This window comes from Ranitomeya imitator, chromosome 2, assembly GCF_032444005.1.
Source record: "Ranitomeya imitator isolate aRanImi1 chromosome 2, aRanImi1.pri, whole genome shotgun sequence".
In the NCBI taxonomy this organism is placed as follows: Eukaryota; Metazoa; Chordata; class Amphibia; order Anura; family Dendrobatidae; genus Ranitomeya; species Ranitomeya imitator.
In genome coordinates, this window is record NC_091283.1 from 830,800,573 (window position 1) to 830,944,751 (window position 144,179).

At 43.4% G+C, this 144,179-nt stretch overlaps 4 protein-coding genes across 8 annotated transcripts in view; 1 reads left to right on the plus strand and 3 right to left on the minus strand.

The window, feature by feature from the left end:
- Positions 1–1,167: 1,167 nt before the first annotated feature.
- On the minus strand, positions 1,168–72,181 carry LOC138666015 (ovostatin-like). Of its 2 annotated transcripts, none has more exons than XM_069754070.1 (38): positions 72,058–72,181; positions 70,418–70,480; positions 61,184–61,385; positions 60,488–60,644; positions 59,580–59,632; positions 59,187–59,207; positions 57,539–57,707; positions 54,868–54,952; positions 54,354–54,483; positions 53,589–53,700; positions 51,343–51,458; positions 51,068–51,226; positions 48,423–48,692; positions 47,440–47,497; positions 47,223–47,365; positions 44,079–44,228; positions 43,116–43,283; positions 41,205–41,307; positions 38,839–38,874; positions 34,917–34,986; positions 34,042–34,273; positions 32,562–32,688; positions 32,326–32,450; positions 30,892–30,943; positions 30,458–30,541; positions 25,197–25,373; positions 24,681–24,759; positions 23,778–23,931; positions 20,343–20,420; positions 18,663–18,822; positions 16,839–17,044; positions 16,528–16,743; positions 14,621–14,745; positions 5,620–5,710; positions 4,652–4,720; positions 4,461–4,566; positions 3,100–3,149; positions 1,168–1,491 (listed from the first exon to the last, which is right to left on the minus strand). In XM_069754070.1, exons 1-38 carry the CDS (start codon positions 72,123–72,125, stop codon positions 1,486–1,488), a joined length of 4,470 nt encoding a protein of 1,489 aa, XP_069610171.1. In that variant the 5' UTR covers positions 72,126–72,181; the 3' UTR covers positions 1,168–1,485. The 2 variants fall into 2 exon arrangements, with proteins under 2 accessions (XP_069610171.1, XP_069610170.1); XM_069754069.1 differs by having other exon boundaries at positions 38,839–38,880.
- A 24,086-nt stretch (positions 72,182–96,267) lies between these two features.
- The window catches only part of LOC138666017 (ovostatin-like), a 219,747-nt gene continuing 171,835 nt past the window's right edge, over positions 96,268–144,179 (plus strand). The window contains exons 1-3 of one of the 4 annotated variants that reach the window (XM_069754074.1): positions 96,268–96,833; positions 124,615–124,720; positions 126,039–126,088. The gene's annotated coding sequence lies outside the window, so the exon portion shown is untranslated. The remainder of the gene's footprint in view (positions 96,834–124,614; positions 124,721–126,038; positions 126,089–144,179) is intronic. The other 3 variants (XM_069754072.1, XM_069754075.1, XM_069754073.1) reach the window with 3 other exon arrangements.
- Positions 127,789–140,019, minus strand: LOC138666020 (ovostatin-like). The gene is made up of 6 exons (XM_069754076.1): positions 139,558–140,019; positions 139,162–139,252; positions 137,497–137,568; positions 137,273–137,378; positions 136,998–137,048; positions 127,789–127,880 (listed from the first exon to the last, which is right to left on the minus strand). Exons 2-6 carry the CDS (start codon positions 139,222–139,224, stop codon positions 127,876–127,878), a joined length of 297 nt encoding a protein of 98 aa, XP_069610177.1. The 5' UTR covers positions 139,225–139,252; positions 139,558–140,019; the 3' UTR covers positions 127,789–127,875.
- The window catches only part of LOC138666016 (alpha-2-macroglobulin-like), a 30,345-nt gene continuing 26,458 nt past the window's right edge, over positions 140,293–144,179 (minus strand). The window contains exons 8-12 of the mRNA XM_069754071.1: positions 142,289–142,421; positions 142,125–142,202; positions 141,362–141,524; positions 140,728–140,945; positions 140,293–140,648 (exon numbers count right to left, since the gene is read on the minus strand). Of these exons, the coding sequence (XP_069610172.1) occupies positions 140,544–140,648; positions 140,728–140,945; positions 141,362–141,524; positions 142,125–142,202; positions 142,289–142,421 (697 nt within the window). The 3' untranslated portion in view covers positions 140,293–140,543. The remainder of the gene's footprint in view (positions 140,649–140,727; positions 140,946–141,361; positions 141,525–142,124; positions 142,203–142,288; positions 142,422–144,179) is intronic.

Below are 144,179 nucleotides of genomic sequence, written 5' to 3' on the forward strand. Positions count from 1 at the left end.
AAACACTGATGGTACAAACGGACATGGATGACACACTGATGGTACAAACGGACACAGATGACACACTGATGGTAAAAACAGACACGAATGACACACTGATGATACAAACGGACACGGATGACGCACTGATGGTAAAAACGGACACGGATGACACAGTGATGGTACAAATGGACACATGCGGATGACACGCTGATGGTACAAATGGACACATGCGGATGACACACTGATGGTAAAAACGGACACGGATGACACACTGATGGTAAAAATGGACACGGATGACACACTGATGGTACAAACCGACAAGGATGGCACACTGTTGGTAGAAACGGACACGCAGATGACACACTGATGGTAAAAGCAGACACATGGAAGACACACTGATCCAAAACACTGACACCATGGTACTATTTTTTTTCCATGTACCTTAAGTTATGCCTAATGGTATGTGCACATTGTCTTTTCCTACAGCATTTGTCTGGAGCTCGCCTAAAAAAGCGTTAGAAAACGCTGTGGTCAACGTCATGTCCCAAGCTGAAATTGCAATAAAAGAGTGACGTTATTGGTAAGATGCCCCATCTGGTATGTGTTAAATCCTGCTACTATGGGGCTCATATTAGGCAGGGACTAATTGGTCATCTGAGGCTGGATTATGGGGGCATACAAGGGAATCGCTATGGGGTCACCTGCAGAAGGCAATATTTAGGAATATAAGGCAGGTATAATGAGGACATCTGAGACGAACTATGGGCGTACCTGAGGCAGGTAATATGGGGCCAACCATAGCAGCCACTATGGGCCATTCAGTGCAGGTATTATGGGGTCATCTGAGGCAGGCACTATGGATCACCTACCTGATCAGGTACTATGAGACCATCTGAGGCATGTACTATAGGGCCAACTGAGAAAAGTAAAATGGGTCATCTGAGGCTTGTATTATAAGACCATCTGAGACATGTACTATGGGGCCATCAGACGCAGACTAACATGGTGGTCTTTGAGACAGTTATGCTCCTGTACATCTGTAATGCCATTTTCCAATTATTTGAGCTAATTCGACCTTCCCTCTAAGGTCCTGAAGACTGACCAACAGAATTTTTCTTACATTTCTGGAAACTTTTTTTCTGCACATAATTCAAGCGAATGACAAAAACAAGTCAAAGACGATGCTGAAGACTGAATGTTTTTTTACTACCGTATATTTCATAAAGAAACTACAGAAGTAATATCACAGAAGAGGTTAAAATGAGAGAAAGTTAAGTTGGTCATAAGAGTCAAATTAATTTCTTTGAGCTGCAGATATAACTACACGAGGAATGCTGTGAATTCTTCTTTTAGTTCTTGTATTTTTTTCTTGCCGGATTTGTCTCATCTGCTTGGTTTTTATAGATGATATTTCAGTCTTGCAGTTTGCAAAGCGCTACAGCTTCTCTACATGTTGCGGAACGCATAATATCCTGAAAGGTGATCCATGGGAAGTTTCCAAGGTTATTCCTGGAGAAAGAAAGATAATCAGTTACAGTCGTATGGTCTCAATGTGCCTTACTCTGTGTTGACCAAAGGTATTTACTAACATATGAAATAACCAAATCGGGATGAAAACTGTATATATCAGTTCCTAGTTCCTCCAATATGTAATATTACCATCTCACTGCAGTCTAGAGCCATCTCGGCCCATTGCCACCCAATGCCAAAATGAATTGGCTCGACTGACTAACCTACTGCACTAATGGGAAAAAGGTTTTGCTCTGCTGCAAACAAATTTTAAGAGGTGCTCAGAAGTAAGATGTTATTATCATAGATTCAAATTGCAAAATCAAGAATAATTTTATTCAACCACCCGTGTGAAAAACAGATGAATTCGGAAAGACAACGTTTCGGCTTACGTATGGATCACTTCTGGACCTAATTATTTCATTCTATGTGGCTATGATTTATTCAACCCATGGATGATACTAGATGAATATTTAATGTAAGTCATACTATACTAATTGTGCTTTGTTTTGTAATTCTTATTTATTATTTTTTTTCCCTTCATGAATATGATCAGTTTTTGTTTTGTTAAATTTATACCTTGAAAAGGGCTTGATATGGCCGAAAGGTTGGCTTTCTGAATTTATCTGTTTTTCACATGGGTCGTTGAATAAAATTATTCTTGATTTTGCAATTTGTGTGCCAAAGTATATAACCTACTACCTCGTAGGATGCCGATGAGTCAGCTTTGACAGACAAACATTAGCAGGGGTCTGACTATGTCAAGACACCAGCCCCTATAGTACTTCTCCATATTTGGGTCTTATAGACCTTGGTTACCAGATCTTCGGCTTGATTGACTTTGCTCACATTCTACCGTGGTATTTCATACCCCAATCTGTCCAACTCTGAGGGTGACTTCTTCAGTGCTTTTGGTCAAGCTTCCAGTACCACATCACTTAAATATTTTTTTCTCGGCACTAGATGAACAAATCTGATGAAATTTGAATTCGAAAGATTCCCTTAAACTCTGCCGGGTAATTTGATTGGCATTCAATGGTCTCTGCAAACCCCAGAGCATAATATAGGTAGTGTTTACTGAATGCTCACCAACCCTTACAAGCTTCTATGTGTAGCTGCTCACCTGGACTTCTTATCCCCCTAGGTGCCTCCTGTACTCTTCCATATTCACTGAGGTTTTTGGCAACCCTGATGCTGCCTAGACATCGAGTAATATCTTCTGCATTACAACATGTGCATTGTGATGATGAGCATTGCTTCACAACCTCATGATGTCACACTGTCTAGTAAGTTTCAGAGACCCAGAAGTCTATATTGAAGATGGAAGAATACTGTAAGCCCTTAGAAGATGACCAGAAGCACTTAGAAGAGGATTGGAGGCACCTAGAAGAGGACTGTAAAACCTACCCCGAGGGACAGGTGAGGATCTGGAAAATGAAATTCATTTGCACTTATTTGTGATCCCAAATATCAAATGTGGCATATACAACCCCATGACTTATGGAGGCAGCCTACTGGAAACGACACCTTCAGAAGATCGAAGCAATTCAGAATTTAATCTTCTATACAGTTAGAGAGGACATGTCGAGACACTCAATCTATTCTTACCTCATGTAAAGGTGAGCAGGGGTGGTAGTATGGTGCGGAAACGACGTCCTCTGTAAATTAAATAGAAAAAAAAATTCCCAAAAATTATTGTCAAAGTCTCAAGCAGACTACAAAGAAAAAAAACAATAAAAAACAAAAGGATATTTCGACTTTAATGTTTCTTAAATTGGTAACAACATTTGAATAACTTCTTTTATGATAAAAATTACTTGTTTGTTGTCGCTCTTATATCCTTCTGTATTGCAATGTATGTGCATATTACTATTTCCCTCTTAAACCCAGTGTAGCTTGGGGAGAATAGCGTGACAGAGACTTTTTTCCCATTGTCTAACCACTTAAATGCCTTGGTTGGTATTGACTACGTCATCTAAGGTGGTCACAAGCTCAGGACCTTCCCACTATGCCTCCTGAGTACATCTGCCGTACATGTATGATAGTGAATCATACCACAAGAAATAGACCCTAGTGATTAAAATCAACAGTAAATTGGGAAGTCTTCTTCTTCATGGTCCTGTTGTATTAGAGACCTATTGGAAGATCCTCCAATACTTTGAAAAATGCCTTTCAGAATGAGAAAAACCCACTAGCTCAGGTAGATGCGGGAGAATTATCATTGCTCTTGTACCCAATAATTTGCAACATTTTGGCTAAACATTTGGTTTCATGTATTTATGAATTCATTTCTATATAAAAAACTGTATAATCTACGTCGATCACAGTTGTCATAAAATGCGAGGAATAACTACAGTTCTGCTGCAACCATAACATGTCGAAAAGTAGCATTTTGCACAAAAATTGCACATTAATGTGGATCCACAAGCATGACATGTCGAGGTGAGGAGACTTTTAAGCCACAATACTCTTCTGGGAAATATGCAAGTTTTCTCAGAGAGGAAGAGGACTACAGCTCTAGTGCCACCTATAGGAAATAGCAATCCTAAAAGTCAATATCGATCCTTTAATGAGCCTTGTCACCTGATAAACGCCAAAACAAAAATCTCGATTTGCAGACACTGTGTTTCGTGGTACTGCCCCTCATCAGTGCAAAGTGTGAGATCTGGTTTCGGCTGGGACATTTGACGACATTGTTCTCCTGCTCTTATCTAACATTGTGCACCACCATGCTTAAAAAAGTCTGCTGGCTTAATTTATGACAAACTTCTTATTAAGTTGCAAAATTTGATAATTATGGATTTTTGGAATTTAAGTGCGTTCGCCAAAGCTTTGTCACAGATTATGTATTTTTTTAATTTATTTTGGGCATTGTTTTCTTTGCTGGGTTTGTCTGTACATCTACGCGCAGTGAATTGCAGAAGCCGCACAGACAGATCTTACTTTATCATATAAGTTAGATGCGTTACCTCCATAATAATAATCACGGGCGATAACAGTGCCGCTGTGGTAGGCCAAAACCCGATTTTCCATGTACGATGTCACGGAGAAGCAGACTTCAGTGTCAGCACCAATCTAAACAATATAAAGGATGTTACACGATGTATTTGGAACCTTAAAGTGAATTTGTCAGAAAGTTGGAAGACAGGAGAGTACTCACAGGTTGCAGATACAGATATATGTGATTATCTTCGAATCCATGTTCCGATATTTTCTCTTCGGACACCAACTAAAAAAAAGAACATAACTTAGTTTTAGCCGAAGGTGCAATGAAATTCTTTTGAGGAGATCTCAAAGAGATTTTCCACAATCCAAATTCTGTAGATAGTTATGATTAATATGGCTGCCACTGATGGGGCTCCCACTGATTATCCCGATCCCCCCCATTCCTCACTCCATGACCACAATGAGAAGACATGTGACTAGAGCAGCGGTCAATCACTGGTGCCAGTTCCTTCAACGTCGCTGGTGCTCACGGAGACATCCAAGCACCGTATTGAATGTCTTCATCAGTCATGCAGACTTTGCCAATTTAAAAATTTAACTTTTAAGATTATTTAGCTAAACACGTCGTAGAGTACATTTTTTTCACATGCCACATAAATAATATAAAAACAATCCAAACCCCCCCAAAAAAAACATACCCTACATACTGATCCCCCAGGTATCCCGTCAGTCTTTTCTTATGAGTGGGAATAACGTGAATAATGCATTACCGCTGAGGCTAAAAATTGTCTGCAGCGGTCATATGAAAGCTTGGAGATTAGCAAGGAACTTGTGTTCCCCAAGTTCAGTCCTCAAGAGCCACCAACAGGTCTTGTTTTCAGGATTTCCTTAGTATTGCCCAGGTGAGAATTCCATCACCTAGACAGGCAACAATTCCATCACCTGGGCCATACTAAGGAAATCCTGAAAACACAACCTGTTGGTGGCTCTTGAGGACCGAACTTGGGGAACACTGGTCTATGGGATCTGTACTAAGGGGGAAGAACAGGTGAACGTCTTTTTTTTAAATTGTTGGACCATGAAATGGCATTGAGTGCAAAAAAAAAAAGAAGTACTGGACAATCCTTTAACTTTAGCAGGTAACGTCTTGACTTCTATTTTACACAAACTTCTGATACTTACTTTGTAGACTGAGTTTCGGTCAGTTTGATATCCGGTCAGTTCTTTAATGTCAACTAATATCATATTAGTGATCCCTCGACTTCCATGGTAACTAAAAATAAGAAAAAATAGACAATATTGCACAATGTCTGTTATTGGCTGCTTGAGTCAAGAGTAAGTTTCGAAAGTATAGTAAAAATGTATTGGAAGCCAAATTGGAGCCCAGCATTCTATAAATTCACAGGAAATTGCACAATTAAAACCCCCTCCATGCGCTTGCGGAATGTTTTTTTTTGTTGAGTTTTTGCAATACTTCCAGCAGAGAATGAAGACAAAAACTCAAGCCTGACAGTGTCTACTGCATGCTCCAATGGAATATGTACCCCCATGGACATTCACACGCCAATTTTTGTGTCCTTTTTTATTTATGAAGTTTACTAGTTCTAGAATTAAGGTGAATTTGGCAGCAGGTCCCCATATATCTGGATGGACCATTACATTGTGTACGTTTTGACAAAGTCAAAGCAACAGCAATTATAGGCGTGGATCAAGTGATGAGCTATAGCCTGTTCGTTGTCCACTTCTTTGAAGATTCAGCGATGGTTCCTCCTCTTGGCAGAGGAAGCAGGCAACATCAGCAACACATTGAGTCCAAACTCAACCCTCTTTAGGCCAGCAAGAGCATGGTAAGTCTAAACATCGAAGACTCAGGAACAGGCAGCGGCCAATCAACTGAAGCATATCTAAACTTTGGGAAGGTTTAGACTCTTTATGCGCAAAGTCCAATTGTGAAATGGGGTCTGATGGAGATCCCAAAAGTGCAAACACCCAAAGACACTCCACACAATTAGGAAGGCATCAAAGAGGGATAGTGATACTGGAGAGTGGGAATGAGTGGCCCTTGTTACTCAGCATTTGTAACCACTCTTTAACTCTTAATTTATGATATGTGATGGGAGTCAAAAACAGGGTGAGCAATGTAGGCTAATTTCACACTAAATTTTTGCCTTTCCCATAAGACAAACTCCTTTTTACAGTTCTTTTCACTTGTTAGCTTCTACATCTTATGAAACCTGTATTGTCAACAAACGTTGCATAGGTCAATAGTGCAGGCGATTGTAAGAAACTTTGTAATGTTTCTCATCAGAGAAATCAGCTTTCTTCCTCACTTTTCAGTCACTTTTTTCCCCTCTCCCCTGCCTCTTGAACTTGTCATCCACTGTGAAAAATCATTTCAAGACTGTCGAAGAGGTGAACTATTTGTCATGTGGCACCGCAGCCCATTATCCTCTATGGAGGTGGGAGGAGGAATGAAGAACACAGAATGGAACAGACAGAGGAAGAGAGAAAAACATCATGCAGAGCTTTATAACAAGTGTTTTATCTCACAGGAGAGCTTGATTCAGATCAAAACAGCCCAGCTCTGCTGCTTGAATCTGTGAGACAAAAAGTGAATGGAGAGCAGGAATCCTTCATGTCTGGCCTGTCCTGTGTATGGAAGAAACTCTCCAGAGGGGGGGCTGTATGGGGCGCAGCTAAAAGGAGGCCCCCACATGACTGCGTTGCCATGGGAGCAGTGCAGTAGGTTTTCTTTTAAAAAATAAAGGTGTTATTGAGTAAAGGAGCCCGGGGATTGGAAGAGTAGGATTTGGGGTGGGGATTTATGCAAAAAGGGAGGTGGGGGCTTGGGAAAGTGCGGGAAAAGGGGAGATCAGTTACCTTAGACGGGCGAAGTGAGTGGACCTGCTGCCACATCCCTCTCACCATGTCTTCTGTGGACAGCCTGGTAGCTCAGCTTCGTCGGGAGGCCAGTTCCAGGAGGGCCGGATGGCTGGAGGAGCAGCTCACAGGGCTGCTCGGAGGCAGTGGGAGCCAGGACAGCGGGAGCCGGGGCAGCAGAACCAGGCGGTCTAGGCCGCCAGACAGGCTGTCCCCCGACACTACACCGCGCGGCAGGCGCAGGCCGCGGAGCCCCTCCAGGGACCCTGCGGGGGCTGGGGGACGCGGCCGATCCACCTTGCCCGCCCCCTCCCCCGGCAGGAATCCACCTGGCGGCCCTGCCGGCGCGAGGCGGCGCGGTGCTGGGCGAGCGGTGCAGACGCGGCAGGACGCCGGCGCTGCACAGGATGTCAGGGCCGCACTTCCGGTGCGGCCTAGCAGAGGGCACGGCGGCGCCGCAGCACCAATAGCAGCAGCTTCTACCCGCCGGGGAGCACCTCCCGCGGTGGCGGCAACACGAGCAGGGGGACGGGGAAGGAGCCCAGCGGCGGCGGCAGCATCCACCAGGCAGGAGCCGGGGAGTATCGCGGCGGGCGCAATTGCGGCGGGGGCACCCGGATCCCATCCCCCCAGTGCACCTGGCTCTGCGACAGGACGGCAGAGCAGACTATCGGGCAGGACAGCGGCGGCATCACGGCAAGGAGCGGGTCGCGGTCGGGCCGCAGGAGCGGCGTCCAGAGGAGACAGTCCAGCGGCTGGAGGCAGAGGAATCACGGAGCCGGACAGATCCAGATCCAGCAGGAGGTCGAGGGACCGGTCGCCTTCGCCAGTCTCGGTCCCCCCTGGTGACGTGGAGGCCAGGGGCGCGGGCCCGGGGCAGATGAGCGGCAGCGATGATTCCGGGAACGAACATCGCGACGAAATGGACCAGCAGGATTCAGGAAGCACGGCTGGTGGGGACACAGCACCTGCGCAGCCACGTGAGTACATGTCCAGTCTTTCCCCAGTGCCGGGTGTTTCGGGTGTGGTGGAGCGGGGTGGGGGCTGTAATGAGGTCCCGGGGGTCAGAGAACTTCTAGCGGGTATGTCGCAGATTTTGCGTAGATTGGATGGGGGCGGGGGTAGCTCAGTTGCTAACAGTGTGGGATCGTCGCCCGCTGGTGCCTGGGTGTCAGTTGCCGGGGGCGTAGCAGGGGGTTCGAACGAGATTGCGAGCTCGGGTAGCGGGACACCTGTTTCTGTGGCGGGGGTGTCGGTGTCGGTACAAACGGAAACGGGAAAAGGTGATACCGTTAAGTTAGACGACAGGGCAAAAGGCGAGGTATATGTGTGTTTTGAGGGTCCGCTGGGGGCCCATTTGAAGAAAGAAGTCAAGGAAAAGATTTGGAAAGATGAATACGTAGAGATTTTCTCTCTCCTTCCTTTAGAAAAATTTAACTTGGATAAAGGAAAGAAAGACGACAGCAAAAAGGAAGAGGAAGAAAAGAGGCGTTGGCGCCTTATTCCTCAGACGTTCGTTAACTGGCAGCAGGCCTTTGCCATTCTAGCGAGTGTTATAGGGGAGAAATTCCCCGAGAATTGCTCGGGCCTGTTTTGTTATTTGGATGCTATTGGTGAAGCGCATCGTACCTACGGGGGCCAGGCTTGGCTGAGATACGATGAACAGTTCAGGCAGCGAAAAGCAGTGAGGCCGGAGATAAGGTGGGACCAAAAAGACATCGGGTTGTGGCTGAAGGTGATGGCTCCGGTGCGTTATGGGCAGTCCTTTCAGGGGGGAGGGGGGGTAGCAGTCAGCAGTCAGGACAAAGTGGAGGACACGGGTCTCAGGGTTCAAAGGAAAAATCTGGGACATGCTGGCAGTTTAATGAGGGCCAGTGCAAGTATGGCACCACTTGTAAATTTAAACACGTGTGCTCCCATTGCAACGGGGCCTCTCACGGAGCCGCTAAGTGTTTCAAGAAATCACGTGGTAAGCCATCAGTGGGTGGCGGTCAAGGGGGTGACTCCGGTGAGGGTTCAAAAGATGGCCCCCTATCTAAGTAGATACCCGGATGTTAAAAAGGCGGAGGTTATTAGGGACGGTTTTTCTTGAGGGGTTTAAGATCCCTCACCCGATGCATGTTGTTCCTTTTTCTACAAAAAATTTGAGATCAGCTGGCTTGCATGCGGAGGTGGTTTCGGCTAAATTGGCAAAAGAGGTTGAGCTGGGAAGAATGGCGGGGCCTTTTAGTTCGTTGCCCATGGCGGGTGTAATTGTTTCCCCGCTTGGGGTGGTGCCCAAGAAGGAGCCGAACAAGTTCCGGCTAATTCAGCATCTTTCATATCCCAAAGGATCCTCGGTTAATGACGGGATTGCGGAGGAGTTGTGCTCCGTTGTTTACACATCGTTTGATGCGGCTGTTCGGTGGGTGCGAATGTACGGGCCTGGAGCATTGCTGGCAAAAACGGACATCGAGTCGGCATTTAGGCTCTTGCCGGTGCACCCGCAGAGCATTCCTTTGTTAGGTTGTTGGTGGGAGGGTGGTTTTTACTTGGATAGGTGTTTGCCTATGGGATGTTCTATTTCCTGTGCATTGTTTGAGACTTTCAGTACCTTTTTAGAGTGGGTAGTGAGAGATGTATCGGCCGTTCCTTCTGTCATTCACTATTTGGATGATTTTTGTTTGTTGGTCCACCGGATTCAGCAGTGTGCTGTCATTTACTTGGGACCATGGAATGGGTGGCCGGACAGTTTGGTGTTCCTTTGGCACAGGGAAAAACGGAGGGCCCCTGCACGGTCTTGAGTTTCTTAGGGATTCTCATTGATTCTGAGAAAATGGAGTGTAGGTTGCCTGATGATAAGTTGGAGTTGCTTAAGCGAGAGGTGAGTCGGATTGGAAAATTGCGGAAGACTTCATTGAAGGAGTTGCAGTCGCTGCTGGGCCGCCTGAATTTTGCTTGTCGTATTATGCCAATGGGCAGGATATTTTGCCGCAGATTGTCCAGGGCGACGGCTGGAGTTCGGTCGGCTCATCATTTTATTCGTTTGGGTAGAGAGCATAAGGAGGACCTTCTTGTTTGGCAACGTTTTTTGGAAGGCTATAATGGCAGGTCGCTTATTCAGCAGGAGGATCTGAATGCTTTTGATTGCGAGATCTACACAGACGCAGCAGGTGGAGTTGGTTATGGGGCCTACTGTGGAGGAAAATGGAGCGTCGGGGTGTGGCCAGAGGATTGGCGAAAGAAGGGGCTCACCAAGAATTTGGCATTGTTGGAGTTGTTCCCGATTGTGGTGTCAGTGTTTGTTTGGGGTGACAGCTTTCGTGATCGGCGAGTACGTTTCCATTGCGATAACTCGAGCGTGGTGGCTGTGATTAACAGCTTATCTTCTTCTTCCCCTCCAGTAATTAGGTTGGTCAGGGAGTTGGTACTGAGATGCTTGGAGTTGAATGCATGGATTACGGCGGTGCACGTGCCAGGAGTTCAGAACAATATAGCTGATGCTTTGTCTCGTTTGCAGTGGGACCGATTCCGGGATTTGGCTCCAGATTCGGAGGCGGCAGGAGCAGCATGTCCTTTGCATCTGTGGCAGGTGGTTACGGAAGGGGAGGCCGATTGATCCAAGCCTCGGTGTCAAACAGGACATGGTCAGATTATGCGGCGTCATGGGCCATGTGGGAAAGTTGGTTGTTTCAATGCGGCTCGGCTGAGTCAGATAGCGACAGGGCAATGGCGTTATTGGCACTGGTAGGTAAGGTCGTGGAGTGGGGTTGGTCCGTGTCTAGGTTAAACAAGTTTATAGCAGGTTTGGCTTTTGGTTTTCAGTTGCAAGGATTGAGGGACGTCACAAAGGACTTTGTTATACGGCAGGCGTTGAAAGGTTTTCGTAAGGGTAATTCGACTTTTGATAAGCGCAGGCCCATTTCTTTTGGGTTGTTGCAGCGGTTAGGGGAGGCCTTGGGCGTAATTTGTTCATCTCAGTTTGAGGTGGTACTGTTTCAATTGGCCTTTTCTCTAGCGTTTTTTGGTGCTTTGCGTCTGGGTGAATTGGTTTCCCCGAGCAAGGACAGGTCAGGTGGTCTTTTGGCGGAAGATGTGGTTTTTTGGGAAGGGGGAGTTGCCTTTTGGATAAGGCGTTCAAAGACGGATCAGCTAGGTAGGGGAAAGAAAGTAGTGCTAGGAAGGGTGGCGGGTAGCGGGATGTGTCCGCAACGCTGCTTAGAGGCATATTGGAATTTGTCATCAGTCAGGTCAGGCCCTCTGTTGCAACACCAAGAGGGGGATTTCTTGTCACGTTTCCAGTTTGTAGCCATTTTGAAGAAGGGCTTGGGTTTGCTGGGTGTTAACCCGGAAAATTTCGGCTCGCATTCTTTTAGGATTGGGGCCGCATCTGAGGCCGATGGTTTGGGCCTTGGGCCGGAGGTGATCAAGAAAATAGGCAGATGGAGTTCTAATCGTTACCTGTCTTATGTGCGGCATTAAATCAACAATGCGGGGTGAAGAGGGACGTCTTTGCGGATTGTTAATTATGGTTGTGTTTTTCAGGTCGTACCCCTCTTTTGGCGTGGATTGTCGGACACTCTTTCGTTTATTGGGGCGCCCTCCGGGCTGATGCGCGCGCGAATGGTAGGCAACTGGGTTTCGGCCGAGAGGCAGTGATCATCCGTTGGATGGGGACTCGTGGTATGTCGTGGCGTAGTTTTTTGCCGGAATTCTCCCGCGCCGCCCGTCTGGATCGCCCTCCGGATATTTTAGTGGTTCACTTGGGGGGTAATGATTTGGGGGCAAAACCCGTGAGGGAACTCATTCGGGATATCCGTTATGACTTGTTGAGGCTGTGGGTATCTTTTCCCGGTATGCTGACTGTGTGGTCAGACATTGTGCCGCGGAAGACGTGGTGGGAGGCCCGTTCCCATAAAGGGATTAACAGAGCCAGGGTAAAATTGAATAGGATGGTGGCGAGTTTTGTGTCCCGGAATGGGGGTATTGCCGTGAGGCATTTCGAGCTGGAGGCCGGGGTCGGTAATTTTTGGAGGGATGATGGAGTGCATCTTAACGAGATCGGGATGGATTTATGGGCGCTCGGTCTACAGGAAGGAGTTGAAAGAGCTTTGGCGGTGGTGGGGCACTCACGAGCCTGAGGTGGTCAGGGCTGTTCGTGTGTGGCGGGGGGTGGGGTTCTTGGAGTTGGTGATGATGCTGATAGGGTTGATCTGGCTTTTGGTACGGGCTCTGGACGGGGTGTTTACCTCGGGAGCTTTGTGGTTGGTTTGCCCGAAATGGGTTACATGGTGCCCTCGAGCTGGTGGTTACGGCTGAGGGTAAATACGTGTTTTTTGTAAAAATTTTGGGTAGGCTCTCTGCCTATTATGAGCCAGATTTTTTAGCTCCAAGAGCCCCCCCCTCGAGGTTTTATATATTTACTGTTTACATGTTGTTATTTATGTATTTGTTTGTTAATAAAATGGCCGCTGTGGCCAAATTATCCAAAAAGAAATTAACGTGGTGGTGTGTTTTCCTGGGTAATAGATGGAGGGGTTAAGAGGGGCAAGGTAGTTGGGGGTGGGGGATGCTTTACGGAAAGGATCCTTTATTGGCCATACGCGGTCAAGAGGGGGGGCTGTATGGGGCGCAGCTAAAAGGAGGCCCCCACATGACTGCGTTGCCATGGGAGCAGTGCAGTAGGTTTTCTTTTAAAAAATAAAGGTGTTATTGAGTAAAGGAGCCCGGGGATTGGAAGAGTAGGATTTGGGGTGGGGATTTATGCAAAAAGGGAGGTGGGGGCTTGGGAAAGTGCGGGAAAAGGGGAGATCAGTTACCTTAGACGGGCGAAGTGAGTCCCTCCCACCCTCCCTGTTTTAGCGGTTCTATGAGGCAACGTAGCTTTAGGCAAGATCGGCGAGTTCGTCAATTCTTAAGGTAAAAAAAAAAAAAAAAAAAGGGGTCTTTTGAATTATATTTCTTTTCTGTTGATTTATTGAAGGCAAGCATTCTGTATTATTGTCACAGTGGCGTTGGCGGGGGGTGGGGTTCTTGGAGTTGGTGATGATGCTGATAGGGTTGATCTGGCTTTTGGTACGGGCTCTGGACGGGGTGTTTACCTCGGGAGCTTTGTGGTTGGTTTGCCCGAAATGGGTTACATGGTGCCCTCGAGCTGGTGGTTACGGCTGAGGGTAAATACGTGTTTTTTGTAAAAATTTTGGGTAGGCTCTCTGCCTATTATGAGCCAGATTTTTTAGCTCCAAGAGCCCCCCCCTCGAGGTTTTATATATTTACTGTTTACATGTTGTTATTTATGTATTTGTTTGTTAATAAAATGGCCGCTGTGGCCAAATTATCCAAAAAGAAATTAACGTGGTGGTGTTTTTTCCTGGGTAATAGATGGAGGGGTTAAGAGGGGCAAGGTAGTTGGGGGTGGGGGATGCTTTACGGAAAGGATCCTTTATTGGCCATACGCGGTCATGAACTCTTTCCATGACCCTTGGCTTAATTGCTCAACTCACGTATTCTAAAAAAAAGGGCTGGACTCCCATTCTCCTCCAAAAACAGACACATAGCCCTCTTTTATGGGTGATTTTTCCCTACATAAGATGGAAATAATACACATTTAATAGACTTATACACCCTTGAAAAAGTAGTAGAAAAATGCTATTGAGACAACAAACAATTGTGCTCAGCCCAACAAACAAATTAGAATATCGAAGAGTATGGCTGACTGTCTAATGTGTATGTGTTCCTTATTATTGGGGAAGATATTAATTCTGCATGTCTGATTTCTGAATGCTGATCTTCTTGTACTCTAGGAGACAAGCCATTGGCAAGCATGTCTCACAGTGACTCTCTCATAGAGAGCACAGGAATATTCGGCTTAACGAGCACTCCTGTGTATAGGGGAGCCGTTCGAGATAGCTGCCGGCAAAACCGTTGGTTAAAGCATAGTTTGCCATCTCATGTGTATGGCGGTCCTTATTAAAAAGGTCAAGATGAAGAAGAAAAAAAAGTCTTTGACGATCAAGCTTGGAGAACATATCTAATGTGACCCACATTCAGGACCCCTAAACATTAGCCAAGTTGAGAGAAGCTACATGATGTTTCCCTCGTTCGCGAGGACTAAACATATCCATACAATTGGCAGATTTCAATTAACGGTAATGTAATGCGTTATTTCCTTTGTGGTGGAGCTGCTGTTTCCATAATGAACAGCTTATTGCTAAGGATCCAATATCGGGAAAACTAGTAATGAATTTACATAGAGGTATTGGTAGTAGCATCCCTAAGTATAATATTTTACAAAAGAGCAAGAACTGTGCCCACCGAGACTCACCCTACACAAATATCAAAGTGAATGGCATGAGCGATGCCGTTAGTGCAGCTTTCGTCTTGAACAGTAACAGTCAGTGATAATGAGCTTCCTTCATTTGTTGCCTTGGTGTTGAAATAAGAATTTAACTGCAAAAGAAAAATTCAGGTCATTATTTATTCCTACAATCTGAACATGTTAATACCTCTTCGAAAATGTAAGCCCTGCCTCCGATCCTCATAGGAAGGCCAAAATAACTTCCCACATTGGGACATATTTGCATGAATGCTGCCTTGATGTAATTAGTTTCAAAGGAAATTAAAGTGAAAAACTGCAAAATCTGGAAAAATACTGCTGGCCTAAAAGCTAAAGAAAATTCTCTAGACCGAAATGTTTTTCTAGTTGCGACAGTTGCATCAAACATTGTGTGACATTCTGCTCAAAGTGATGAAAAGAGGTTTTAAAATCCAGCAAAGCTAATTAAAAGCAAAAATTCTTTATCGTGACTTCATTAAAATATTAGCGTGGACATGAAAAATACTAACGCGTTTCGAGTCTGGCTGACTCTTAATCATATCTTCAGGGGAGGAAATCGAGGCCATGGATGGGTAGCTGGCAGGAACACAAAGCAACAGTTATCGGCAGAAGAACTAGATGCACACCTGGATGCCAGGATGGACATCAGCTAGACCTTCTTCATGTTTCTGTGCCGATGTTCTAGCGTTTCTACTCAACTGTTTTGCTTTTAGTCTTGATAAGTTTTAAACTCATGTATCTACGACTAAGAGTCAGCCACACTTGAAACGCGTCAAATATTTTTTATGCCCATGCTACTATTGCAATGAAGAATTTTTGCTTTTAATTCGCTTTGCTGGATTGAAAAAAACTCTTTTCATCACTTTGAAAGCTGCTTGATACCTCTCTAGCTTTATCCGTGCACAGTGGAGTGGATTGCCCAGGAACCAGATTCAACTCTATACATATAATGGACTACACACCTTAAATGCTACTGTGAAAGAATGGCAGTTAAGGGGTTAACAGCAGTAATTGGAGCATTGCTTAGCTCTGATCGCTGCTGCTGCAGGTAGATCCCATACACAGGGACCTGACATAGGAAGTACCAGTATTTCCTATGTCTGGGAGGGGTTAATGGATATGGACATTTTCAGGGGATTTTTTTTCACTTACGGTAAATGTATGTTTTTTTGGCTAAAAAGATAATTTTTTACAAGACGGTTACATTATAAATATTGCACCATTTGCCTTCTATGACTTCTGTGTTGCATTATCTATCCCTGGCTGCAGAATGAGTTAACTAAGAAGTCGACCAGCTTGATATGATAGGAACGTTATGGCCGGAGTCAGACTTGCATCAATATCCGGCACTACCGCCGGCACTCAGGCCTGGAGCATGCGGCTTCATGTATTTTTATACAGCTGTAGGCTCCGCTCCCGACTGCTGGCGGCAGTGCCGGTTGTTGAGGACAGAGACTCATGCGAGTCTCTCGCATTGCACTTGTAAATGTGACCCCGGCCTATATCTTTTATCCTGACCATGACAGTGACCTTACGCTCAAATTTCATGTGGTCATAAATCCACCAGAGGAAGATAAGAGTTAAAAACTCTCCATTTAGGACAAGCTCACTAGCAGATTCTCAGTGAACTCATTCTGTAGCTTGCAATAGGCACTGCAACACAAAAGCTATTGAAGGGAAACGGTGCAATATTTTTAATGAAACCCAATTGCAAAAACAATTTCTAGCCAAAAAATACATGCAGTTTTAGTAAAAACAAAGACCCCAAAACTGTTTATATCCTGTAGATAGCCCTTTAATTTTATGGAGGGGGCTGGGGTAGTGAAGTTCTGGAGGCAGTCCTGTGATGTGGAAATGGAAGTAAGACAACAAAACGATTTGGACTTTTATCTTACCTGTACCAGGGGATTGCCTGTTCCCGTAGTATAAATTTTGTACTCTCCTAGTACAACGTCCAGCTTCACCCTCTGAACCAGCAGCTTGTTGCTCTCATCTACATTTATTCGGGCAACTTCAATATCTCCTTGCTGGACAACAACGACAGCATCACTTTCCTCAACGAAGAACAATCGACCATACTGAGTCATGGCCTCAATGGCCATCATTGAGTCCTAATGGAAGAAGACAACATTGACATAGTCGTCCATTTCTTTTTCATTGGAGTTGTGAAGATCTGACAGGGGTCTTTGTATAACCTCCTGAATACCTGTGAAGATGAGTAGCCACCTCTGGAGTTCTGACAAAAAGTCAGCCATGCCGCTATTTGGCCCAGAAAAGCTTTGTTCTCCGGAGTTGGTGTGTAGGTCTTTAGAAGAGCCAAGAAAATGTTTGCTGTTATGTCGACATCTGCTGAGGCATAATAATACGGCCTCCTTAAAGGTAAGTTTTCACTCTCCCAGTGTATTGTACCACCTAGAGGCAAGACAATATGAGAGAGTCATAAATAAGACATTTCCACTTTTACTTAGAGGTGAGTCGAAATCGGAATTTACCAACTTCACCTAATTTTTCCCAGGTAATTCGATTTGTGGCAAATCATGGCGAATCAAAAGTATTTCAAAGACTACAAGTAAACTGAAAACACGATTCATTAAGACTGGAGTTGTGCAGGCCATTCTAAATAAAGGGCTCATGCTACAAAATAATTAAGAGGTGCGCACTACGGAATGAATTCAGCGAATCTTCTCAGTGGTGCGCGCCTCTGTGCGCTGTGCCAGAAATGCTACTTCATTTCCATTTGTTGCTGAATTCGACAGGCAGTCGTAGCCGTGCTCTTGTTCCTCCCTGGGTCCTCCACAGCTCTGCCCATCTTAGTTTAGGTGCTTCAAGCTGGGGTGAAAGTAACAAAAGTCAAAAAATGATTGCGCAACTCCATGTTCAAAATGTTTGTGACTTTTCAAAGTGTTTTCTGTAATGACTCTGACGGTGTCACTGGCACAGCCTAGGGGGCGCTATCAGAGGGCACAGGAATGAGTGCAGGGAGTGGAGGAACAAGGCACGCAGTGTGCAAGGACCTGAGACTAAGCAGTGATCACAGGACCTGGAACAAAGCAGTCATGTGATAACAGGGGGACAGAGTCACCGCCTGTGCGGCCAGGGAATTCAGCTGGGAGTGCGGAGTAAAGGGTACAGAAGGTAAATATAGTCAAAGGAGAGCCGAAAGTAAACCGAGACGAGCCAAGGGGTCAGATAACAGGAAGGATAGGGCAGTACAATGCAGGATACGGAGGCAAAAGTCAGGGAATAAACCGGGTCATACACAGCAAAAACTCACACGCACAGAGGAACAACGATTACGAACAGGTAACCTGGGTCAGCAACCACAATCCGAGTATACGGAAGTATCACCGACATCAAACCCAGGAACTAACAACATTAAATAGCCACCCCAGAACCAAAAAGAGGCGGACTAGAATTAACCCTGACCTGACCAGGATGGAGGCGGAACCATCCTGTCAGTGTCATGACACATTCCCTGCCTCAGCTTTTATACAGTCTATGATAATCCCTCCGGATTTTGTGTACTTTACCATGTGATGTGATAGCTGCAAGGGAGTCCCCCGGAGGTCATGTGATCCCTCACGGGTTGATGCAAACTTCTGCAATGTGTGGTCATTTTAGGTAACTCATTTGAAGCGGACCACAGTTTGTACAAATTTGCCAGGTGAACACGTAGTGGCATTAAATCAATTTGCTCATCTCTAGTGTTCTAGTATTACTAAGAGTCAGGATTTTGTTGGTAAATTCCCATGTCTTTGGCTGAAATGGGCTGGACTTATGCAAGACCCACTTTTATATAGATGGAACTTAAATGTCTCAATTTTGGGCTTCAAAACTTTAGTAACTATGGAAAAACGAATCTTCCAGATTTGATATTTCAAGGAGAATACAAGAATTTGCTAAAACAGACAGGTTTTAGTCATTTATACAGATTTTGCAGCATTATAAGCAGATAATGGCTGATGTTACAGTTTGTATCGCTTACGTGTTTAGGACCACAGGGATTTATAAAAGAATAGTTTTAAAATACCTTCAGCAATGGCCTTTGGTCTCAAAATGTTCAACACTCTATTGAAAATATCTACATCAGCCAGAGCTGCGGCATAAGACGTGTAGGCAAGCGCGTACGTATTCAGAGACTCTAAGTCAGCATTTCGGAGGCACCTCAAACCTCCTTGCAACAGGGAGTCCTATGAGAAATGGAAAATACAGTAACGTTGAACTTTTCAAAAATTTTACATAGAACTTCAAACTTATAGAGGTCAGTTTAAATACCATACGAAGCTCATCAATGAAATCTTTAGCCCAAACTTAAATGGTTATCCAGTGCTAGGACAACCCCTTCTCATACCCCACGCTTGGCCCCGATAAAATAAAGAAGCTTATACTCACCTCCCGTGTCGGTGGCGTTCCGGTGGAGTCGGCACCCGCTCCCTTGGAAACTCTCATGCGGTGTTGTGACACGTGACCCCGGCTCCCAGTCAGCGCTGGCGTCACTGTCTCCGCCTTCATACGATTGAACATGAAGAGGAAGTCCGGGCTGCAGCTAATCCCAGACTTCATCTTCATGTTCGATTTGTCCAAAGGCAGGGACAGTGACCCCGGCGCTGATTGGACGCTGGGCTCAAGTGTCACAACAACCGGGAGAGCGAGTGATGACTCCACAGGAAGAATGTTGACACGGGAGATAAGTATAAACTTTATTATTTTATTAGGGCAGAGCGAGGGGTATGAGAAGAAGTTGCCCAAGTAGTTGAAAACTTCTTTAACTTGTGTCAACACCTTAATCCATTGATTAATTCATATCTCTTATTATGGTTGTCAAGTTCGTTATTTGTGACTTAGTTGTCCAGAAAAAAAAAAAAAAAACATAACTACGAACCATTTCTTGCATCGCACACAATTTTTACATTACCTTCTAACCAAAATAGCAGGGTTCTCGAAAAATCAGGGCATGTGAACATCCGCATAGATTATATTGGATACATGTAATATAGGTGAAAAACATGGATAGAACACATACATGCAACATGGATGTCTGAATGAGGCCTAGGTCACAAACATTTTGTTGTGGTTTGTTTAAAAAAAAAAAAAAAAAAGAATCTCATCTGCTTTTTGGGGAGGTGGGGGTGTTTGACATTTTTTTTCAATGAGTATTTAATTGAAGGTTTTTTTCTTTTCCATTACAAAAGTCTATAAGAAAATAGCAGAATACAAAAATCACAAACCTAGGGCACGCTGTTTAAAAAAAAAAAAAAAGAAAATGTCCTGTTGGAGTATTTAATATTAATATTTTGTCTATGTTTTCAAGAAGACGATAAAGAACAAAAAACATTTAGCAAGTGCAAAAAAAAACTGTATTGCATATTTTCATGACTTAGCTAACACCTAACCAGAAAATACAAAAACATTTTTTTTTTTTTAATAAAAATAAAAAATGCTAAGTATGAAGGCGCCCTGACAAAAAGGAAAAGTTGACAACAATGGCTAGTGAAGGGTGGACTACTGTTGGATGGAGTGAGTTAAAAAAACAAACAAACAAACACACCCACCATTTATGGATGAATTTATTAATAGGATCAGTAACGATGTTATGCTATCAAATTTTACAATTTTGTAAATATAACTTATTCACAAACTCAACATTTTTCAAATTTATTTTAATCCATGTAGTTTTATCTCATACACTAGAACATTTAGATTTACTCACCCCGATGCCGTATAAATAACATTTCAGTAATCGTTGTACCACGTATGCCGTAAAGAGGATGTCATTTTCCTTTTTATCCTACAAAACATTTGTTGTGTTAAATTAAGCATATACAATAATTACATAATAATAAATTATATCTGCAAACTGTCAAGATTCCATACACAGTAGTAGATTTCAGTTTCCCCTTTATTATTTTGTGAGGAAGGAAAAGATTCAAAGCTAAACCATAAAAGGAGCCAGCAGTGTGCACTAAAGTCGAAGGGTCCCTAAAGCAAAGTCAGTTTGGTACACTTCTTTTGGCAACCGATCCCGAACACTCTACTGACAACAGCCGATCTTTTTCTGCCCAATCCATCACCTGTGTGACTTTACTCAGGGAGCAGTATCTGTATGAATTGGACCAAAGACCCCTCAATCCCAAATATTGTGAACAAGAACGTAACTCAAAGATCAGCTCAACCAGTGTGATAAAATTACCAACAGTCCTGAAGATGTTGGAACTGACTCAGTGTTATGCACCTGCCCCGGATCTGTGCCTTACTTTTCTCACCCTTGTCGGTAGTCTCTGCTATGTTCCACATCTTTGCAGATGGCCTGCATGATCACATGTGAGCACCTGCCCGGGCTTACAGTTGTGTGAAGAAGTGTTTGCCCCCTTCCTGGATTTCTATTCTGTTGCATGTTTGCCACACTTAAATATTTCAGATCACCAAACAAATTTACATATTAGACAAAGATAACACAAGTAATCACAAAATGCATCAAAGAAATCCAAATCTACAAGGCCCTGTGTGAAAAAGTAATTGCCCCCTAAACCTAAAAACTGGTTGGGCCGCCCTTAGCAGCAACAACTCCAATCAAGCATTTGCGAAAACTGGCAATTAGTATTTTACAACACTCTGGAGGGATTTTGGCCACTTATCTTTGCAGAATTGTTGTAATTCAGCCGCCTTTGAGGATTTCCGAGCGTGAACCGCCTTTTTAAGGTCAGGCCACAGCATCTCAATCGGATTAAGGTCAGGACATTGACTAGGCCACTCCAAAGTCTTAATTTTGTTTTCCTTAAGCCATTCAGAGGTGGACTTGGTGGTGTGGTTTGAATCATTGTCCTGCTGCATAACCGAAGTGTTCTTCAGCTTGAGGTCAAGAACAGATGGCCGGAGCTTCTCCTTCAGGACTTTTTGGTAGACAAAATAATTCATGGTTCCATTTACCACAGCAAGTATGCCAGGTCCTAAAGCAGCAAAACAGCCCCAGACCATCACAATACCACCACCATATTTTACTGTTGGTATGATATTCCTTTTCTTAAATGCTGTGTTACTTCTACATCAGAGGTAATGGGACATACACCTCCCAAAAGGGTCAACCTTTTTGTATCATCAGTCCAAACAGAAAAGTCTCAGGTATCTTCAGTATGTTTTCTGGCAAAACTGAGATGAGCCTTCATGTTCTTATTGTTCAGCAGTGGTTTTCATCTTGGAACTCTACCATGCAAGCCAGTTTTGCACAGTTTCTTTCTTATGGTGGAATCATGATGTTGGATGTTGTTGTGGGGTCTTTTGTGACCTCTTGGATGAGTTGTCGCAGTGCTCTTGGGGTAATTTTGGTCAGTCTGTGACTCCTGGGGAAGTTCACCACCGTTCCATGTTTTTGCCATTTGTGGATAATGGCTCTCACAGTGGTTCACTGGAGTCTCAAAGCTTAAGAAATGGCTTTATAACCTTTTCCAGACTGATAGAACTCAATTATTTTGTTTCTCATTTGTTCCTGAATTTCTTTGGATCACGGCATGATGTCTAGCTTTTGAGGATCTTTTGGCCTACTTCCCTTTGTTTATCAGGTCCTGTTTAAGTGATTTATTGATTGAGAACAGATGTGGCAGTAATCAGGCTTTGTGTGGCTAGGAAATTTGAGCTCAGTTTCCCAAAGATGTGATAAACCACAGTTAATTTATGTTTTAAGGGGGAAAGGGCAATTGCTCCCTCGCAAAAAAAAAAAAATTCAGGCTGGGCTGGAAAGATTGAGCGTTTATGCAAAAATAAGTAGACAATTCTACCCCCATCTGAAGATATTCCCAGGGCTATGCTCGAATTTAAGTGGAATCTGTCACCCCAACTATATGGTGGTATAGGGAACTTAGCCCTTAAAAAAAACCACAGCATCACTATTCATCTTACTAGTACAGGTCTCGAGAAAAAATGTTTAACTTGTATGCAAGTGAGTGGACTTAGGTGCACTGTGGGCATGGCCAAAAGGTTGCATACCCCCGTCATTTTGCATCATAGGGGCTTTCCCTGTTTCTGATTGACAGTGCAACTTTCCTAGATCGAACACAGCCGTGTGTGTGTGTGTGTGTGTGTGTGTGTGTGTGTGCATGCGCACTGACACTTGCTGTGGTGACCCAGTGAGCACACATTTCATTATGGGCATGCTCACTGTGCCAAGGCAAATGGCTTTTGTCTACTGATGACACTTGCTGCAATTCCGCGTGTACAAGTGCATTGAGCGGCTTCAGAGAAGAGGAGAGGGTGGAGAATTGGGGCGCCTGATATAATTGATAGGGCAAATTTTTTGAAACTAGCTGCTAAAGTGTTATCATTGGTGGCAGTAGTGATGATAATCCCACATTATGTGATGCAATGAAGTCAGGCATGTTACCTGCCCTTCCCTCTGAAGTCGCTCGATGAACTTCCTGGTGTTCCAGCACGACCACTGGTGCCAATAGAGAAAAGCCAGGAAGGAAACATGAACCGCCTCTACGCGTACACCCGCAATGACATGTGCGCATGCGAGGCCGGCACAACCGGTGTCAGTGTGCATTCACACACATGAAAGGCAGAGTTCACTCTGATAAGGGAGCCCCCAAGATGCAAAATAAGGGTGATAATGGTGCACAGAGATTTTGGGCATGCCCAGGGTGCACCGAAGACCTCTCATTTAGTCACAAATTAAAAGTTATTTTTTTCAAGCCCAATACCAGTAAAGTTACAGTGTTAGTAAGATTTATATAGGGGCTAAGTCCACTATAACACTGTATAGTTAGTTTAATATGGATTTTAGGATTTAAAGCCCTATTATACCAACTGAATAGTTAGTTATTAAGGAAATCCTCTTACTTGTACATAAATATAATCTTGTTAGACAAGAGGGTGTGATCCTCAACTCTTCCATTTGGATGTCTCCTTGATGACTTCACCCACTCAACTAACAAGACATGATATTCATAGAAAGAAGAGGGTGTCCTATCTTTGTAGCACAGTGATGTAGGAGCAGAAGAAAGATAGTGGTAAATTCAGGAGAACATCATGGGTCACCATGGATATCCATGACCAGTAATAAATATTGGTTTGGCGCTGTGTTATACATTATGGATTTGTTTATATCTGAAATGAGAAATTCTACTTATGTCTTCAAGAGAGTGCCCGTTACCTGGGTGGTAAAAAATGACCCGACTGGATGGAAACAGCCGGTTGTGAGGTCCTGGAGATTTCCTAGGTGTAACAGTGTCTGTTGTTGCATTTCTGTATCAACATAAATAATATCCTTGGCCAGTTCAAACGCATAGAATGAGTTCACGAGCACCCTGAAACATAGACGATACAACTAATTAGTCGTAGAAAGAAAAAAATTATGCTCAAAACTCTCAAACCTTGAGGTGTGTAGACATAATGTCATGATCCGTTCCAGGGTTTGTTAGTGTCTGCCCTTTTTTGGATGGATCATGTCAAGGGTTAACTTTGCCCTGCCTCATTCTGGGTTCAGGTTTGCTATTTAGCTCCCATGAATCTTGCTGGCAGTGTCAGTTATAGTTCTGTCTTCGGCTTGTGAACCTGACTCTGGAAACCCTTGGTTTGTCCTGCTGTGAACCCTGACTTGTCCTGTGTCTGTTATCCCCCTCTGTCTGCCCTTTCCCTGCGTTTGTCTGTTCTGCTTCATTCTCTGATTCTGACCTCCTGGCTTGGCTATTGACTCTGTCTTGATTTGTCCCTATTGTACCGTATTTTGCTTGCCCTGGTTTACTGATCTCTTGCTACGTCTTGATTATCCTTTCTGTTTTAATCCTTTTTGTACTGACTTGTTATCATGTGCCGTGACTCGGCTTTTCTGACCACTCTCTTGCCACTAGGTGACAGCTGCTCAGTGTGTGCAGTCTCGCTTCCCTATAAAATTCCCCCTGGTGAAGGTTGCGCTGTACTGCACTGCAGCTGCATGACACATAACAACTAATCAGATCCCTGCTTCCAAACTGGTCTTCATATTTTTCATCACTGCCATCTGCCCCTTTGGATGCATTTTACTGACATAAGACTAAATATATCACTTTGCCCTTACCAAGAATTTGGAACGAATGAATTTCGGTAGACAGAATATTGGCCATCCCAGCTTCTGCATGGAAGTTGTCGAGCATAGGCTAAAAAAAAAAGAAAAAGACTAATTTTAACAGTTACTTTTTTTAACAGCTGGCTTAAAACTGTCCGTAGGTCCTCCATTGCGGCAATTTCAGGAATTAGGCAGAGAATTCAATTGGGAGAAATAGAAAATCTTAGCTTGATCCCTTTGACTTTATATGGACTGCGGTAATCAGTAGGTAGCCCAATGACTTCTGCATGGTAGCGTATGGGATCAGTACAGCATCGTACCAGTAGAGCAGTTTGGCTCCACACGATGGCGTTGGGAATCCTGCTAGTGTGAATGAGTACTACCGTTGGCCTTACATGTGCCACGCAAATTTTGGTAACATTAACCAACGACCTGACCCATATCAAAGCCTCTAAACTCTTCAGACTCCCCCATAAGTCATAACTCTACAACCGAACGTCCATGGCAGAGCAGCTTAGAAGGCCTTACCATTAATGAGAACATTTTTTACTGTTTCATTAAGCTCGGGAGTTAATCGTCCCATGTCACTGAGGTATTTGTGAAAAATTGCAGTGGAAATTATCCGTAAAAGGTTCTGTTCACAGCATCCATCTGGCAAGTTCAGCAGACGATTAAGATTCTCGACTCCGAGTTGCATCGTGTCACCTGAACGTTGTAAAAAAAAAACAACAACATTGTATAAAATAGAACTTAAAGCAGAAATCATTTTTTAATATTTCATCCCAAATTTAAGAGAATGCGTCACTGTCTTATTTTTATGTGAGCGTCCTTATAAGAAATGAAATTATAATTTAACTTCAGCTATAACGTTACATTTTTCCATTTTTAACTATGTTTTATCATTTACAACTATTGAGCAGATACTTTATAAATAAAATTTGCCTTTTTTATTGTTTCAAGAAATGTAAAAAAAAATACAAATTGCTCGATTTTTGAGCTTCACATTCAACCTAAAGTTTTAATAAATTAAAAGACAATAAAAAGTCCTAAAATAAAAATGATATTTTTTCGTCATTACGCAACAGGTATTTTCATATACTGTATGATATGCCATAGCTGAGGCCCATACATTCAGCGCAGATCTTTATTTATTATTGTGCAGCATTTATTTGTTTGTAGCAATATCATGATTTTTATAGCATAACTATTTTTTTTAACATTTTTACTTTTTCCTAATTTTTTAATGATGTTCCACCCAAAAGGTAAAAAAAAAGTTGATTTTTTTTTTTACTTATTTTTCCGTTACGTCTCAGGGCTTTCAAGGCTTCATTGAGTCTTGAGTAATTCACAGTGATAACATTTGTTTATGGAAGATCAGGAAGGCAAAAATTGTAAAATACTTTGTCTGCCGCCTCCTGAAAATGGCTGTCTGTCTCTGAAGCTAAGATACAGGAGTTTTTTTTGGTGCTGACATAAGAGATAGAGGAAAAAATGAGTGTCACTATTGATGCATGGAAGAGTGCTACCATAATGTTCCTGTTATAGTATGTGCTGCGATATACTGGGAACTGTAATAAACTAGTGACCCTATAGGGGTATTCCCATTTCCAAGATCTCGATATGTAGTAAGAGTAATAATAATAATATAATAATATTAGCAAATATCTCTAATTAGAAAATGTAGTATAGTTCTCCTGATAAGCTACGTCGCTTACCTCATGTGAAGGGCAGTGCAGTAGCTTAGGTTACGACCACTCATATAACAATTAGTTATTTTCTAGTGATTGTAACCATGGATACCTAAGCTGTTGCAATGCCTGACACATGAGATAAACAACACAGCTTATCAGAAGAACTATACTACATTTCTAATTGGCAGTATTTGCTAATATTATTATTGTTACAACAACTAGATATTAGGATATGATCCTGGTGATAGGAATATATTACAGTTAAAGTACATATTTGGTAAAAATAAATACAAATTTGAATTTTGCCCATGTGGGTTTCAACTCTTGATGCGGCCTCTAAAGAGAGTCAAATTAAGTGAATTAATTAATGGCTAGGGAGCTATAAATTAGGCATCTCAGTCTTTATAGAAATGCATGATCACCATTCTGTCCTCTCTTCTCGCTTTTGACCCCACCCCCATTTTTCTCTGAATTTAAGAGGGGTATACAAGAGGTATACAAGTCAAAATTGGAACACCAATCACAGCCAAGCACAGTTGCTGCCAGAGGTATGACATTGTGCAATGCATCTGACATCCACGAGTGTAATGCAAGTACAATCTGATTTTTCACACCTAGAATTCGATCTACATCCTATTGCAATGCGATTTTAACATGAGCTATTACATACAGAAATTCTCTGTCATTTACATATCGTTTTCAAAGGAAAAATTTGTCAAAACACACGCACACATATATATATATATATATATATATATATATCTATATATACAGTATATATATATGTATATATATATTAGATAGATAGAAAAAAAGCCAACATTTTATGTGCCGTGTACAATATAATCACACTGACAATTTAGAAAAGAATAGATAGAATAGATATATACACGTAGAATACATATACCGTATATACTCGAGTATAAGCCGAGATTTTCAGCCCAAATTTTTGGGCTGAAAGTGCCCCTCTCGGCTTATACTCGAGTCACGGTGGGTGGCAGGGTCGGCGGGTGAGGGGGAGAGGGCGCTGAGGCACACTTACCTAGTTCCGGCGATCCTGGCGCTCCCCCTGCCGTCCCACGGTCTTCGGGAGCTGCAGTTCTTCCCCTCTTCAGCGGTCACGTGGGACCGCTCATTAGAAAAATGAATATGGACTCCACTCCCATAGGGGTGGAGCCGCATATTCATTTCTCTAATCAGCGGTAACGGTGACCGCTGATAGAGGAAGAGGCTGCGGCACCGAAGACAGCTGTCCGGGAGAAGGAGTGGGACGCCGGGAGCAGGTAAGTATTACATATTCACCTATCCCCAGTCCACACGCCGGGCGTCGCTCCATCTTCCCGGCGCCGCACTGTCTTCCCGGCGTCGCTCCGCTCTGACTGTGCAGGTCAGAGTGCGCGATGACGCATATAGTGTGCGCGCCGCCCTCTGCCTGATCAGTCAGTGCGGAGAGACGCCGGGACCGGACACCGGGAGCTGCAAGCAAGAGAGGTGAGTATGGCTTTTTTTTTTTTATTGCAGCAGCAGCAGCAGCAATGGCAGAGCTTTCTATGGTACATCAATGGGGCAATAATGAACGTGCAGAGCACTATATGGCACAGCTATGGGGCAATAATGAACGGTGCAGAGCACTATATGGCACAGCTATGGGGCAATAATGAACGGTGCAGAGCACTATATGGCACAGCTATGGGGCAATAATGAATGGTGCAGAGCACTATATGGCACAGCTATGGGGCAATAATGAACGGTGCAGAGCACTATATGGCACAGCTATGGGACAAAAAGGAACGGTGCAGAGCACTATATGGCACAGCTATGGGGCAATAATGAATGGTGCAGAGCACTATATGGCACAGCTATGGGGCAATAATGAACGGTGCAGAGCACTATATGGCACAGCTATGGGGCAATAATGAACGGTGCAGAGCACTATATGGCACAGCTATGGGGCAATAATGAACGGCACAGAGCACTATATGGTACAGCCATGGGACAAAAATGAACGGTGCAGAGCACTATATGGCACAGCTATGGGGCAAAAATGAACGGTGCAGAGCACTATATGGCACAGCTATGGGGCAATAATGAACGGTGCAGAGCACTATATGGTACAGCTATGGGACAAAAATGAACGGTGCAGAGCACTATATGGCACAGCTATGGGGCAATAATGAACGGTGCAGAGCACTATATGGCACAGCTATGGGGCAATAATGAACAGTGCAGAGCACTATATGGCACAGCTATGGGGCAATAATGAACGGTGCAGAGCACTATATGGCACAGCTATGGGGCAATAATGAACGGTGCAGAGCACTATATGGCACAGCTATGAGGCAATAATGAACGGTGCAGAGCACTATATGGCACAGCTATGGGGCAATAATGAACGGTGCAGAGCACTATATGGCACAGCTATGGGGCAATAATGAACGGTGCAGAGCACTATATGGCACAGCTATGAGACAAAAATGAACGGTGCAGAGCATTGTATATGGGGCACAGCTTTATATGGAGCATCTATGGGGCAATAATGAACTGTATGGAGCGTTATATGGGGCTCCTGATTCAATATGGATATTCAAAAACACTTAACCTACTGATGTTTCAATTAATTTTACTTTTATTGGTATCTATTTTTATTTTTGACATTAACCGGTAGCTGCTCCATTTTCCACCCTAGGCTTATAATCGAGTCACTGAGTTTTCCCAGTTTTTTGTGGCAAAATTAGGGGGTCGGCTTATACTCGGGTCGGCTTATACACGAGTATATACGGTATATATATATAGATGTCAATGACACACACATGTATATATGTGTATATATTACATAGAGAGATAGATAGAAGAAAAGCCGACAATTCATCTGTCGGCTTCTGTAAAATCACCGCAGGAGCCGACAGGATAGAAGAGATGGATTACATACAGTAAATACATATAGAATAGGTAGATATATAGATGTCAGTTACAAATACAACTAGTACAGTGTGTGTGCAAATTACTGGACATGTATTTAATTAATAAAAGATAATTTTTTTGAAAAAATTGGAGTGAGGTCCCTCATAATTTTCGGAACCAGCAGAGGGAAAGCTGATGGCTGGGGGCAGATGTTTATAGCATGGGAAGGGGGTAATACCCATGGAGCTTCCCAGACTATTAATATCAGCTCACAGCTGTATAATTAGCCTTTACTGGGGGACCCTAAAAAAATGATGTAGGGTCCCCCTATAATTATTAACCAGCAAAAGCTATGCAGACAGCTCTGGGCTGATATTAATAGCCTAGGAAGGGGCCATGGATGTTGCCCCCCCCCCCCCCCAGGCTAAAAACATCATCTCTCAGCCATCCCAGAAAAGGCGCATCTCTAAGATGCACCAATTCTGGCACTTAGCCTCACTCTTCCCACTTACTATGTAGCGTTGGCAAGTGGTGTGATAGTTGCGAGGTTGTATTGTCCGATAACATCAAGCCCCGAGGTTAATAATGGAGAGGCGTCAAAGAGACGCCACCATTAATAACCCCATAGACACATTGTAAGAAAACACAGACATCCATAATAAAGTCATTTAATTGAAAAAATGACACGAACTCCTTAAATAATCTCAATGAAACCATACTTACGACCTCGCCTAATTCCACTGTCACCCTCGATCTCCCGTAATAAACCAAAAATAAAAAGCAACAAAATCCCTCACCTCTCCGTTGCTCAGTCCCACGCCGTAATCCATGTCTGGGGGAGAAATAGTTTTCATCCTGGACGGTGCTAAGATGCGACCGTCCAGGCTGAGAACTACTGGTGAATGAGCAGACTAGCGGTGATGTCATTGAGGCTCCGTTCCCAGCTGGGCTGAACTGCGGTGACCTCAGTGAGATCCCCGCTAGCACCGTGAGAAAGTCGCACAGTGCAGCGGCGAGTTCACCGGGAGAATTTCACTGTGGTGAATAGGTGATAACTTTATTTCACTAGTCAACTCCAACCCTGTTAAGCTTTAGGAACTTATTGGAAAATATCAGTACAATACAAGGAACAGCAAAAAGTAGAATAAAAAAGTTTCAATATTATCATTTATTTTTAATTGTGAAACTGAAACTCACCTACGACAGTTGCGTATAACTCATATGAACCTTCCACTATGTTATATGGATTCTGAATTTCTATGGAAGATTCCTCACTTGAATCTTTAAAAAAACAAACCAAAAACATTCAGTTAGATGGGATATATCATCACTTCCAGACTGGTTGTTGGTGGTGGGGGTTTGTTCTGTCTGGACCTCTTCAATCCCTAATAAAGGAATTACGTCACCTTCAAATAAGTCGGGCTTTATCATACACTGATGTCTAAGTTTATTATGTTTTATTTATTTTTTTAGTAAGAAATGCAACAACAGCGCCAAGCAGCAGCTCCAAAGCAAATAAAAACTTAGGGAGTGCCTAAAAATAGAGGTAAACAAAAATGTGACAAATTTAACATTGTCCCTCTAAAACTCTTTGCAAATTTCATAAAACTCAAAATGTGATCACGTCCTACCATCCACATGGTGCAGGTAACTGAATGCAACTTCGTTTTTTACTCCTTCAGCCTTAGGGGGGAAAAAAAAAGAAAAGAAGACTCTGAATAAAATGCATTCTCAACTTTCCAAAAATGTTTTTACACTTAGTGTTAGTTTATCCAATCTTGCCTTGCGCAGGCGTGTACTATGGAGGACAGAGAATGAACTTCAATCCAATATTGCGGCCAGCATGCAGCCAGCGGGTAAGGAAAGGATGAATCAAACACCTGAAAACTCCGCCCATATGACCAAAAGCTGGTCCCGCCAAATTCAGGTTTCATTAATGGATCTCAAAAAGTGATACCCACCTCCCGGAATCTTCATACTCATCACTGTGTCCTCCACTGGTCTGCAGGGATCAATAGCTGACGGGAGCATAAAATGAGTGCTGCGGCTGATCCTCAGGCACTGATCGGATGCAGCGTTCACATATTGTCCGAGTAGGAGAAGCAGTGATGAGTACAGAAGTGCCATTTTGATCCAGGAGTTGAAAATCAATCTTTTCCATTTTTTTTTTAGCTTTCCTAGACCCATTAATAAAAACTTGGCCAGTAGTGTACGTAACCTTCTAAAATTTTGAGTGTTTAAAAAGTTCAAAACAATGTGAAAAATTTTAGTTTTTGTATCACCATTTTCTTCTTAGATCCCTTTTTTTTTTGTTTTGGTGAATGGGGCAGTGCTAGGTCTTGTTTATTTATTTTTTGCAGGGAAAACCACTGTTTTTGCTGGCATCACTTTGGGGTATGTATGACGTTCTGATCTCTTTTCGTTACATTTTTCATGTGATACAAGATGGCCAAAATAGCAGCAATTCTTCTGCTTTGAATCTGTTTTATTTCTTATTTTTCTTACCATAGTTTTTTATTGTTATTATTATTATTAATATTTTAATAGATCAGACTTTTACAGACGTGTCAATACCAATTTTTTTTTTATATATTTGGAAAGGGGGATGATTCAAACATTTTTATATATTTTAATATATTTTAGATTATTTTCACTTTTTTTTCTGTCCTGATAGGGGACCTGAACCGGTGACTATTTGAAAGTTTTTATTATATAATATAGTAAAATGTACAAATTCCATGAGACCAAGCCTGTGGTGGCAACTGGTGCCTTCAGTAGTCAAATTAATGCTGTATTATAGAATCTGCAGCTGCATTGCCCTCCTCTCCCTCTTATTTGTCTTCTGCTTGCTCTTTTATATAAGAAATACATTTTTTTTGGGGGGGACAAGGAATATTTATTTTTAACATTATCAGTCTGAAGAAACAGAAAACTGAATTTCGGGCTGTAGTACGGCAAGAAACTGTACGCAATTTATTGTATTCACTTTGAACACATTTATATAAAACAGAAACAAAAGGTACTACAAACAGAAAACAGAACTGTAGCAGTAGCGGAACCTTTACCTCTACTTTTATGACTTTTATGACTGTGTCTTTACGAGTTCCTTCATTATCGCCGTTCGGATCGTGACATGAATCAGTATCCAATGTTTGCATTGTTGATGCCGATGCTGTGACGCTGATATCACCTTCGGATGACAGTAGAAAAGATACCAATGAATTAGAAATATCGGCGCCATCAATAATCCCAATGTCCCCCCCCAAAAAAATAATGCTAGAAAAAAGACAGACGATCTTACCTATATTAGTAAAATCTAGAACCCACTGCTTGGAGGCTCTTCCTTTATCGCATATGAAGACCTCATCATCATCATCACTATAGGGAGTGGCCACATAATCATCAGAAGCTTCGATTTCTAATTTCACCTGAGCAAAAGCAAAAGGATTGATATTAATCCTGTAAGGACCAAGGGCGGTTTTGTTTTTTCCACAACTTTTTTCCAAGAGCCATAACTTTTTCACTTTTCCATTAGCATTGCCATATATAGAGATTGTTTTTTTTTTCTTTCCAGCACGACTTATAGCTTTAAATGGCGCCATTCATTTTAATATATTATGTACTGAACAACGGTAACAAAAATTCCAAGTGGGATGAAATGGTGAAAAAATGCAATTCCTTCATTGTTTTTTTGGTTTTATTTTTAAGACATTCATTGTATGGTAAAAATGACCTGGAAACCTGATTTAGAAGATCAATCTGATGACAGCAATTACCAAACCCCCAAACATGCATCAATTTTTTATCCTATATAGGTGATGAAAAAAAAAACAGAACATTATGTACTGAACAACGGTAACAAAATTTCCAAGTGGGATGAAATGGTGAAAAAACGCAATTCCTTCATTGTTTTTTTTTTTTGTTTTATTTTTAACACATTCATTGTATGGTAAAAATGACCTGGAAACCTGATTTTGAAGATCAATCTGATGACAGCAATACCAAACCCCCAAACATGCATCAATTTTTTATGCTATTTAGGTGATGAAAAAAACAGAACATTTAAAAAAAAAGTGTTTTTTTGCTTTGTATTGCCTATTTCTTTCTACTTTTGCACGGTGAGCTGCTGACTGTATTGATACTAACTTTGTGTGTATACTTTGTTTTCATTCCTTATAATGCCATTTTTAGGGAGGTTTGGTGACCAAAATAACCCGCAATTTCTTCTTATGACGTTTACAAATTGGGTGAGTTAACAGATTGGACATTATTTTTTTTTCCCACGAAAGCAAGGTGTTTGAACTTTTATATCTTTTTATTACCTTTTTTTTTAAACTTTTTTGGTACATTTTGTACATTATTTTTAAGTTCCCTTAAGGGACTTGAACCTGCGATTGTTTGCAGTATACAGTGAAAGTCTCAGTCTCCTATGGTGGCCAGCCTACATGATAGCGATGGCGGAGAGTTGACTCCACCGGTGAGTGATCGGAAAATCTGGTGATCGGAAAATCTTCAAACTATACTTTTCTCTGAAACACCGTAGCGTTTCAGTGAAAAATATACCTGGCTTTATGAAATGTTGTGTGGTGGCGCATAAAAGGCTCCATAGTATGAAAGCCTTGGGACTCCATGTGCAGAGGTATGACGGCTAGGTACATATGGTTTTGCTGAACCCTAAGGCTGTACAGTTGGAAACAATCTCCCGATCCTCTTCTTGAAGAGTCCAAAATTCGACATATTTGGAAGTGGATTCGTATGAGACAATATGAAGAGTGAGTTACCTTGACGCACTTTCCTAGGTAGTTTGAGGCAGATACAACTATGATGCTTCTTTCTCCTCTGGTGCAGTACTGGGCTACTGTCACTTCCGCAAAGAAAGGTAGAAATGTCAAGACCTTTGCAGGCTCATTGGTCAAACCAACACCTGCCGATTCTGAAATGCAAAACGCGCTGCTCTCCCACTCGGTGATCGTGTGTGGGATGGTGGATGTTGCTGTTCCTCTACCGTCGGACCTAAGGATTATGGAAATATTCAGTAATACAGTGTTAATCCTGTAAAGTCTGTTCTTACATGATCAAGAAGATATGGCAGAGGTGCAATACATGAGACAACACTGGGCTCTTTTGTAGTCTCCATCCATGGAGGTGCAAATTGTGGTCTGGTGTAAATGTCCATTCAGGGATTACCATGTAATTAAGCAGAAGCAGGTCAGGTCAGAGAGAAATGGGGCACCTGAGGAAGGGATAGTAGTCGTTCATGAACTCTTCCGTCTCTTTTCTATTGTATGTAGTGCTCTGTGAGCTGTATGGGAAGGCAGGAGCTGACATGGGCATGGGCATCCTCCACGAGAGCCGCTACATCAGAGCAGACCTAGCTCAGTTTTGTCAGTGGCTGAGATCCTCAGGATAGGTGATAACTTTCTAATTGTTGAGGATTTCCCCCACGATCCTGAGAATTTGGATCTGGAATGTCCCATTAGATGGTGGAGTAGCTACGTACGAGTGGTCGATAGGGCTGCAAGAGTTGGCTGAGGACAGTGATAGAAGACCACTGATTTATCCAGATGGGATTTCCAATCTCGAAGACCATTTTTAATTGGTCATTTTAAAAGGGTTTTACTACAAGATTAGTACAAGATATATAACACGTACTTACCCTATGAGAACGCTATCCCATCCAAATGTGCTTGCAAAATTGCTGCGAACAATATTAAAGCCGGCACCACCTAGAAAGAGAAGACATTGTAGATTACAATTACCTTATCAGAGACAAGGGCAACATCATTGTCCTATCACTGATTTTAGATGCTTCTGTATTGTCCAGTCTGATAAGTACAATGTGTCCTACTGACGACACCCCCAATGATAAACTATGGCGAATTCGTCAGTAAATATTTAAATAAGGTATTGCACAATGGCCAGTCACATGTATGAGCGTGCCAGGTCTAAGGTGTGAAACAGTTTGCTGCTGAATTCTGCCCTGGTCCTCAACTCGAACAGCGCTTACAAGCTCTTTCCATAGAGCTTGTAAGCACTGCACTGAAGATCACTGGAATGCACTTATAACTCCTTATCTCAGCCAGCTTCCATGTACCGGTGCTCCTCTAACTCTTCAGAGACACAACTGCACTCTGCTTCCAGTATCTCAGATTGCACAGTTCAGGCCTGCGGAGCAAAGATGCCATACAGCGGCATGTAAAAGTTTGGGCACCCCTGGTCAAAATTGCTGTTATTGTGAACAATGAAGCAAGTTGAAGATGAATTGATCTCTAAAAGGCCTCAAGTTAAAGATGACACATTTCCTTTGTATTTTAGGCAAAATATATATATATATATATATATATATATATATATATGTATATATAAAATATATATTCATCTTCAACATTTTAAAAATTCCAAAAAGGACTTTTCTGGCCCATATCTATTTACCCATACTAAATGGACAGCAGGTTGTTCACTGCTGCAATTATTGACTATGCCGAGTAACAATCTAGGGATTCTGTCTGTAAAGTACATAGCCCTGTTACAGTTTTTAGACTAAAAAATGCAAAACACCATTGACTCCTGATTTCTGGTGGCATGTTAATGAACATGTACATTTTTCATGAGCACTGACAGGCCCCCATTGCACTTCTGCACTAATTTGACACAGTGGACCATTCCCTATTATTACAGACCCTCTCATCACTTGGCATCACAGACTTGGCCCTATCCTGGATCTCGTCATACCTAACAGACCGGACATTCAGCGTCTCCCACTCACACACCACCTCCTCACCTCGCCCCCTATCTGTCGGAGTCCCACAAGGTTCAGTCCTTGGGCCCTTGCTCTTCTCCATTTACACCTTTGGCCTGGGACAGCTCATAGAATCTCATGGCTTTCAGTATCACCTCTATGCTGACGACACACAGATCTACATCTCTGGACCAGATATCACCTCACTACTAACCAGAATCCCTCAATGTCTGTCCACTATTTCATCGTTCTTCTCCGCTAGATTTCTGAAACTTAACATGGACAAAACAGAATTCATCTTCTTTCCCCCATCTCACGCGACCCCCCCAACGAACCTATCCATTACAGTAAATGGCTGCCCACTCTCCCCAGTCCCACAAGCTCGCTGCCTTGGGGTAATCCTTGACACTGATCTCTCCTTCAAACCACATATCCAAGCCATTTCCACTTCCTGCCGACTTCAACTCTAAAATATTTCACGAATCTGTTCATTCCTCAACCAAGAATCTGCAAAAACCCTAGTCCATGCCCTCATCATCTCCCGCCTCGACTACTGCAACCTCCTGCTCTGTGGCCTCCCTTCGAACACTCTTGCACCTCTCCAATCTATTCTAAACTCTGCTGCCCGACTAATCCACCTGTCCCCCCGCAATTCCCCGGCCTGTCCCCTCTGTCAATCCCTTCACTGGCTCCCCATTACCCAGAGACTCCAGAACAAAACCCTAACCATGACGTACAAAGCCATCCACAACCTGTCTCCTCCATACTTCTGTGACCTCGTCTCCCGGTACTTACCTACCCGCAACCTCCGATCCTCACAAGATCTCCTACTCTACTCCCCTCTTATCTCCTCTTCCCACAATCGTATACAAGATTTCTCTCGCGTATCACCCCTACTCTGGAACCCTCTACCACAACACATCAGACTCTCGCCTACCATCGAAACCTTCAAAAAGAACCTGAAGACCCACCTCTTCAGACAAGCCTACAACCTGCAGTAACCACCGATCGACCAAACCGCTGCACGACCAGCTCTATCCTCACCTACTGTATCCTCACCCATCCCTTGTAGATTGTGAGTCCTCGCGGGCAGGGTCCTCTCTCCTCCTGTACCAGTTATGACTTGTATTGTACTGTACTTGTTTTTATTATAAAATACCAATACGAGGGTGCCACATAAATACCAATCCACAGCGTAAAGTAATAGTGATGACGATAATAATAATAATACTAATAATAATATTGGTAGTATGGTAGTAACTTAAGGGGACAAATAGTAAGGGACAATCGGGAAAATAGCCAAACAAGAACAAAAAGAAAAAAAACAATCAAAAAGACCAGAGTAATTAATATAAAATCATGAAAATTTTTATTAAATAATGATATATCAGATTTAACATGAATAGAGCACATGCAATGAAAAGTATATATATATATATATATATATATATATATATATATATATATATATATATAATATATTATATAATATATAAAGGGCGCACTTAACCAGGATAAAATAATCTACCGTATATTTATTAAATGACACACATGAAGTCCAAAGACATGGAAAAAATAATAAAAAATAATAAAAAATAGAAATAAAAATAAAAATGAAATAAATAACAAAAAGAAAAAATGTAAATGCCTAAAAAAAGTGATAACCACAGTTGGGCACCGTTTGAGATGGTAATCTCATACGGGGAAGTACTAATTTGCACACAATGTGCAAGCCAAAGTGCACATATAGGAGAATTGTAATAAGAATGTAGGCCTGACGAAGGCAGCGTGCCGAAACGCGCGTTGGGGGGGGAGGCGCCATCCAGGAAACCGGGATCTTAAGAGTACAGTAAGTACATGTCTATTATGACCGCATTATATCTTTACCACTATCAGTCTCTTTTTCCCCGTGTGCTAATACTTGTTGCTACTAACAGTGACACCTAGTGAAATTTCTGTATATTCCAGTCTACATTCTTTAACACTTCCCCATGTGAGATTACCATCTCAACGGTGCCCAACTGTGGTCATCACCTTCTTAGGCATTTACAATTTTTCTTTTTGTTATATATTTCATTTTGATTTTTATTTCTATTTTTTATTATTTTTTATTATTTTTTCCATGTCCTTTTGACTTCATGTGTGTCATTTAATAAATATAGATCCTTTTATACTGGTTAAGTGTGCTATATATATATATATATATATATATATATATATATATATATATATATATATATATATATATATATATATATATATATATATATGCTTTTCATTGCATGTGCTCTATTCATGTTAAATCTGATATATCATTATTTAATAAAAATTTTCATGATTTTATATTGATTACTCTGGATCTTTTTTTTTCTTTTTGCTCTTGTTTGTTTTAATTATGTATACCCCTTCTCACATGTAAAGTGCCATGGAATAAATGGCGCTATAACAATAAATAATAATAATAATAATAATAATAATTTGCATATGGCTTCTGCCCTTTATTTCTCATGACTGGCACATCAGACATTTATAAAACAAACAGATATCATTTTTATTGTAGAACGACACAAAATGTGACTTTAAACTTGCATCCCGATCTGAGAGACCGTGACCATCACATTATCCTATCCACATTCTGAGTGAACCCGTTTCACATTAACGCTACCATGTCTGTGTCTATCACAGTGCCGTTCCTTGTGTGGTCAGGCACAAATTCTGAACCGCTCACAAATACATGAGAAACCTGAACATTGTTTATATCCGCTCAATAAATGAACCGTTTAGTTTGATTATGTCTCAGTTCCTACACTGTTGGGTGCAGTAAATTGCTGATCCTTACCTTGTGGTGCGTCAAATGCAGCAAATCTAGGTGAAGCTGAAGAAAAGCATAAAACAAAATTATGAGCCATTCATCATAAATCATCCACATTTATCTTTGCCCATGTCTTTAAAGTCAGCGTATATATACATATATTTGTGAATCGCGCCTCAAAAAAGCTTCAAAAATTTTTAAAGGGGGTGTTTCATTCGGTCAAAATTGTCAAGTTTTTGCTGCTCCTATTTTTCCCGCTGCTTTACTGAGTATTCTGCTTTTTTAATTTTTAAAATCTGCCATATAGTTCCAGAGATATGAGCCTTGTTGTTTGGTGCTCATTATTATGGCCTTCTCCAAGAGGGCGGTGCTCACGGGTTTGTATGTGGGCGTGTCTTTACCCTATGAACCACGCCCCCTTTGTGAAGACCAGGTCACATTATAAATGTCTGTAGCTCTTCAACCGCATGTCGTATTGAAACAAAATAAAAAATGGCAAACTCAGAGATGCAGCAGGAATACTATACGAACAAAGAAAGGCCACTTTTGACCTGGTGAGAAGTTTTCTTTAACCGCTTTTAGACATCCGTCGTATATGTACGGCGCAAGTCAGAAGGGGGTGCATTGAGTGGGCTCACAAGGTGATAGCTGCGTATTGCAAGTAGAGGAAAAGACCAGCACATCCAAACTAGTGTGAACAGGTGCCAACCAAAAAAAAAAGCATATAACTTAAAAAACAATAAAAAGTTGCACCAGGCTGCATATTATAGCCAGAGCCTGCCTCTAACAATCGCGGGTGGAGCGGCACTATGAGCACGAGTACCGAGATGGCAGCCAAGGTGGCCTTCAGCATGCCAACATGGAAATGCAACAGATGGGTATCTGAGATAGAACGTTCCCATGATTGCACGCCTTAAGTGACGCTGTCAGACATTCATAGAAGGAAAATTAAGTCGTAATGGCAGCGATCAGTGTTAGCTCACATTGCTGCTGTTACGGGCTTTTGAGCTCACTGCAAATACAACGCCTGACACGTATGCTGTATTTTGGGATGGGGATAATTTTGTTTCCTAACTGGGCAGTGTCTGAGGTACAGATAATACCTACCACGATTAATCAAAGAAAACTCTGTGCAGACATTGAACAAGCAGAAGGCACTGAACAAGCAGAAGGCACTGAACAAGCAGAAGGCACTGAACAAGCAGAAGGCGCTGAACAAGCAGAAGGCGCTGAACAAGCAGAAGGCGAGAGAAACATAAAGAGGTCTAGATACAATAAAGATATTTAATCTTTACATTTCCTAGGACAGGGGTCCCCAACCTGTAGCTCGGAAGCCACATGTGGCTTGCGGTCCCATGAATTATGGCTCGTGGCTGTCTGCCAGCTTGGTGCTTTAGCTCCAGGTTTAGCAAACAGGTATGAAGAGCAAATCTGAAAATGGTGAATTTTGTGAGCAACCCTGTACAGAAGAGCAGATCTGGATGCACATACACTGGTCTTAGGGGTCTAGAGATAATTTAAGTATGCTACGCTGGAGACAAGATGATACCACCTGTCAGAGGAGGTGTTGGACGCTGGATGTGACATAGTCTTGGGAGTTCTTTATAGGAGAATACTTAATGGAGGAATTGTGGGAACCTCTAGATCTTAATATACTGCTTTGGGGTGATTTTTGTGGAAAAGGTTTAGTTACCATTATGCCTGTAATGAGGGCTTTGCTTGCCACTATTGTGAGGGGGCGGGAGCTGAATGTGACTCGCGAACCTCTCTCAAAGCTGAATGTGACTCGCGACCCTCTCTCAAGGTTGGATGTGGCTCTCAAGGTCAGAAACGTTGGGCACGTCTGTCCTAGGACATGGGTCCTCTGTACCCACACATTCTGATTGCTTGATAATATTTCACATGTGTTGGGTATCTCCATATTATTCCAGTTTTAGATGCTGGTAAAGAAGAGACGAGCGCTTGCTTTTATGAGATGCGTGCTGGTCGCCTTGCTTCTATACATGTCCACCCTTCATGTAACGGTGCTGGATAAGGAATGGGTTTCAAGGTAGACAAACTCTGAAATAGGACATGGTGGTTCCATGTAATGTAGAATTTTTAAGGCTATGTTCACATTTGCGTTGTGCGCTGCTGCGTCGGTGACGCAATGCACAACGCAAACAAGAACGCATGCAAAAATGCATAGTTTTGCGACACATGCGTCCTTTTTGACGCAAAAAAAATGCATCTTGCTGCGTCCTCTGCACCCTAACGCATGCATCGCAAAATGCATGCAAACGCATGTCCATGCGCCCCCATGTTAAATATAGGGGCGCATGGCGCATGCGTCGCCGCGGCTGCGCCCGACGCAGCCCGGCAGAACGCAAATGTGAACGTAGCCTAATAGTTACCTGTACTATACATTGTTCCTCCATAATAGCTGTAGGCATTCTCCATTCCACAGACTTGTGGTTTTCTAACCAAGAGATTGCTGGCGACGATCAGGCTGGATGACTGGAATAAAGAGATAAAGAAATGGGTTTTTAAAGATTAGCTAGCTGAATTATTTACTTTGTAAAGTGAGATTGTAGGAAAACATGGCTGCTGTCTTTTAAAGAAAAGTTATGTGTGGTATTGTCTACTCATGATAGCCCAGAGCTTTGCTCGGCGATTTTCTCCAGTACTATTGACTTTGAATGCAGCAGTGGGGCACAAGTGGAAATGGCTGCTGTCTTGAACTTCTCTTGGCAAGATGTTAATCTTTGCCAAGTATAAAAATGGAGGAAATGACAGTAGCTAAGTACTGCTCTCCTCCAAGTCTGAAGTCAAACTCCGTCATAGACTTTCCGGTGAGTCTATCTTGTGTCTAGAAGAAGAGAAGCTCTACACTAGGATGTCTGTGCCAGTGTCATAGACTTTTAATGGAGCAGCAGGCTGCAAACACGACTGGTCACTTTATTCAACTCCTTCTTGGCACAATTTTTATCCCTACCAAGTTCTAAAATGTAGGAAAAGAAGTCATCAGCTGAGTGCTACTCTACGTCTAGACTAGATGGACTATATAGACTTTCAATCAAGAAGAAGAGCATTGTCACGCTAAGCTATATTTGCAATGCCATAGATTTTGAATTGAGCAACATAGTACATGTGCCAACTGGCCACTTTAGTCAACGTCTCCAGCCTGTGATTTTGATCCCTACTGAGTAATAAAATGGAGGAGAAGAAGAAAGCAGCTGACTACTGCTCTCCTCCAACACTGAAGATTGACTCTGTAGACCTTCTGCTTCCTCTGTTGCCTCTATATTGAGTCTTGGAGAAAAATAATGTTCTAATGGAGCACTGTTCTACTCTGAGACTTAAGATAGTCTCAACAGAAAAGTCTATGAAGTCCATCTTCAGTCTTGTGCTAAGAGTAGCCAAGTGCCGCACTTTGCTTTCTTTGTCAAGGGCAAAGGCATTGAACGGACTAGCATGGCACAAGCATGACCGGATATTCCATTCAACTTCTCCTGACCACAATCTTGAACTATATTGAGCACTAAAATAGAGGAAAAGAAGACACTATCTCAGTACTGTGCTGCTCTAAGACTGAAGATGGATTCTATAGACTTTCTGTTGAGTCTCTCTTGAGTCTCAGGAAAGAATAATGCTTAGCTGATCCATGTTCATCTCCAAGAAAAAACGTTGGTTCGACAGGAGGTCCATGGAGTCCATCGTCAGTCTTGTGCTGATAATAGCCCAGTGATACACTCAGTTACCAAATCAGTGTGACAGAGTTGAAGTGGAGCAGCAAAGTGACTGGCCATAATATTCAAGTCCTCATGGCCAAAAATATTGATCCCTACCGAGTACTAAAATCGGTGAGACGAAGAGCAGGGCTGCACTAGGTTATCTGTGCCAGTGTCATAGGCTTTAAATGAAGCATTCACAACTGGCATCTCTTACAGGCCCTAATCTTGATCCCTAGCAAGTACTAAAATTGGGGGAAATTCATTAGTTGAGGGCTGCTCTGCACCAAGACTGAAGATGGACTCCATATACTTTGTGTTGACCCTATCTTGAGTCTCGGAGAAGAGTAATACTCACCGAAGCACTTTGGCTTCTTCATTTTATCGATCAGTGGTGACCTCAGCACCCAGAATTTCACTGTTCAAAGCTTCATACATATCTCTATGATTTGTGAAAACTATAGTTATTGATGTCCATGCCGTTTGGTTATAGAGCGTTGCCACGAGAGTCGTTTATTCTCTTCTCTATCAGCTCATCTACCGTGTAGTGTCCGGATTCTACAAGATACCGATTTACTGTTACTTTGCACTTACCAGGAAATTTTGGTAGCTGTCCCCATCTGTCGGGCTGCTCACACGCCGATAATATCTTCCTTCACAAAACACTTCTGTGTTTGGATCCTCACAAGGTGGAGCTGGTTCTGTTAAGTCAAAACCTTGAATGTAGTAGCCATACTGATAGGAGTTCACCGAGCCATATATCTTTAAGACAGAAACAAGTACAAGGCATTAGAAATAGTGAACTGCAAGATAAAAAAGAACATTCAATATGAAAATGTCAGTAATTAAAGGGATTGTCTTAAAAAAAGTTCCTTATTAAAATAGAAGCCGGCTGGGTGGTCAACTGATCGCCGCATGTTCGACTTCGCTAACCTTTGGCAATCACACCTCATCTGGGGCTGGACCACCCGCCAATCCAGAGATCATGGTTCCTATTTCCTCTACAGATGAAGCTATGGGCCTCCATGTGAACTATCATTCTATTTGTTTTTTTATGGGATGGACAGAGACAGACGAGCAGTAGTGTGAATGTGTGCCTGTCACTAAAAATGAAGGAAACAGGACGGTCCTTCTCATGACTGGAAGAGGACCTGGTTGTGGAACACCCATAAATCACACAATTATCAGCGAGCCTGAGGAAGGGTCTTTTGTGGGCTCTGGTTGCTTCAAATGGGGCACAGAGGACCCTCGCTTCTGAGATCCATGGAGGGCTTAGTTATGCAGCCCCTATGGATTATGCATTTATCACCCATCCTGTGGATAATTTTTTGTGTGTCATCCCCTCAAAAGGGATCTTTGGTGAGGATTTCACGTTTATGACATCCATACACCCAAATATGAAATACTCTATAAAAGGGGTACTCATGATGAGACAAACCCTTTAAGAAGTAACTTGTTTATTTAGCGCTTATCGTCTATGGTTTGTACAATATCTTCTTTATTCAAAGCTGTATATAATGGAAGTTCTCAGCCCATTGATGCTACAAGGACTCTTACATAATCCGGGCTGAAAGAGTCATATGATCCAAGTAAACGGAGACTGACATCCGAAGCTTTTAGCCCGCAGAATGAACCGGGAGCTGCTGATATTTCTCGTACAACTGTTGAGCCAGGCGTTACCACCGCTTCTGTGAAATCCAAGGAAACCTAAAAACATAAATTATATGCAAAGAAAAAGATTAACCCCAAATTAATTTAAATATATAAAAATGAGATCATCATCACAGATATATTGCAACTGGCTGGCCAAAAAAGAGGGCAATGTATACATTACTGATCCCGAGTTACATCCTGTATTATACTCCAGAGCTGCACTCACTATTCTGCTGGTGCAGTCACTGTGTACATACATTACATTACTGATCCTGAGTTACATCCTGTATTATACTCCAGAGCTGCACTCACTATTCTGCTTGTGCAGTCACTGTGTACATACATTACATTACTGATCCTGAGTTACATCCGGTATTATACTCCAGAGCTGCACTCACTATTCTGCTGGTGCAGTCACTGTGTACATACATTACATTACTGATCCTGAGCTACATCCTGTATTATACTCCAGAGCTGCACTCACTATTCTGCTGGTGCAGACATTGTACATACATTACATTACTGATCCTGAGTTACCTCCTGTATTATACTCCAGAGCTGCACTCACTATTCTGCTTATGCAGTCACTGTGTACATACATTACATTACTGATCCTGAGTTACATCCTGAATTATACTCCAGAGCTGCACTCACTATTCTGCTGGTGCAGTCACTGTGTACATACATTACATTACTGATCCTGAGTTACATCCTGTATTATACTCCAGAGCTGCACTCACTATTCTGCTGGTGCTGTCATTGTGTACATACATTACATTACTGATCCTGAGTTACCTCCTGTATTATACTCCAGAGCTGCACTCACTATTCTGCTGGTGCAGTCACTGTGTACATACATTACATTACTGATCCCGAGTTACCTCCTGTATTATACCTCAGAGCTGCACTCACTATTCTGCTGGTGCAGTCACTGTGTACATACATTACATTACTGATCCTGAGTTACATCCTGTATTACACTCCAGAGCTGCACTCACTATTCTGCTGGTGCAGTCACTGTGTACATACATTACATTACTGATCCTGAGTTACCTCCTGTATTATACCCCAGAGCTGCACTCACTATTCTGCTGGTGCAGTCACTGTGTACACACATTACATTACTGATCCTGAGTTACATCTTGTATTATACTCCAGAGCTGCACTCACTATTCTGCTGGTGCAGTCACTGTGTACATACATTACATTACTGATCCTGAGTTACATCCTGTATTATACTCCAGAGCTGCACTCACTATTCTGCTGGTGCAGTCACTGTGTACATACATGACATTACTGATCCTGAGTTATATCCTGTATTATACTCCAGAGCTACAATCACTATTCTGCTGGTGCAGTCACTGTGTACATACATTACATTACTGATCCTGAGTTACATCCTGTATTATACTCCCGAGCTGCACTCACTATTCTGCTGGTCCAGTCACTGTGTACATACACTACATTATTGATCCTGAGTTACATCCTGTATTATACTCCAGAGCTGCACTCACTATTCTGCTGGTGCAGTCACTGTGTATATACATTACATTACTGATCCTGAGTTACATTCAGTTTATACTCCAGAGCTGCACTCACTATTCTGCTTGTGCAGTCACTGTGTACATACATTACATTACTGATCCTGAGTTACATCCTGTATTATACCCCAGAGCTGCACTCACTATTCTGCTGGTGCAGTCACTGTGTACATACTTTACATTACTGATCCTGAGTTACATCCTGTATTATACTCCAGAGCTGCACTCACTATTCTGCTGGTGCAGTCACTGTGTACATACATTACATTACTGATCCTGAGTTACTTCCTGTATTATACTCCAGAGCTGCACTCACTATTCTGCTGGTGCAGTCACTGTGTACATACATTACATTACTGATCCTGAGTTACATCCTATATTATACTCCAGAGCTGCACTCACTATTCTGCTGGTGCTGTCATTGTGTACATACATTACTGATCCCGAGTTACCTCCTGTATTATACTCCAGAGCTGCACTTACTATTCTGCTGGTGCAGTCACTGTGTACACACATTACATTACTGATCCTGAGTTACATCTTGTATTATACTCCAGAGCTGCACTCACTATTCTGCTGGTGCAGTCACTGTGTACATACATTACATTACTGATCCTGAGTTACATCCTGTATTATACTCCCGAGCTGCACTCACTATTCTGCTGGTCCAGTCACTGTGTACATACACTACATTATTGATCCTGAGTTACATCCTGTATTATACTCCAGAGCTGCACTCACTATTCTGCTGGTGCAGTCACTGTGTATATACATTACATTACTGATCCTGAGTTACATTCAGTTTATACTCCAGAGCTGCACTCACTATTCTGCTGGTGCAGTCACTGTGTACATACATTACATTACTGATCCTGAGTTACTTCCTGTATTATACTCCAGAGCTGCACTCACTATTCTGCTGGTGCAGTCACTGTGTACATACATTACATTACTGATCCTGCGTTACATCCTATATTATACTCCAGAGCTGCACTCACTATTCTGCTGGTGCAGTCACTGTGTACATACATTACATTACTGATCCTGAGTTACATCCTGTATTATAATCCAGAGTTGCACTCACTATTCTGCTGGTGCAGTCACTGTGTATATACATTACATTACTGATCCTGAGTTACATCCTGTATTATACTCCAGAGCTGCACTCACTATTCTGCTGGTGCAGTCACTGTGTACATACATTACATTACTGATCCTGAGTTACATCCTGTATTATACTCCAGAGTTGCACTCACTATTCTGCTGGTGCAGTCACTGTGTATATACATTACATTACTGATCCTGAGTTACATTCAGTTTATACTCCAGAGCTGCAATCATTAATCTAACCCATAACGGTTTAAATTAAAAATAAATTGTGTGCATTGCATTATTGATGATCATTTTAATTCACTGGTGAAATAAAAATGGTGTTACCGGTGTGACATCAACATTCCCCACAGAATTTCTGTGCACATTTTTGTATGCTTTGTATCATTGTATCTACCTGATTGTTAAAGCAGCTTTCTATGGCCAGAGTCACGGAGTCTGAGATGATTTCCGTCTGCATCGTTGCCAGAACCAGGACTTGAGCGCTGGTTCCATAATCAGAGTTTACAAGAAGGTCTAGCTGGTAGGATCCTTTCCCATCTGTAAGGAGAGAAGATAAGTGTTACAGAGTGGGTGATACTGTGTAACCATTTATGTGCTGGGCGCATTCTCACCGTCGCTCAGATCAACGCTCTTTGTACTATGTAATGTCATCTGTCCTCTTGCTTTGATCTAAACAATAACAAAAATTGTTAAGCGTGAAAAAAAAAAATCAACTTTGGAGATTTGCAATTGAAAGAGAAATATTTGTCTAAAATGGGTCTGACCATAATCCAGCCACTTGCAATTTGTTACCATCTTTTCAGTTAGCCTTTAAAAGGTATCAACCCATGAAAGTTACAACATTGATTTGTAGGCCTTGGTCCAGTGACCACGTTGGTATTCCGTGACCGCTAGACCAGAGCATGCGAATTTCCTTCAACATGCCGGCATCCTTGGTGCCTCTTCTGATTAGTAAGCCTGACCCAATGTCCTCATTGAAGCATGATGTGATGGGGGCCTAATTATCAGAAGAGGTTCCAAAAATATAGCTTTGGTCGGGTGGCCATGAACTACCAACATGGGCTGCTATGTTTTTGTTCAAATCAATATCTTAGATGTGGGTAACCCTTTTAGTTGGCCTGTACGACTGAGGAGAAAGCCACTTGGCCACAGAGACTAATGAGTAAGGCGTTGGGAAAAACATGCAAAATCTGTATCAGAATCCAGATCAAACTTGACACAAATGTCAAATGACCCAAATAGTAAAGGAGCTTTGGCGAACCTAAGTGCTGGCGCATCAATGGATTCCAAAAGTGTGCCAAAAAAAACCCAACAAGGAGGACATTTTGGAACCATTCACTTGACACCAGGGTTTTTTTTCTTATGGGAAGGTTCAAAATTAACCTATTTGATGTTTTCCTGTAGGGTTCCGACATCTGATACTGGATCCATCAATGTGCCACTACTTGTCACCTCTGATTATAGCCTCTGAAAGGTCACAGAAAACTCTTTGAAAGGTTTGCTCAAAAAATTAGAGGCGTCTTCAAGAGCGTCAAGTTGGGACATTAAGTAACAATGTGTCTAGACAGATTTTCTTCCCTTCCTTCACACCTACCAAGTGATAGAACGTCACCGATGTTGCATGTTTCCCCACTCCGGCTGCCGTGACTTTGTATTCCACCTCTATGCTATGATTCTTATTGCAGGAGAGCGGTCCCTGCACCCTTTTCATTTGTATGAAGCTGTTCGACTCGGAGAAAAAGCGATAAGCGGTTATTTCAGCTGAAGGATATTCTGGGTTAGGTCGATAGGGATATTCCGGATAATACATCCATGAGGAATCCTGATTTGTGACGTAACATTGATCTTCATTTTGATAGCTGGCCTAGAAAAGGAGAAAACAAAAATGTCTAATATGCAGAAAAATAACTGATGTCATATTATGACATAACATTGGGTAGAAATGATGTAAAACATGTTCACCCTCCCCCACACTACAGCAATTAAGGCCTCATTCACACATCAGTATTGTAAGATCACACCATTATAAGGAGTTTTTATGGATCCAATTATTTTTTTTGGAGAACACACATAAAACTTTCCTGATTCCCTCAATGTTCATGATTACGAAAGGGGTGGAACTTGGATACAAGGGCGGCTACTGCTGTTTCTGCTCATCTATAGCAACCCGAGCAGTGGTGGATCTTGGCGTGGTCTTGACCTGGTGTTCCTATCTATCAATGACAAGCTGAGCTTAGATAAAAAGGCAGATATTGGTGTTCTTCTTCACCTCTCAGAAACTGAGAGCTCCTCCTGCGGCCTGTGCTCAAGAGGTGGATCTTAAATAAAGAGAAACTATTAGATCTCCTGTTCTCCTCCTGTGCACTAAGAAGTGGGGAGAGGCTCCTGCTGCAGTCAGTTGCCTTACCTAGAGTTATCACACTTTTACTTGAAGCATGAAGCAAAATCAGATCACAGGAAAGATCAAAGTAAGAAAATCATAATTTATTTATTTTTTATTTTTTGGCTTGAATTAAAGGGAATCTCTTTGCATATTTTTGCATTAAGATTTGAGAGCCTCATGTTGTAGAGGCAGAGAACCTGATTACAGTGATGTATCACTTACTGGGAAGCTTGGTAAAGTTTTGATAGAATCTGTAATGATCTGTTGGCCTAGGAGCAGCATGAGACGTACTCTGGAGAAGGTGGTACCTGTACTGACCGCAAACCCTGAACTAGCAGCGCTACTAGAAGTAGCCGTGGGGGGTACCTAACACTCCCTAGACCCCTCGACACAGCCTAAGAACTAACTTCCCCTAAAGACAGAAACAGGAAACCTATCTTGCCTCAGAGAAAATCCCCAAAGGATAGATAGCCCCCCACAAATATTGACTGTGAGAGGAGAGGGAAATAACATACGCAGACATGAAATCAGGATTTAGCATGGGAGGTCATACTAGCTAAAAAGAATGAATAGGACAGAGTACTATGGGGTCAGTATAAAAACACTAGAAAATATCCACCACAGAAAATACAAATCACCACATCTGACTAAAGACATGGGGGGTATATCTGCATCTCCAGAGACACAGCTTGGCTGCAAAAAATCCTTCACAGACAAAGCTGGACAAGACAAAACATGAAAATGCACATTCCTATAAGGTCCACAGCAGGTGGACAGCAAAAACAAAGCCAGGACTTATCTTTGAAGAAAAGCACAGCAAACAGGAGAGACCAGAAGGGATGTGAATCCTCCAAAAACAATGGACAACTGGCACTGACTAAAGGATCAAGCAAGGCTATATAGCCCAGCCCAAATTGCAAAAAATAGATACACCTGATAAATGCTGCGATCCAACTACCACCGCACTACCACTCACAACCACCGGAGGGAGCCCAAGAGCAGAATTCACAACAAGAATCCCAGTCTTCTGTATTGTAAATGTGGCAGTGCTCTAAATGCTGAGCTCTGTATAACCCCACCCACAACCCTATTTGGCAGTTTTCTATACAGAAAGCTGCCAATCAAGGGCGTGGGCGGGGTTATACACAGCTCAGCATTTATAGCACTGCTACATTGTCAGCCAATCAGTGGTAGGGGTGTTGTTACACAGATTAGCTGGACTAACTGGCACGAGACACCTAGTCCTGCTATGATAATCTTAAAATACTGATGATGTTGAAACTACAGCAAGCTGCTAAGTAACACATCCAGCAATCAGTCTCTTTGTCCCTACATTACGCTGCTCTAAGATTACACAGCAAAAACCTGCTGACAGATTCCCCTTAACATTTTTAATTCTCCTATTAAAATTTCAGTGATCACCTTTTGCATTTTCACTCATTTGTAAATTGGGTGAGAGACCAGCAGCCCTTTCCTCATCTCCAAATTTCCCACAAGAATGTAAAATAAGGCTGTCTTTCCTTATTTCCCTGACACAACATATTACATCCACTATCTTGGACAAAAAATGGCTTTGGTAAAGGGAAATGGTCCGAACAAAATCTCTTCCGGCACTTTTCCTCCAATTTGGTCTCATCAATGGTCAATTATTGAGACCAAATTAGAGGAAAAGTGCCGGAAGAGATTTTGTTCGGACAATTTCCCTTTACCAAAGCCATTTTTTTTGCCCAGATAGACAATTATTTACCAAATCCAAAACGACCCTCCCGTTAAAGTGACTGATATTTTGAATGCCAAGGTCTTGATGGACCTTGATCTTTTTACAATCTATGTAACTATATAATACATATACATACTCTGATGGTGATGTTTGGCGTATAGTACAGCGCCGTATTGATCGCACATTCTACCCTTCCTTTGTCATCTGTTGTTAGTATCCTTACGATTTGCCCATCGACCTCTATGATAATTGTCTCCTGGGGCATTGGAGTGCCTTTTTCGTCTGTTAACGTGGCCTATAAAAATGAAATGGGGCCAAAGTGAGCGGAGAAATGCATTCAAAATAGGGTGAAGTAATTAGAGCGAAGTACCGTTAGCTGGAATGGACCACCATAAGATTATTTATACTCACGGCAAATAGATAATCTAGACCATGCTTGTAATATTGGTTATAATAGGAATAATCCAACTGCAGATTCACCGGCTGGTTGGTGATGTAAATATAACAGGATTGGGTATCTAGGACATCTGTAAAATGAATATAGACAGTATTTTGCAGCTTTTACAACTTGAGAGACTAATTTTGATTCCTTTTCATAAAGGGTTATTCCTAGTGATGAACGAACTTTCTTGGTCTTATTCGAGCATGCTCAAGTAGTATCTTGAGTGTGATCGTATATTATGTTCGAGTCCCCGCTGCTGCATGATTAGCGGCTGACAGCCTGAACACATCTAGATATTGCCTATTTGTTAGGGAATCCTTACTTATGTCCAGGCTGTATAAGAACCGCAAATCATGCAGCTGTGGGGACTCGAACATAACATACGAGCACGCTCAAAATACTCAGATAACATCCGAGCTTACTCAGATAAGTCGTTCGCCCATCACTAGTTATTCATAAAGATACACGTTCTTCTCCAACAAAAGCATAGAGAAAAATTCTCTGATCGCTGAGTTTCCCGATGGTCCCCAGTAAGTAGCTCTGCAGCCCCATCCTGCAGGGAGCGGAGGTATTCATGCTCGGCTTCCACTCCGTTCAAGATGGGACTGCAAAGCACATTCTCCGGCTTCCAGAGCCCCAATCTTGGAATCCCAGCAGATGGCAAAACTATTCTCCTACCCTACGGAACTTTTTTTTTTCTGAATAATCCTTTAAAGGGTTTACTATAGTATAGATGACCGTTTCTTAAGATTAGGCCATCAACGGATTGATAGGGATTCAATTCCCACAGGTAAATTACTAAATGGGTCGCAACGGTCCCCTACAGGCAACATCTCACTGTTTGTACACCCCACAGGACTCCGTCTTCTCACTATTGCTACTACCGCCCGTTCATTTGGATAGGAATGAGTCGTAGTTTGCTGCGATAGCAGGGGAAAGTCTGTGGAGCTGCGCTCAGTAAACTCGGCAGAGATCTGATCATTGGGGGTGCCATCAATTTTGTAGTCTTGATATATAGTAAATAGAAATAATTGGGTTACAAATGTATAGTTTCCTATGAAATGTTTTTTTTATGACTCTGATTGATCAAAGTCATTCGAGAGTAATTGGTGGGAATAAAAAACAAAAAACAAAGTTGTCTTAGGCTTGGTTCAAACTTCTGTTGGGTGTCGTGTCATTGGGTTCAGGTTTTTTACAGGAGAAGTAGTCTACAAAGACACTAGAACCCATATGGAAATCATATTAAGCCTATAATAAGTATTAGGGGGTCAATCTAGATATATTTGGAGCCATCACACCTGTCATAGGTCCACTCGGAAGGAAATCAAAAATGCCATTTCCAAGCCAAGTGTGCCCTTGGGTTAAATAGTCTTATGTCGTTAGACCAAGCAGACAAATATAGGTGTCCATTTTTGGAGAAAACATGGTACACAATGCATTATAGCTCCTTGCAACGTTACTGCTTTCAATAACATCAGATACCCCCCAGCTTCCAGTGTACATTTCATGGATGGATGATTTTCCATACAATGATAATCAAATAAATTAAAGGTAAGATTAACCATAGGATATTCTGGGATCAGCAAATTTCTAACAGCATTTCGGGCAAATTGTTTAAAATGGTTACTGCCATTTTATACATTGCAGAAGATTGCATCAGTCAGATAACGATCATATGATTTCTGGTGGGCTTTTCCATAATGTGTTGCAGTGATTAAATCATATGGTATAACACAGCCAATCAGGATGGACTATCAGAGCCTGTATAAAAGCTAAGGCAGGGAATGCAGTGGCTACTTCGTGGGGATAGTGAAAGGATGCCACAGCTTACAGCTTAGCTGTAAAGATAGGTTGAGAAAGCCATAAAAAACTGAAGTAACTGTACAGATAGTGAGTATGTTAGGATAAGAGAATAATACAGATATAACTAATAGGGAGATATGGGAGACACTGTGTTGCTGGTTACCATCCATTTACCCATAGCAATATATGCTGAGGGTATTTGACATTAGTAAAGCTGTTTTAGCTTAAAAGGTGTTTGATACAGTTCTAGGAGACCCCAGAGTGTTGCACACATGTTTTCAATGCAATTGGGAGCTTTGGAGAACTTTTTCAATTCTCGATGAAACGACTCACTTCTAGAGATGATTTTCCTGGGAAAGTATGGCTAACCCGGCTAATTCTAATTAAACAGGAATCGCTCATCATTTATTACCTGTCCCGTCTTCCTTTACAGTAACTTCACAATTGATGCTATTGTCGTATTCTGAAAACTGCAGTAAAAAGATGTCCAGGTCTAGAGATTTAATGTAACCTCCTGAGTCCAGCTGCAAAAGAATACAAATGAGAGTATGTGAGAAGTATTTGACAATTTTAGATAACGTTGGATATGCTCTGGAACTTTGTGAAGGATTCAAGTTGTGACAATAAAGAACCAAAACACTTATAATATACTGTTGCGGTCTACTGGTCTACCGGTGTTACCGAGCCCTCCGGTTCTAGGAAGACATGTCAGCCTACAATAGTCGAAAAATGCTATACACTCTGTATCTTGCCCAAATGATCCATGTATCAGAGAGATGAACTTCTAACCCCACATTCTCATTGGTACAACCAGTGGAGTGCAATAGTTCATCAATATAATTCTGACTCTTGAACCAAAAATGTGTCACTTTGTGGTTTAGCGGTCTTATGATTTGATTGTGTTTTATTTCTTTTCGTCACCCTTCAATCATCTTAGGATTCATACTATTTTGTCTTATGTTCCATTTTGGCACTCTCCTGGATGTATTTTTTCCTAAAAGTATATTTTTAGGGGAGGATGCCTCTGTAACGGAGAACTGTAGCAAGTCAACATATGACGGTTCTTGGAGGGTCTTTTGTCGCAGTACATGTTCCAGCATACAAGATCTTAACAGGTAACTCTTAAGTTTTGAAAGTGATATAGAAAAAAAGGTTGATTTTATTATTTGGAATTTACCTCTCCAGTGAAGTCCACACAAATGTTTTCCAAGCCCCTCATGCAATTTTTCGCTCTACCATAAGTGTATCCTACATTCCTGCAGCACTTTCCAATGACGCTGCCCTGTAATGGCTTACCATATACGTACCTGTAAGAGTTTAAAAAAGAAAAGATGAAATAGGAAACAACAGTGTTGTGTTTTTAATATTAAAAATGTATTCGTGCAGTTTTTCATTTTGACCATCAGAGACGAGCAAGAATGTAAATAGTCAATTCATCGATGGCCGATCTTCCGACTGCAAAGTCAACTTTTTGGTAATGGAGGCTGAAATCCAATTTTGACACATCTTTTCAGTTAATCTTTACTAATCCCTTTTCAATAATGGAAAGCCAATTAAAAGGACCCTGAATGGTGGCCAGTAGAGTCCCTATCACAGGCAGGTCTACATCTACTAGAGTAATTCAGAATTAAAGCCAACGCTTTACTCCAATAATCATTGTACATGTGTATTTCATAAATTGTGGTACATACTCAGCAGATACTTCAATTGGTGCTGATTTCTCCAGAACTGAAATTTGATTTGGACAGACGATCGCGGTTCTAAATCTTGGCAATTCTGTAATATAATGGGAAGCATGGATGAGATAATACAGTGGAAAGTCAACATTGGAGGCTCAGAGTTAACCTTCAACCAAGACAGACAATGACCACATGCGGAAAATGTGGCAGATCTAAAATCATAGCTATCCACCCACTTAGGTCTCCTTCCCCCTGTTGTAGGATATACATAAACTGCTATGGGCTTACACTGTAACTCTGTGTGCATCTGTATACAGAAGTCTAGTGGGTACTGTTTCTCCTTGTGGAGATCGCCAGCTTGTGACTTATAGGCCAGGTATTGGGAAAATGGGCATGCAAACTAGTTCACATCCAGCATGACAATCACCGGCACTCTACTGCCACCTATGGGTGGAGCATTGCCTGACTTATAAGTCTCCCTATGCAGTCTCCGCATGGTGTACCCCCCAAATAGCCTCCAAACCAGTCAAACAAAACCCTGCTCAGATAGATGTCTCCTGAAACATCTGTATACAGATTGGTGTCTTTTCCTTTTAGAGACTGCAGATAGCTAAAAATTCTAAGTTTTAGAGTTTTATGGTGGTGGCACTAGAGTTCTAGTCTTCTTCCTCTCCGAAGAGACAATTTGCATGTTTCCCAGAGGAGCATTGCTGCTTTAAGTCTCCTCATCTTGACATGCTTAACATGTCACTCTCCGCAAGGAGAAACGATATTTCCTGGATCCATGGTTGAAGGAAGACACCATTCCATGTAGTTCAACCTACACCCTAACATGTTGATTCATACGAAGGCAAAAGTCCCAAAGACAGCTGCTAATTGCCCCACGTAAGGGGGAAAAATTCTCTCTCGACTCCACATATTGCAAATCAGACTAGTTCCTTACATCACGGAATATAGTGCCCATAACCTGTACTGTTACATTTATCAAGAAAGGCATCCAGACCCTCCTTGGACTTTTTCAGTGAATCAACCAAAGCTCTTTAAAGGTCGTGCATTAAATTGTAGGATAGGTTCCTTTAATAGAAGTCTTTAGAGGGCCATCTTATTTCTTCTTCGTAGAGGACAACTATTTTGCACATCTGTTTTTGGAGGCACACAGAGGCCACTTCTTACAAAATCATATGGAATATGTAAAAAAAAAGTCTTGTTCTATCACGTGCCAGGTGTCTATATGGCTACCTGGGTCATCGACACCTTGTAGATCAGTGAATTTTGCTTCAGAAAGCTATGGAGCCTTAACTAAGCTTGTGTCAATGATGCCGATTCACTTAGAGCCATTGTGAACAGAGATTTTCCCAGGTGGAAGTGGGGACTCGTGACACCGATTTGATCAGTTTTAGCATGCAGTCGTAAGGGGTCGAAGTTCTTTACTCCGCCTCCTCACAAGTGAGACAGAAATCATTTTACTGCTGTATTTACTATGTGCCGTATATAAGTGTACCCCCGTGAGAGACTCTGTACCCTGGATTAAAGGGGTTTTTCCACGAACAAAAGTTGATTTTAATCAATAGATCTTGGAATAATAATAGGTTTTACAATTGGATGAGTTTAAATAAAATGTTCCTGTTCCGAGATAATCTTATAAATGTGCCCCTGCTGGGGAAAAGCAAAAGAGAGTATACAGACATTACAGCAGGGGATCACAGCTGCTTCTTTTTGAGAGATAAAAAATTGAACTATCTTTTTTAAAACAATGTTTTAAAATAAAAAAATAAAATAAAATAATTCTTAAAATATAATAATTTTAATAATTATTAAAATAAAGAATCGTTTGCTATCCCTGCTGTCCTGTCTGTACATTTTTTTCTCCACTACCCCCCCCCCCCCAGCCTAGGAGATGTGGTATAATCAGACCATGTTCCTGTACGGTCAGACATGGCCATTACGCAGTACACAGCAGAGGCGCATTTATAAGATAATCTCGGCGCAGGAACATTTTATTTACACACATCCAATTGTGGAAGTTATTATTTTTCCAAAATCTATAGATTAAAATGAACTTTTATTCATGGGAAAACCCCTTTAATGTTGCCTCATACGCACCCCACTGAGTATGCTATTGCAAAAGTATTGCATTTAGTGAAGAATTTTCACCCTCACAGAGGTGCGATATGGTGCCACACATAGATAGAAAATCATTAAAGTGTTTTCAAAGTGTTTTTGTCGTAAACTGCTTTGAAAAGTTGCAAAAGGTTTGCGCAACGCACACAATTTTTTTTACTTTTGCAATTTTTATGCCAATTTGAAGCATCTGGGGAGGAGCCAGTTGGGGTGAGGTGTGGTTACATCCATCAGATTCTATTGTATTTTTTGACTTACGTAGCCTCATGCACAGAGGTGCAAGCCACTAAGATGATGCACTACACTGTGCCCTTCATTAAGACCGGTGTGCACCACGCCAGCCTTAAAGAATACAGATGTGTGTGGGACCTTTGGCTGTGGTTAATCCAAAACTAAAGTGATGTCAACCATAGCAAATTTATGTTTGACTAGAAAAAATATGAATTAAAGTGGAATAAGAGAGATAAAACTACACCTCTGAGATATAGGAGATATTGGGAAAGTCGAGAAGGGGTAAAATAATCAATATTCAAGCTAGGTATTGAAGACAATGAATACATACGGTATCTTTCCACTGTAAAATAACTGTATACGGATTCACCAGATTCCTTTTCAAATACCAAATAGTACGATCCGGTGCCAGCGTCCTCATTCAGGGGAATTTCCACTGACGTCACGTCATGATCTGACGACGGATCCAATATTTGTGCAAGTCGTGCTCCATTTGGCTCCTTGTAAAGATTTAGGTTAAAGTGAGAACATGCTGAGCTCAATGATCTGGAGGACCAGGCATATGTATGAATTACATGAATGACTTATCAGTTTTAATGGGTAGCATGTAATACTTTATTTTTCCTCTGGGGGCACTGCAGAATATCTACTGCCGGGAGTCTCAACTGTGGAAAAACTGAGGATAAGCTTTTATTAACATAATTTTTTGTATTATTGGTTAATCTTTTACCCCATTTTTTTTCAGTCCTTCTATGTGTACCTAGGTGATTTTTCTCTGTAAAAAAAAGTCCAAGGGTTAAGGGGTGCTCACTGACACGAAAAAGATGTCGGTGCTCTGAAGAAATAGTATCAGAAAAATTAGCCAAGAACTTCGGCACTCAAACTGAAGCAATCTGTATCCACTAGGGTAGTGTTTTCTGTTTTTTGATGAAACAATTTTGGCCCACTAGGGTTGTGTTTTCCTTTTTTTCTTGCTTGTTTTTTTGCCTCTTACGTTATATACGACAATAAAATTTCAGTTTGAGTGCCGAAGTTCTTGGCTAATTTTTCTCTGTAAAACACATGCACTGATGAAGTATGGCACACAAGGTATAGGATAGTAGTGACAACAGCTGACCTGGTCTTCAGTTTTGTAGCCCTACAATGTTAGCTTGGCATCACGTCTGTGGAGCATGGAAGCCACTACCATCATCCTCAGTCTTCTGCCACCATCATTGGAGCCATCTTCGTTTACCGGAGTGAACCAAGATTGGACACCCCAGGTGCAGATGACATGTTTTCTTACAGGGCATATTTTACAGATATTTTTAGTGGTCTGTGCTTGGACTTATCACCTCCAGTCGGCTCCAGATGTGAGACACTAAGTAGCCGTAAAGGTCCACCCAAAAACCTACTTATTTATTTATTAGTAAAAGATTATGGAGTCCATTAATTCCCTCTAGAGTCTATTTACAAGATTAGTAACTACAGGGGTGCAGAAATAGCAGTCAGACCGGAACCATGGTGCCCAAAGACCAAGACATTAATATAAGCGAATTACAGAGGGCGCGTTGTACTTTTTAAAGATTTTGCATTGGGGCCAAAGGACTTCAAATTCCAGTACTTTTTTTTTTAGAGTTGCTATATTTCAAGAAACTTTCAGGGAATCAAAACTTCTGGAAGGTGTCCTCTGTGGAGAGGTCATCAAAGAGGCTTTGAGGGGTAGTAAAGGAGGCATGAAGTTGATGTAGCCTTGAAAATGACTGTGATTATGGGAGGACATTCTTGATGGCGCTTCAGTCATCCCAAAAGGCTTGACTGTTAGTTGGCAAGGGTTAAATAACTTCAGAATAAAGATAAAAAAATTATATATAGATGTGAACATGTTCGGAATCTGACATTGAATATTGGGCTGTGTCATAGGTAAATGTATGAGAACAGAAACGTGATAACACCAAATAACTCTAAAAAAAAGGACAGGACGGTCATTGATTTCTTACCACCAAGAAGACTCGGGTAAACTGCAACACGGGGGAGAAAAAGAAAAACTCATTGGTTATCGACACAATAAATACAAATGTCAAGAATTACATAGGGTTCCATGTGTATCCCCAATTTACCCACAATTTATTAAACCTGAAAAGGCCAGTAGCCTAGTGGACCAAACCATTGCACAAAAAACCCTCCAAATTTCTATTATATTAAATTATTTAATGCACCACGAACCAAGAGGCAAAAGGTATGGAAGGACAAATGTGCATTTACAAATGTAGTTCTGCAACTTTTTAGACAAACATTTGTAAATTGTCCTCTAGTCCGGTATGATTTTTGTGTAGGAAAACAAGAACAAATAGCCCCCAAAATTCTAAAAGAATAGCTACAATTCCACCTACCCTTTGCTTAGTGGGCTTCAGATCAAAATCTAGGCAAAAAACTCTGCATCGAACTGGAAACCACAAAAAAGCATAGATAAAAACATTAGGTATGTCCAATTACAGTAGCAGAAGATCTTCCAATGGGCTTAGGCTCTGACCCAAAGATGGTCCAGGAGAAGACAACCTCGGAAATTATTTTAAAAGCCAAAGCTCTGACACAAAGACGCAAGTCTAGTACAGCAAAAGACAACCACGTTGGAGCCACTCAATTGCCACTAAGGTTCCTTATCACTAGGTATAGTATCATTTTTGCTCAGGATACATCTTCATGCTATGGTTTAACAGCAAAATTTTATGTAAAACCAAGGGAATATTGCAACCATTGTGCCACCTCATTGAAGTTGCAACATGGTCATGGAAATTTAATTTTATTCCAATAATTGACTTTTTGTTTCTTAGTGATTTACTATGATTCTGAGAAGAAAAGAAAAAAAAGCCTTGGGTTGGTCATACACATTAGACTTATGTCGGCCAAACCAGCCAATATCGACAGATTCGGCTGACGATCTAATGTGTATGGAGGCACCGGCTGACTGACGTTTGGGAAAGTTGTCTATCAGGCATGTCCGATTGCAGACTGTTGACTGCATTGTTGTCCATGAGATAAACCACCAGCCGATGCGTCAGTCAGCCGACTTTCTCATAGAGAACACCGTAGTGTTTGGCCGAATGAGCTCTCCTGTGTTTGGCAGAGTCGTCTGAGGTAGCAGTCAACCAAATGATCTTTTGGCAGACAGCCATCTAATAACCATCTAAAGTGTATGGCCAGCTTTAGAAAGATGCACCCAGCAAGTATGTTGAATATCTCGTGATAATGAACCAAAAATTAACTTTAGGATTCTGAAGCTAGGGGTCATTTCACTCACCTATTTCTCCTTGTGCATACAAAGTTTTTTCCAGTTGGGCAAAGCAACCACCTCTCATGGCTTCAAATACAACACCCTTGCGTTCCCTTTTATCGACTGTTGCTCCAACAGCTGAAAAGGAGACATAAGCCATTTGTGCGGATTCCACTAAAGGGACCTGAGAAGACGTAATAGAGGTCAAATTGTTTTTATTTGCTTTTTATTAATGTAACATGCAACTTTGAAGTGGCCTTAACTTCATCTCTATGTCTTTAGTTAAAATAAAATTAAAATAAATGAAATTCAAATTAAAAATGAAATAAATAAAAAAAACTAAATAAATAAAATATCACTTAAAATCCCTGGTGGTTTTAGGGGGCAGTGGGTATGTCTTTAATAGACTAGAACAACATACGTAAATAGAAAAAATTGGAGTCTGGCTCAACGGGACTGGATTTTCCTTTTCTTTTCATTTTTCAAAAGAAATAGTGCATACAAAAGAAAAATGTACATGGTCGACATGACCCAGTCGATGCGTTTCGACTGCACTAAGCAGTCTTACTCATGAGTAACCCAACTGCACATTGAACATTATAAAGCTACATGACAAACACCCCAATGGTGCTACTTCTACATAAAAGCCAGACACTATCAGAAACCTAGCCAACCAAGTTAGGTTTGTTTTATTTGATGACCTATTGAGATATTATCACTTACTTGAAAAAATCCGCATTCGAAAAACGTAGAAGTGACCAACTGGTTGAATATAGAAATTCGGATGTCTTGGTATTCAAGTGTAACACTCAGCTGAACGCTCTCTTCGCAGTCAATGAAGATGCAGACTTGTCCCGTCTTTCCACTTTGCTGCGTGACTGAGACGATCATGGCGTAATTGATTATGGTATCTTTTTTGGGGACACTGTAGTTAAAGAATATAACATTTGTCATGGTCACTGTGCTTCTCACAGTCCCTCAATAATGATATCGCCTCATGGTGGAAATTCCAACAGTGGGGAACAGATAAAATGAGCATATACCCTACTGTAAGTAAATCTATAAACCGCAATAGTACATGGAAATAACATGGGATACTTACGGTAGTTAATACTAGTTTGATAAAAATGCATAAAAGCCATTCCACCGCCACTAGTTCTCCACATCGGGATGGTCCTAACCTGTCTCTAGTATTATACCATGTGTCAATGTGAATAAGGGCAAAGCAGGACAGAGGTCCGACTGAGACGCCCAACAATGGGAAGCTATGCAGATGAAATATTTAGCTCAGAAAGGGGAGCCACGCTACCTGTTGTGAATTCTGTTGTCGGGCTCCCTCCTGTGGTCATGAATAGTACTTCGGCTGGTTCTGTCCATGGACTTCCTCTGGTGGGTGTTTCTGAGTTTCCTTCCACAGGTGACGAGGTTAATTCGTTAGCTGGCTGCTCTATTTAGCTCCACTTGGATCTTTGCTCCATGCCACCTGTCAATGTTCCAGTATTGGTCTAGTTCACTCCTGGATCGTTCTTGTGACCTGTCTTCCCAGCAGAAGTTAAGTTCCTGCTTGTTTTTCTTTGGTTTGCTATTTTTCTGTCCAGCTTGCTATTTTTATTGTTTTCTTGCTTGCTGGAAGCTCTGGGACGCAGAGGGAGCGCCTCCGCACCGTGAGTCGGTGCGGAGGGTCTTTTTGCGCCCTCTGCGTGGTCTTTTTGTAGGTTTTTGTGCTGACCGCAAAGCAACCTTTCTTATCCTCAGTCTATTCAGTTAGTCGGGCCTCACTTTGCTAAATCTATTTCATCTCTGTGTTTGTATTTTCATCTTTACTCACAGTCATTATATGTGGGGGGCTGCCTTTTCCTTTGGGGAATTTTTCTGAGGCAAGGTAGGCTTTATTTTTCTATCTTCAGGGCTAGCTAGTTCCTTAGGCTGTGCCGAGTTGCATAGGGAGCGTTAGGAGCAATCCACGGCTATTTCTAGTGTGCGTGATAGGATTAGGGATTGCGGTCAGCAGAGTTCCCACGTCCCAGAGCTCGTCCTTATTATCAGTAACTATCAGGTCATTCCGTGTGCTCTTAACCACCAGGTCCATTATTGTCCTGACCACCAGGTCATAACAGTACAGGTGGCCCAAAGTACTAATGCATCTAAATAGAGGGATAAGAGAAGTTCTGAGACCATTTTTTTTCTTTGCACTGTGTTTTGTCTCTCTTTTCCCCTTTGCCTCTGGGTGGTTCAGGACACAGGTGTAAACATGGACATTCAAGGTCTGTCCTCTTGGATGGATAATCTCATTACAAGGGTACAAAACATTCAAGATTTTGTGGTTCAGAATCCGATGTCAGAGCCTAGGATTCCAATCCCTGATTTGTTTTTTGGTGATAGATCTAAGTTCTTGAATTTCAAAAATAATTGTAGATTGTTTCTTGCCTTGAAACCTCGCTCCTCAGGTGACCCTGTTCAACAAGTAAAGATCATTATTTCTCTGTTACGTGGTGACCCTCAAGACCGGGCATATTCCCTTGCGCCAGGAGATCCAGCAATGCGTGATGTTGATGCGTTTTTCCTGGCGCTTGGATTGCTTTATGACGAACCTAATTCAGTGAATCAGGCAGAGAAAATCTTGCTGGCTCTGTGTCAGGGTCAGGATGAAGCGGAGATATATTGTCAGAAGTTTAGAAAGTGGTCTGTGCTCACTCAGTGGAATGAATGTGCCCTGGCAGCAATCTTCAGAAAGGGTCTCTCTGAAGCCCTTAAGGATGTCATGGTGGGATTTCCCATGCCTGCTGGTCTGAATGAGTCTATGTCTTTGGCCATTCAGATCGATCAACGGTTGCGTGAGCGTAAAGCTGTGCACCATTTGGCGGTACTATCTGAGCATGGGCCTGAGCCTATGCAATGTGATAGGACTTTGACCAGGGCTGAACGGCAAGAACACAGACGTCGGAATGGGCTATGTTTTTACTGTGGTGATTCCACTCATGCTATCTCCGATTGTCCTAAGTGCACTAAGCGGTTCGCTAGGTCTGCCACCATTGGTACGGTACAGTCTAAATTTCTATTGTCCGTTACTCTGATTTGCTCTTTGTCATCCTATTCTGTTATGGCATTTGTGGATTCAGGCGCTGCCCTGAATTTGATGGACTTGGAGTATGCTAGGCGCTGTGGTTTTTTCTTGGAGCCCTTGCAGTATCCTATTCCATTGAGAGGAATTGATGCTACGCCTTTGGCCAAGAATAAGCCTCAGTACTGGACCCAATTGACCATGTGCATGGCTCCTGCACATCAGGAGGATATCCGCTTTCTGGTGTTGTATAATCTGCATGATGTGGTCGTTTTGGGGTTGCCATGGCTACAGGTTCATAATCCAGTATTGGACTGGAAATCTATGTCTGTGTCCAGCTGGGGTTGCCAGGGGGTACATGGTGATGTTCCATTTTTGTCTATTTCGTCTTCCACTCCTTCTGAAGTTCCAGAGTTTTTGTCGGATTACCGGGATGTATTTGATGAGCCCAAAGCCAGTGCCCTACCTCCTCATAGGGATTGCGATTGTGCAATTAATTTGATTCCTGGTAGTAAGTTTCCTAAGGGCCGATTGTTCAATTTATCTGTGCCAGAACACGCCGCTATGCGGAGTTATATAAAGGAATCCTTGGAGAAAGGCCATATTCGCCCGTCGTCATCACCGTTAGGAGCAGGGTTCTTTTTTGTGGCCAAGAAGGATGGTTCTTTGAGACCTTGTATTGATTACCGCCTTCTTAATAAAATTACAGTCAAATTTCAGTATCCTTTGCCATTGCTGTCTGATTTGTTTGCTCGTATTAAAGGGGCTAGTTGGTTCACCAAGATAGATCTTCGAGGGGCGTATAATCTTGTGCGTATTAAACAAGGTGATGAATGGAAAACAGCATTTAATACGCCCGAGGGCCATTTTGAGTACCTGGTTATGCCCATCGGGCTTTCCAATGCTCCATCAGTATTTCAGTCCTTTATGCATGACATCTTCCGAGAGTACCTGGATAAATTCCTGATTGTGTATTTGGATGATATTTTGGTCTTTTCGGATGATTGGGAGTCTCATGTGAAGCAGGTCAGAATGGTGTTCCAGGTCCTTCATGCGAATTCCTTGTATGTGAAGGGGTCAAAGTGTCTCTTTGGAGTTCAGAAGGTTTCATTTTTGGGGTTCATTTTTTCCCCTTCTACTATCGAGATGGACCCTGTTAAAGTCCAGGCCATTTACAATTGGACTCAGCCGACATATGTAAAGAGCCTGCAAAAGTTCCTGGGCTTTGCTAATTTTTATCGGCGCTTCATCGCTAATTTTTCTAGTGTTGCTAAACCGTTGACTGATTTGACCAACAAGGGTGCTGAAGTGGTCAATTGGTCTTCTGCTGCTGTAGAGGCTTTTCAGGAGTTGAAGCGTCGTTTTTCTTCTGCCCCTGTGTTGTGCCAGCCAGATGTTTCGCTCCCGTTTCAGGTTGAGGTTGATGCTTCTGAGATTGGAGCAGGGGCTGTTTTGTCTCAAAGAAGTTCTGATGGCTCGGTGATAAAGCCATGTGCTTTCTTTTCTATAAAGTTTTCGCCTGCTGAGTGTAATTATGATGTTGGTAATCGAGAGTTGTTGGCCATGAAGTGGGCATTCGAGGAGTGGCGTCATTGGCTTGAAGGAGCCAAGCATCGCGTGGTGGTCTTGACAGATCACAAGAATTTGACTTATCTTGAGTCTGCCAAACGGTTGAATCCGAGACAGGCTCGATGGTCGTTATTTTTCTCCCGTTTTGATTTTGTGGTTTCGTACCTTCCGGGCTCTAAGAATGTGAAGGCTGAAGCCCTGTCAAGGAGTTTTGTGCCTGACTCTCCGGGTGTTCCTGAGCCGGCGGGTATTCTCAAAGAGGGGATAATTTTGTCTGCCATCTCCCCTGATTTGCGGCGGGTGCTGCAAAAATTTCAGGCTGATAGACCTGACCGTTGCCCAGCGGAGAAACTGTTTGTCCCTGATAGATGGACTAGTAGAGTTATCTCTGAGATTCATTGTTCAGTGTTGGCTGGGCATCCTGGAATCTTTGGTACCAGAGATTTGGTGGCTAGATCCTTTTGGTGGCTGTCTTTGTCACGGGATGTGCGTTCTTTTGTGCAGTCCTGTGGGACTTGTGCTCGGGCTAAGCCCTGCTGTTCTCGTGCCAGTGGGTTGCTTTTGCCCTTGCCGGTCCCGAAGAGGCCCTGGACGCATATTTCTATGGATTTTATTTCGGATCTCCCCGTCTCTCAAAAGATGTCAGTCATTTGGGTGGTTTGTGATCGCTTTTCTAAGATGGTCCATTTGGTACCTTTGTCTAAATTGCCTTCCTCCTCTGATTTGGTGCCATTATTTTTCCAGCATGTGGTTCGTTTACATGGTATCCCGGAGAACATCGTTTCTGACAGAGGTTCCCAGTTTGTTTCGAGGTTTTGGCGATCCTTTTGTGCTAGGATGGGCATTGATTTGTCTTTTTCCTCGGCTTTCCATCCTCAGACAAATGGCCAAACCGAACGAACTAATCAAACTTTGGAAACATATTTGAGATGCTTTGTTTCTGCTGATCAGGATGATTGGGTGTCCTTTTTGCCGTTGGCTGAGTTCGCCCTTAATAATCGGGCCAGCTCGGCTACTTTGGTTTCGCCGTTTTTCTGCAATTCTGGTTTCCATCCTCGTTTCTCTTCAGGGCAGGTTGAGTCTTCGGACTGTCCTGGTGTAGATACTGTGGTGGATAGGTTGCAGCAGATTTGGACTCATGTGGTGGACAATTTGACATTGTCCCAGGAGAAGGCTCAACGTTTCGCTAACCGCCGGCGCAGTGTGGGTCCCCGACTTCGTGTTGGGGATTTGGTTTGGTTGTCATCTCGTTATGTTCTTATGAAGGTTTCCTCTCCTAAGTTTAAGCCTCGTTTCATTGGTCCGTATAAGATTTCTGAGGTTGTCAATCCTGTGTCATTTCGTTTGGCCCTTCCTGCTTCTTTTGCCATCTATAATGTGTTCCATAGGTCGTTGTTGCGGAGATACATGGCGCCTGTGGTTCCATCCGTTGATCCTCCTGCCCCGGTGTTGGTTGAGGGGGAGTTGGAGTATGTGGTGGAGAAGATTTTGGATTCTCGTATTTCGAGACGGAAACTCCAGTACCTGGTCAAGTGGAAGGGTTATGGTCAGGAAGATAATTCCTGGGTTTTTGCCTGTGATGTTCATGCTGCCGATCTGGTTCGTGCCTTTCATTTGGCTCATCCTGGTCGGCCTGGGGGCTCTGGTGAGGGTTCGGTGACCCCTCCTCAAGGGGGGGGGTACTGTTGTGAATTCTGTTGTCGGGCTCCCTCCTGTGGTCATGAATGGTACTTCGGCTGGTTCTGTCCATGGACTTCCTCTGGTGGGTGTTTCTGAGTTTCCTTCCACAGGTGACGAGGTTAATTCGTTAGCTGGCTGCTCTATTTAGCTCCACTTGGATCTTTGCTCCATGCCACCTGTCAATGTTCCAGTATTGGTCTAGTTCACTCCTGGATCGTTCTTGTGACCTGTCTTCCCAGCAGAAGTTAAGTTCCTGCTTGTTTTTCTTTGGTTTGCTATTTTTCTGTCAAGCTTGCTATTTTTATTGTTGTCTTGCTTGCTGGAAGCTCTGGGACGCAGAGGGAGCGCCTCCGCACCGTGAGTCGGTGCGGAGGGTCTTTTTGCGCCCTCTGCGTGGTCTTTTTGTAGGTTTTTGTGCTGACCACAAAGCAACCTTTCCTATCCTCAGTCTGTTCAGTTAGTCGGGCCTCACTTTGCTAAATCCATTTCATCTCTGTGTTTGTATTTTCATCTTTACTCACAGTCATTATATGTGGGGGGCTGCCTTTTCCTTTGGGGAATTTCTCTGAGGCAAGGTAGGCTTTATTTTTCTATCTTCAGGGCTAGCTAGTTCCTTAGGCTGTGCCGAGTTGCATAGGGAGCGTTAGGAGCAATCCACGGCTATTTCTAGTGTGCGTGATAGGATTAGGGATTGCGGTCAGCAGAGTTCCCACGTCCCAGAGCTCGTCCTTATTATCAGTAACTATCAGGTCATTCCGTGTGCTCTTAACTACCAGGTCCATTATTGTCCTGACCACCAGGTCATAACAGCTACCTGTGTGGACAAAATACAAGATTTTTGGGGGGTTTTCTTGGGTTTTGTCTATGAAAGGCCACAGTGTGAACGAGTTCTTACACCTTGTATGTATACCAGCTTATAGTCCAGCTCAGTTTTTGGGTCATACATATTTTTCAGATTTGGTTGTGTAAGGCTGTAAACAAGGTGTGTGACGTTGAAGGTCACACCTAAGATCCTAACCAAGAGCCCTCCTGTCCCACCAGGTGAGGCCAAAACTGTATATGACACAAAATAGTTGGAGGTCTTATTTCAAATTTTCCAATGGGGCTTTCATAACGTTCCACAATCCAGAATTTTTCAGGACTGTTCTTCATTTTCATATACAGCCCTGGCAAATTCAGGCATATCCCTGCACAATAAAGGTGCGGTTTATATAACCCAGTGGACACTTCTGGATGGTTTGAGATGTTTCTAAGAAGGACATTACTTATTCCTATTTTACCACTGAACATGTTCGCAGTTATGTGCTAAGGAGCTTCAAGAGACCAGTGTAAGCTGAAGACATTTTGTTGCTTGTGACAGTGAGGCCAGTGAAATTTTTTTTTTATATAATTTAATTTTTAATTTCTCATTTTTTAAACTTATTTTTTATTTTAAAATATAGTTAAACCAGAGCTATGGTAAATTTGAGGTTTTCCCATTTTTTCAATATTAATAACAATTTTATATATTTTCTATTGCGTCTGAATTTTTTCCCCCCAGTATAAATAATGCTGTTTTAAATCTGTTTTTAAAATGCTGTTTAGTTTTCATTCCTGCCCCCCTCCACCAATGAGAAATGGCGCCTTCTTCCCTGTTTGTAAATCTGGACATGTTTACCAACTGGGTGTGATGCTCAAGAGGACGCCCACGAAGTAGAGAACCGCGCCCACTTGTCTAACGAGACTAGATTTATAAACCGGGTAAAGGGGGCCATATCTCAGGAATGGAGAGTCATAGGAACAAAAGAAAAACAGTGCTGGATTCAGGAAAACAACTGCATTTACACTGGATAATATATATTTATTTATGGCAAATGGAAGTTTTTTTTTGAGTAATGACAACAATCAGGGAATACACTGACCCCAAAAACTGCTGTCATTACCACATGACCAGCTCCGATAAAAGACAGGAAGAAATGTAATGGTGAACCATATTCATGCCCATGTCGACACAGTGGCTATAGTGGTATAGGAGCGGCAAGTTGCCGGAATTTTTAACAAAACCATATTGATATGAAAGGTAGCTGGTAATATTATGATATCACTTATCGGTTATGTGCACCTTTCATACGTTTTGGATATACCTTCTGATGTGCCTTAGATATAAATCCTAAGTTGGCACTGGAAAGGGGTAGGAAGGGACCCAACTAACAGCTCAAAGAAACAAAACAATGGATTTATTCCAAATACCAGGAACGTTCATCTAAAACTTCAGAGATTTTTGTAGCTTTGGCCTACGCTGTTGGATATTCCATTGGCTTCACTCGTATCAGTAAAGGTCCCATCGGCCAGACTTCCACCAGTATTACTGCATATACCGTCTTTTCTTAGCCCTGAGCTCCCACTTTGTCAGGCTCAATGTAGATACGAAATTATCAACCTTGTATTGCCATCATAAGGGTATTGGAATCTGTACTGTATCCATTGGATAGGGGATAACTTCGAGATTGAGGGGTGTCCATCTGCTGGACCCCACTGATCCCGATGACAAGGGCTCTGAAGAGCCTCATGTGAATGAAGTGGTGGTCAATCATGAGCACTGCCACTCCATTGATTCCTAAGGGAATGCTGAAGACCATCTCCAGTGGTGCCATTAAGAATGAAGTGCCTGGATGAGTGGGACTCTCAGCAGTCAATCTCCCTGGAATCGGGAGGCTACATGCTATCCTTGGGGATAGGAGAAACCTGACAAGTTTGAGAATACCCCTTAAGATATGTCTAAATTTGTAGCCATGTTTCACTGGAAAAACTAATAATGGTCACAGAACAAAGGCCACTGTCCCTTAACATTACAAAAGATTCTGATAATGGCTGTAAGGTCCAGCAGCCAATGGCCACTTTGGTAGTCTGAATCTGATGGACCATAGTCCTGCGAACCACACTTTTTGTGATTGATAAGCCCCTGCGGCATAATGTGGGCATCATGATGAAATATAATGGCACTGCAGGGCCTACTAATCAGAAAAAGTGCCACAGGTAAGAAGTTTGCAGAGCTCTGGTGTGGCAGCCATGGCCTACTGACATGGTCACTGAACTATGGTACTGTAAATCTTTTTGCTCAACTATTCTGTAAGGTTATTTCCAAACATATCAGCATTACTATAGATTTTCTCGAATGGGGGGCCCAACTGCTGGGATTCACACCAATACAACGAATATACTCGTCACTTGAGTTTTCCGAGCATGCTCGGGTGTTCTCCGAGTATTTTGGGCATGCTCATAGATTATGTTTGTGTCTCGATTTGCATTTGCTAGACAGCCTGAATTCATGCAGGGATTGCCTGTTTGTTAGGGAGTCCCCACATATATTCAGGCTGTCTAGCAGCCACAAATCATGCAGCTGCAGCGACACAAACATAATCTACGAGCACGCCCCAAATACTCGGAGACCACCCGAGCATGCTCGGAAAAACTCGAGTAACGAGCACACTCGTTCATCACTAATCCCCAGCATGGCAATGGAAATTATGAGATATTCACAGAATTATTGTACACAATTAACAACAAAGCCTAATTGTTGAGGATTTTAGCTAAGGGCACGCGAGATCTGTCCATAGTGCAATTTACTACATTCACTACACAGAAAATAAACAGCTCGTCTCCATTACCTATCATCATATCCTATTGGATAAGGCGTTACTGTAACAGGATCAGGAAACGGTTCTTCAGTGCTAAATAGAAAGACAAAAATGACAACAAAAACAGCAAAAATAATAAATATTTTCATAAATGATTAATGACAATAAATAGTGATGAGCGAGTATACTCGTTGCTTGGGTTTTCCTGAGCACGCTCGGGTGATCTCCAAGTATTTGTTAGTGCTCGGAGATTTAGTTTTCGTCACTAACTGGCATTTTAGTGGGGCACTGACTGGCATTGTAGCAGGGCACTGACTGGCATTGAAATGGTGCACTAACTGGCATTGGAAAGGTACACTGACTGGCATTGTGGTGGGGCACTGACTGGCATTGTGGTGGTGCACTGACTGGCATTGTAGTGGGACAATGACTGGCATTGGAGTTGGGCACTGGATGGCATTGTAGCAGGGCACTGACTGGCATTGGAATGGTACACTGAGTGGCATTGTAGTGGTGCACTGACTGGCATTGTGGTGGGACACTGATTGGCATTGTGGTGGTACACTGACTGGCATTGTAGTGGGGCACTGATTGGCATTGTAGTGGGGAACTGACTGGCAATGTAGTGGGGCACTGACTGGCATTGTAGTGGAGTACTGACTGCCACTGGAGTGGGGCACTGATTGGCATAGGAATGGGGCACTGACTGGCATTGTAGTGGGGCATTGATTGGCATTGCAGCGGTGCACTGAATGGCATTGGAGTGAGGAACTGACTGGCATTGGTGTGGAGTCACTGAATGGCATTGTAGCTGGAGACTGACTGGCATTGGAATGGGGCACTGACTTAATTGGTAGCCGCGCACTGCCTGGCATTGTAGTGGGGCACTGCTTGGCATTGGAGTGGGGCACTGACTGGCATTGTGGTGGGGCACTGACTGGCTTTGTAGTGGGGCACTGACTGGCATTGGAGTGGGGCACTGACTGGCATTGGAGTGGGGCACTAACTTGCATTGGAGCAGGGAACTGACTGGCATTGTAGCAGGGCACTGACTTGCATTGGAGCGGGGCACTGACTTGCATTGTAGTGTAGCATTATGTGACATTGTCCTGTGGTGCTGTCTAGCATTGGTGTGGGGCACAATTTGGCACTGTGGTGTGGTACTGACTTGCACTGACTGACATTGTGGTGGGATACGGGGGTACAGTATCTGTACATGTGCCGGTATCATGGGGAGTCCAGTGGTAAGTCTAAACCAAACCTTCCTTGGCTTTCTGATGCTGTCGAATAGTAATGGCAGAGGTGGGTGGGTTTAGACTTATCATGGCACTCCAAATGCCACTGTGGTGGCCACCATGGAAGCAGAAAAAACAGGGCACTAATCTGAGCGGATGAGGCAGCTAGGAGGCAAAATCATGGCACAAGGTACACACATGGGAATTGCATAGTCACTTTTCAGTCCCGGGATGGAAGATCCCTTTAAATAAACATATACAGATGTTTACTTGCTCAACAAAGACACAAAGAACACACTTCTAGTATCTTTCTGTCTACACTAGGCAGTATTAATATATATACCCAGAGGTTTTCCCTTTGTACACTGTTGGCTAAGTACACCGGTGCTTCTAGTCTTCGTAGCAGAGTAAATGACATGTCAGCCAAAAACTTACAGTTGAAATTTGGCCCGGCTGATGAGACCCAGGAGGGAGATGCTCAGGAGTAGTCGTTTCGTCCACATTGCGACAGGTGGGGATCACCTCTAAACCAACGGTGCAGCATTGTCTTCTTTTATAGCCCTAACTGAAGACATACCACCCACTTCCATGTGCTCATCACTTCCGGAACCAAACTGCTCCAGGCAATCACCAAACAGAAGATGTTTGTTCACCTTATTATGCAAGAGGAACCTTGGAACTTTTGCTTAATAGAAAAAGGTCAACAAAGGAAAACAGGAAATAATGAAGCGTTACGATGCCCATTGATTGTAATGCTCCTGCTGATACGTAGCATCTTCTTGAAAAATGTTTCTCTGTAAGTTAAGCTTATAATGTTTATAGGATGGATGTCGGGGGGATGAGAAGACCACTGATCTACTCTACAAAATGGTGGTGACGATTGTATGAATAAAGGTCGCAGATGACAAATGCAAGAATAGGCTATCAATGTTATTATCCTGGGAAGTGAGGTGATAGGCCTGTCTAAAGAGAGGTGTTTTTAAAAAAGCTTAAAAATGTGAAGGTTAGGTTTCAATTGGATTGGGGTGATGCAATGCTTAGGGATTCCTGTGGTGGGATTTGGGAGATGTGTGATGCTGGGGGACACTCCTGTGGTGTGAGATTTTGGGAGGTGTGCTATGCTGGGAGGTGGGGAAACCAATAACTTTATTCCTCCCAGCAGCCTCAGGCTTTCATTAATAGAGATACAGCCAGTATTGCGGTATGGCTTCAGTCACCAATTAGTGCATAGAGAATGGGGTCTTTAACCATACCACGGCAATGACAGCCGACTGTCAGTCAGAGCCGGGCTGCAGTTAAAGCCACCGCTTACAATGTAATGTGCAATTCTCCAGATAACTGTGTTATTTTCTGCAGAAGCAAGTCCTGGCTGGAAAAAAATGATGGCGGCCTGTGCTGGATAAAGAAGAAAAGGGAAGATAATGAACTTCAACTAGATGTCACTGGTGAGTCAGCAGGGCTGCCACTAGGAATTTCGGAGCCCCATACTGGCAAAATTTTGGGGGCCCCCTTGAGACTCCGCCCAGGCTCCACCCCTAGAACTGTCCACAGCCCCACCACTCTCTCTTGGAAAAACTCCAGTTCTCACCAATCACACATTTTACAGTTCCCATCACCAGATCACACATATAGCCAGCAGCTTTTGCTTTGGCCAAAAGGTTTTCAAGCCGCCACCATGACAAGGTAGACTCTTTTGGCCGAGCACTACTATACTCTATCCTATTAATTATTCGTTAAAAGATCCAATACAATTTTGGCCGTATTTTTATTTATATTCAGTTTTTTAAAATGACCAATAATATCACATGCAAGGGACAAATACCACCGCACCATGGCCAGACACCATATTACCAGCACATAGTGACCTATAATACCACATACAAGGAACAAATACCACCACACCATGTCCAGATCACATATTACCACCACAGTGACAAAATAATATCACACACAAGGGACTAATGCCACCACACCATCACTAGACCACATCTTACCTCCGTTTTGTGGGCAGCACGGTGGCTCAGTGGTTAGCACTGCAGCCTTGCAGCGCTGGAGTCCTGGGTTCAAATCCCATCAAGGACAACATCTGCAAGGAGTTTATATGTGCTCCCCATGTTTGCGTGTGTTTCCTCCGGGCACTCCGGTTTCCTCCCACATTCCAAAGATAGTGATAGGGAATTTAGATTGTGAGCCCCATCAAGGACAGCAATCCTAGGTATCCTTAAAAAATAAATTAATACATGACTGCAGTAATAATATATCTTAATTAGCCCCTATGGTAATAATATCCCCCATCCTGGCCCCTATGTGTCTCATTCCTGGCTCCAGCCATATGTTCTCCCATCCTGGCCCCATATGTTCTCCCATCCTGCCCTCATCAGTATCCATTCTGTCTGCCCCCATGGGATGTCCCGTGATCCTGCCCCATCTGTCTCCATCCTGCCCAATGATCCTGCCCCATCTATCTCCATCCTGCCCCATGATCCTGGCCCCTGTGTCTCCATCCTGCCCCTTGGTCCTGCCCCATCTGTCTCCATCCTGCCCCATCTGTCTCCATCCTGCCCCCTGTGTCTCCATTCTTGCACCCTGTGTCTCTATTCCCCTTCTGTCTCCCATCCTGCCCCCCTGCCGCTTTCAATAAAAATAAGTAAAAACTTTCTCCTTACCTTGAAACGCTCCTGCAGCAAAGTTCCCTCCACGCAGTTCAAGAGCGCACTTGCTGGCGAATGACAATGATGTCATACGTCGGCGACATGTGCGCTAACGTCAGCTGCCAGCCTCCAATTGGGCCCACATGGCAATAGAGTTGAACTGAACCTGCGTCTCGGATGCAGGTTCAGTTTCTGCACTGGCAGAATCCCAATGGCCCAATGACCAGAAGAGATGTATATAGTATATACAGAGCTCCTGTGTTTAATGTCACCGGTAATCACTGTATTAACTGTACACTGACACTATACACTGTATGCTATGTGCAGAGCTCCTGTTTATAATGGCACTTATGGTAATATTAGTACTGTGTGGCTTTTTTTTATTAACGGTCAGTATTGTAGTATTTAGTCACAATGTGGTGGTAATTTTTGGTTTGGTCATGGTTTGGTAGTATTTGTCCCTTGTATGTGGCAGTATTCATCCCCTAAACGTGGTCTTATTCGGTCAATATGTGGTGGCAATATGTGATCTGGTCATGGTGTGGCGGTATTTGTTCTTTGTACAGTTATATGAAAAAGTTTGGGCACCCCTATTAATCGTAAGCTTAATGTTTTATAAAAATAGTTTTTTTTTGCAACAGCTATTTCAGTTTCATATATCTAATAACTGTTGGACACAGTAATGTTTCTGCCTTGAAATGAGGTTTATTGTACTAACAGAAAATGTGCAATCTGCATTCAAACAAAATTTGACAGGTGCATAAGTATGGGCACCCTGATCATTTTCTTGTTTTAAATACTCCTACCTACTTTTTACTGACTTACTAAAGCACTTTTTTTGGTTTTCTAACCTCATTGAGCTTTGAACTTCATAGCCAGGTGTATGCAATCATGAGAAAAGCTACTTAAAGTGGCCACTTGCAAGTTGTTCTCCTGTTTGAATCTCCTCTGAAGAGTGGCATCATGGGCTCCTCAAAACAACTGTCTAATGATCTGAAAACAAAGATTATTCAACATACTTGTTCAGGGGAAGGATACAAAAAGCTGTCTCAGAGATTTAACCTGTCAGTTTCCACTGTGAGGAAAATAGTAAGGAAATGGAAGAACACAGGTACAGTTCTTGTTAAGGCCAGAAATGGCAGGCCAAGAAAAACATCAGAAAGGCAGAGAAGAAGAATGGTGAGATCAGTCAAGGACAATCCTCAGACCACCTCCAGAGAGCTGCAGCATCAACTTGCTGCAGATGGTGTCACTGTGCATCGGTCAACTATACAACGCACTTTGCACAAGGAGAAGCTGTATGGGAGAGTGATGCGAAAGAAGCCGTTTCTGCAAGCACGCCACAAACAGAGTCGGCTGAGATATGCAAAAGCACATTTGGAGAAGCCAATTTCTTTTTGGAAGAAGGTCCTGTGGACTGATGAAACCAAGATTGAGTTGTTTGGTCATACAAAAAGGCGTTATGCATGGCGGCCAAAAAACACAGCATTCCAAGAAAAACACTTGCTATCCACAGTAAAATTTGGTGGAGGTTCCATCATGCTTTGGGTCTGTGTGGCCAATGCCGGCACCGGGAATCTTGTTAAAGTTGAGGGACGCATTAATAATTTATTATTGAGTATATTATGATGATGTGATTTAAAAAATAAAGTAATTCTATATAAGAAGATTGAATAAAACAAAAAAGTATAAACAGAAAAACAGAGCACACTATTTCCATGTTGTTCTGCAGCTCTGATTTGCCTAGGTAGTGTCTATAAATTTACATCTGTTAGCCAGCATAAATACATGTGGGGGTTGCCTGGTTGCTAGGGAATCCCCACATGTAATCAAGCTGGCTAATAGCTGTAAATAAGCCAGCTGTGGTGAGGAAAACTAAATCTCCGAGCACTAAAAAATACTCGGAGGACCCCCGAGCGTGCTCGGGAAATCTCGAGTAACAAGTATATTCGCTCATCATGATCTATAAATGATTGAGTACATTTTTTGAACATTTGTGAAACATGAAGCGGAAAGGAGGCACTACCTGTCCAATCTGCTTAGTGTGAAAACACTTTTTCCCCCCAACCAAAACGTCCATCAGCTGCTTGTGGGTACATGAGATACTTAGTACAGGCTGAGGTTCTATGGTTAACCCCTTTCTGCCATTGGACGTACTATTCCGTCCATGTGGGGTGGGCCCTAATTCCCAAGGACGGAATAGTACGTCCAGCGCGATCGGCCGCGCTCATGGGGGAAGCGCGACCGATCGCGGCCGGGTGTCAGCTGCCTATCGCATGTGCCAGGAGTGGTCACGGACCGCCCCCGGCATATTAACCCCCGGCACACCGCGATCAAACATGATCGCGATGTGCCGGCGGTACAGGGAAGCATCCCGCAGGGAGGGGTGATCGCGTTGCTGCGAAGGTCTCCTACCTCCTTCCTCGCTGCAGGCCCCGGATCCAAGATGGTCGCGGCATCCGGGTCCTGCAGGGAGGAAGGTGGCTTCACAGAGCCTGCTCAGAGCAGGCACTGTGAAGGCTGCACTGCTCTAAGTGAGATCAGTGATCTGACAGAGTGCTGTGCACACTCTCAGATCACCGATCTGTGATGTCCCCACCTGGGACAAAGTACAAAGTAAAAAAGTAAAAAAAAACATTTCCACACGTGTAAAAAAAAAAAAAAAATAATTCCTAAATAATGAAAAAAAATATATATATTATTCCCATAAATTCATTTCTTTATCTAAATAAAAACAAACAAACAATAAAAGTACACATATTTAGTATCGCCGCGTCCGTAACGACCCCACCTATAAAACTATATCACTAGTTAACCCCTTCAGTAAACACCGTAAGAAAAAAAAAAAAAACGAGGCAAAAAAACAACGCTTTATTATCATACCGCCGAACAAAAAGTGGAATAACACGCGGTCAAAAAGACAGATATAAATAACCATGGTACTGCTGAAGGCGTCATCTTGTCCCGCAAAAAACAAGCCACCATACAGCATCATCAGCAAAAACATTAAAAAGTTATAGTCCTCAGAATAAAGCGATGCAAAAATAATTATTTTTTCTATAAAATAGTTTTTATCGTATAAAAGCGCCAAAACATAAAAAAATTATATAATTGAGGTATCGCTGTAATCGTACTGACCCGAAGAATAAAACTGATTTATCAATTTTACCAAACGTGGAACAGTATAAACACCTCCCCCAAAAGAAATTCATGAATAGCTGGTTTTTGGTCATTCTGCCTCACAAAAATCAGAATAAAAAGCGATCAAAAAATGTCATGTGCCCGAAAATGTTACCAATAAAAACGTCAACTCGTCCCGCAAAAAACAAGACCTCACATGACTCTGTGGACCAAAATATGGAAAAGTTATAGCTCTCAAAATGTGGTAACGCAAAAAATATTTTTTGCAATAAAAAGCGTCTTTTAGTGTGTGACGGCTGCCAATCAAAAATCCGCTAAAAAAACAGCTATAAAAGTAAATCAAACCCCCCTTCATCACCCCCTTAGTTAGGGAAAAATGAAAAAATTTTAAAAATGTATTTATTTCCATTCTCCCATTAGGGTTAGGGTTAGGGCTAGGGTTAGGGCTAGGGCTAGGGTTAGGGTTAGGGCTAGGGTTAGGGTTAGGGTTAGGACTAGGGTTAGGGCTAGGGTTAGGGTTAGGGCTAGGGTTAGGGTTAGGGCTAAGGTTAGGGCTAGGGTTAGGGTTAGGGCTAGGGTTAGGGCTAGGGTTAGGGCTAGGGTTAGGGCTAGGGTTAAGGCTACAGTTAGGGATGGGGCTAAAGTTAGGGTTAGGGTGTGGATTACGGTTGGGAAAAGGGTTGGGATTAGGGGTGTGTCAGGGTTAGAGGTGTGGTTAGGGGTACCGTTGGGATTAGGGTTAGGGGTGTGTTTGGATTAGGGTTTCAGTTATAATTGGGGGGGTTCCACTGTTTAGGCACATCAGGGGCTCTCCAAACGCGACATGGCGTCCAATCTCAATTCCAGCCAATTCTGCGTTGAAAAAGTAAAACAGTGCTCCTTCCCTTCCGAGCTCTCCCGTGTGCCCAAACAGGGGTTTACCCCAACATATGGGGTATCACCGTACTCAGGACAAATTGCACAACAACTTTTGGTGTCCAATTTCTCCTGTTACCCTTGGGAAAATACAAAACTGGGGGCTAAAAAATAATTTTTGTGGGAAAAAAAAGGATTTTTTATTTTCACGGCTCTGCGTTATAAACTGTAGTGAAACACTTGGGGGTTCAAAGTTCTCACAACATATCTATAAAAGTTCTTTGTGGGGTCTAGTTTACAATATGGGGTCACTTGTGGGGGGTTTCTACTGTTTAGGTACATTAGGGGCTCTGCAAACGCAATGTGACGCCTGCAGACCATTCCATCTAAGTCTGCATTTTAAATGGCGCTCCTTCCCTTCTGAGCCCTCCCATGCGCCCAAACGGTGGTTTCCCCCCACATATGGGGTATCAGCGTACTTAGGACAAATTGGACAACAACGTTCCGGGTCCAATTTCTCCTGTTACCCTCGGGAAAATACAAAACTAGGGGCTAAAAAATAATTTTGGGGGGAAAAATTTTATTTTTTATTTTCATGGCTCTGTGTTATAAACTGTAGTGAAACACTTGAGGGTTCAAAGTTCTCACAACACATCTAGATAAGTTCCTTGGGTGGTCTAGTTTCCAATATGGGGTCACTTGTGGGGGGTTTCTACTGTTTAGGTACATATGGGGCTCTGCAAACGCAATGTGATGCCTGCAGACCAATCCATCTAAGTCTGCATTCCAAATGATGCTCCTTCCCTTCCGAGCTCTGCCATGCGCTCAAACGGTGGTTCCCCCCCACATATCGGGTATCAGCGTACTCAGGACAAATTGGACAACAATATTTAGGGTCCAATTTCTCCTGTTACCCTTAGAAAAATACAAAACTGGGTGCTAAAAAATAATTTTTGTGGAAAAAAAATATTTTTTATTTGCGCGGCTCTGCATTATAAACTGTAGTGAAACACTTGGGGGGGTCAAAGCTCTCACATCACATCTAGATGAGTTCCTTAGGGGGTCTACTTTCCAAAATGGTGTCACTTGTGGGGGGTTTCTACTGTTTAGGTACATTAGGGGCTCTGCAAACGCAATATGACGCCTGCAGACCATTCCATCTAAGTCTGCATTCCAAATGGCGCTCCTTCACTTCCGAGCCCTCCCAGGTACCCAAACGGTGGTTCCCCCCACGTATGGGGTATCAGCGCACTCAGGACAGATTGGACAACAACTTTTGGGGTCCAATTTCTCCTGTTACCCTCGGGAAAATACAAAACTGGGGGCTAAAAAATAATTTTTGTGGGAAAAAATGTTTGTTTTATTTTTACGGCTCTGCATTATAAACTTCTGTGAAGCCCTTGGTGGGTCAAAGGGCTCACCACACCTCTAGATAAGTTCCTTAGTGGGTCTACTTTCCAAAATGGTGTCACTTGTGGGGGGTATCAATGTTTAGGCACATCAGTGGCTCTCCAAACGCAACATGGCATCCCATCTCAATTCCTGTCAATTTTGCATTGAAAAGTCAAACGGCGCTCCTTCCCTTCTGAGCTCTCCCATGCGCCCAAACAGTGGTTTACTCCCACATATGGGGTATCAGCATACTCAGGACAAATTGTACAACAACTTTGGGGTCCAATTTCTTCTCTTACCCTTGGGAATATAAAAAATTTGGGGCGAAAAGATAATTTTTGTGAAAAAAAAGGATTTTTTATTTTTACGGTTCTGCATTATAATCTTCTGTGAAGCACTTGGTGGGTCAAAGTGCTCACCACACCTCTAGATAAGTTCCTTAGGGGGTCTACTTTCCAAAATGGTGTCACTTGTGGGGGGTTTCAATGTTTAGGCATATCAGTGGCTCTCCAAATGCAACATGGCGTCCTATCTCAATTCCAGTCAATTTTGCATTGAAAAGTCAAATGGCGCTCCTTCGCTTCCGAGCTCTGTCATGCGCCCAAACAGTGGTTTACCCCCACATCTGGGGTATCGGCGTACTCAGGACAAATTGTACAACAACGTTTGGGGTCCATTTTCTCCTGTTACCCTTGGTAAAATAAAACAAATTGGAGCTGAAGTAATTTTTTTGTGAAAAAAAGTTAAATGTTCATTTTTATTTAAACATTCCAAAAATTCCTGTGAAACACCTGAAGGATCAATAAACTTCTTGAATGTGGTTTTGAGCACCTTGAGGGGTTCAGTTTTTAGAATGGTGTCACACTTGGGTATTTTCTATCATATAGACCCCTCAAAAGGACTTCAAATGAGATGTCCCTAAAAAAAAATGGTGTTGTAAAAATGAGAAATTGCTGGTCAACTTTTAACCCTTATAACTCCCTAACAAAAAAAAATGTTGGTTCCAAGATTGTGCTGATGTAAAGTAGACATGTGGGAAATATTACTTATTAAGTATATTGTGTGACATATCTCTGTGATTTAATTGCATAAAAATTCAAAGTTGGAAAATTGCTAAATTTTCTAAATTTTCGCCAAATTTCCGCTTTTTTCACAATTAAATGCAGGTAATATCAAAGAAATTTTACCACTATCATGAAGTACAATATGTCGTGAGAAAACAGTGTCAGAATCACCGGGATCCGTTGAAGCGTTCCAGAGTTATAACCTCATAAAGGGACAGTGGTCAGAATTGTAAAAATTGGCCCGGTCATTGACGTGCAAACCACCCTTGGGGGTAAAGGGGTTAAAGTTGGACCTGCTAACAAGACTATTGACCATTAGAGCTGAAGGGGCTGCAGACTCCCATCTGTGCCCTAACACTTTCACTGGATGGTTCTGTAGATTCCTTCTTCAGAAGAAAGGTAGTAGTCAAGTGTTTGCCATCTTTGGTGACTGTAAGTTCTGCACTAAAGAAGTTTTTGCCATATGGGCTTCAGATAATTCCATTTCGATGTTGTCTCAGTATACTGGACATTACTATTGGCCTCAAAAAGGCAGAGATACAACATGTATCCTGTTTCCTTTAGTTCTATGAATTTGACTTTGGGTAAATAGGAATATTGGAATATATGGAGAGGACCTCTTAGAATTATGAATGTCTCAATGTATATACAGTATTTATTGATGTTACATAACGTTTCCACTTTATTCACCCCATTTAATGCCAAGAAATTTTCTGTAAAACCCTGTAAAATGGTATTCAATGCTGCTCCATCGGTGTAGAAGGTACAATTCATTTATTTACCTGTAAAGTATTTAGGAAGTAAATCAAACAATGAATAATCCGAGTGCAAATAACTTTCTGCAGAAGCAACAGCTCAGTTTTCTTGTATTCAAATGATTGGTCTACTGCACTTGGAACCATTACATGGAAGTGGGAAGCCTGGGTGATGATGTAGGCAAGTATTTGCTTTTCATGTAGTTTAACAAGATAGTGTCTTCATTTCTAAGAGTAGTGGAAATTCTCAGTATTTTTTTTTCTTCACAGGTAATTTCATACTACAGATGTGGTAAAGTATGTGGAATATTATACATGTAAGTTATAAATTAGCGGAATTCATTCCACGATAATTGAAAATGTTAGAGATGAGCAGCTCTGACAAAAATTCAAATTTGCCTGTTCACACAGATTTTCCTGGAAATGTAATGTCCCTTATTATTCTGTCTTGGGGTCTTCCCAGACCCCAGCGCATAATAAACATATAATGTAAAAATACAAAACAAATATTTACTTATACTCACTTCGATCACCACTAGTCTCTCCGGACCCCTACTTCTTGCCCACTGTTCAGTCCTCCAATCCTCCAATCAAGTCGCATCTCCAGCCCAATGTTCACTCTAGTCTGGAGCTTCTAGCTATGGGTAGGCCCTTGAACATGCGCCGTGAATTCCTGGTGCCATCTCTTCCCCAGATTAGTAATGCACATACACCAGGTCTTCAACATGATGCAAAAGAAAATGCAACTCATCAGGCCATGCTGCCATTTTCCACTGCCCTGTGTCTGTTTCCAGTGCCCACAAGCCCAAGGTAGGTGCTTTCACCAGTAGACAGGAGTTAGCATAGGCAGATTTGTTTGACACTTATCTATGATAACCAGAAGGAATTTTTTCTGCCGATTCTCAGGTTTTCCTTCTTGGACTTTATTTGGTAACTACAACCCACTGTATACTGTGAACACCTCCCAAGACCAGCTATTTTCAAACAGTTTTGACCTAGTCAACTAGCCATCTTATACTTGTTGCAGTCACTTAGATCTTTACACATGACCAATTTTAATCTGTTTCAATTCATCAAAAAAACTGTTCGTTTATTGCTTAATAAATTTTCCCCCTGACAAGTGACACTGTAACCAGTAGGTAATAATGCTAATAATGTAACCTGTCAGTATGGCTGGTAAAGGTAACGCCAAAAGGAGCAGCATCACACAGTCAAAAACCATATCAGCCATTAACCATTGCGATTTTGTCATTGTTTAACTAGCAGTCACTTAACTTTGTGTGAAAAAAGCTGTTTCCTGCAATATTATGTTATTGTTTAGCTCACAATTCTGACAATTGCAGAGTCCCCTGGGTTTTTGTGTTTTTAGCTGCTTCGCAGCTGTGCCAACCAGTACCGGAGATGTCAATGTCCGTGTGTGTAATACTTGCGGCACACATGTGGCAACCGTGTGCCTCATCAGTATCATATGGACGGGCGCCAGGGAAGAAGTGGTACAGTAAGGGCTGTTCCCAGACGCCGGGTGCTGAAGACAGCTCTCATCATTCTCCCCTGCTTTGCCGGCAATCAGCACGAGCAGGGGAGAATGATGAATGTTTTATGCATCATCGAGGTTACCGCCGGTCAGTGAGGCTGTGTTCCCAGCAAGGCTGAACTGCGGTGACCTCAGCACTGTGAGAAAAAGTCATTGATGAGGTCAACACAGTTCAACCTCAGTGAGTTCACAGCAGATCACAGTGAGAATTTTTCACGGTGATCTGCTGTGAAGACACTGATTTTGATCTGTAGTGACCTCATCACTGGCTTTTTCCCACAGTGCTGAGGTCACGGCAGTACAGTCTTGCTGGGAACACAGCCTCACTGACCGGCGGTAAGCTCAATGGCATTACCGCTGGTCAAAGATGCTGCCTCGCAGCAGCTCATTCACGAGTGGTTCTCAGCCTGAATGGTCGCATCTTGGCACTGTCCAGGTTGAAAAATATTTATCCCCCAGACATGGATTACAGCATGGGACAGAATGACGGAGAGGTGAGGGATATTGTTGTTTTTTATTTTTTGGTTTATTACAGGAGACGAGGCCTTCGGTGAAATTAGGACTTAGGTGAGTATAACTGTGTTTGTTATTTTTAAATAAAAATGGAAAACTGTGTTTTGTTTTATTTCTAATAAAATACTTTATTCTGGTTGCGTCTTTATTTACCATTTAACTGTAGGATTAGTAATGGAGAGGTGTCTTATAGACACCTCTCCATTACTAAGCCGTGGGTTTTATGTCACCTGACAATGCAAAGGTGACATCAACCCCACAAATGTGAACCCTACTTGCCACCGCTACAGGGCAAGTGGGAACAGCCAGGCAAAGCGCCATCATTTAATCTAATAGATGCACCTTTTCTGGGCAGCTGCGGGCTGCGATTTTTAGGCTGAGGGGGTCTATATCAATGGCCCCTTACTAGCCTGAGAATACCAGCCCCCAGCTCTCTGATGGTAGTAATAGTCCCATCAGTCACTGCCTGCTGACATTGGTTTCAGTTGAAGATAACTCTTGTCATTCTTCTCTGCTAGTGCTGATCGCTGGCAGAGCAAGGCAGAATGATGAGAGTCGTCTTTAGCACCTGGCACCAGGGAACAGCGCTTACTGTATCGCTTCTCCCCTGGAGCCCGTAAATGTCACATGGATGACATTTGTGTGTCATCTGATTGCACGTGTGCGTGTCGTTTTACGGCCTGTGTGCTGATGGCAAAAAATGGACATGTCAGCTTGTTTTGCCCACGGACACACGGTCCGTGAAAATACACTGACATGAGCACAGACCCATTTACTTGAATGGGTCCATGTGTGTCAGTGTCTCCAGTACGTGTGAAAACTGTCACCACACCGGAGAGACGGACATGTGAAAGAGGCCTTAGTCTGCACAGTATTTTTTTTCTTGACTGAATTGGAAAACTGCTGCATTTTTTTTTAAATCTGTAGTATGTCAGTTCTTTCAGCACTTTTGCAGTGTTTTATTTTCACCATAGAAAGCAATGTGGAAATGCATTACAAACAACGCAACAATATGTTTTGGTGAGTAAAACTAACTTTATTAATCATGCACTGTAGACATATTACACATAAAATCAACAGGAAAAAAGGAGCAAAATGCACCAAATAAAGCAGCGAAGCCTGATTTTTGTAAGCAACTTCCTTACTTCCGAGAGAGGAGGTCTTGCCTGCAGAAAAAAAAAGCTGCACAAATGCAACGTACATAATCTAAGGGTGTGCGCACATGTTGAGTTTTAGCTACAAACATTTCTGCATCAAAAACTTGCATCTTGCCAGGAGAAACAATATACAAAATGTGTGTTTGGCCGCATTTTTGATAGGCTCCTGGAATTCTTGGGTCACCCAAGACACTCATATTATGATTTAATGCCATCCCAAAGGGGCATATGCACTCTGGCCAGACTGCCCCTGGTTACAGCAACACTCAATTAGTTTTCCCATCTACAGAGGAATAGATCGACAAATCTTTGATTGTAGGTTCAGATAAAGACCTAAAATGCATCTGTTACAATTTGAAGCATAAAAAAAACAAAATATACTCGTTACTTTCCAGAGCACGCTCGGGTGTCCTCCGAGTTTTTTTTAGTGCTTGGAGATTTAGTTTTCTTTGCGGCAGCTGAATGATTTACAGCTACTAGCCAGCTTGATTACATGTGGGGATTCCCTAGCAACCAGGCAACCCCCACATGTACTTACGCTGGCTGACAGATGTAAATCATTCAGCTGCGGTGATGAAAACTAAATCTCCGAGCACTAAAAAAAACTCGGAGGACACCCGAGCGTGCTCGGGAAATCTCGAGTAACAAGTATATTCGCTCATCACTACTAGTAACGAGTATATTCACTCATCACTAGACATTACACCAAATTAATTAAATTTCTGCCCAAATGGCTTTAAGTCCATTGCGAGAAAAGTGCATTACAAAGGTTTTTGTTGTTCCAAATGTTCTCAAACTCCTATAAAGTTCTATCGTAAGTGATTTGCATCATTACTGCCTGAAGGGAGACTTGTTCATTTGGCTTCCGTAGAGTCTTTACACCAGCCAAAGGAATAGGGAAAGAATCGTAGAAGAAATTTGCATGAGAACAAGGTAAACATTAGATGCAGAAATACTTTCCTGTGATGGTGATTTTGTCTATACAAGCCAGCATTGCTAAGGGGCTTGTTATAGGTTCATGTTGGAATGCGTTGAAAATAGAGATCAGCAGATCTGCAGAGATTCAAGTTTGGCAAATCGCACAAATATTATAGGGAAATTCAAAATCATTCATTAGACATTAATGTGCGCCGTGCGTGACAGCGTCGGGGCAACAAGACATACAACGCATGGGAATGCTGGAATTTCTGGACTGGAGTGAAGAATATGAAGAGAATTGGCATGGCGCAGAGGACCAAAAGCGGATATTGTTTTTTTCTAATAGTTTGCCTGGGCCTTTACCGTTTGCCAAATTCGTGTAGTGAGAATTACAAAAATTCAGTTGTATCTAGAGTGCAAATTTTCTTAAAATTCAGTTTCACTCAAATACATTTGTTGAGCGCTAGGTAACAGAAAAAGTTATATATATAGTGGTACATCAGCTCACTCGGCTACACGCAGAGGTAGTCCCTGGAACACTGCGGCTTTAAAGATGTACTGGTTTGTTAGACATGACATGATTCAAATTTAAGCACAAAAATAAACACGGCCCTCTGGGCAAAACAGCCAAGGAAAACATATCAAAACAGCAAAACAGTAGCACTAGATACAGTCCATACATTAGGGTTAGCAAGACCCACGGTTCAGGCATAAACAAAACACAAAACACTTCTCTAGAGTGTTCCTCTCCAGCCACCATGTGACTCCTCCACCCATGTGACAGATCACATGACTGTGACACCTCACAGAGGTCCGGCTCTGCAGGTGGAGATAAGGTGGATATCCTCCCACCCACTCTATGGATGTCCACAATAAAATTAGCCCATTATGTAACTTAGCTTAAACCTCACAGCACGTAATGTGCTGGAGGAAAATACTCTGGGTTTTATATCACTGGTGCCATTAAAGCGTGGTGGCACGCATACCCCCCAGTACTTTACCAGAGACTTTGTCCTACAGGTCGTGATACAGAGTACATACCGAGGCTTTACCCGTTTCTGACATCCGACGTACTATCCAGTCCATGTGGGCTGGGCCCGTCTGACCATGGATGGGATAGTATGTCAGAGCCGAAAAGCCGATTGTCACGGCTGACACCTGGCACAAACATGATTGCAGCGTTCAGGAAGCAGGCAGAGGGGCTTCACCCCTTCAGTGAACACCATTAAAAAAAAACAAGCCAAAAAACCAATGCTTTATCATCATACCGCGAAACAAAAAGTGGAATAACACGCGATCAAAAAGATGGATATAAATAAACGTGGTCTTGGCCCGCAAAAAACAAGCCACCATATAGCTCCATCACCGGAAAAATAAAAAAAGTTATAGCTCTTAGAATAAAGGGATGCAAAAATAATATTTTTTAATATAAAATAGTTTGTATTGTATAAAATCACCAAAACATAAAAAATGATATAAATGAGGTATCGCTGCCATCGTACTGACCTGAATAATAAAACAACTTTCTCAGTTTTACCACACGCAGAACGGTGTAAATGCCCCCCCACCCCAAAAGAAAAAAAGAAATTCATGAATTGCTGTTTTTTGTTCATTCTGCCTCCCAAAAATCGTAATAAAAACCGATCAAAAAATGTCATGTGCCCAAAAACAGTACCAACACATGACTCTGTGGACCAAAATCTGGAACAATTATAGCTCTCATAGTGTGGTGATGCAAAAATTATTTTTTGCAATAAAAAGCGTCTTTTAGTGTGTGACAGCTGCCAAACATAAAAACCCGCTATAAATACTAAATCAAACTTCCCCTTTATTACCCCCTTACTTAGGCAAAAATAATAAAATTAAAAAAGTATTTATTTCCATTTTCCCATTAGGGTTAGGGTTGGGGTTAGCGTTAGGGTTGGGGCTAAAGTTAGGGTTAGGGTTGGGGCTAAAGTTAGGGTTAGGGTTACGATTGGGATTAGGGTTAGGATTGGCATTAGTGTAAGGGGTGTGTTAGGGTTAGATTTGTGGTTAGAGTTATGGTTATGGTTGGGATTAGGGTTAGGGGTGTGTTGGGTTTAGGGTTGGAGTTATAATTGGGGGGTTTCCACTGTTTAGTCACATCTGGGGCTCTCCAAGCGTGACATGACGTCTGATCTCAATTCCAACCATTTTTTCATTGAAAAAACGGCGCTCCTTCCCTTCCGAGCTCTTCCCATCAGCCAGTGGTTGAGATTTACCTCTATGTCTTCGATGGTAGGATGACACTTGTGTGGCACCCCAGGAGTTCGGCTACCACAGTAGTGCTGTCTTCCTCATTGGGAGGATAGGGCTATGTCTGGAGACAAGTGAGGTTTCCTTTGGTAGGTTTACACACACACACAAAACCTTTCACTTCCAGGCCAGGAGGGGGAGCTCCAAACCTTTTTTTAGGATAGCTTCCCTCAATAAAGATCCTGGTTTGGAGGCGGACAAAGTTAAGTTTGTAGCAGAAGTCTGTGTGCGAGGACAGACAGGAGTGGAGCACAGAGGAAAGAGAGAGCTCCAGGAGGCCATGAGCAGGCCTCTGAAGAGTATCAGCACAAGAATCCGGGTACCGGAAGCCCGAGGCTTTTGTGGATTATAAAACACAGAGCAGAACCGGAGGGTATTGTTCTACAAGGACTTTGCCCATAATTACCCGTGGCACAGCAGCACCTAGGAGCCCGGAGTCACCGAGAACAGATCCCAGTTCACACGGCCCAAGCTGCCTGCCATACAGGTACCTGTCCTAAGACAGCAGAATGATTAAAGACCTTGTTGAGATACGTAGTGGCAGCAGGGACATATAGACAGAAAGCGCAGAGTGGTAGGCTCCCACCTGAGTTACCCAAGAGAACTTGCTTGTCTCTAGACTGCCCAGACTTCTCTGCCTGCCCTGTGGTCTGGTGCCCTGGACTGTGGATGCTGAGGTCTTCAGTAAAGGTAAAGAGACTGCAACCTTATGTCCTTGTTCTTCTCTGCACCTCTCACTATACCACCATCTACACACTGGGAAGCCCTGGGGATATACTTCAACTGTGGAAAGGTATACCATCTAGCTGCCATAACATCACCCCAGAGGACCCCTTAAAGCAGCGTCGGTCACCCTGACCAAATACGACAGGTGGCGTCATGAACATAAACTTTATCCCTTTAAAGACCTTTCCCCTTTTATATGGGCTCCCAGCCCACGGACCGGGTCATAGTCACTGCGACATCCCCCTGTGAACACTGGACCCGTTACCGAGTAACCCCTAGCCCGCGGGGTGACTCAATTGCATATGTGCCAGCCGCAGCTTCCTGATGACTTGTCATTGTTAAAGCAATGAGTGATGTAAGACTAGCCACGGCTCGTACAGCAGATGACCAACTTGAGAAGCGTTCAAAGCGATGAGGTTTCAACTTCAGCCTTGATCTCATTGAAGTATAGTATGTGGAGATAGTTGGTCTAATTTCTTTGTCAGATTCTGGATCCACCAGCTCATAACCATTGCTGACGTATTTATAATAGGTATCCTCGTATAAGATACTTGGAGGTGTCAGCCACATGTTGTCACCGAGCTTGAATGCAGCTGTGAGTCTTGTTCCTCGGTTAGCTGGGTTTAGATCAGAGGGGATGTGATGCCACTATTCATGAGTAGCAAAACGTCTGATGTGCTCTACTCTATCACTCACATAGATGTAGAATTGTTTCCTTTGGTTATATATATACAAGTACCACTCTATTATCTGTTGTGAATTCTGTGGCCAAGCTCCCTCCTGTGGTCGTGAGTGGTACTTCGGCTGGTTCTGTCTATGAGCTTCCTTTGGTGGATGAGAGTGGTACTGCGGTTTCTGAGTTTCCTTCCTCAGGTGATGAGGTTAAGTCGTTAGGTGCTGCTCTATTTAACTCCACCTAGTGCTTTGATCCTGGCCTCCAGTCAATGTTCTAGTATTGGTCTTGCTTTCTCCTGGATCGTTCCTGTGGCCTGTCTATCCTGCATAAGCTAAGTTTTGCTTGTGTTATTTTTGTTTGCTATTTTTTCTGTCCAGCTTGCTATTTTGGTTTTTCTTGCTTGCTGGAAGCTCTTGGACGCAGAGGGAGCACCTCCGTACCGTTAGTCGGTGCGGAGGGTCTTTTTGCCCCCTCTGCGTGGTTGTTTGTAGGGTTTTGTGTTGACCGCAAAGCAATCTTTCCTATCTTCGGTCTGTTCAGTAAGTTGGGCCTCACTTTGCTAAATCTATTTCATCTCTGCGTTTGTATTTTCATCTCAACCCACAGTCATCATATGTGGGGGGCTGCCTTTTCCTTTGGGGTATTTCTCTGAGGCAAGCTAGGCTTATTTTTCTTTCTTAGGGCTAGCTAGTTTCTCAGGCTGTGCTCGAGGCGCATAGGACTGGTCAGGAGCGCTCCACGGCTACCTCTAGTGTGGTTGTATAGGATTAGGGATTGTGGTCAGCAGAGTTCCCACGTCTCAGAGCTCATCCTATGTTTTTGGTAATTGTCAGGTCACTTTGTGTGCTCTGAACTTCAAGGTCCATTGTGGTTCTGAATTACCTGTTCATAACAGTACTGGAGGCCCAAAGTACTAATGCTTCTCAATAGAGGGAAAAGAGAAGTTCTGAGACCATTGTTTTTTCTTTGCACTGTGTTCTGTCTTTCTTTTCCCCTTTACATCAGGGTGGTTCAGAACACAGGTGTGGACATGGACATTCAGGGTCTGTTCTCTTTGATGGATAATCTCGCTATAAATGTACAGAATATTCAAGATTTAGTGGTTCAGAATCCTATGTTAGAACCTAAAATTCCTATTCCTGAGTTATTTTCTGGAGATAGAGCTAAGTTTTTGAATTTTAAAAATAATTGTAAACTATTTCTGGCTTTGAAACCCCGCTCCTCTGGTGACCCAGTTCAACAAGTTAAGATCATTATTTCTTTATTACGTGGCGACCCTCAAGACTGGGCATTTTCCCTTGCGCCAGGAGATCCTGCATTATGTAATATTGATGCGTTTTTTCTGGCGCTCGGATTACTGTACGATGAACCTAATTCAGTGGATCAGGCAGAGAAAAATTTGCTGGCTCTGTGTCAGGGTCAGGATGAGAAAGAGATTTATTGTCAGAAGTTTAGAAAGTGGTCCGTGCTCACTCAATGGAATGAATGTGCGCTGGCAGCTATTTTCAGAAAGGGTCTCTCTGAAGCCCTAAAGGATATCATGGTGGGATTTCCTATGCCTGCTGGTCTGAATGAGTCTATGTCTTTGGCCATTCAGATCGGTCGACGCTTGCGTGATCGTAAATCTGTGCACCATTTGGCGGTATTATCTGAGCATAAACCTGAGCCTATGCAGTGCGATAGGACTTTGACCAGAGCTGAAAGGCAAGAACACAGACATCAGAATGGGCTGTGTTTCTACTGTGGTGATTCCACTCATGCTATCTCCGATTGTCCTAAGCGCACTAAGCGGTTCGCTAGGTCTGCCACCATTCGTACGGTACAGTCGAAATTTCTTTTGTCCGTTACTTTGATCTGCTCTTTGTCTTCCTATTCTGTCATGGCATTTGTGGATTCAGGCGCTGCCCTGAATTTGATGGACTTGGAGTTTGCTAGGCGCTGTGGGTTTGTCTTGGAGCCCTTGCAGTGTCCTATTCCATTGAGAGGAATTGATGCTACGCCTTTGGCCAAGAATAAGCCTCAGTATTGGACCCAGCTGACCATGTGCATGGCTCCTGCGCAACCGGGAGGATATTCGCTTTCTGGTGTTGCATAATCTGCATGATGTGGTCGTGTTGGGGTTGCCATGGCTACAAGTCCATAACCCAGTATTAGATTGGAAATCAATGTCTGTGTCCAGCTGGGGTTCTCAGGGGGTACATGGTGATGTTCCATTTCTGTCTATCTCATCATCCACCCCTTCTGAGGTCCCAGAGTTCTTGTCTGATTACCGGGATGTATTCGATGAGCCCAAGTCCAATGCCCTACCTCCGCATAGGGATTGTGATTGTGCTATCGATTTGATTCCTGGTAGTAAGTTTCCTAAGGGTCGACTGTTTAATTTATCTGTACCTGAGCACGCCGCTATGCGGAGTTACGTGAAGGAGTCTTTGGAGAAGGGTCATATTCGCCCGTCATCGTCGCCATTGGGAGCGGGGTTCTTTTTTGTGGCCAAGAAGGATGGTTCGCTGAGACCTTGTATTGATTACCGCCTTCTAAATAAAATTATGGTCAAATTTCAGTACCCCTTGCCGCTGCTGTCTGATTTGTTTGCTCGGATTAAGGGGGCTAGTTGGTTCACCAAGATAGATCTTCGTGGTGCATATAATCTTGTGCGTATTAAACGGGGCGATGAATGGAAAACAGCATTTAATACGCCCGAAGGCCATTTTGAGTACCTGGTTATGCCATTCGGGCTTTCTAATGCTCCATCAGTGTTTCAGTCCTTTATGCATGACATCTTCCGAGAGTACCTGGATAAATTCCTGATTGTATACTTGGATGATATTTTGGTCTTCTCGGATGATTGGGAGTCTCATGTGAAGCAGGTCAGAATGGTGTTCCAGGTCCTGCGTGCTAATTCTTTGTTTATGAAGGGGTCAAAGTGTCTCTTTGGTGTTCAGAAGGTTTCATTTTTGGGGTTCATTTTTTCTCCTTCTACTATCGAGATGGACCCTGTTAAAGTTCAGGCCATTTATGATTGGACTCAGCCAACATCTCTGAAGAGTCTGCAGAAGTTCCTGGGCTTTGCTAATTTTTATCGTCGCTTCATCAATAATTTTTCTAGTGTTGCTAAACCGTTGACTGATTTAACCAAGAAGGGTGCTGATGTGGTCAATTGGTCTTCTGCTGCTGTGGAAGCTTTTCAGGAGTTGAAGCGTTGTTATTCTTCTGCCCCTGTGTTGTGCCAACCAGATGTTTCGCTTCCGTTCCAGGTCGAGGTTGATGCTTCTGAAATTGGAGCAGGGGCTGTTTTGTCGCAGAGAAGTTCTGATTGCTCGGTGATGAAACCATGCGCCTTCTTTTCCAGGAAATTTTCGCCTGCTGAGCGAAATTATGATGTTGGCAATCGAGAGTTGCTAGCCATGAAGTGGGCATTCGAGGAGTGGCGTCATTGGCTTGAAGGAGCTAAGCATCGCGTGGTGGTCTTGACGGATCACAAGAACTTGACTTATCTCGAGTCTGCCAAACGTTTGAATCCTAGACAGGCTCGTTGGTCGCTGTTTTTCTCCCGTTTTGACTTTGTGGTTTCGTACCTTCCGGGCTCTAAGAATGTGAAGGCGGAAGCCCTGTCTAGGAGTTTTGTGCCCGATTCTCCGGGTTTGCCTGAGCCGGCGGGTGTTCTCAAAGAGGGGGTAATTTTGTCTGCCATCTCCCCTGATTTGCGGCGGGTGCTGCAAAAATTTCAAGCTAATAGACCTGACCGTTGCCCAGCGGAGAAACTGTTTGTCCCTGATAGGTGGACGAATAAAGTTATCTCTGAGGTTCATTGTTCGGTGTTGGCTGGTCATCCTGGAATCTTTGGTACCAGAGATTTGGTGGCTAGATCCTTTTGGTGGCCGTCTCTGTCGCGGGATGTGCGTTCTTTCGTGCAGTCCTGTGGGATTTGTGCTCGGGCTAAGCCCTGCTGTTCTCGTGCCTGTGGGTTGCTTTTGCCCTTGCCGGTCCCGAAGAGGCCTTGGACACATATCTCTATGGATTTTATTTCGGATCTCCCCGTCTCTCAAAGAATGTCGGTCATTTGGGTGGTTTGTGATCGCTTCTCTAAGATGGTCCATTTGGTGCCCTTGTCTAAATTGCCTTCCTCCTCTGATTTGGTGCCATTGTTTTTCCAGCATGTGGTTCGTTTACATGGCATTCCAGAGAACATCGTTTCTGACAGAGGTTCCCAGTTTGTTTCGAGGTTTTGGCGAGCCTTTTGTACTAGGATGGGCATTGATTTGTCTTTTTCCTCGGCTTTCCATCCTCAGACAAATGGCCAGACTGAACGAACCAATCAGACCTTGGAAACATATCTGAGATGTTTTGTTTCTGCTGATCAGGATGATTGGGTGTCCTTTTTGCCTTTGGCTGAGTTCGCCCTTAATAATCGGGCCAGCTCGGCTACTTTGGTTTCGCCGTTTTTCTGCAATTCTGGGTTCCACCCTCGTTTCTCTTCAGGGCAGGTTGAGTCTTCGGACTGTCCTGGTGTGGATACTGTGGTGGATAGGTTGCAGCAGATTTGGACTTATGTAGTGGACAATTTGACTTTGTCCCAGGAGAAGGCTCAACGTTTCGCTAACCGCAGGCGCTGTGTGGGTCCCCGACTTCGTGTTAGGGATTTGGTTTGGTTGTCATCTCGTTATATTCCTATGAAGGTTTCCTCTCCTAAGTTTAAGCCTCGTTTCATTGGTCCATATAGGATTTCTGAGGTTCTTAATCCTGTGTCTTTTCGTTTGACTCTTCCAGCTTCTTTTTCCATCCATAACGTGTTCCATAGGTCATTGTTGCGGAGATACGTGGCACCTGTGGTTCCATCTATTGATCCTCCTGCTCCGGTTTTGGTTGAAGGGGAGTTGGAGTATATAGTGGAGAAGATTTTGGATTCTCGTGTTTCGAGACGGAAACTCCAGTATCTGGTTAAGTGGAAAGGTTATGGTCAGGAAGATAATTCCTGGGTCTTTGCCTCTGATGTCCATGCTGCCGATCTGGTTCGTGCCTTTCATGTGGCTCATCCTGGTCGGCCTGGGGGTTCTGGTGAGGGTTCGGTGACCCCTCCTCAAGGGACATAGCTTATTCACTAAACCACATGAATTTAAAAGAACGTTTTGTCCAGTTAAACAAAAACTGAATTATTTTCCTTCTTTCCAAATCATAAATTTACGAGGTTTTTTGTTGTCTCTTCACTTAACCTGTTTGACAAAACATACATTGGATGCTAGTGAATAAATGTCTCCAGCCTAAAACACAAATACAAATGTGATTAGCAGAGAATCTTTGGGAAACATTATGGTCCTTTTATACAGAACATTCAGCCAGTAAAGAGTGTAAATATTTGATATCATTGTTATTAATCTTCATAAGATGCTATATGTTATAATAATAATAATAATAATTTTCATTTATATAGCACCAACATATTCCGCAGCACTTTACAATTAAGCGGGGGCATGTACAAATAATAAATTCGGTACGAGTTAAGACAATTTAAACAGTGACATTAGGGGTGAGGTCCCTGCTCGCAAGCTTACAATCTACAAGGAAATGGGGGGACACAATAGGTGAAAAGTGCTTGTTATTTCAGGTCTGGCAATTATAATAAATAGGGATTTTCATATAAAGCTGCATGATCCGGTCATCAGCCCGTGTGTTTAAGTGCAATAGTCAAGTATCAAGTGCAGTTATCATGTGCATGGAGGGTGTGGAGACAGATGAATAGTAGGGTGCAGATTCACATGCAGATAATATTTGGAAGGAGGGAACAGGGCAAAGTTAGTTTGCTGAGTAGTTGATGTGGTAGACTTGTTTGAAGAGATGGGTTTTTAAAGTGCGCTTGAATAGGTCGGGGCTAGGTATCAGTCTGATCATCTGGGGAAGTGCATTCCAGAGAGCTGGTGCAGCACGAGAGAAGTCTTGGAGACGGAGGTGCGAGGTTCGGATTACGGGGGATGTTAGTCTTAGGTCATTTGTAGAACGGAGGGCACTTGTAGGGCGATAGACGGAGATGAGAGAGGAGATATAAGGCGGTGCAGAACTGTGGAGAGCTTTGTGGGCGAGAGAGGAGTTTATACTGGACCCTGTAGCGAATGGGTAGCCAGTGTAATGACTGGCACAAGATGGAGGCATCGGTGAAGCAGCTGGACAGAAATATGACCCTGGCTGCCGCATTCAAGATGGATTGGAGAGGAGAAAGTTTGGAAAGAGGGAGACCGATCAGAAGAGAGTTGCAGTAGTCCAGACGAGAATGAATAAGAGCGACAGTAAGAGTCTTAGCAGTTTCAAAGGTGAGAAAAGGTCGAAATTCTGGAGATGTTTTTAAGATGCAGGTGACAGGAGCGAGTGAGTGATTGGATATAGGGAGTAAAGGAAAGATCGGTGTCGAATATCACCCCAAGACAATATGTTACAATAATTGGACTATTATCTGTTCACGTAAAAAGGGTCCTTAAAGAAACATGAAGGTATTCTGTCCGTTATCTATACAGTTATACTGTATATCCAAATGTATATGTCATTAGGTATAATATATATTTCCAGCTTACTTCTCAACCCCTTCACCCCCCCCCCCCCCCCCCCACACACGGCGTGTTTAATTTTTTTCTCATTACGCTGTTTAGCAAACGGGTTTAAACCTTTTTTACGTTGATAGATCGGGTGATTCTGAATGCAGCGATATCAAATATGTGTGCGTTTGATTTTTTTAAATTTTATTTGGAATGCGGCAAAAGGGGGGTGATTTGAAGTTTTTTTTGTTTTGTTTTTTTATACTTTTTTAAAACTTTTTTTACTTTTTAAAAACCCTGAGGAAGGAATTCGTAGAAATTCTGAAACGCGTAGGTTATTGGCTCCCACCACGCTCCGTACCTCAAGAGAGAAGCATCACGTGACTGGTGATCACGTGACTCAGTTACCCGGATACCAAAGGTCCTCCTGCAGGTCTTTCTCTACTCCCGGCGTTCATCTCTGAGTTATGCACACGCCTGTCACCGGCCGGGACAGCGTGTGCTGAAGACTCCCACATACAGCTACCGAAAGGAACAAGGAAGAAGCAGCAACTTTTCAGCTAAGTAGCTCTATCTCATATACTTTACCGTCTGCTTGACTGCTTCCTCAGCACTGACTGAGACTCCTGCATTCCATACTTCATACCAGCACTAAACAGCAATCAGCAGCTGTGCCGCATGCCAGACTGTTTTCCGAGTCATCACTATAACGCTGTCTGAAGCTCTGTGTATTCCACATTAACCCATTGAACTACATGAAGCAGCCCATGATCTGGGAAGTGTGCACTATCTCATGCTAAGTACAGATTGCATTTTTTGCAAAGACAAGTGCCCTGAATTCGAGCAATCCAGCTCTTGTTTGCAGAACAACGCTATCAATGTGTGTAAATATAGTAGCGTTCCTATACAGATTATTTTAGTATCCATATCTAATATATATCCTCACTTTTTTCTTTTAGTTAATTCATTTATATTATCCCTGATTTGATTTGTGCCACTATCAAAATCATCCAACATACTTCATCGAGCAGGTAAATGTCATATCGGTAGTGTGATTACTTAAAAGCAACGTAGGACATTGCGCGGGTGTGTATGCACTTATTGTGTATATTTGTTCTTATCTTTTTTTACTTTTTGCATGCTTCAATAGTCTCCATGGGATACTAGAAGCTTCAGTTGTCTGATCGCCTCTGCTACACACAGGCGATGATCAGATCGCCTGTGTGCAGCAGAAATGCTCACTTGCCATGAGCACCGACCGCTAGTAAATTCTTAGCAGGAAATGCTTTAATTATATAAGTTTAGTGGGTTGTTGTACGCCACAACATTGAAAACAGTAGATAATTGGCAAAGCGATAGCAAGTTACGTTTCGACCCCGCCTGCGTCTTTTTCAAACATCGCTATAACTGGTGGTATAGATATAATAGGGTGGCTGCCTGGTACGTTAATGCAGTGGTGAAGTTTCCAATAGGAGAGCGTAGGAGATGCTGCCCAGGGAGACTGCTGTAGAAGCTAATATCCCCATATTTGGGGTAAAATTCAATCCCAAATTCCACAAAGTAGTTTAAAGGGTCAACATATGTCATGTAATCTGAGAGCAGCATGATGTAGTGGCTGAGAGTCCTATTTCAGTGATGTTGCACACCCTCCATACAGTTCTACACCTCCACATTGTAGATTTTAATCAAATGGTCAGACAAGACCACCAGAGTTCCAGAAGTTCCTCAGTTGGCTCAAGCTATAATTAAAAAATAAGCCCCTAGCTCAGCAGATGACGAGACATTTGCAGGTGACTTTGGGGCCCATGACTTGCCATAAGGGTCTATTTCTTTTGGGATGATTTACAATTGAGGGTGCTTCTGAGAATGATCTCCTATGATTTGCTCCATATCCCCATTCCGATGTTGGTTGCTCAATATTTAAGGGAATCTAAATGGGACCATTTTATGTCTTTGTCATTTGGCTGTGTACTCCACTTTTTTAATGATAAAAAAAGGATTAGGTGGTATAAGAAACAAATTAATCTTTTCAATTTCGGTAGAATAAATGTACTTAATGGGAAAACAAACCTGTTATAGTCTGTATTCTGGGAGATGAGGTTTTATTCAGTCTGAAGCACTCATCTATAGCTACTTGTCATTATGGAGTTTGCAGTCAAAATTTTTATTCACCTGTCCAAGCAGATTTTACCAGGAAATTTGATTTGCAGAGAACTTTTTATCTGCTAATTTAATGCTCACGGCCTATTGTGAACCCGAGGACAGAGATGTAATGTGAAGGAAGTGTGGAGGATCGGATAGGGGACAGGTAGCAGCGGGAGCAACTGGAGAGGTTGAATTCTCATTGAGCGAATTACAAAAAAAATCAATTTTTTTCCAAATTTTTGTAAAATTCAAGTAAAATTCAATTCCACTTGAATACATTTACCCATCTCTACAGATAACTTGTTTTGAAAAAAGAAAAGGGTAAATGTGTTAAAAGAGGTAAAACTCTGGTAAGTGGGCAACCCCACCTTAGGGACCCAAATCAAGAAAAAATGTCTCAAGAGGAAAATATTACGGTACTTATTGTAAATGTAAATGAGTAGCTGTCAGAAAAAGATATCTATTGGAAAAGCCTAAAAAGGGTATTTGTATCTTAGACAACTAGGCCATACCCTAATTCGTGAGCATGGCCCATCAATGGAGGTAAATTGAGAGAGCCATATATGCTTGTCCAAATCTCCAGTCCCAAAGATGCAAGATCGGTCCATGCTCAGGTCCCAGAGGTGGACCCCTCGTCTATCAGACATGTCCTGTTCACTTGTTGGGCCAACAGGTGTCAATATGTCACCTGTAAACCAGTTCTGGCCACAGGAAAAGTTTTGCAATGTATCATATAATTATAATTAGTACACATTGTAACAATTAGAAATAACGGATCATTATTGCAAAAGTTTTACGTCCTCTTATGAAAATTCAGTGTCAGGTGGATCATGTCTTCTTTATTTGGCATGGGAATCACAGTAGACAAATATTTTGCAGTTTATAATCCCATTGAAATGTGCCTACAATTGCATCATCAATATAGCCTGAAGCTCATATAGTTCCAGCTTAACGACAATATTAAAAGCACAGAGATGATTAACAAAGATGTCTGGACACTTTGTTGCTTCCTCTTTGGGTTCAAACTTTTTTGTTTCTTGGCTTCATCTTCTGTTTAGTAAATGTTCCTTATTGCAAACTGGCTGAACACCTTCCTCTTCTCCGCCATGTGTCCCTGGCATACTTGGCTCTTTAAACTAAAGAATGTTGCATTATTTAGGATAGGGATGACCAAATCTGGGCTTCAACATTTATCTTTATTGATTAGGAACATATAAGATACTGTATATATGCACACGGGACCGCAGCTATGAGTCTATAAAGTCAATTTAACAACATGTATTTGTGGCAGTTCTTGAGGTCTAGATTTGGCCATGACTGTTGGCAAATATTGAGGATTACGTGTGGTCACCACTAATTTATGAGGAGTTGGGAATTCAGAAATTCACTCATTAAGGTTTCTGATTCCTTAATATGAAGGGAAACCTTTGACAAATTGAATGAATAGCAGGCCTTGCGGTGTGGAAAGAGGCCAAGTCAACACTATCAGGTTTCTTAAACAATTCCTTAACAGTTTTTTTGATTCAGGGCAGGTGAGAATGGGAGCATGTCCATCAATTATCCCACCCTTTCTAGCATCTTATCTGTGCATGCCTTCTCCCATTTGTGTCTCTGGCCATGATCAGGCGGACCTCCTTTGTTCACTTGCAGAACTGAGGATTCTGCTGCCTTCTTTCTGCAACTCATTGTCCCATATCAAGAAGCTTCACTCAATGTAGAGTGGCAAGAGTCAGCGTTGAAGGATGTTATCTGGGAGGGAGAAGAATGGACTACCTGCATCTGTAGATGCCGTGATGATTGTGCTTCCAGATAATAAACTTTATGGCTTGTTAACTACTCTGTTTAATGTGTTGATGCAGATGGTTTGCACAGCATTGCAGGCATATACCAGCACTCACCATGATGTATTATATATATACAGTCTAGGGACGCATCAGGGGATGAAATGGCTCTTTGGCTGACCTTCTTTCATAGAAGGCATACATTGGTAGGATTCCCATTCCTCTTCTGATGGAAGAATGTAATGTATTCCTACGTATACACTTATTGTGGCGTATGTCAGCTTTTGAGCCCCTTGCAACTCAACATGATCCAGTACTTACACCAGACCAGGGTGTCACCATGTAGAGTTCTGGCCATAGCTGCTACTCACCTGCGCGTCGTAGAGGCCGACCTGGAACCTCACCATCCGGTACTAAAGTGAAGAGCTCTCTCTATTTGACTTTTGAACAAATACAGAACCCAGCACTCACCCAGCCTCTTGTACAACCACCTTCCAATGCAAATTCCTCTTTCATTGAGGTTACTGGACATGCATCTACCTGTCCCGATGCAACTGTGACTCAATTGTACAAACTCATTGTGGTTTTTTCCTGATGAAGGAGTTCTGAAGATTAATAAAACTGTTCTTGTCCAACACCATCATCACCACTGGATATCTTCAAGCAACGCAGCAGATGCATCTAGATTTAGTATATCCCTTTCTAATATTTCAATTATACAAGAGAAAGAAGTTTGTGCTTATTTCCTAAAATGGAGAAGGAAAGGAAAATAATTAATGGGGCAATAGCGGCTATGTTGGAAGCCTCAACACGGACCAATCCCTTTCTAGGATCCAATAAGGACGAGCTGTCACAAAAGTCAGTGGAATGAGCTATGGGTCTTGAAGTGGATGGAAATTCTAAAAGCAGAAAAAAAACATGATGTAAATAGAACCTTACATATCTACATGTTATGTACTTATTGTACTGAGTACATAAAATGTGCATAAATATTACATCCAAATGTACAGTATAGCAGGCACCAACATAATGGCTGCCAAGCTACTTTAATAGCACATCACACTATGGTGCACTACATAATTTGCATTGAGTGCCCATACTTAACCTTTAATGAGAAGCAATGAGAGAAATCGCAGCCATCAGGTTTGCAGCTGCTACATCTGTACATGCTTACATAGTATATACATACAGTACAGAGCAAATGTTTGGACACACCTTCTCATGTAAAGATTTTTCTGTATTTTCATGATTAAGAAAATTGTACATTCACACTGAAGGCATCAAAACTATGAATTAACACATGTGGAATTATATACTTAACAAAAAAGTGTGAAACAACTGAAAATATGTCTTATATTCTAGGTTCTTCAAAGTAGCCACCTTTTGCGTTGATGACTGCTTTGCATACTCTTGGCATTCTCTTGATGAGCTTCAAGAGGTAGTCACCTGGAATGGTTTTCACTTCACAGGTGTGCCCTGTCAGGTTTAATAAGGGGGATTTCTTGCCTTATAAATGGGGTTAGGACCATCAGTTGTGTTGTGCAGAAGTCTGGTGGATACACAGCTGATAGTCCTACTGAATAGACTGTTAGAATTTGTATTATGGCAAGAAAAAAGCAGCTAAGTAAAGAAAAACGAGTGGCCATCATTACTTTAAATGAAGGTCAGTCAGTCCGAAAAATTGGGAAAACTTTGAAAGTATCCCCAAGTGCAGTTGCAAAAACCATCAAGCGCTACAAAGAAACTGGCTCACATGAGGACCGCCCCAAGAAAGGAAGACCAAGAGTCACCTCTGCTTCTGAGGATAAGTTTATCCGAGTCACCAGCCTCAGAAATCGCAGGTTAACAGCAGCTCAGATTAGAGACCAGGTCAATGCCACACAGAATTCTAGCAGCAGACACATCTCTACAACAACTGTTAAGAGGAGACTTTGTGCAGCAGGCCTTCATGGTAAAATAGCTGCTAGGAAACCACTGCTAAGGACAGGCAACAAGCAGAAGAGACTTGTTTGGGCTAAAGAACACAAGGAATGGACATTAGACCAGTGGAAATCTGTGCTATGGTCTGATGAGTCCAAATTTGAGATCTTTGGTTCAAACCACCGTGTCTTTGTGCGATGCAGAAAAGGTGAACGGATGGACTCTACATGCCTGGTTCCCACCGTGAAGCATGGAGGAGGAGGTGTGATGGTGTGGGCGTGCTTTGCTGGTGGCACTATTAGGGATTTATTCAAAATTGAAGGCATACTGAACCAGCATGGATACCACAGCATCTTGCAGCGGCATGCTATTCCATCCGGTTTGCATTTAGTTGGACCATCATTTATTTTTCAGCAGGACTATGACCCCAAACACCTCCAGGCTGTGTAAGGGCTATGTGACCAAGAAGGAGAGTGATGGGGTGCTACGCCAGATGACCTGGCCTCCACAGTCACCAGACCTGAACCCAATCGAGATGGTTTGGGGTGAGCTGGACCGCAGAGTGAAGGCAAAAGGGCCAACAAGTGCTAAGCATCTCTGGGAACTCCTTCAAGATTGTTGGAAGACCATTCCCGGTGACTACCTCTTGAAGCTCATCAAGAGAATGCCAAGAGTGTGCAAAGCAGTCATCAAAGCAAAAGGTGGCTACTTGGAAGAACCTAGAATATAAGACATATTTTCAGTTGTTTCACACTTTTTTGATAAGTATATAATTCCACATGTGTTAATTAATAGTTTTGTTGCCATCAGTGTGAATGTACAATTTTCATAGTCATGAAAATACAGAAAAATCTTTAAATGAGAAGGTGTGTCCAAACTTTTGCTCTGTACTGTACATGCATACATAGTACATACATATACTGTATATATGGACACATTGAGCATTATATGTTTGCATATATGTATGTACTAACATATACTATGTGCATGTTACGCACATGCATGCTACACAGTGGGGAAAAGAAGTATTTGACACATTGACGATTTTGCAAGTTTTCCCACCTACAAAGAATGGAGAAGTCTCTAATTTTTATCGTAGATACACTTCACCTGTGAGAGACAGAATCTAAAAATAAAATTCATAAAGTCACATTGTATAATTTTTACATATTTCATGCAATAAAATGCAAATTAATGAAGTATTTGATACAATAGGAAAACAGTACTTCATATTTGGTAAAGAAACCTTTGTTTGTAATTACTGAAGTCAGATGTTTCCTGTAGTTCTTGACCAGGTTTTCACACACTGCAGCAGGGATTTTGGCCCCCTCCTCCATATAGATCTTCTCCAGATCATTGATATGATTTTTAAATTAAACTGCCTTTTATTGCATGAAATAAATATTTGAGCACCGACCAACCAGCAAGAATTTTGGCTCTCACAGACCTGTGAGTTTTTCTTTAAGAAGCCTCCTACTCTGCACTCATTACCTGTAATAATTGCACCTGTTTGAACTCGTTGCCTGTATAACAGACACTTGTCCACACACTCAATCACACTCCATCCTCTCCACCATGGCCAACACCAAAGAGCTGTCTAATGACACCAGGGACAAAACTGTAGACCTGCACAAGGCTGAGAGGGGCTACATGACAATAGGCAAGCAGACTGATGAGAAAGCAAGAACTTTTGGAGCATTTCTTAGAAAAAGGAAAAAACACAAGATGACGGTCAATCTTCCTCAATCTGGGGCTCCATGTAGAATCTCGCCTCGTGGGGTAAGGATGATTGTGAGTGAGGTCAGGAATCAGCCCAGAACTACACGAGAGGACCTGGTCAATGACCTGAAGAGAGAAACTTTAACTTTAGTAATACACTACACCGTCATGGATTGATATCCTGCAGGGCACGCAAGGTCCCGCTGCTCACTACATCCCATGTCCAGGCCCGTGTGAAGTTCACCAATGACCACCTGGATAAGTACAACGCCAACAACACAGTCCCAACTGTAAAGCATGGTGGGAGAAACATCATACTTTGGGGGGGGGGGGTGATTTCCTGGAAAGGGGACAGGATGACCACACTGTATTGAAGGGAGGATGGATGGGGTCATGCATCGCAAGATTTTAACCAACAACCTTTTTCCCTCATTAAGAGCATTGAAGATGGGTCGTGCTGGGTCTTCCAGCATGACAATAACCCAAAACAAACAGCCAGGGCAACTCAGGAGTGGCTTTGAAGAAGCATTTCAAGGTCCTGCAGTGTCCTAGCCAGTCTCCACATCTGAACCAAATAGAAAATCTTTGGAGGAAGTTGAAACTCAATGTTGCCCAGCGACAGCCCCGAAACCTGAAAGATCTGGAGAAGATCTGTATGAAGGAGGGGGCCAAAATCCCTTCTGCAATGTGTGCAAACTTGGTCAATATCTACAGGAAACGTCTGACCTCTGTAACTGCAAACAAAGATTTCTGTACCATATATAGACAGTGTAACAAATACTCATTTTTTATACTATAGATATTATTATTACATTTTCTTAGACTTGGTTATGGACTCATAAATCTGTGTTGTCCACATATACAAATGGCAAGAAACAGGTCAATGAAATCTCTACTTTGATCTTCTTGGAGATATAATTTAAATAGAAGCAGCTAAAATCTTCCAGGGCAATTGTGCATTTTCCATAAAAATAAAAAAAGTTTAGACATAGTCAGTGCTTTCCTGCAACCACCACTGAGAGGCGCTAACTGCATAGAAATTTACGTTGTTCCCTATGTGTGAGAGCTTGATTTTTACACCACAAGACAATGTTTTTATTGATACCATTTTGAGGTAGATACAATCTTTTGATCGCCTCTTTTTAAATTTTTTTGTGTTGTTGAGGAGGCAAAAAAAACACAATTCCAGCTCTGATTTTTTTTTCTCTTTACGCTGTTTACCAAATCGGATTAATTTGTTTTATATTTTGATAGATTGGACATTTATGAACACAGTGATATCAAATATATATATTTTTTAATTTCTTGATTTTTAATGGAGGATACGTGGGTGAATTGAGCATCCTGCACCCCACCTCTCCCTACGTTGCAGCTGTCACACCCCTCTCAGTGAGGTTCTTGCACTCACACGGATTTCTTCAAATGGTCACTATACTTCTCTATGTTCTCTGGACCAAGATCTTAGTGACCACCAGGCCTGGCAGAGATCCACCCACATCAGTTGGTCTAAGGGTGGGCTTGCCATTGTCAATGTCCCTTACCATTATGGCCCAGTTTTCTTGATCTCCCTCTTGACCCTGGCCCCTCGCTTTCCTTTTTCCTGCTGCTCCCAGGCCCCGTGCAATCAATGCAGTCTCTCTGGGCTGGGTACCTGTTGGTCAACTTTGCATAAATCCCTATTTATAATTTGAACATCTCTATATCGCTCTTCTGGGGTTTGGCAGTGAACTCTCACATTCTCTAACTTTTCAGCAGACTTGAGAATGGCAATTCTTCCTGCCTCTGCAGAGCACACTCTTCATTCTAGATCGCTCTCCTTCTCTGCCTGATGCAGACTCCTCTGTTGTCGTGTCGCATACACACACTCACTTCAATTAAGCCCCTGTGGACCCAAGAGATAGTCCGGCACTGGTAGCGAAGCCGAACATACATGTTATGTCACATATGAATTGCAAACATATCAACTAGGGTTGAGCGAAACGGATCGGACAAATTAAAAAATCGCCGAATTTCGGCAAAGTCGGCTTTCATGAAACCCGACCCGATCCTAGTGTGGGATCGTCCATGAGGTCGGCGATCTGCGCGCAAAAGTCGCGTTTCGTATGACGCTTTCAGCGCCATTTCTCATCCAATGAAGGAGGACGCAGAGTGTGGGCAGCGTGATGACATAGGTCTCGGTCCCCACCATCTTAGAGAAGGGCATGCTAGTGATTGGCTTGCTTTCTGCGGCATCACAGGGGCTATAAATGGGCGTGCACGCCGGCCGCCATCTTACTTCTGCCGATCTGAGCATAGGGAGAGGTTGCTGCAGCTTCATCAGAAGAAGGGATATAGTTAGGGAGGGAAGATTAACCCCGAAACTGCTTGTGCTGTAGCGATTTCCACTGTCCAACACCACCTTTTCCTTGTAGGGACAGTGGAGGCTAGATTTCTGTGCATCAGCTCTATAGCTTATTAGGCTGCCCTTGAAGGCTCCCTGATAGCTGCATTGCTGTTTGTACGCCGCTGTGCAAACCAACTGCTTTTCAAAAAGCAAAAATCCTGTTGCTCCTTTCTGCACAGTTATCTTGTTTATTTGTCCACACTTTTGTGTGCAGCAGTCCTTTTTATTGCTGCCATACTTGTCCTGAGATCATTGTAGAGAAATTAAAATTGTACTACATCCCTTGTATTTTTTCATAGATCTTCCAGCCACTTTCTGCCACTTAGATCGTGTTGTTATATACACTGGGCCTGAGTTTTGGTTCAGTCTCCCAAAAAAAAGTGAGATTCAAATTCTCACAAAGTGGATATACGTCAGTCCGGTTAGTTTGTCGAATATCAGCCAGCCACTTTCTGCCACTTACATTGTGTAGTGTAATACACTGGGCCTGAGAAAAAAAAAAGGAAGATTTAAATTCTCAACAAGTTTATATACACCTTCTACCTTGTTTCACAGTACCATATAACGGTTGTTATTTTGGTTAGATTTTCCAAAAAATGAGGAAGTCTGGTGGAAGAGGCCGTGGTCGGTGGTTACCGTGGTACTGATGGTGGTGGTGCATCTGGTGGCAGTGGCAAAAGCACAATAGCACCTAAGGCTGGAGGTGTTGAGCCAGCGTTATCGTCTGGCTACACAAGGCCTCGATGGCTCCCTTATCTGGGAGTAGGAAAACAGCTTTTAAAGCCGGAGCAGCAGGAAAAAGTTTTGGCTTTCCTTGCTGACTCAGCCTCTAGCTCTTTCGCCTCCTCTTCAGAAAGTTCCAAATATAAAAGCAGCGAGTCGTCAGTGGATGCTCCCGGTCAGGAACAAGACGTTTCCTTGTGTCCTTCACCCAAACCAAAAGTGAAAGATGTGTCAGGCGACACTACAGGTCAGAGGTGTATCTAGCGTTTCTGGCACCCGGGGCAAGAATTCATTTTGGCGCCCCCCCCTCCAAGGGCATATGCCCCCCGTCAGCCCCATCATTGCCCTCTCCCCCCCCACACACACCATTCACTTCTCTGCACATTCCCCTGCAGCGCGATACACACACACACACAATACTGAGACACACACATACGCACACACTCACATACACACACACACTCACACACATACATATTCACACACACACACACACATACATTCACACACACTCACACACATACACATTCACACACACATATACATTCACACACATACACACATTCACACACATACACACTCACATTCACACACATACGCACACTCACATAGATACACACACACTCCTCTCACCTCTCCTCGCGCTCTGCGCAGCAGCTCCATCGCCTTCCTCTGACACAGCAGGCCACTGAATGATGACGTCATCCTGGGTCGCGTCTGTGTGAGAGGAAGCAGGAAGAAGACAGATCGTGCGGCTGGGCAGTGGAGCTGCAGGGATTTCTCCCTGCCCACCGCAGCCACTCTGCAGGGGCTCCCCTCCCCCTCTGCACACACTGGGAACCGGCACTCTGCAGCTTCTCTGTGCCGGCTGTCAGCTTGACAGTCGGCACAGAGAACAGCTGACTCCCAGTGCGGGGGGCGGCTGAATGCAGCCGCCGGCGGAGACACTGCGGACCGCCGAATTAGGCGGCCCAACTGCGCCCCCCTGCCAGCTGCGCCCGGGGCAAATGCCCCGGCTGCCCCCCCCTAGATACGCCACTGCTACAGGTTACTCCATGGAGCTCTTTACACATACCGTGCCTGGGTCAGAAAGGGAAATTGTTAACTGCCCATTACAAGATGAATCGGACATGGAGTGCACTGAAGCACAGCCACAGCTAGATTATTATGCTGTTCGATTGACTCAGATCACTACATTGCCCTTGCAGTGTACTGAGCCAGAATCTGACCCTGCTGAGACTATGGTGCCCCGTCCCGAACGCTATAGCACCTTACACGGTGACACAGAGGAAGGTGCACATGACAGTGAAGAGGAGGTGATAGATGACCCAGTTGTTGACCCAGATTGGCAGCCATTGAGGGAAGAGGGTGCCGCTGCCAGTAGCTCAGAAGCGGAGGAGGATGATCCGCAGCAGCCATCTACATCGCAAAAGCTGTCATCTGGCAGGCCCGTATCAGGCCAAAAACATGTGTCAAAAATAAAAACAGTTGGCCATCCAGTGAAAGTAGCACAGCGTGCAATGCCTGAAAAGGTATTCCATAGTAGAAAGAGTGTAGTGTGGCAATTTTTTTTTAACCAAGATCTGAATGATCAGTCAAAAGTTATCTGTAAGAAATGCTCAATGACCTTTAGCAGAGGGAAGAATCTTCAAAATTTAAATACAATGTGAATGCTTAGACATTTAACCAGCATGCACTTGCAAGCCTGGACTAACTACCAAACGTCCCGTACCGTTGGTGCACCTGCTCAGAATGAAGGTAGTCAGCAACGCTACGTTGCTTCCCTCACTGTAAGGCCACCAGTTAGGACACCACCAGCCGCAAAGGTGGAGGTATTGTCACAAGGCCAAAGCAGTCAGGGAATCACAAGGTTATTGGTAGGAAACACTGTATGTAGGCCAACATCAAGAATACCATCACCAACTCTCTCTCAATCCGCCATGTCCACCACCACCACTGCTAGTTCCACCATATGCACCTCTCCAGTCCAGCTCACCCTACAAGAGACTCTCGTTAGGAAGAGAAAGTACTTATCCTCTCATCCGCATACACAGGGTTTGAACGCCCACATTGCTAGACTAATCTCATTAGAGATGATGCCCTACCGGTTGGCTGAAAGCGAAGCTTTCAAAGCCCTGATGGCTTACGCAGTACCACGCTATGACCTACCCAGTCGACACTTCTTTGCGAGAAAAGCCATCCCAGCCCTCCACCAACATGTCAAAGACCGCATTGTCCATGCACTGAGGCAATCAGTCAGTAGAAAGGTGCACCTCACAACAGATGCATGGACCAGTAGGCCCACAGGGGACAGCCATAGTGGGACAGTTCTGCCTAGCCCACGGTCTAGGAAACAGTTGGCTGTAGGCATTCGCCACCCCTCCTCCTCCTCCTCTTCCAGAAGTGAAAGCTCGTCCACAGAGCGCAGTCGCCCGACCACTCCATCCGCAGCTGCCAGTGTTGCACACAAGGTGTCCCATTATGGAACAGCTAGTGGTAAGCATCAGCAGGCTGTGTTAGAAATTAAGTGTTTGGGCGACAACAGACACACCGCGGAAGTACTGGCCGAGTACTTGCAGCAACAAACTCAGTCATGGCTGGGCACTGTACATCTTGAGGCAGGCAAGGTAGTCAGTGATAACGGAAGGAATTTTATGGCTGTCATAGCCCTTTCAGAACTTAAACACATACCTTGCATGGCTCACACCTTTAACCTGGTGGTGCAGTGCTTCCTGAAAAATTATCTGGAGTTACCAGCCCTGCTCCTGAAGGTGCGAAGACTTTGCTCGCACATCCGCCGGTCGCCCGTACATTCCAGCCGTATGCTGAACAATCAGCACCGCCTAATAATCGACGTTGCAACAAGGTGGAACTCCACACTGCACATGATTCAGAGGCTGTGTGAACAGAGGCATGCTGTAATTAATTTGTGGGAGGATACACATACACGGGCAGGCAGTTAGATGGCAGACATGGAGTTGTCTGGTGTGCAGTGGTCGAAGCTACAAGACCTCTGTCAAGTCCTTCAGTGTTTTGAGGAATGCACACGGCTGGTAAGTGCAGACGACGCCATCATAAGCATGAGCATCCCCCTAATGTGTCTGGTGATGCAAAGTTTGACGCACAATAAGGAACTGGCGTCTGCAGCCGAGGAGGAGGGAAGCCTTGATGACAATCCGCCATTGTCTGCTCAGGGAACTCTCCTGGACGAGGTGGCAGACGAAGAGGAGGAGGATGATGGGGCTGAATATTTATGGGAGGAGGATGCTTCACAGGGGGCAATAGAAACTGGTGGCGTTGCAAGGTCAGGTACAGGGTTTTTGCCGGACACAAGTGAAGTTGATTTGCAAGAAAGTGCTCCTCAACCCAGCACACGCAGTGAATTGACACCAGGAACATTGGCCCACATGGCTGAGTATGCCTTGTGTATCCTAAAAAGGGACCCCCGCATTATCAAAATGATGACCGATGACGATTACTGGTTGGCCTGCCTCCTGGATCCACGATATAAAGGAAAATTACAAAATATCATGCCACATGAGAACCTTTAGCAAATATTGGCTACCAAACAAGAAACTCTTGTATACCGTTTGGTTCAGGCATTCCCAGCACACAGCGGCGGTGATGGTTCTCACACGAGCCGTAGGGGGAAACATGGCAGAGGTGTTAGAGGTCCACAAATCCAAAGTGGCGTTGGACAGAGGGGTTTTATGACCAGGTTGTGGAGTGATTTCGCAATGACCGCTGACACGACAGGTACTGCTGCATCGATTGAAAGTTACAGGAGGCAGCATTTGTCCAGTATAGTTACGAACTACTTTTCCTCCCTTATCGATGTTCTCCCTCACAGGTCATCCCCCTTTGATTACTGGGCATCTAAAATAGACACCTGGCCTGAATTGGCAGAATATGCATTACAGGAGTTCGTTTGCCCAGCTTCTAGTGTGCGATCAGAAAGAGTCTTCAGTGCTGCTGGTTCAATACTGACTGAAAAAAGGACACGTCTGGCTACCCAGAATGTTGATGATCTAACCTTCATTAAAATCAACCAATCATGGATATCAAATTATTTTGCCCCACCTTCTCCTGCTGACACGTAGCTTGCCTGAAAAATGTCTTCTTTTGGCCTCCTCTTACTGACTTCTCCAATTCCGCCATTTGCAGCTGCTGAATGTCCACCATAGGCCATTTTTATACCTCCCTAAATGGGCTGACTCCCCCAACAGGGCCGTGGTCACCACCTGGCGCAAGCACCCGTGCGAGTGCCGTGTTCCTGGACATGTGGATGGGCCCACTCTTGGGCGACGGCACTGGCACAGGGTCCCTCATAGTACAATGAAGTGTCTCTGACGGTGGTGGTGCACAACCAACGTCAGACACACCGTCGTAATATGAGGAGCCCTGTGCCAGTACCGCCGCCCATGAGAGAGTGTTCCCCCCCAGCTCGAACAGTGCTCTACCACTTGCAATACTTACCTCTCCCTGCTCCACCACTGTGTAGTCTGTGCTGTTAAATCCTTCAATGGCACTGCCAATACAAATTTGTTGAAATTATAGATGATAATTAAAATATACAGGGGCCCTGGCCTCCATTTACACCAGTTAATACTTTGCGCCTACTGCCAACTACTACTACTGTCTGCTACTCAGCAGAGGAGCCCACCCCAGTACCTAGCTATGTCACCTGTTTAGTCCTGTTACCAATTTTGAACTGCATTTAGCCTACTTTATTATTTGGGCCTACTAACTGTGTCTGCACCTCTCATTACAGTTGTTCTCCACTGAACAAAGCAATGCCGCCTGTTTAGTCCTGTTACCAATTTTGAACTGCATTTAGCCTATGTTATTATTTGGGCCTACTAACTGTGTCGACGCCACTCATTACAGTTGTCCTCCACTGAACAAAGCTATGCCGCCTGTTTAGTCCTGTTACCAATTTTGAACTGCTTTTAGCCTACTTTATTATTTGGGCCTATATCTGTGTTTCCTCCTCATCCTGCCCATTGCCCAGCCACTGCTAGATTAGTCTGCTGGTACATTGACCCAGACCACTACATTCCCCTTGCACTCTACACAGCCAGAATCTGACCCTGCTGAAAGTCAGGTTCCCCTTACCGCATACTATACCACCTTACACGGGTACAAAGAGGAAGGGCAGCACGGTGGTGCAGTGGTTAGCACAGCAGCTTTGCAGCGCTGGAGTCCTGGGTTCAAGCCCCACCAAGGACAACATCTGCAAAGAGTTTGTATGTTCTCTCCGTGTTTCCGTGGGTTTCCTTCGGGTACTCCGGTTTCCTCCCACATTCCAAAGACATACTGATAGGGAATTTAGATTGTGAGCCCCAACGGGGACAGTGATGATAATGTGTGCAAACTGTAAAGCGCTGCGGAATATGTTAGCGCTATATAAAAATAAAGATTATTATTATATAAAAATAAAGATTATTATTATTATTAAGGTGCAGATGAAAGTGCAGGTTCCTTCATCAGGTGGGGGAGCATACTCGTTGGCGACGTCACTGGCACAGGGTCCCTCATAATACGCAAAAGTGTCTCTGGCAGTGGGAGGCGCCACCCGCTGTCAAACACACCGCCGTACTATGAGGGGCCCTGCGCCAGTGCCAAGTGCCAACAAGTGGGCCCCCCCCCCTGCTTGCTCAGGATCACAGTACTTTCAAATTTGAAATACTTACCTCTACCTGCTCCACTGCCGTGACTTATTCCTCATTTCCTGGGCCCACGAAAATCTTGAGCCAGCCCTACCCCCCACAAGTTTAGCCAAATGACCCCCTGTTTTCATTGCCTAACTATTATTATAAAGTAAATTAAGATTGACAAGCTTAAGAAATAAGAATTTATGTTTTTGACATTAAAATTGGCACTGTATGTGTTTTTCTGTCCTCCTCTCACTGCCGACTTTGATTCCCCTTTGACTAACATTGGGTTTCGTGTTTCGGTCGGCCCCCGACTTTTCGCAATAATCGGCCGATTTCACCCGACCCGACTTTTGACAAAGTCGGGTTTCGCGAAACCCGACTCGATCCTAAAAAAGTAAAAGTCACTCAACTCTAGTGGTGATGTCCGTCCGGTTCTGCGGTGAAGCGTTCGGCATGTAGATGCTTGGACAGAAAAGCAGGCAGGCAGGAGCAATCAACTGCAGCAGAGCGGCACAGTGAGAGGGCTGCGTAGAGCCAGAGAAAGCCCCGGCCGGTGGCGTCCCTGGATGCGAGCGGGAAAAAAGGGGAATAGCTGGCGCGAAGCACAGCGTGTGACATCACAGGAGCTACAAGACGGCACAGAAACCAAAAAGAATACTGACGCGTTTTGAAGGAGTTGCGTCCTTCTTCATCAGGGTTACCGGTCTCTAAGTGCGCCCAGCTATTTAAGCTCATGGCTTGTCAATCAAAATAAACCAGAGCAGCCTGCCCGCTTAATTCATTACTACAATGGCTAATATAGAGATCATGGGCTCAAGGACAGATGAACCCGGACCATAAAGCGTAAATCACAAAGTGAGAGTATCAATCATGCCACATCAATTATCATGTTGAACGGAATGAATTAAATACAAGGGTATGGCAGAAATGCGCAGAAATGATATATGGCAATATATATATATGCTCTGCTCATTAGACTTATAAAGATAAAGAATAGCTGCCCATTAATATAAAAAATAACCTTTAATAAATAACAAGTTAAAAAGCAATGATAAATATAAGCCTAAAAACATGCTGCATAAAAAATAAAGACAAGGAAAATAAAAACACCAGTGGTAAAGCCCACACCATTAAAAATTGTAATTATACATAAACATGTATGGGTAACATAAGAGCAGGGCCCACATGAGGGATCTGTGCATGACCCGGAAAAGGGACCCAGATTGTGCTGAGTAAAATTGGATAAAAACCACGGGGCCGAAGTGATAGTGCCATAGAGATAAAAAACAGATAGAATAAAATAAACTAAACTAATAGGCCCTCCCTAGTATCCTTGAGATGTGTAGGGGGTGTTAGAGATGAGTACGCAAAACTAGGAAAAGGAGGAAACACAGGGGGATAGAAACGGGTGCTAGAAATGGTATGGAACCAGATTCCTAGTGTCATGTCTCACGACTTAGGAAATCATTCAATGTTTGCATTGCTTGTGTTCGTTCCTTCTTTCTAGGCAGAAGTTTGCCTTTCCCTGTATTTTGTCCCAACTCTCTCACTGTAGTCCTGTGATGTATGTTTGTTCTCGCCCTTATTCTCCATTTTGTCATCATTCCTCCATCTGTATGCATCCTACTACATGTCCTCTGTTGAATATTCCTTTTTACCTGCTACTTTCATCATAATACAAGAATTTCAGTTAAAGCAACCCTCTTTTCCTGGAGTCTTCTTACATGAGATGGTGGCTGAGTTAAGCTGTCTGATTAATCGGTATGAACGTGAGTACAGGTGAATACGGAAGCGCCAAAAAAGAAGGGTCTATCCAGGCACCACTACGTTCTACATATCCATGAGTCAGAATAGTAAAAAGGAATAGCCTGCCTTCAGAGACAGTAACTCAAGGTCTGTGCTGAACCTCAGTGGAAAAGGACATTTCCCAGATAGATAGTAACCCAGTTCCCAGCCAGACCCCAGCATGCATAGAAGCACACACTGCAGATAAACAGGGAGAAGTATAACCCTCATCCTCCACTCTTCCTGCCTGCAATCAAATCATGTCTGAAGCAAGGAATACAATGTCCCTACCAGACTTACAAACACAGGAAAGAGACCCAGATCCCCATCCACCAGCTAGTGAAAGGGGAAAACGTACAGTCAAACCTACATGGAAAGTCATGGAGAATTTAGAGACTGCAAAATGTGTCGTGTATAGTGATGTGTCTTCACTGTGGGAGAAAGTGCTGAATCACATAGACACTGTATCAAGGCCTGCTTCTCATGAGTTACCACTTGAGGGAGTCCTAGAACAATTATGCACAGCATACCAAATGTATATGGAGAAGACTGACCAATACATTATTCTCCTGAAAAAACTGAATCTGCCAGAGACTTTAAACGAATTGCAAAGTTTCCAGCAGCTTAATTCTGAAAGAGACTGCACCGTACGTGACATTAAAACCAAGTTAGAGGCTAAAATTGCACGGACACCAGATGCATCAACTCGCTCATCCAAATTGTCCAAGCACTCAAAACGCTCATCTAGGTCAAGTTCATCAAAATATTCCACTCTCAGCGAGCAGCTTATAAGAGCACGTGCTAAGGCTGAAACGTCTAAGATACAAGCTGCCTTTGCGCAAAGGAGAGCAGAAATGGATGCAGCCACAGCACAAAAGAGAGCAGAAATGGATGCAGCCACAGCACAAAGGAGAGCAGAAATGGATGCAGCCGCAGCACAAAAGAGAGCAGAAATGGATGCAGCCGCAGCACAAAAGAGAGCAGAAATGGATACGGATGCAGCACGCAAGGAAGCTCTGGAGAAGGAATGCGAGCACGCGACAGCCATGGCAGAGTTAAGGATCCTGGAGCGAGCTATCAGTGGGAGTCAAAGAGACAGCATCAGTTTGTGTGAAGTGGAGGCAGAAGACCCTATTGATCGCACAAGAGACTACGTGCTAAGCCAAAATGGCGAACCGCAGATCATTACTAACACTCCTGGTGGCGTTCATGCTTCTCCAGGGCACCAGGATGCCGATCCACTTACAGAACCCTGCATTCAAGGTCAGTACAATGCTCCCAAACTTGAACTTCCTTCGTATTCCAGTATGCGCCAAGACCCCGCATCTCACCAAACTCCACAGGCTATTATCTACACGCAACCCAATATGCCGGCAGGTCATTATACTCTCGACAACCGCGCAGTGCCAGCTCCGCATGTAGCAGAGACTATACCCACCAAACCGGTTGCTGGACTAAATGCATATGCCACTCCATACTTACCCACGTTTCAAGGCCAGGACGTCTCCACCCCTATGTACAACACTGCTCAGCCTACATTTGTGCATCTTAAGTCAGAAAGAACAGACATATCCGACTTCGCAAGGTACATGATTCGCCGCGAACTTACTAAAACCGGTCTCACAAGGTTTGACGACCAACCTGAAAATTACAGAGGTTGGAAAAATGCCTTTAGAACCGTAACTAGTGACCTCGGCATCACTGCTACCGAAGAGCTGGACCTGCTAATCAGATGGCTAGGACCACAATCCACAGAGCGTGTCAAGAGACTCAGGTCTGTACATATCAGTAATCCAATGGCTGGTCTCATGGCTGCATGGGAAAGACTAGAGAAAAACTTTGGCAGTCCAGAAGCCATAGAGGATGCACTGTTCAAGCGATTACAGAGTTTTCCAAAGATATCAAGCAAAGACAGTTCAAAGTTCCTAGAGCTCAGTGACTTGCTGTTAGAGCTCCAGCTGGCCAAGGCAGACACCCACCTACCTGGCCTCAGCTACCTGGATACTGCTCGTGGAGTAAATCCCATTATCTCCAAGCTACCGTAAAATGTACAAGAAAAGTGGACTACACTAGGGTCAAAATACAAGAAAGACCATCAAGTGTCATTTCCTCCATTCTCCTACTTCTGTGAGTTTATAAAAGACGTGGCAGAGCGTAAGAACGACCCAAGCTTTTCCTACGAAGAATCCAGTGGCCCAGCTTCACCTCCTTCTAAGTACGTCAGCGCATGCTCGAATGACAGAAATCGCAGGGGTCCAGTGTCAGTGAAGAAGACGGATATTCTTCCCTCACCAACATCAGCCCCAGGCAAGACCAACAAGGGTGAAAAGATAGAGAACCCAAATCGTGAATGTCCCATCCACAAGAAGCCACATCCCTTAAAAAAGTGCATCGGCTTCAGGAAGAAACCGCTCCAAGAACGCAAGGAGCTTCTAAAGAAGTTCGGAGTATGCTACAGATGTTGTGCTTCTACTGAACACCTTGCTAAAGACTGTAAAACTACAATTAAGTGCATGGAGTGTGACAGTGAGGACCACGTACAAGCACTCCACCCATTCCGTCCTGACTCTACACTTACTCCTTCCCTCAGCATGAGCCATGGCGGGGAGGACGCAGCTCAAACTGCAAGCCATACCACAATATCTTCTTCATGCACAGAAGTCTGCGGAGAAGACCTCTGGGACAAGTCCTGTGCGAAGATTTGCCTGGTGAACGTGTATCCCAACGGTCACCCAGAGAAAGCCGTGAAGGTGCATGTCCTTCTGGATGATCAGAGCAACCGATCACTTGCAAGGTCAGAACTCTTTGATATGTTTAACTTAAAGGGAAATGCTTACCCTTACACCCTAGGTACCTGCAGTGGTGTTACAGAGGTTTCTGGGAGAAGGGCCAGTGGCCTTACAGCGACATCTCTCGAGAACACCGTCGAGATACCGTTACCTACACTGGTCGAGTGCAACCAGATTCCATCCAATCGAGAAGAGATCCCAACGCCAGAGGCTGCTCTTCATCATCAACATCTCAAGAGGATAGCAAACAAGATACCAGCCCTCAACAACAAAGCAGATATCCTGATTCTGCTGGGCAGAGACATTCTCCGGCTGCACAAGGTACGTCAGCAAATTAACGGACCACACGATGCACCATTTGCCCAACGCTTAGATCTAGGCTGGGTAATCGTAGGCAATGTTTGCATACATAAGATGAAGAGACCTAACAACATCTCCTCTTACAAAACACACATCTTGTCAAATGGTCGCAGCACCCATTTCCAACCATGCCCACATCACTACTGGGTGAAAGAGAAAGTGAGCAACACCAAGTGGCAACAGGAATCCTTCAACAACATGAACACGCACCAGCCCTGGGATGAAAACCTCGGGTCATCAGTGTTGGACTCTACAAGTAGTGACAACAAGTGGGCACCCACAAGGGAAGATAAAGAATTCATAAAGGTTATGGATAAAGAATTTGCTCAAGATGACTCCAACAGTTGGGTAGCTCCTTTACCCTTTCGTTTCCCAAGAGTGAGGTTGCCGAACAACCTGCAGCAAGCAACTGCAAGGTTCTCATCCTTAAAGCGTACCCTAAAGAGGAAACCAGAGATGGAGAAGCATTTCATTGACTTTATGCAGAACATCTTTGACAGAGATCATGCTGAACCTGCGCCACCACTGAGGGAGGGAGAAGAATGTTGGTATCTTCCATCCTTTGGTGTCTATCACCCTCGCAAGCCTAATCAGATCAGAGTCGTGTTTGACTCCAGTACTCAGTTTGAAGGCCTCTCTCTCAATAACCTGCTCCTAACTGGGCCCAACCTGAACAACAGCCTCCTTGGAGTATTGATCCGCTTCAGACAAGAACCTGTCGCCATAATGGCCGACATTCAGCAGATGTTTCATTGCTTCATCGTGAAAGAAGACAACAGAAACTATCTTAGGTTCCTATGGCACAAAGACAACAATGTCAACAACCCGGTCATAGACTACCGGATGAAGGTCCATGTCTTCGGGAATAGTCCCTCACCTGCTGTGGCGATCTATGGTCTGAGACGGACAGCCCAGGAAGGTGAGAGAGAGTACGGATCCGATGCTCCAGCGATCCTTACTCCAGCTACACTCCTTACACAGAAGACTGGAGCTGCTACAGTTCCGCCTGGGAATTTCGATAACAAGGACATTTACAAACGTCAGTGGAGGCAAGTACAACATCTGGCTAACGTGTTTTGGCATCGCTGGAAGACTGAATATTTGCACTTGCTTCAAAACCGTCACAAATGGCAGACGCCCAGTCCCAATCTCCAAGAAAAAGACCTCGTTCTCTTAAAGGACAAAGAGGCTCATCGCAATGACTGGCCAATGGGACTTATCGCCAAGGTCCTACCCAGTGAGGACGGAAAGACTCGTAAGGTAGAAGTTAAGGTGACAAAAGGGGGCTCTACCCGAACCTTCTTCCGCCCGGTCACTGAATTCGTGCTGCTTCTACGAAAGGAGGACATCACATGAACTGAACATGCTCCTGGACGTTGCTCACGGCGGGGAGCATTCGTCCTCGTCTCCCAGTTTTATTGAATATTGACATTTTCCATTGGATTGAACTGTTAACATTCCCATTGGATTCTGGGTTGGTGGAAGAGTTGGCATGTTTGCGGCTTCCCCAATCTGAAGATGGGTTTAATATATTTGGACTTATCTTTCGGTTTGATCTACGGGTCGACAACAACGAGTTTGGACTTTAACATTTTTGATGTTTATTATTGCATGCATGTTTTCTTTCCTCTTGTTTTTTCAGGTTCGAACGACTTCGAAGAATTACGGACATCGTGAAATCCAAGGATTTCAGACGGGGAGTGTCATGTCTCACGACTTAGGAAATCATTCAATGTTTGCATTGCTTGTGTTCGTTCCTTCTTTCTAGGCAGAAGTTTGCCTTTCCCTGTATTTTGTCCCAACTCTCTCACTGTAGTCTTGTGATGTATGTTTGTTCACGCCCTTATTCTCCATTTTGTCATCATTCCTCCATCTGTATGCATCCTACTACATGTCCTCTGTTGAATATTCCTTTTTACCTGCTACTTTCATCATAATACAAGAATTTCAGTTAAAGCAACTCTCTTTTCCTGGAGTCTTCTTACATGGGATCGTGGCTGAGTTAAGCTGTCTGATTAATCGGTATGAACGTGAGTACAGGTGAATACGGAAGCGCCTAAAAAGAAGGGTCTATCCAGGCACCACTACGTTCTACATATCCATGAGTCAGAATACCTAGCTAGAAAGCATATAATTCTAACCCGTGATTGAGGCCTTTAGGTGAAAGGCTGTCAAGGTAAAATATCCATTTGGATTCAGCCCTGGACATAGCCTGTATTAAATTGCCCCCTCTTAAGTTTTGTTTAATTCTCTGGATGCCCAAAAAATGAGCATCCTTAGTTGATTTATTGTGTTTCTCGCTGAAATGACGTGAAAGTGGATGACCCATGAAGCCTTTCTGGATGTTAGTGAAGTGTTCCTTAACTCGAACCATGAGGGACCTCTTAGTGTGGCCTACATATAGTTTTTACATGGACATTCAATTAAATAAATGACTTTTGTAGTAGAACATGTGATACTGTCCTTAATACCAAATTCATTCATGGCACCAGAGTCAGTAAACGTAGAACGGCACACAAAGCAATAACCACAGGGTGTGAACCCTGGCCTGGTTTCACCAAGGGTACCAGCTTGATGCTTCTGATTAGAGGCCGATTTTGTAGTGGGGGCTATAATGCTGCCCAAAGATTTGGCCTTCCTAAATACAAATCTAGGCACGGCCGGCAAATACTCCCCTATGATTTTATCCCTTTGAAGCACGAACCAATGTTTTTAGATGATGGACCTAAACTTGGTATACCCTGCATGGAATTGTGTGATGAATGGTAGCCGGCAAATTTAATCATGAATATTGCCATTGGTTAGATTTGTAAGTTTCACTCTGTGTATCAAAGAGTTCCTGGGTATCGCCATCACTTCCTGTTTAGCTTGTTCCAACAGTGAGATGGAATAACCTTTATCAAGGAATTGTTGGGTCAGAACTTCGGATTCTCTGTTGTAGTCATCCAGGCTAGTGCGGTTGCGTCTAATCCTTGTATACTGGCCTTTAGGGATATTTGTGAGCCATACAGGTAAATGGCAGCTGGTGATATTGGTAAAACTATTGGAATCCACTTCTTTCCGATAACACTTGGTTAATAGCTGACAATCTTCTACATATATGTTAAAGGGAACCTGTCACACCCCCAGGCGTTTGTAACTAAAAGATCCACCTTGTGCTGCACTAATGCTGCATTTGGACAAGGTGGCTCTTTTAGTTATACTCCCTGCACACGCTGAAATAAACACTTATAAAATGTGCCCCCTCATACCTTGAAATCGCCAGGGAGGCGGGACTTTCCTGCCTAATCAGACGCAGCACAGCCGTCATTCATACCCCCTTGGCGCCGGGCACCACCTCCTCAGCGTTGTTTGAATCTGTCCCGAAGCCTGCTCTGTTATTTGATCCCTTGGGCATGCACAGTTAGCGCTGCCCGTCTTCTGACATCATTTGATATCAGGCTGACTGCGCCTGTGCATCCGCGCTGCCCCAGATCCCGCCCCGCAGTGTCTTCTGATTTATTCACACTGCGGGGCTGAGATTCATGGGCATGCGCAGTGCATATCTTTGTCTCTCACTCATCTCCTTCCGCCTTCTTCAGACTGTGCGGCGTCAGCTGATCCCTAATCACATGCCACATCTGGACCTCGGTGAGTCTCTGCCTGGTGGGCATCATTTGTGTCCTGATTGTTTAGGACGTTCCTGCTCCCATGTGCGGCACAAGTTCAGGTGCAGTCCATAGGTGATTTCTACACGACTTGCAGGGCATATGCAGTACGTTCATTATTAACCCATTGCGGTTTCATTATATCAGTACACCATTACATACTTCCCTGGACCAGTGCGCAGCACAGGGATTTGGTTGGTGTGTTTGTTTGTGTGGTCGCATTAGGTTTTCCTACACATCTACTATATAATTGTCTAAGGGTCACTTCCGTCTTTCTGTCCTTCTGTCTGTCTGTCTGTCTGTCACAGATATTTATTGGTCGCGGTGTTGTGAATTCTGTTGTCGGGCTCCCTCCTGTGGTCATGAATGGTACTTCGGCTGGTTCTGTCCATGGACTTCCTCTGGTGGGTGTTTCTGAGTTTCACAGGTGACGAGGTTAATTCGTTAGCTGCTGCTCTATTTAACTCCACTTAGATCTTTGCTCCATGCCACCTGTCAATGTTCCAGTATTGGTCTGTTCACTCCTGGATCGTTCTTGTGACCTGTCTTCCCATCAGAAGCTAAGTTCCAGCTTGTATTTCTTTGGTTTGCTATTTTTCTGTCCAGCTTGCTATATAATTTGTTGTCTTGCTTGCTGGAAGCTCTGGGACGCAGAGGGAGCGCCTCCGCACCGTGAGTCGGTGCGGAGGGTCTTTTTGCGCCCTCTGCGTGGTCTTTTTGTAGGTTTTTGTGCTGACCGCAAAGTAACCTTTCCTATCCTCGGTCTGTTCAGTAAGTCGGGCCTCACTTTGCTAAATCTATTTCATCTCTGTGTTTGTATTTTCTTTACTCACAGTCATTATATGTGGGGGGCTGCCTTTTCCTTTGTGGAATTTCTCTGAGGCAAGGTAGGCTTTATTTTTCTATCTTCAGGGCTAGCTAGTTTCTTAGACTGTTCCGAGTTGCATAGGGAGCGTTAGGCGCAATCCACGACTATTTCTATTGTGTTTGATAGGTTTAGGGATTTCGGTCAGCAGAGTTCCCACGTCCCAGAGCTTGTCCTTATTATCAGTAACTATCAGGTCATTTTGTGTGCTCTTAACCACCAGGTCCATTATTGTCCTGACCACCAGGTCATAACATCGCGGCCTCTCTCTGTCCTGGAAATCCAAGTCGCTGATTGGTCGTGGCAAAACAGCGACGGGCACAGTCCGAAAGAAAATGGCTGCTCCTTACCTGCAGTCAGTGCCCGGTGCCCGCTCTATACTCCCCTCCACTCACCGCTCACACAGGGTTAAAGCCGGCTGTAATGGACCAAGTTATGCCGCGGGTAACGCACTCCTTTACCGCCGCTATTAACCCTGTGTGTCCCCAACCTTTTACTATTGATGCTGCCTATGCGGCATCAATAGTAAAAAAAATTATTGTTAAAAATAATTTAAAAAAAAAACCTGCTATACTCACCCTCCGTTGTCCGCTGAGCCGCTCGCGCCGGCCGCCATCTTCTGTTCCCGGCGATGCATTGCGGCAGCTGTGCGCGTACCGCCGGAGCTCCGCTGGATCCCAGGAGGTGAGTATATAACTATTTTTTATTTTAATTATTTTTTTTAACAGGGATATTGTTGTGAGTTCCATTCTGGAGCTCCATCCTCTGGTTGCTAATGGTATTTTTGTGGGTTCTGCCCTTGGGCTCCCTCTGGTGGTTTCGAGTGGAACTGCTGCTCTGTTAGGTGGCTGTAGCAGCTGCCTTCACTAATCGCATAGCCTGGGTTTGCTATTTAAACCTGCTCTGGGCTTTAGTCCTTGCCTGCTGTCAATGTTCTTGGTTGGACTTGATTCTTTCCTTGGATTTCTCATATGGCCAGTCCTTGTCTGCAAAAGATAAGTTTTGCTTGTATTTGTTTGTCCATTTGTTTGGACTCTATTGCTCTGCATTTTTGTCTCTTTTTGTCCAGCTTGTCACTATGTCTTATTCAGGCTAGCTGGAAGCTCTGGGAAAGCAGATTTGCCCCTCCACACCGTGAGTCGGTGTGGAGTTCATTTTTGTACTTCTTAATACTGACCGCACAGTATCCTTTGCTTTCTGTCTATCTAGTTTAGTTTTGGCCTCCCTTTGCTGAATTCTGATTTCATTTCTATGTACGTCATTTCCCTCTCCTTTCACAGTCAATATTTGTGGGGGCTGTCTTTCCTTTTGGGGGTTTCTCTGAGGCAAGATAGCTTTCTGTTTCCTTCTTTAGGGGTAGTTATATCTGAGGCTGTGACGAGGTGTCTAGGGAGTGTCAGGAACATCCCACGGCTATTTCTAGTTGTGTTGTTAGGATTAGGGACTGCGGTCAGTAGAGATACCACCTTCTCAGAGCTCGTTCCATGTTTCGTTTTAGCCACCAGGTCATATCAGTGTGGCCTCTTAACCACCAGGTCATAACAGGATATGGTGCAGACACTGCTGTATACTACGTGGGCTGTGTTAGATACTCCGTGTGCTGTGCTCTATATTACGTGTCTCTGTGCTGTATACTACGTGGCTCTGTGCTGTATACTACGCAGCTGGGCAATATACTACGTAACTGGGCAATCTACTACGTCGCTGTGCAATATACTACATGACTGGGCAATATACCACGTGGCTGGGCAATATACCACGTGACTGGGCAATATACTACGTGACTGGGCAATATACTACGTGACTGGGCAATATACTACATGCCTGGGCAATATACTACGTGACTGGGCAATATACTACGTGGCTGGGCAATATACTACGTCACTGGGCAATATACTACATGACTGGACAATATACTACGTGGCTGGGCAATATACTACGTCGCTGTGCAATATACTACGTGGCTGGGCAATATACTACGTGGCTGGGCAATATACTACGTGGCTGGGCAATATACTACGTGGCTGGGCAATATACTACGTGGCTGGGCAATATACTACGTGGCTGTGCAATATACTATGTGGCTGTGCAATATACTATGTGGCTGTGCAATATACTATGTAGCTGGGCAATATACTACGTGGCTGGGCAATATACTACGTGGCTGTGCAATATACTATGTGGCTGGGCAATATACTACGTGGCTGGGCAATATACTACGTCGCTGTGCAATATACTATGTGGCTGGGCAATATACTACGTGGCTGGGCAATATACCACGTGGCTGGGCAATATACTACATAGGCTGTGCATTATACTACGTGGACATGCATATTCTAGAATACCCGATGCATTAGAATCGGGCCACCATCTAGTTTTTTATATTTGTATGACTGCCTGGCAGTCATTCCTTGAGCGCGGTTTCAGCTGCATTATTACTAATAAATAAATTTCACCACTGAAATAAAAAACTACAAGTTTGGTATCGCCGTAACCGCACTGCCTTGGAGAATCATATTACCATGACATCTTTATCACACAATGAATGTTGTAAACACAAATATAAACAATTTCAGAATTGCAGTTTTTCACTGTTTTACCATTCTTTTTCGACTCCCAGTACACTATATGATAAAATGGCATTAAGCCTCTATGTCTATGGAGCATCAAACAATTTGCTTTTAGAAGAGGGTGAGGGAAAAAATGAATGAGCAAAAAATGAAAAATTGCCAGTCATGAAGTGGTTAACGCTTTGCCACTTTTTTTGTTTTTGTATTTTTGCCTAAACTAATAGAGGTTGGGATACCTGAAGACCATCAACAGTGTATCATGTTGTCTTCATCCGTCATGGTGGCAACAACAACCCAAAAATATTCTAGAGATTGTTGTGATGTTACAAAACGGTAAAAACAGCTACGCTTTTCCCTTAAAACTCCATAACATACATATACGTCCCGGAATTACTTAAAGAAGACCTTGCGCTGGATGTTTTACATCAGTACGGAGACCTCCTGTGTAACATCCTTTATACTGTTTAGATTGGTGCTGACACTGAAGTCTGCTTCTCCGTGACATCGTACATGGAAAATCGGGTTTTGGCCTACCACAGCGGCACTGTTATCGCCCGTGATTATTATTATGGAGGTAACGCGTCTAACTTATATGATAACGTAAGATCTGTCTGTGCGGCTTCTGCAATTCACTGCTCGTAGATGTACAGACAAACACTTTCCCACTAAAGAAAACAATGCCCAAAATTAATTAAAAAATTACATAATCTGTGACAAAGCTTTGGCGAACGCACTTAAATTCCGAAAATCCATAATTATCAAATTTTGCAACTTAATAATAAGTTTGTCATAAATTAAGCCAGCAGACTTTTTTAAGCATGGTGGTGCACAATGTTAGATAAGAGCGGGAGAACAATGTCGTCAAATGTCCCAGCCGAAACCAGATCTCACACTTTGCACTGATGAGGGGCAGTACCACGAAACACAGTGTCTGCAAATCGAGATTTTTGTTTTGGCTTTTATCAGGTGACAAGGCTCATTAAAGGATCGATATTGACTTTTAGGATTGCTATTTCCTATAGGTGGCACTAGAGCTGTAGTCCTCTTCCTCTCTGAGAAAACTTGCATATTTCCCAGAAGAGTATTGTGGCTTAAAAGTCTCCTCACCTCGACATGTCATGCTTGTGGATCCACATTAAAATGTGCAATTTTTGTGCAAAGTGCTACTTTTTGGCATGTTATGGTTGCAGCAGAACTGTAGTTATTCCTCGCATTTTATGACAACTGTGATCGACGTAGATTATACAGTTTTTTATATAGAAATGAATTCATAAATACATGAAACCAAATGTTTAGCCAAAATGTTGCAAATTATTGGGTACAAGAGCAATGATAATTCTCCCGCATCTACCTGAGCTAGTGGGTTTTTCTCATTCTGAAAGTCATTTTTCAAAGTATTGGAGGATCTTCCAATAGGTCTCTAATACAACAGGACCATGAAGAAGAAGACTTCCCAATTTACTGTTGATTTTAATCACTAGGGTCTATTTCTTGTGGTATGATTCACTATCATACATGTACGGCAGATGTACTCAGGAGGCATAGCGGGAAGGTCCTGAGCTTGTGACCACCTTAGATGGCGTAGTCAATACCAACCAAGGCATTTAAGTGGTTAGACAATGGGAAAAAAGTCTCTGTCACGCTATTCTCCCCAAGCTACACTGGGTTTAAGAGGGAAATAGTAATATGCACATACATTGCAATACAGAAGGATATAAGAGCAACAAACAAGTAATTTTTATCATAAAATAAGTTATTCAAATGTTGATAACAATTTAAGAAACATTAAAGTCGAAAAATCCTTTTGTTTTTTATTGTTTTTTTTTTTCTTTGTAGTCTGCCTGAGACTTTGACAATAATTTATGGGAATTTTTTTTCTATTTAATTTACAGAGGACGTCGTTTCCGCACCATACTACCACCCCTGCTCACCTTTACATGAGGTAAGAATAGATTGAGTGTCTCGACATGTCCTCTCTAACTGTATAGAAGATTAAATTCTGAATTCCTTCGATCTTCTGAAGGTGTCGTTTCCAGTAGGCTGCCTCCATAAGTCATGGGGTTGTATACGCCACATTTGATATTTGGGATCACAAATAAGTGCAAATGAATTTCATTTTCCAGATCCTCACCTGTCCCTCAGGGTAGGCTTTACAGTCCTCTTCTAGGTGCCTCCAATCCTCTTCTAAGTGCTTCTGGTCATTTTCTAAGGGCTTACAGTATTATTCCATCTTCAATATAGACTTCTGGGTCTTTGAAACTTACTAGACAGTGTGACATCATGAGGTTGTGAAGCAATGCCCATCATCACAATGCACATGTTGTGTTAGGGTGGTCTGCAAGTCAGACCCTCTGTGATATTGTATGGCTGCCAGACGTGAGGATGCTCCAGAGCAATGATGGACAGAGACAGACGTAATCTGTTTCAGATGCCATAAAGTTTACTGGTTACATACAGTTATATACCCTTTTGGGTAGGCGTATACATTATGGTTGTGCGCGAATCAGCTGTTTATTACATGTGAGACCATTATTGATTTACTATTAATTCATCAGGTGATTCCTTATAAGGAGAGAACTGTGGACAGGTATCTGGTGTGAGAGGTCCTACGTCTCATCTGATTAGCCTCTCCTGTGTCAGCAATTCTAATTGATAATAATTAATAGTCAGCAGAATGACTTAGCAAAGCTTGGACATGTCCGGGCGTATTCTGTTAGACTAAGAAATATATATGTGAATTATAGGAATATATCAAGGTGGTCCCTGATTTCCCCATCAGTCCCCCCTTTTGAGAATAGATATGACTCTACCCCTGACCTTCAGGTGCTCTCAATGGCCTAGTGCCATTGTCAGACTTTCTTGTCAATTCTTCTGCCGAATCCCCCATAGGAAGGGACGCCCATAGTTCTAGTCTCAAATGGCCCCATAATACCTGCCCCAGTTGTCCCCATATTACCTGCCTCAGGCACGCCCATAGTTCTCATCTCAGATGGCCTCATTATACCTGCCTTATATTCCTAAATAATGCCTTCTGCAGGTGACCCCATGGCGATTCCTTTGCATGCCCCCATAATCCAGCCTCAGATGACCAATTAGTCCCTGCCTAATTTGAGCCCCATTGTAGCAGGATTTAGCAGATACCAGATGGGACATCTTACCAATAACGTCACTCTTAGTGCAATTTCAGCTTGGGACATGACATTGACCACGGTGTTTTCTAACACTTTTTTACGCACGCTCCAGCCAGAAGCTGTCAGAAATGACAATGTACGCATACCATTTGGCGTAAGTTTACGGTACAGGGAAAAAAATGTGTCTGTTTTTACCTTCAGTGTGTCATCATTGTGTCTAATTTTACCATCAGTGGGCAGCCTCAGCAACAACTGCACCTGCACAATATTTCACCTAGCAGTCGTAGTTTTGTAGAAGCTCGAGAGTCACAGGCTGGAGACTAGTGGTCATTTACCATGTAATACATAGACAACTCAAGGAAATCTAAACCTAGTATGGTTCTCGTTACAAGTCGCTTTTTGTTTTATTAACTCAGAAAAGGCCATTAAACATGCAGATTTAGAAAATGAAAGGTTTAATAGTTTCACGACATACATTTTAGCATCTTCCGTTTTGATGATGTTTCCCACCCTCTCCTCCCCCCAGAAAAGTTGAGAGATTGTAGAAATTAAGCCAACCCTGCATCTTTCTTCCAAGCATTTGATCCTTGCCTTATTCTTAATCTACAAAATAAAAAAAAATAAAATAGTAATAGTTTAACCACCACATGCAGCAGAGGCATTAGACTGAATCCTCAAGAAGAGACGATTCTGAAGCTGTTGCTGTTTTTTTTACACACCAGGACTTCTTAATATGATCCAAAATGAATGACCCATTTTTTTTTTACCGATTTTTTTTTTTTATCATTAGATTTTAGTGGCGGAAGTATTTTGCTTTAAACTTACGGCCAATAAGTGTTAAATTAAACCATCATGATGCTGAAGCTTGCACCAAAAGACTTTTCTGTTACTATGGAGGGTCACCATGACCCAGTACATTGCAAGTGAGGATTCCTCCATCATACCTCCCTTCAAGGAGGCATGCTTTTGTAAAGAAAAAGGGTTTCCTGGTACTAAAAAGCTGAATCCTTAGGATTAGAGATCCTCCTACTAGAATGTTCCGGAAATTTTGTCATACTGAATTTTTTTTATTTACGTGAGGGATCAACCAAAACATGAGCCTATTACATAGTAACATAGTAACATAGTTAGTAAGGCCGAAAAAAGACATTTGTCCATCCAGTTCAGCCTATATTCCATCATAATAAATCCCCAGATCTACGTCCTTCTACAGAACCTAATAATTGTATGATACAATATTGTTCTGCTCCAGGAAGACATCCAGGCCTCTCTTGAACCCCTCGACTGAGTTCGCCATCACCACCTCCTCAGGCAAGCAATTCCAGATTCTCACTGCCCTAACAGTAAAGAATCCTCTTCTATGTTGGTGGAAAAACCTTCTCTCCTCCAGACGCAAAGAATGCCCCCTTGTGCCCGTCACCTTCCTTGGTATAAACAGATCCTCAGCGAGATATTTGTATTGTCCCCTTATATACTTATACATGGTTATTAGATCGCCTCTCAGTCGTCTTTTTTCTAGACTAAATAATCCTAATTTCGCTAATCTATCTGGGTATTGTAGTTCTCCCATCCCCTTTATTAATTTTGTTGCCCTCCTTTGTACTCTCTCTAGTTCCATTATATCCTTCCTGAGCACCGGTGACCAAAACTGGACACAGTACTCCATGTGCGGTCTAACTAGGGATTTGTACAGAGGCAGTATAATGCTCTCATCATGTGTATCCAGACCTCTTTTAATGCACCCCATGATCCTGTTTGCCTTGGCAGCTGCTGCCTGGCACTGGCTGCTCCAGGTAAGTTTATCATTAACTAGGATCCCCAAGTCCTTCTCCCTGTCAGATTTACCCAGTGGTTTCCCGTTCAGTGTGTAATGGTGATATTGATTCCCTCTTCCCATGTGTATAACCTTACATTTATCATTGTTAAACCTCATCTGCCACCTTTCAGCCCAAGTTTCCAACTTATCCAGATCCATCTGTAGCAGAATACTATCTTCTCTTGTATTAACTGCTTTACATAGTTTTGTATCATCTGCAAATATCGATATTTTACTGTGTAAACCTTCTACCAGATCATTAATGAATATGTTGAAGAGAACAGGTCCCAATACTGACCCCTGCGGTACCCCACTGGTCACAGCGACCCAGTTAGAGACTATACCATTTATAACCACCCTCTGCTTTCTATCACTAAGCCAGTTACTAACCCATTTACACACATTTTCCCCCAGACCAAGCATTCTCATTTTGTGTACCAACCTCTTGTGCGGCACGGTATCAAACGCTTTGGAAAAATCGAGATATACCACGTCCAATGACTCACCGTGGTCCAGTCTATAGCTTACCTCTTCATAAAAACTGATTAGATTGGTTTGACAGGAGCGATTTCTCATAAACCCATGCTGATATGGAGTTAAACAGTTATTCTCATTGAGATAATCCAGAATAACATCCCTCAGAAACCCTTCAAATATTTTACCAACAATAGAGGTTAGACTTACTGGCCTATAATTTCCAGGTTCACTTTTAGAGCCCTTTTTGAATATTGGCACCACATTTGCTATGCGCCAGTCCTGCGGAACAGACCCTGTCGCTATAGAGTCCCTAAAAATAAGAAATAATGGTTTATCTATTACATTACTTAGTTCTCTTAGTACTCGTGGGTGTATGCCATCCGGACCCGGAGATTTATCTATTTTAATCTTATTTAGCCGGTTTCGCACCTCTTCTTGGGTTAGATTGGTGACCCTTAATATAGGGTTTTCATTGTTTCTTGGGATTTCACCTAGCATTTCATTTTCCACCGTGAATACCGTGGAGAAGAAGGTGTTTAATATGTTAGCTTTTTCCTCATCATCTACAACCATTCTTTCCTCACTATTTTTTAACGGGCCTACATTTTCAGTTTTTATTCTTTTACTATTGATATAGTTGAAGAACAGTTTGGGATTAGTTTTACTCTCCTTAGCAATGTGCTTCTCTGTTTCCTTTTTGGCAGCTTTAATTAGTTTTTTAGATAAAGTATTTTTCTCCCTATAGTTTTTTAGAGCTTCAATGGTGCCATCCTGCTTTAGTAGTGCAAATGCTTTCTTTTTACTGTTAATTGCCTGTCTTACTTCTTCGTTTAGCCACATTGGGTTTTTCCTATTTCTAGTCCTTTTATTCCCACAAGGTATAAACCGCTTACACTGCCTATTTAGGATGTTCTTAAACATTTCCCATTTATTATCTGTATTCTCATTTCTGAGGATATTGTCCCAGTCTACCAGATTAAGGGCATCTCTAAGCTGTTCAAACTTTGCCTTCCTAAAGTTCAATGTTTTTGTGACTCCCTGACAAGTCCCCCTAGTGAAAGACAGGTGAAACTGCACAATATTGTGGTCGCTATTTCCTAAATGCCCAACCACCTGCAGATTTGTTATTCTGTCAGGTCTATTAGATAGTATTAGGTCTAAAAGTGCTGCTCCTCTGGTTGGATTCTGCACCAATTGTGAAAGATAATTTTTCTTGGTTATTAGCAGAAACCTGTTGCCTTTATGGGTTTCACAGGTTTCTGTTTCCCAGTTAATATCCGGGTAGTTAAAGTCCCCCATAACCAGGACCTCATTAGACCTATTAGAGTTTCCAGGACCTATTAGAGTTTCTCAATGACTAAAATTTTAAACAACTGGATCAGAAATCAATATTTAAGCGTTTTTCCAAATAAGACATCCCTAGACCACAAGCCATTATGCGCATGTGAAACTAGTCTGTTTCAACCTCAAATGCAAGTACAAAACCATGACAAAGGGTATCCGTGACTCATGTGAGCTCAAAGACAAGACGCCATTTTCCACCTCATATAAATCCAGAGATTACGACCACCTCCCCCCTCTCCTATACCAGGAAACTAACCCTAATAAACACACGATAAGCATAGGTTGGATTAAATGGCCACAGCAGCCATTTATTAACATTTAATATACAACATATTAAAACAATGAACCCCGGAAGTGGATGATACTCGAAGCCCGAAACATATAATCGAATATTTTTCCAGACAAACGTCCCACCTTTTTGGCCTTAGGTCAGCCTTACCCCCAGCCGCCACGCACCTGCTCGGAGGCAAATATCCACCAACCAGGCCAAACCACACACCTGTTACTGGTTCCCATAATAATCCCTTCCATTGGATTATCTATATCACTTGACCATTTTAATTCACCCAGGGGAGTCCAAGACCTGTTGAGATCCCCCACACCAATCCGCCATTTTCCAATTCCACCAACTTCGAGGACCACCACCCCCTGCCACAAACATAAATGCTCTAATCCTTTAGACATTTAAGTCCCCCCACACCTTCAAAGCTGTTTCAATGCCTTCCTGTATCGCCAAACACCACATATCCGTACCGACTGCATTCAAATGCACACCATCCAACCTCCAGTATCCTCCCGCGCCGGACTCCAAATTTATATGCCGCACTACTAGCGCCCCATTCCTTGCCATAAATCAAGAAACAGCTTTGTTCACCTTGATCCTTATTCACCCCCTCAACCGACCTAGCGCCCCGCCAAACCTTCCGCGGAACGATGTCGGACCAAATCACCAGAACCTTGGGAAACATCGCCCACAGCCTTTAACATATCAAACTTGATGTCTTTTATTAATTCTCTCCAAGACCTCTTCCCTAAGTCATTTCACCCCAACTGGACAACTACTATTTGTGGGACCTGATCCAAGCGCACAAAGTGGTGAAACTCGGGCAAAAACTGACTCCATATCATCCCCCTTTTTCCAATCCACCTCAGGGTTGCCACGTCCTGCGAAAAACCCAACTGATGACCATCCGGATGAACCGCTGCCCTCTGCGCTGCCCAGAACACGAAAGAGTGTCCCATTATCCAAACCAGCCTTTTCCCATGCTCTGTAAGAGAATAAAACAATAACAGCAATTAATTTTTTAACCACCAAATACTTGAACCATGAAATCAAACCAAACCTGGGTGAACATAAGACCGGAATCTCTCTGATTCCCACCGCCCTATTCTCTTCACCACCTCATCCCCCAAACCTCTCCTGGCCGCTTCCGTTGCAGCCCCTATCCGAAATGAATGCCCACTGTATCTTGCTGCTGAAATTCCCCCCGCCTCCAAACACTTCCGAAACACTGAAACAAATTCAAAACGCGACAAGAAGGAACCATCAGCGTGAACTAACAGTGGGTCAGATAAACCACCACCTCTTTTCATGAAATTATCCACACAGGTTACCGGGCACAATGGACAATTTGGGATCTCAAATAACACTATTTTACAACCCTTCCATTGACATCCGTTTTTGACGAACGAATGAACACAACCACCCTGTCTGAAGTAACGTCCACATCCTCCCTCAATAAACCCCCTTTTTTGCACCTGGAAGGTCTGACCAACTCCCCCAAGCGAAATGCCCCAAAAAAGGCCAATGAAAAGGCCGCTGGAAATAAATCCACCTCCCATTCTGAAAAACAAACAACCCATAATTGCCTTCCAATCGTTAACAACACTTCAAAGGAGATCGGTCGCCTACCGTCCATTGACTTCTGGCCTTTTTTCCAGCCCTTCACTATTTGTGTCACCAAGAATGATTTTGTCTCGTCCCGCAAACCTCTAACTTTAAAACCAAACGCTAAACCGGCTAAGAACTTACTCACTTTGGACACCAACCAACCCGCCCCCCAGACATGCCCCACTAGCAACAATAGTCTGTTCTCATCGTCCATTCCTGCCCCTTGGGATGCCTTCCAAGCTTGCCATGTACTCGAAGCCTGATCATATTGCATCCAAGACATATCCAACAAAGATCTTGAAAACAACTCCCTTACGGCCCGAAGGGCAGGTTCCACAGTTCCGCTGGACAATCCTGGCCCGCTGAATCCGTGCAATGTCTCGGCTCTTGAGACTGATGCCACTGTGAATGGAAAAAGACATCAGCAGGAGTAGTCACAGTAGCCTTAAAATCCGCCACAATCCGCAAAATAAACTTTAGACCCAGGAAAACCAGATGCTGCAGGTCTTAATAATAGTGTTAATAGTGTCCTGACAACCTCTGGAGACGCCGCAGATAACGTATTGATAACCTCCACGACTCCTGCATGCTCGCAAGAAAAACAGATTTTTTTATTCATCACCATCTCGCCCCATACTGACAATGCCATGACTCTAGGGAATAACTGAAGCAGAATCCGATTTTGCAACAAACCTCGTTCGCGCCATGTGAATGGCCACTCCACTACTAAACACTGATCGCGGAAACGCAAAGTAAAGCCGTGTTTTTCAGTCACGTTAACGAAAAAACCTAAGTCTACTGCATTCTCAATTGGCTGATTACAAATGGATTTGACCATTATATTCATCCAGGAAAAGAGCCCACACCTTCAAATCCTGCTTCAAATCCTTTGTCAATCTGATAAAATGTAGGGGAGACTTTACTCCCGCCGTCGCCAAAGACAAACGCCGACAAAATGCGCGGCCCATCGGCATAATTCTGCAAGCAAAGTTCAGCTTGCCCAACAAAGATTGTAAATCATGCAGCGTTATCTTACACCGAGTACTTGCTCTTCTAACCTCATCTCGAAAAGCAACCAGCTTTTCATCAGGCAATCTGTATTCCATCGCCACAGTGTCAATTTCTATACCTAAAAAACTCAGCGTCTTTTTGGCCGCTAATGGAACCCCAAATCTTTTTGCCACCCTCTCCATTGTACGCAGTAAAATTAAACAATCCGCAGATTGTGCTGGGCCTACGAACATGAAATCATCAAGGTAATATAAACAAGAATTCAAACCTGACATATCCCTAACGACCCATTCCAAGAATGTACTAAACGCCTCAAAATAAGCGCATGACAGCGAGCAGCCCATGGGAAGATAACGATCAATGAAAAAAAAACCATCCCAAAAACAACCTAACAAGTGCATACTCTCAGGGTGCACAGGTAACAAGCGAAAAGCAGCTTCGATATCCGTTTGTGCGGAAAGGGGGCCTTGCTGGCGAAATCGAACCAAATCCATTGCTACATCAAACGACATGTACGAAACCGCACACAGTTGAGGGTCGATCCCGTCATTCACTGATAACCCTTTTGGGAAAGACAAGTGATGAATAAGCCTAAATTTGTTAGGCTCTTTCTTCGGAACCACTCCGAGCGGTGACACCCTCAAATTGCTAAGTGGAGCCGTTGCAAAAGGTCCAGCCATCCTTCCCAAATCAACCTCTTTTTTTAACTTCTCAGAAACTACACTTGGAAACTGCAATGCCGACTTTAAATTCTTCTTTGACAAACAAACATCGTGCTCAATAAACGGAATTTTAAAACCTTCACCAAAACCTTCCCTCAAAAGTGATGCTACTGCTACGTCTGGGTATCTATTTAGGTAAGCCTCCATCGCATCCAGCCGTATCGGCGTCTCCCCTTTTTTCAGCAACGTCTCCCCCCCTTGCTTTTCCCCCTTTAAAACATCTCGTAGCCCCATGTGTGCCCCCACAACCTGAGCATTTGTGCTTAAATTTACACTTGCTCCCAAATCTACAGGTCCCTTCATTGACAGAAAAACACATTCCCTTCTGTATTGCGACCGAGTGTCCTTACTGCCATGAACTCCCGGCACCCCCTTGAAATGGCTGACCTCCTTGATTCACCCTAGCCGGCACCATCACTCTCATCCATATCGCTATATCCTTATGATCCCATCGTATACCAGGTCGGACCGCCTTACGCTGCCAGAACTGCTCGTTGTATCTCAGCCAACCCTGACCGCCGTAAACCCGATAAGCCTCCCCAATTGCATCCATATAGCAAAAAAGACCCGAACAGTTCTCCGGCGCTTTCTCGCCTATCACGCTTGCCAATATGGCAAACGCCTGTAACCAATTAGAAAAGGAACGAGGAATAAGACAGTATCTCCTCTTCTCTTCATCATCTTTTTTGGAATCGTCTCTCCTTAGCCTATCAAGATTAAATCGTTCCAACGGCAATAATGAAAATATATCCACGTAATCCCCTTCCAAATTTTTTCCTTAACCTCCTCCTTCAAATGGGACCCCAGTGGTCCCTCAAAACATACATATACCTCACTCCTGGCTGAATCATCCAAGCGTACCGCCTCATCCTTATCTTTTTCTTTGCTGGTCCACGTATTCTGGCTTGCACCTCCCAAATCACCTGACCCTGTTCCCCCTTCGGATTCCCTGCCGCTCCCCTCCGGCGAAGCTGCAACAGCTGTCCCCTGGCCCAAATGCTGTAAAACTCCCTCAATGCCCGGTGATGCCCCAAAACCCGTAAACCTCTTCACATTCCCACTAACCAAGCAGCTGACGGTGACCCCCCCCTTGTGGGCCTTGCAATATCAGACCCATACCCCCGGTAGCACCCCTCGAAAATGCCTCCCGGTCCCTAAGTTCATTAGGAGCCAAGCAGAGGTTAAAGGGAAAAAAATGCTCGTTCTCACCTGGCCACCTGGGCGCTGTAAACCCAGCATCCGAAGGTCCTGGATCCTGTCGAGGGTGTGCTGATCCATCGTTCCATCGCTGGCTCGGCAGCTCCCGGGTCTCCCTGTTCACTGGTCATAACAGGCAAACCGACAACCTGTGCAGGGACCCTCGGGGCCGCCTCCATGGTGAATGCGGCGCCGCCATGATGTCGTCCATGGTCCAGGTCTTGTGACGCCGATGCCATGCTGCCGACTGAGGCAGCCGACTGCTGCCCGCCCATCCCAGGTGCCGCCCTCGTCTCACCGTTCGATCCAGGCACATCAAGCGCTGTTCCTCACAGCGCACTTGATACCAGGCTGGCAGAATGCCGCCCGTTAGGCCGCCAATGCGGAGGCGCCCGCCCCCTGGCTTCACACGGTCCTGCCCGCCGAGCAGGCCCTGCTGTAACGCCACTGCCCACCGGTCCCGGATCCCGTCGCCTCTCTGCCACGAGGGAGGCCGACCCCTCCCCCTGATGCAGGTCCCGCCGTTGGGGTGGATTCCTCCCAGCTTGCGGGAGCGGTGCTGCCGGACTGCGGCCGCCATCGCCAGCTGGAGGGTCCTCGGAGGGGCTCCTAATGCGGCGCCGGACCCAGGGGGTAACTTCCGGACTTAGGCGGGCCGGAGGCCTAGACCTCCGCGGCCGGCATCCTGCTGGTGGAGCGTTAGAAGCTCCAGCTACTGTCCCCTGGAGCAGGTCGTTGACCAAGGCCTGCAACCAATCCGCGCCCTGAATGCCCGCTGCGTCCCTCAAACGCTGCAGCAAAGCCTCCACATCCATCGCAATAAGTACTCCGAAGCTTCAGGATTCAGCCGGTGAGTACCTAAAATGATTGCCCCACTAACATGGCCACCCCCATTTATAAGGTCCCCTCAACCCCACCTCTGACCCCACCTACTACCCTCAAATTCACTCCTCCCATAATCCCAATATTAACCCTCTAGCACACACCAGATTTATGAGCTCCCTATATTCCCACGTCTCCTCGTCATGTCGGCCTCCCCTGATGGCCAGAGGCCCAGAACGGCCTTTCTAGACTAACAGCATCCCAGAGGTTGTCCATCCAGGCCACTGGCCCCTCAGAACAATGCATCCATATTCTTCTCAAACACAGCCATTCAGCATGGGTTCAAGGCGGAGAGGTCGATCACCAATGATCAGCTCAGTGTTGGGGCATAGCAAACTGATTTATGAAGATTGACCCATTAGGTCAGAATTTCTCCTTACCTTTCTTAGGCTCCGTACAACTTAACTCATAAGATGCATATCCATTCTCCACTGAAGAAAAAAAAAAAAAATTACGAACTTGATGGTAGAGTTTACGACCACACAACCAAGTTTATGACCACAGCAGGTATAAACCTCAAGTGTTGAGCAACTACAGTAATGTCTATTGTAAATATTCTCAGTGAAACGTCAAGTGTTTGCGGTCTGATATATCGGCCAATTTACCTCTGCTACATCTGTATAAAGTCTTAAAAAGTACAAAAAAAAAAAGTTACCTTCTTCGTAATATCTATACACTGTGGCAGAGCTGCTCTTCACGTTCAGGACACGCTGGTCCATCAAGACGTTCATGTTGAATTCAACAGGCAGATCCTTTTGAACCTAAGAGAAAAGTGGGGATCAGTTAAGAACAATCAACGACTATTGATTAGCATTAAAAATTATATTCCTAGAATGGGCTCTTAGGACAAATCTGGAGAAGAACATTCGGCTCACTTACAGTTTCCATGTACATGATGACTTCTCCTTTAGGGCTCAGTTCAAATTTAGAAATAGTTTTATCTTCCACCAACTGTAAGAAAGTGACAGTTTATATACAGTGAGTAGTCACAGGGATGATAAGCTTTGGTTAACCTCAGGCATTATCCACTCATTACAATATACTGTACTAGGCTTCTGCTATTCTGAGCAGTGAAGTGGGCAACTTGGACACCCTATATTGTTGGGGGGACCACTTTTCAGCAGGAGAAGGGGAGAGAAGACTGCATGTGTAGTCTCAGTTGAGGTTAATGGAAGTTACTAAGTGCTCATGTTCTCTATAGGAACCATAAAAAAAAAAAAAAAAAAACTAGCCGTGCTTCCATGTGGTCATCTCAATTCCCATTGCATACAGATGAGCAGAGGACCCTTAACTTTAAAGGGAACCTGTCACCTGAATTTGGCGGGACTGGTTTTCGGTCATATGGGCGGAGTTTTCGGGTGTTTGATTCACCCTTTCCTTACCCGCTGGCTGCATGATGGCCGCAATATTGGATTGAAGTTCATTCTCTGTCCTCTGTAGTACACGCCTGCACAAGGCAATCGTGCCTTGCGCAGGCGTGTACTACGGAGGACATAGAATGAACTTCAATCCAATATTGCAGCCAGCATGCAGCCAGTGGGTAAGGAAAGGGTGAATCAAACACCCGAAAACTCCGCCCATATGACCAAAAACCGGTCCCGCCAAATTCAGGTGACAGGTTTCCTTTAAGAAGGTGAATGCCTGCTTTTCATATACTCGTTTGTTAAATATTTTAAGAAAAGTTCTAGATGGAAACGTGCAAAAAAAAAAAATGTTTTTTGTTGGTGGGCTTTAAAGAAAAAAAAAAAGTTTTGCATACTTGCACTAATGACTCTGCAAAGTTTACTGCCATAGAGTCACAAAAATTAAGGTATTCAGTCATTTTTGGCGTACTACAATATACTGTATTTTCTGGTGTGTAAGATGACTTTAACCCCTGAAAATAGTCTCAAAAGTTGGGGGTCGTCTTATAGGCCGGGTACGGCGTGTGCAGGGAGCGATCTTGGATGTTTACCAAGATCTGGAGGAGAGGAGAATCTCCTTTAGGCCCTGGGATCCATGTTCATGTAAAAAAAAAAATAAGAATAAAAAATATGGATATACTTACCCTCCGTCGGATCCCGGCTCTCAGCGGTGCAAGCGGCGGCCTCCGTTCCCAAGGATGCATTGCGCTAAGGCCAGAAATGACGTCGCAGTCGCGTGACCGCAACATCATCTCAGGTCCTTCGCTCAATGCATCCTTAGGAGCGGAGGCCGCTGCTTGCACCGCTGAGAGCCTGGGGGCCTTCGGACGGTAAGTATATCCATATTTTTTATTTTTATTCTTTTTTTTACATGAACATGGATCCCAGGGCCTAAAGGAGATTCTCCTCTCCTCCAGACCCTGGGAACCATCCGGACCACACACACTGTATAAGACGACTGGGCGTATAAGATGACCCCCGCCTTATACGGTGAGTATATCCCAAACTCCATATTTTATATGGAAAAGTTGGGGGTCGTCTTATACCCCCAGTCTTATACACCGGAAAATACAGTATATGTTTTTAAAGACAATTACATTTTTTTTTTAAACTACAATTAAGTGAAAAACAAAACACCAACCTTGTTAAGAGACGTTAAGTCGGCGCTGTAGCCAGATAACATTCTTGCCTTGACAACTGCCATGTTGGATTCATTGTGCGCACCATTATAACTGAAAATCAAAAATAAAATTCTAAACCTCTTGATCTCAGGAGCTGTGTGATAATTGCCCCCATTACCTGCAATTTGCATGGGTGGGTTCACACGGGGTTTTGCTGAGGTTTTAAATTCTGTACGACGGCAGATGTTACATAGATGATATATCTGTTATTGATTAAGTTACACATTAAGCTTCCAGAAATATGTAGAATAATGCAAATATGGCACAATGCAACATTAATGTTTAATAATTATGATTTAGGACCCAGCATATCCATATGAATTTTTAGCTCCAAAGCCATTAGTGTAGCACTGTACCTGAGCTTGAAGTTGAGATTATAGCTGTAAGCCACTCCATTGACACAGTTGTCTGAAGAGGCCAATATGGACAGTGTGAAAGCAGAGTTTTCTTTGGGCACAAGGTTGTTATAACCAACTTTAGTCTGCAAGAAAATAAGTAAATAATTTGCGAGAAAGTCTAGGGGTTTTAAGTTTATACAAAGAAATTTTAGGGTTTCCCTTAGTCATGTTTTGCAATAAAAGTGATGGTGTTAGAGGAGGTTGGGGTGAGATGTTGTGGCTGCTGCTCCATATTCCAAAGTGGAAAGACTACAAAGAGGATTCAAGTCCATGCATTATGCGGACCAGCTATTGATTTCTATGTTGACTGTGTAAAGCTGTGGCAACACTTGAGGTGGCCTTGCAGCGAAACTCAGCTACCCGTGTGCACTTCTGGTAAAGCAGTGGTCCCCAACTCCAGGCCTCGAGGGCCGCCAACAGTGCAGGTTTTCAGGATTTCCTTAGTATTGCACAGGGGTTGGATTCCATCCCCTGTGCAATACTATGGAACTCCTGAAAACCTGCACTGTTGGCGGGCCTCGAGGCCTGGAGTTGGGGACAACTGTGGTAAAGGGATACAGGATAATATGGGTAGTGGGGGAAACAAAACCAGGTCACATTTGGAGAGGAACAACACCGTATGCACTACCCGAAGAGGTGCCCAAGTAGGGTCCAACACCATATATCAAGAGAAAATAAACTTAGGCACTCAACTTTGTGGAATTTTATGATTTAATATAGTTATCAAATTAAACGTTTCGGCCACAATAGACGGCCTTCCTCAGTAACAATGTGCAGGGTTAGAGATATGCGTGAATGACCGCATGTAAAAGTGTCCCACATCAGCACTGTAGCAGAGTGAATCTGCAGGGAAGCGAAATGTCCAAAGATCGGGTAACCGGTAATGCACAGGAGCCCAGGTGAACGGCGTGCCGGCGTGGCAGTCAGAGACGCGGTATCCACCGCTAGTCAGAGCTCTGATCCTTTCGGACTACTACAGTTTGCTGAGAATTGGGAGTGTATAGTAGCTTAGCATAGGCAGCCAGAGCCTGAATGGCCACAACAGTGTCCTACAAAACAGAACAAAGTGGTTAATATCGAGTCAATGCGATTCTGAGAACTTGGAGGAGTCATAACTCTAATAGTTACCGAGGTAGCAACAAATCCACCGTGTGAGTTTTTCTGGCGAGCAAGCCCCATGGAGACCTTGGCCATCTTTGTAAGGCTTTCTTGAGTTACATCGGGGTCCGCTGCCATGCTTAGCAAAACGTACGAGGTAATCTCTATGTCTGCCGAGCGATACGGAGACAAGAACGGAACAGCTTTTCTCGCGCGAACATCTTCACGTTCCCAGTGAATTGTGTCGGCTGCATTTACAAATAAGGCAAAGATTAAAAAAGTTAAAGTACAGGACGGATAAGTAACATAGTAACATAGTAACATAGTTAGTAAGGCCGAAAAAAGACATTTGTCCATCCAGTTCAGCCTATATTCCATCATAATAAATCCCCAGATCTACGTCCTTCTACAGAACCTAATTGTATGATACAATATTGTTCTGCTCCAGGAAGACATCCAGGCCTCTCTTGAACCCCTCGACTGAGTTCGCCATCACCACCTCCTCAGGCAAGCAATTCCAGATTCTCACTGCCCTAACAGTAAAGAATCCTCTTCTATGTTGGTGGAAAAACCTTCTCTCCTCCAGACGCAGAGAATGCCCCCTTGTGCCCTTGTGCCCGTGCCCGTGTAACAAGACATTTCTACAACGCTTGAGCAGTGCTACCTTCAACTTTGGCCTTGCTCATCAGACTCTGAAGCAAGGGTTGGCTATATTCTGGGAGTTTGGCCAGTGTGAAGGCGTAGAGCATGATGGCTCGATCGTAGATTTTCTGCTCGCTCTTGGATGCGTTTTTCAGACATTCCAAAGCACCAGTCAGCGGAGTATCCTAGAGATTAAGTGGTGGGAGCACCAGTTAGCATTTTTTTCATACCACCTCAGATTTCATTGATTTTTAGGTAAAATATCTATAAATATTATATATATATATATATATATATTTTTTTTTAACAAACAGAGTTTTGATCTTTAACTAGTTGGATCAGAAACAGGCAAGTCTCATCAATACATCTTTATCAGACTTGCCCGTTTCTCATCCAACTAGTTACAGATCAAAATGATCATTTTTTTTCAAAACAGAACATCTGATTGACACCTGAGGTACAAGTTTAATTAGCTTTATGCCATTACAGTCAGTTCACTTCTCAATTAATATCAGATTTTAATTAACATGTGAAAATTTAGTTTTACTGAAAAATCTGGGAACCAAAGTCAAAAGAGCATTCCTTCATATCAGCCACGAACAATCAATTTCGACAACTGAGCCAAACATGAGAGAGTGTCGGCATCAGTGGCTCCTATGACCGTTTATAGGTCTAGCTCCTGCTTTGTCAGGAGACACCTAGGTTGAATTTGGTTCCTCAGTGTTGAAGGCCCCTTAATTGCCAAACCTCTTGGCAGAATTATATATTTTTCACACTTTACATACCTCAGAGCTGTAGTCGTATTCCAAAAGTGCAATGGAAACATAAGCTGTTAAGGAAATCTCACGATCTGTTTCAGATTCCTGAAAAAGAAAAAAAAATTTTTTTTTACCAACAGTAGTAGGACAAAATAAGGAAGATTTGTCAGGAAGGGTTTAAAGATCCTCACCTGGGACTTAAAGCAGCCATTATCCAGTCTTTGGGCGTTTTTCAGCGAGTTTAAGGTTTGCTGTTGACGGTCCTCATCGACGTAGATGTGTTTTTTGGCTTTCTCAAATGTCTTAAAGCTGTAAGCCTTCAGCCTGTGGATTAAGTAGCAAGTTGTAAGGCCGGGGATCATGTCTTCATCTGAGATAATCGGGCAGATTATGCCAATAACATGCTGATCAATGTGATCAGGTTTTCTTGAATTTAGAGAAGGTTAGATTAACCCCTTCACCCCTAGGCAGTTATCAATCCCCCTTCTCCCAAGAGCCATAACTTATTTTTCCATCAATATGACTGCACGAGGGCTTTTTATGTAAGACGAGCTGTACTTCTGAATGACACCATATAGTGTGCTGGAAAAAAAGAAAAAAGAAATAAAAAATCCATGTGTGTTGAAGTTGCAATTCCACATTTTTTTTTTTACCGCTCAAACTAAAGTCTGCATGTTTGGTATGTGCATATGGAGCGCTCCCATGGGGCCGTGGGGTACTCGGTACTGGGTCCTTCGGTTCACAGGGGGGTGTCATGGTGGCTGACCTGGTCTGTGGCCCTGGGACGTCCGTATAAAAGAGAAAGGTCTTTAAGGGGAATGTTCGTGATGCCACCTGTGGTATTCGGTCAGGGTGACTGGCGCTGCTTTAAGGGGTCCGCTGGGGTGATGTTATGGCAGCTAGATGGTATACCTTCCCACAGGTGAAGTGTTTCCCCAGGGCTTCCCAGTGTGTAGATGGTGAATGAGAAATGGCGCAGTGAAGAACGAGGACACAAGGGTGCAGTCTCTTTACCTTTACTGAAGACATCAGCATCCACAGTCCAGGGCACCAGATCACAGGCAGGCAGAGTCTGGCTGGTTTGGAGGCAAATCCAGAGTCCCCTTGTCCAGGTGGAAATCAGTAGCCTTCCTCTAGCGCTGCAGTGTTGTAGCTCCTTACGGCCTATGGCTTAACATAAGGTCCTCACAGATGTAGTGTCTTTTTCTCTGTCCCCCATATAGGATAGGACAAACCAGTATGACTGGTGGCTTGAGGCTGTTTATAGAGACTCTAGCACGTCCCGGCCTCTGAGGGGTGCCACCGTGCCTCCTGGGTGGAGGTGCAAACAGGTAACCTGCAATTAGCTGTCCTGCCAGTCTCTGAAGTAAAGCATGAAGTAGCCGGAACTCCCTCGGTGTTCCGGCTACTGGAATTCTGCGCCTCCGAAGGAGACAGCCTGACCGGGGCTGGTCCCCTTCTGATATCCTCTCCTTTGCTCTGACTTTCCTTGCTGTAATACAATTCTGCCTTCTGAATGTCTCTTTCCAGGAGCTGTAGCAATTTAGGCTACACGGCTCCTCTGCTTCCTTTCCCTCTGTCTCTGACAGGAACTCAACTGACTGAACTCCTTTTACCTCCAAATCAGGATGTTTTATAGGGGAGTTCACCTTAAACAGGCTTAGAGCTCCCCCTTCTGATCTGGAGTGTGAACATGTTGCATGCATTGTGTTACCTGATAAAGAGATCTCCTTCATTGCCTCCAAACGTAGCATCACTCTCCCCGAGAGGAAAGCAATACCACTGTGATGACCAGGACCCTGGGGCTCCGCACATACTTGTACGAACCTGGAAAATCCTAATAACAGGTCAGTTTTTCCATATAGCGTGTGCACTGCTCTGAGCAAGAAGAAATTAATGGGCTGGTGGCCATCAAAATACAGCTGCCCTGTAAATCCCATGGTCTCTGAAAATCTGCCAGGGGGCTGGATAATAAGTAATCAAGAGCCATAAAAGGTCCATGGGCCTGAGGTTCCCCACCCCTGCCCTAGGAGATGTGAAGCAAGGGGGCAAGCGGCCCTGCTATGTATAGCAAAAATAAAG

What these genes read in the sequence shown, in the direction of transcription:
- LOC138666015 (XM_069754069.1), bottom strand. Translation starts at nt 72,125, where the DNA reads ATGTGGACGAAACGACTACTCCTGAGCATCTCCCTCCTGGGTCTCATC. An exon ending in TTACCCGAGTCTTCTTGGTG is followed by an intron (nt 57,708 to 59,186) that starts GTAAGAAATCAA and finishes AATCTTTACAAG; the next exon opens with GAGCCAAATGGAGCACGACT. An exon ending in AAAGCTGCTTTAACAATCAG is followed by an intron (nt 44,229 to 47,222) that starts GTAGATACAATG and finishes TTATGTTTTTAG; the next exon opens with GTTTCCTTGGATTTCACAGA.
- LOC138666020 (XM_069754076.1), bottom strand. Translation starts at nt 139,224, where the DNA reads ATGGCAGTTGTCAAGGCAAGAATGTTATCTGGCTACAGCGCCGACTTA. An exon ending in ACTTAACGTCTCTTAACAAG is followed by an intron (nt 137,569 to 139,161) that starts GTTGGTGTTTTG and finishes ACTTTCTTACAG; the next exon opens with TTGGTGGAAGATAAAACTAT. An exon ending in GTATAGATATTACGAAGAAG is followed by an intron (nt 137,049 to 137,272) that starts GTAACTTTTTTT and finishes TTTTTTCTTCAG; the next exon opens with TGGAGAATGGATATGCATCT.